Source organism: Arvicanthis niloticus, chromosome 4 (genome assembly GCF_011762505.2).
Source record: "Arvicanthis niloticus isolate mArvNil1 chromosome 4, mArvNil1.pat.X, whole genome shotgun sequence".
Lineage (NCBI taxonomy): Eukaryota > Metazoa > Chordata > Mammalia > Rodentia > Muridae > Arvicanthis > Arvicanthis niloticus.
The window spans coordinates 2,639,899-2,765,206 of record NC_047661.1 but is presented as its reverse complement, the minus strand read 5'-3'; the positions used below and the strand labels follow the sequence as shown (position 1 = coordinate 2,765,206).

At 39.9% G+C, this 125,308-nt stretch overlaps 1 protein-coding gene across 3 annotated transcripts; it reads left to right on the top strand.

The window, feature by feature from the left end:
- Positions 1-26,277: 26,277 nt before the first annotated feature.
- Fam13a (family with sequence similarity 13 member A) lies at positions 26,278-124,283 on the top strand. Of its 3 annotated transcripts, XM_076932159.1 has the most exons (19): positions 26,332-26,549; positions 38,640-38,710; positions 43,926-43,967; positions 60,301-60,342; positions 63,329-63,505; positions 68,254-68,440; positions 78,143-78,219; positions 78,930-78,972; positions 92,734-92,881; positions 101,674-101,878; positions 102,371-102,509; positions 103,287-103,368; positions 104,180-104,400; positions 105,068-105,151; positions 111,885-111,980; positions 113,760-113,843; positions 117,599-117,795; positions 118,496-118,597; positions 122,098-124,283. In XM_076932159.1, exons 2-19 carry the CDS (start codon positions 38,694-38,696, stop codon positions 122,222-122,224), a joined length of 2,070 nt encoding a protein of 689 aa, XP_076788274.1. In that variant the 5' UTR covers positions 26,332-26,549; positions 38,640-38,693; the 3' UTR covers positions 122,225-124,283. The 3 variants fall into 3 exon arrangements, with proteins under 3 accessions (XP_076788275.1, XP_076788274.1, XP_034356971.1); XM_034501080.2 differs by lacking the exon at positions 38,640-38,710; XM_076932160.1 differs by lacking the exons at positions 38,640-38,710; positions 43,926-43,967 and having other exon boundaries at positions 26,278-26,549.
- The last annotated feature ends 1,025 nt before the right edge of the window (positions 124,284-125,308 follow it).

Here is a 125,308-nt window from a genome sequence, read left to right as displayed (position 1 = left end):
TAGTAAAATTACCATTGTAAAAACATATGATTTATCAAGAGCTATTTACAGATTCAATGTAATATCAATTAAAATTCCCATCTTATTCACTGATGAAAAAAAAAATACCCTAAAATTTATATAGGATCACAAAAGATTCCAGATAGCCACAACAATACTGAACTAAAAGAACAATACTAAAGAAATTACCATTTTATGTCTTGAGGTATATTATGGAACCATAGTAATAAAAACAACGTATTAATGACACAAAAACAGATGTGTAGACCAATGGAACAAAATAGAAAACAGAAATGTGAGTATATATAACTTCAGCCATTTAATATTTGACAAATATTCCATTGTCAACATGAACTAGAACTAGAGAGAGAAAAACATGGACTGGAGGAAAGACAGCATCTTCAACAAATGGCTCTGGTCAAATTCTATGTCCACATGTATAAGAATTAAATAAGACCTCTATCTGCTACCTGTGAACAAAACTAACTCCAAATTGATAAAAGACATAAGCATGAAACACTGAGACTGCTAGAAGAAAAATGATATAAGTGTAGGAAAAGACTTCCTGAATAGGACCCAATTTGCCTAAGAATTAAGGCCAACAATGGATAAGTGAGACCTCCTGAAACTAAAAAGCTTCTACACAGGAACAGAAGCTATCAGCTGGGTGAAAAGGAAGCCCACATAATGGAAGACAATGTTTCCCAGCTATACACCTGACAGAAATTTAATGTCAGAATGAACTAAAAAAACAGACAGTTAAAAGAAATGATTCAGTTTTAAAAAAATGGGTCTGGGACCAAAACAGAGTTCTCAAAAGAAGAAAGAAAAGAATATCTAGGAGATATTACAAAAAAAAATTCACCATCACTAGCAATTAGGGAAATACAAATAAAAACAATTTTACTTTACCGCATTCAGAATGACAAAGGTAATTAGAACATCCAAGACCACATTCTGGAGGAGATGCCGTAGAAAGGAAACCCTCATTTACTGTTGGTGGGATTTCAAACTGGTTCAGGCACTACAGAAATCATGTAGAGGATTCTCAGAAAGCTAAAAATAAATCCACCATATGACCCAGATATAACATTCCTTGGCATGTGCTCAGAAGACTTCACATACTCCCCAGATGCTTACTTGAGCATAATAATTGCTGTTCTATTCACATTAAGGAAAAAAAATGAAATCATGAATTTCATAGGTAAATGGGTAGAAATAGAAAAGATGAATGGAGAGATGAATGAAGTAACCAAGACATGGAAGGACAAATCTTTTAACTTATTGAAAGCTCCTAGCTCCAAAGTTTCAGATATGGATACATCCTGTAGCAACTGCAGAAACCAGGAACTAAACAAGTTATCATTGGCAGCATAGGAAGAAATGAAGAGAGGAATAGAAAGGCACAAGTATTCTGATCAGAAAAATAGGAAAAGAACGCTCCTTCAGGAGGTAAATACAGAGAGGGTAATAGGAGAGTAAAGGGGAATAGCAGGATACAATTGACCTGATAGGAGAAAAGTAAAAGGTGTAGTGTGGAGCTCCCTTGGGAAGGACGAGGACTTAAAATACAGGAGAGGGAGATAGGTAGGTAAAAATATTAATTTGGATGGCTGAAAAGGTCACAAGGCATTATACTATTAACTATCAAAAAACTATAATATACATAACTCAGTGTATAAATGTATAAATATAGTTTTATGAACCTTTCTTATTTGGGCAGGGTTCCTACCAAGCGCTAGAGACCACCTACAAAACCCCAATATCCAACATGAAAAATCCATCTTTTGCTCCAACGTTTTGAAGTAGAGCGAGTGTCCAGGTGTTCAGAGGTCTCTATAAATTGGCTAAGTTTTAGAAACTATGATTTGTGCTTCCCACAATTATAGTTAACTCAGTCATTCTGGATTTCTGATGGGGTTGAAAACATATAGCTATTGACCTTAAGAGAAAAGACTTGAGTGGATGGTCGTCAGCTGACATTCATCCTAAAGCCAGGTTCAGAACTACATGTTTTAGTTAGAATAGATGACAGAGGAGCTGGTTAGTCAACAAAAGGATGGACTGGGTATTAGGACTATCCTGTACCTCACTGGTACAAATTGGCATAATTATGTTCTAATTGTATTTTGAGAGAAAAGTTTCATTTTAACAGGAAGGGTGATGTGTAGGAGGAGCTAAGGTAGAAGGAGTACTGAGAGGAAGAAAAGGAGTAAGAAGAGGAGAAGAAGAAAGAGAGGAGAAGCTAGGTGAAGAAAGAGAGAAAGAGGGGGGAGACAGGGAGGCAGAGGTTCAAGTATCTCCACCAGTCAAAGATAGATGTTATATCTAGGTTGGTCAGTGGGTTACACCTCTGATTGAACAATTCCAAACTTATAAAGCCTATGATTAACATTATTTTTTAAAAATGTATAAATGCAAAAAGGAAAAGGGGGCATGGGATAGGGGTTTCCTAAGGGGGGGGGGGGGGAATGGGGAAAGGGGATGGCATCTGAAGTGTAAATAAAATATCTAATAAAAAAAGAAAAAAAACAATATTTATTAAAAGTGTACTGAAATTAAAAAAAAACAAGCAAACAACAACAACAAAAAAAAACAAAAAAGAAAAAAAGAAAAATTCATCTTTAGAGTTGTTGTTCAGGGTTGTCTAAGAGAGTCCCAGAACATACAATCTATCGCTGTTTCTCTTGGTCACCCCTCAGAGGTGGACGACAAGTCCCTGTTGATAAAAACACTGTGCACTTCAGACACTGGTCTCATAGGCTCCTGAGCTGGAACTGACTTCAGTGCCCCTTTCCTAAGGACTGGCTTTCATGATACCAGAAGATGCCATGAAGTCTTCCAAAGGAGAAAAGCCACCTAGAGTCCCACCCAGCTATGCCGCCTATGAAGCCTACAGGTGCAATAGTGGTACACATACCTTGGTGGTAACCAACAGTTCTCTAACTGGACTTAAGACCCATTCAACAAGAGGTGTACTGTGCCTGGTACTGAAAATATACCCAACTACCTTCTGCACCATTGTACTCTTAGCTTCCTGCTAGTATTAGCAAATCTCAGCAGTCACTCTCACTTGTAGTTACTTTTTTCTTCTCCAGGACTCTCAAACTTGAAGCGCTTCCATGTATAGTGTTAAAATTAAAATTAAATTAAAATTAGTTAATATTCAACATTTTAACATCATCATTCCCTCCCTATCTTTCATGTTCAACAGTATGAAATCATCAAATCAACTAGGACATTAATATTTTACCAAATGAGGTTAATTTTGTTTGGCAATCATTCAATATATTTGTTGACATTATTAAAAAGATAAATCATTTTTTTCTGAGTATTGTCATTTACTATATTAGAACTTAAAACAAATTATTTTAAATATATGTACTATTTTTAAATGAAAATAACTTTAAAGAAAATTTTTGTAAATTATTTTTCAACATGAAGTAAACACTAATAATAATTTTTCAGGACTCTTTAGTAGCTAATAGAATAGAAGCTAGTTGCATTAAATCTATTGTAGTATACAATACATCTTGTAACTTTTGGAAAGTCCCACTGCACATCCCTAGGCAAGACATAGTGAACTAAGCAGGTAGCATCTTTGTTAGAATTCTGTCTAAACTCCACCTCCACAGTTACCTGGCAATAGACAGGTATGCTCTTCCCCATAGTTACCTGGGACCCACTATAAAAGGGGCTGCTTGCCCCCCTCCTCTCTTTTTTTCTTTCTCTCTCTCTCTCTCTCTCTCTCCTCCTCCTCCTCCTCCTCCTCCTCCTCCTCTCCTCCCCTCCCCTCCCCTCCCCTCCCCTCCCCTCCCCTCCTCTCCTCTCCTCTCCTCTCCTCTCCTCTCCTCTTCTCTCCTTAATCTCTTCCTCTCTTGCCTCTAGCTTCTCTGTCCCCTCACCCCTCCCCCTTCCCTTCCCCCTCTCTCCATGTGGTCATGGCCAGCCTCTACTACTCTACCTCTCTGCTTCTCTACTTCTCTTCTTCTCTTCTCTTCTCTTCTCTTCTCTTCTCTTCTCTTCTCTTCTCTTCTCCTCTTCTCTTTTCTCTTCTCCTCTTTTCTCTCCTCTCCCCTCTTCTCTCTCTCTCTCTCTCTCTCTCTCTCTCTCTCTCTCTCTCTCTCTCTCTGCCCCTACTACCTTCCTGGCTCCCCTCCCCATGCCCTGAATAAACACTATTCTATACTATACTGGTGTGTGACTGGTCCCTCACGGGAAGAGATGCCTCTGCATGGTCCCGCTGAGACATCCCCTTCCCCATACCTCTCCACACACCCACAGAACATACTCTCTTTATCTCTTTATCTTTTTATAAACACTTCAATCTTAGTATCACTTTGACAAATAGCTTTTACCCTAGGGTTTCAAGGTTCATGAACTACTGCTATCTAGCATAGTTGAAAGATATTGTAGAAGATCAAAAATCTCAAGACGATACATCATGAAATACGTTTCAAAGCAGCACATGTTGCATGGCCTCATCTTTTCTGAAATGGTGGCAAAATAACTTAAATTGACCGGGATAACCACTTCTAAGTATGTAGTTTAGAAGTGTTAAATATAGTCACAATGTCCCATCTTTTGTAATTATACTTGATTTTTTTTAGGTTAACAGACAAGTTAAAAGACATAGAATCTAAATACTAGTGCTATAAGCAGTGGGTATGTGTTTGACCTTTATCATCTTGTCTGTTTTGAAATGTTTCTTCAATGAAGATATACTATAAAGTCTCCAAGATAAAAGGAAAATTTTAATTTTAAATTGAAGAAAACAAATGTTCCAAGGAGGAAATGGCAGTCACCATGCTTTAGAGCTAACTGCTAACAAATAGTCTGCCTCTGAGGAACTCCATTTGCCTTTCTATTATGACTTCATCAAACATGAAGGAGTTTAACAGCCTCAATGGGGAACCAGAATGGCCCCTTGCAAGAAGCTCAGAATGCTGGGGTTTATTGTTAACTTTACATGAGAAGTATTGCCTGGGGAGTTGTGGCAAGCTAGAAGCGATGCCTGAGGAAAACATGGTGAAAGGTTAGAGCGTGACAGGATCCATGCATTCTTGTGAGCGAGATGAGGCCCTGATGAGATGGTACAGAATTTAGATTTTAATCCCAGGTAGTGAAGACAAATCAGAGCTATTCGGTTAATAGTTAAGAAGGTCATTTCTCTACAATCTGGACCTGGGGTGAGAGAGACTGAACACTAGTAAAACCTGTTAGAAAAATAAATGTTTGAATGCAAAGGTTAAGCAAGAAGATGGCAAATAGGAGGGGGAAAAGGAAAGGGAAAGAATGGATGCAAAGGTAAAGAGAGTGGAATCTCATTCAAGCTTTCTTCTTCAGGAGGTATTCATTCATTCATACCCAGGTTGAGCTTGTCCCATACTGTATATCTATTTCATTACTTTGAAGTCTAAGCGTCTATGAAGTACTTGAGTGTGTCAGTTAGGTTGGTTATGGTTTTTTCTTTTTTTAATTTATTTTTTATTGGATATTTTATTTACATTTCAGATGCCATCCCCTTTCCCATTTCCCCTCCCTAGAAAACCCCTATCCCATACCCCCTTCTCCTTTTTGCTTTTATACAATTTTTTTTAATGTCAACCAAAGGCTTTATAAATTTGGTAATGCTCAATATCAATCAGAAGTGTAACCTAATACCCAATCTAGTTATATCAACTATCTCTGACTGGCGGAGACATGTGAATATTCGCCTCCATGTCTGGCCCCCCTCTCTCTTTCTCTCTCATTACCTAGCTCCTCCTCACCTTCGCCTCCTCCTCTCCTTACTCCTCCCCTCTGTACTCCTCCCACCTTAGCTCCTCCTACATATCACCCTTCCTGTTAAAATAAAACTTTTCTCTCAAAATACAGTTAGAGCATAACTATACTAATTTATGTCAGTAAGGTGCAAGATAGACCTAATACCCAGTCCATTATTTTGTTGACTAAGCAGAAACTTTGTCATCTCTCCTAAATAAAAAACTTAGTTCTGAGCCTGGCTTTTTTTTTTTTTTCCCTTGGCTTTAGAATGAATGTCAGTTGAAAACCATCCTCGCAAATCTTTTCTCTCAAAGTAAATAGCAAAGATTGGCTATGAGACTATAAGTTTTCAACCCCATCAGAAATCTAGAATGACTGAGTTAACTGAGATTATGGGAAGCACAAAGCATAGCTTCTAAAACTTAGCCAATTTATACAGACTGCTGAACACCTGGATAGTCCCTATACTACAAAACGTTGGAGCATCTGATCTTCAGCCTTCTGGCCCAGGATTATCTGACAGGCCTAATAATGCAGAACTATTAAGGGCTGATTACTCTGTCTTGGCAGATATAATCAGTCAACTATTCTGCAAGTGTGTCCTTTTCTGGACAATATTTTCTCTGTAGATAGAAAGAGGCAATTCTTGCCTAGTGGCTGTCTCACCAAAATTGGAATAACTCCAAAGATGCTCAGTCTCTTCTTAGAATCCAAGACAGGAAGCTGTCAGGAGCAGACAGGTCTCTAATCAAAATGAACATTAATACAGAAATGTTTGTAACATCAATTCTGTGGATTTCTGATGTTTTGAAAACCAACTATCCATGTAAGGCTATCTGGGCTGTTGTCTGTTAACTCCTGTCAGCTATTTCTAAATAAAATATAGAAAACTCCCTAACAATAAATTCCAAGCCATGAATTTGCTATAGGCCCTTAACTCACAGTCTAACCATCTCAAATAAGTTTAAAAAGTTAAAGAAGGACTGTGTCTAAGCCTAATATTCCTAAATGTGTTACACAGATGCAATGCCTATGATAGTAACAATATTCATCTCACTTTTATATTAATAAGAAGCTCGTACCAATAAAAACCTTAGATTTAAAATCAAAGTAAATTTTGTACCATTTAAGAAATTATAACTTCATCTTAATAACAGTTATACATATTTCTACCAGTAAGTTATGGCTATGCAATAAATCCTAGCTATTCCTCCCTGTTACAACAAAACCACTACTTTTCCCTAGAAAGACAGCCCAATGTTAACCACCTCAGTCCCCAAACCCAGGGAATAGGGGCATCGACTCTTCATTAACTTCTTCAAGCTGATTATGGGTGTTAAGATATTAGAAGAGGGGTTGGGGGAAGAATAAATTAATAAGCCTCTGACACTGTGTCTTCACTGCATTCGGCTGGAATTCCAGAACATCAGAGGTTCAAGCAGGTCTGCTCAGCTTGCCTGATGAGTAGATACACCAAGGCTATGTATTCTGCAATATACAATTCTCAAAACAAATTTTAGTATCAAGATAATTGTTTGTTTGAATTCTGGAATCTAGTCTTCTGGCTGCCTGCCTCTATCATGTCTAATCCATATAATTCTGGGCGTTTCTATGAAGGTGTGCTCCCACCATCCTCCCATTTTCACCTCCCTGCTCTCAAATTCCTCAACACTAGGGAATCCAATCTTTCAGGCACCAAGGCCCTCCACTTCCACTGATGCCTAACCCCTTACCCGCCTCCAATTACTATGAGGTTGTGCTCCCACCATCCTCTCATTCCTGCCTCCCTGCTCTTGAAATTCCCCAACACTAGGGAATCCAAACTTTCGGGTACCAAGGCCGTCCACTTCCACTGATGCCTGGCAAGGCTACCCTCAACTACCTATACAGGTAGAACCATGAGTCCCTCCTTTTGTGTTCTCGGGCTGGAGATTTTAGAATGGCTACTCCAGCTTGTTTCTTAGGACCATTTGCTTGAAAAATTGTTTTCCAGCCTTTTACTCTAAAGTAGAGTCTGTCTTTGTACTGAGGTGGGTTTCCTGTATGCAGCAAAATGCTGGGTCCCATTTATGTATCCACTCCATTAGCCTATGTCTTTTAATTTGGGAATTGAGTTCATTGATGTTAAGAGATATCAAGGAACAGTGATTGTTGTCTCCTGTTATTTTTGTTATTAGAGGTGAAGTTATCTTTGTGTGGCTATCTTCTTTTGGATTTGTTGGAAGAGGGTTACTTTCTTGCTCTTTCTAGGGTATAATTTCCCTCCTTGTATTGGAGTTTTTCTGCTATTATCCTTTGTAATGCTGGGTTTGTGGAAAGATATTGTATAAATTTGGTTTTGTCGTGGAATATCTTGGTTTCTCCATCTATGGTAATTGAGAGTTTTGCTGGGTATAGTAGTCTGGGCTGGCATTTGTGTTCTCTTAGGGTCTGTATGACATCTGTCCAGCATCTTCTAGCTTTTATAGTCTCTGGTGAGAAGTCTGGTGTAATTCTGATAGGTCTGCCTTTATATGTTACTTGGCCTTTCTCCCTTACTGCATTTAATATTCTTTCTTTGTTTTGTGCACTTGGTGTTTTGAGGTATTTCTTTTCTAGTCTATTTGGCGTTCTATAGGCTTATTATATGTTTATGGGCATCTTGTTCTTTAGATTAGGAAAGTTTTCTTCTATAATTTTGTTGAAGATATTTATTGGCCCTTTAAGTTGGGAATCTCCACTCTCATCTATACCTATTATCTTTAGGTTTGTTCTTCTCATTGTGTCTTGAATTTCCTGGATGTTTTGTGTTAAGAACTTTTTGCATTTTGCATTTTCTTTGACAGTTGTGTCAATATTTTCTGTGGTATCTTCTGCACCTGAGATTCTCTCTTCTATCTCCTGTATTCTGTTGGTGATGCTTGTGTCTATGACACCTGGTTTCTTTCTTAGGTTTTCTATCTCCAGGGTAGTCTCCCTTTGTGATTTCTTGATTGTTTCTACTTCCATTTTTATGTCCTGGATGGTTTTGTTTAATTCCTTCACCTGTTTGGTTGTGTTCTCTTGTAAGTCTTTAAGGGATTTTTGTGTTTCCACTTTAAGGACTTCTACCTGTTTACGTGTGTTCTCCTCAAATTCTTTGAGAGTGTTATTTATGTCCTTCTTGAAGTTCTCTATCATCATCATTAGAAGTGATTTTAAATCTGAATCTTGCTTTCCTAGTATATGGGAAATTCAGGACTTTCTTGTGTGGGAGAACTAGGTTCCAATGATGCCAAGTACCCTGGGTTACTGATGCTTATGTTCTTGCACTTGCCTTTTGCCATCTGTATCTCCTTAGTGCTACCTTCCCTGTCCCTGACTGGAGCCCCTCTTTCCTATTTTCTTGGTTGTATCAGAACTTTGTGGGGTGGGTGTAACTACTGGGGTAAGCGCTGGAGCCCAAAATCTGCTCAGTGCTCAAGCTCAGACAGGATACTGCCCGAGTTAGAGCACCTGGGATCCCCACTTCCTCTGGGTTCTTAGAGATTGGGGGCAGAGCTGCCACCCAAGATCTGCTCAGTGCTCAGGCCCAGACTGGAAGGAACCAGGTTGGTTATGTTTTTAAGTTGTCTTCCTGAAGTAGAATTTTGAATAATTAGTTTTCAGTGCAGTATCTTCTATTTGTTTTTCATATTTAAGGTATAAAAATCTGATGTTGGGATATATAGTAAAATGCCTACTGCATTTTCTTTATTTTAATAATGAACTAATATTAATATCTAGATGAATATCCAATAGTTTTATTAACTCTTTATTTATAAGCCTAGTTTCTTTTCTAATCATCTGAATTGTTCTGCTTAACATATTTACTTGAATATTTAATGAAAAGAAGAAAAATGCTTCATTGTGAATTATAAAAGCTCCATACATAAACAGCCCTAAAAAGACACATATACAACTATTTAATACACTGGGTTCAATTTCCTGATGATTTAAAGAAGAGGTTTTAAAATTCAGATCATTTAAAATGATCTAGAGATTTTGACACTTAAAGACTGATACTATGATTCTCTTCATGTGAAGTACCCTTGGTAACACAAGTAACAATTACTTCCCCATATTTCCTTATAAAATACAATTTAGTTTCATTTATTAGGCTCTTTCAGAACAAAACTCTATGCTTTGTGTTAAAATAAATTTTGCCAGGCAGCACACTGGCCCTGAGAGTGTATGCTTTTTGTCAACATCGCATGACTCAGAAACATGCAGTATCGATCTATGTGGGCACAGAGCCAGCCTGCCAGGTACCATGCTGAACTTAACTGTGTGGAGGCCATGCCCAGGCTGCTTCTCCTGACAGAAATATCATTTAACGGAGTGAAAAGTCCCTGGGAGCTGGAAGCAGTGGTCTCAGGTGTGGGAGCGGGAACCCACTGCTTAATCTGTGAGCACAGAATCCCCACCGTCTGGACTCCAGGAAGATGTGGAGAGTCAGGCCCAAGGAGCGCCGTTCCAAGAAAAACGTGCTTGAAGCACTTATTTATTGGCAGGGCTCATTGACTGAGGTTCCGTCTGGCAAAACTGTGCATTTTTCCCAGAAGGCTGGGGAACAATTATGTAAGTTGTCTCAAAGAATTTATTTTTAAACACTCTTAATGCATCCCTTGTGTGTTTTTGTTTGTTTGCTTGCTTTTCCAGGATCTAAGTACCTTCTTTTTCTGCTGAAAACACATACACAAAGGGGGAGGGGAGGTGGCAAAGTAAAAGAACATTGTGCTGACACAAAGACTCAAAATTCTACTCAGAATTAAGACCAACTTTAAACCAACAATTGATGTTTAAAGGAAAAAAAATAACTACAAGAAGTCGGTCTGATTGAGGCCCAAATATCTTGAGTCCCATTATCAGGTTCAAAAATGTAGGGAAACAATTTTTAGGAAATTTCCATTCCTAGCTGTCAGGGGCAAGGAGATTCTGGAAAGGGTTCTCGCCATTATAGAGCAGCTGGCTTTGGCAAGCAATGTCTTCAGCTTACAGCAAGGCAGAGTTGTCGTGTATACAGGAGGCACGGGCACAGAGGCAGGCCACTGGGTTTGATGTCCACTGCGTGTATTGAAATGTGTCATGTGCTAGTACTTTCCATAGCCTGGCTAAGCTCCTCCTCCGCTGCTCTTCTTTCTGTTGCCTGGCATTTTCCAGGTCTCCATGTAAACTGTTCTCTTTCTGATCCCACCACTCCTTAGCCCTTTTCACGGTGGCCAACTGAAACAGTTCCTGAAAAGCTAGTGCTATTTTTCTCTTTCTTGAAGAAGACGTTGATAACTGAGCCTCGAAGCAAGCTTGCTTCTCTCAGCTGTTTTGGTCCTCCTAGAGTAGTTCTTCCACACCTCAGCTCTCTCAATAGCGCCTCCATTGCTCTCCAGGGAAAAAGACTCAGCTTAAGTCAGTAACCTTTTTCTTTGATAGGTTAATAGGTCCAGCTGAAGCAAGAGAAGCACCTTGAATTTGGGCGCCTACTCTTTCTGCGTTTCTTTTGTTTTCCTCTCTTTATGTAACTGACATTCTCTGGTCCAAGAATCAAAGAAGAAAGGGTAAATAAATGTGTGCCCCTCGCATCAGGCATTGGCGCTTGTAGGCACCCTAAAATGTGGCACAGCATGAACTCCCCTCACCGCTAGTTCATCCTCTTGTGTTTCTCTGGTGGACATTCATCAGATCCTGGTCTTCCATGCCGAAGTGGGTTACTTGCAGACAAACTAGAAAAGAAGAACAAAGGCCTTGCACACTGTTTGGTTTGCAGGACAAGAATCTGGAGATCTTGATCACATATCTGGAGGGCAACAGGCTAGACGCCTTACTACTAACATGATGTCCATTAGGGGTTCATTAGTAGGGCAAGGATGTAAATACTTCTTTCAAAGTTCTTTCTTTTGGACAGTGTGAAAGGCTTCAAAATAATGCATCTCTTATGTGTCTGGGAAAGAGATGGCGGGCACTTTTGCAGTACAGACATGATGATGACTTACTTATTCTCTTGTTTCCTAGGATGTTGTGTGTGTCACTCATCTGCATGGGGATGGATGAAAGGCAGCTGCTTTGGTGACCTGGCTCATGGATTTCTTCACAGGTTATCCTGCTTCTATGAGAGGAGGCTTCTTGAACTGTCATTTCCCCCTCATTGCTGTTTGTATTTCCATTCCCTTCTCCAACTCTTCCTCCTCGGTGATAGGTTATTTGTCTGCCAGTAAAATGAGCCAATTCAAGCCAGATTAGATTACATTAAAGGAATGTTTATTGGGAAGCTGCACTCAGGCAGGTGAGCTCGTTGGCCCCAAGGATTGAGGCCAGGTAGGTTGCTATGGGGAAAGGGGAGAGGGGAGGGAGAGAGAAAGAGCTCCTGAGCCAAGACAGAAAAGGAGAAGAGGAAGAGGAGGGGGGAGAGAGGAGGGATCTGGATTATATAGGGAGGAGTCTGTAGGTCTCTAGAGGAAGAGCAGAACTCAAGGTTGGGATAGGTGTGCCAGGAGATGCTGAGGGATGCTACAAAAACCTGGAGGCCAGGCCTGCTTTCATATATAAAATATCTCCCTCAGTCCCTGTGTCAGAGTATGAAACAAAACACTTAGTATTTTCTAGAACCTTCTGTTTTGCCAGTGAAATTCTAGGGACAGTGTGTCTCTCCTTGGCTTTCTCTTTCATTTTCCTCTGGTTTCTTTCTATGAGAAACTTTCATCTTTTTGGGAGGTGGAAGTTTGTTGATGTTTCGTGAACTGGTATACATCTTTTTGCTTTCATTCCAACACGATTTTTTCCCTTCTGCTCCAAATCCCTAACACAGACTCTAATGCATCTGTGAGGCTGGATGCTGGCATTTCTTGATGAAGCTCCTTGGCATCCAGGGACAAACACTCATTTGCTGAAATGGGATTTTTACATTTTTGTTTTTCTGGCTTTTATAGTAAGTTCTGTCAAATGTGTTCAACAGTGGGACACAACCTTGCTGATACAAGGTTCACTTTCTCAAGGAAAGTTTGCCTTGTGAAGACTCTCTTTCCATTTTGTGCAAGAACTTATTCTCCAAGTTGGCCTTCTCCTCAAACTAAGAGTCACATTTTCAGCATATTCCTCAGCATCCCTAGATGGAAAACTGATGAAATCTGTCAGGACACCAAAGAAGTGAGGAGTTGTAAATTGTGACAGTGCCCTCCCCCACTACACACACACACCCCTAGTTCAAAAGAACAGGATTTTCCCATTATTTGTAGCACTCTTCTTGGGAAGTCACTTGTAGCTGATCTGTTTCTCCAGTCTACCTCCTACAGCCTGGAGACTCAGTCAAAGCTCTCCTGACTTCTTGAAGTCTGATAGATACTTCTTATTAAGAGCTTGACTTCCTATTCCCCCTCCCCAGGAGAATTCTTGCATCCACCCTTAAGCCCTCCTTCTTATTTAGCCTCTTGTTTTTAACAGCCAAGTAATACTCCACTGTGTAAATGTGCCACCTTTTTTTTTTATCCATTCTTCAGTTGAGGGATATCTTGGTTGTTTCCAGTTTCCAGCTTTTATGAATAAAGCTGCTATGAACATAATTGACTAAATATCCTTATGGTAGGATGGAGCATTCTTTGGTTTTGCAAGTCGACTGGGGATGGGTAGGGATGGTCATAGGTGGAATCAGGTTGCTGGGGTAGGGTAGAGGGAGAGATTACTGGGAAAGATTACTGGGTAATTTGAGAGCATTTCAAGAGTGAGGTAGAAACTAGTGTGATGGGATCTCCATGGAATCTTTGAGAGTGACAGTAATGATGTGAAGCCAGTGACACTACCAGTAATGGGGGACATAAAGCCTGAACAGGTCATCTTCTGCAACTAGGCAAGGCCCTGAGTGGAGGGATTGGACACCAGCCCAGCCACAAAACCTCTCACCTACAGTTTGTCATGCCTGCAGCATGTGCTGGTACCAGAGCATAATCATCATCAGAGAGACTGTATCTAGCAACTGATGGGAACAGATGCACAGTCCCACAGCCAAATATTGCGCAGAGCCTGGAGAGTCCTGAAGAGGATGGAGAGAATGATTGGAAAAACCAGAGAATACCACAAGAATACCAAATCAACTGACCTGGATGCAGTGGGCTCACAGAGTATGGAGCTGACCTAAGCCCTTTGTATATGATACGGCTGTGTAGCTCAGTGTTCTTATAGGATTCCTAACAGTGGGAACAATAGCTGTCTCGGACTCTTTTGCCTGCCTTTTGGGACCGTTTCCTACTACTGGGTGGCTCATCCAGCCTTGATGTGGGAATATGTGCCTGACCTCATTGTGTAGCTTGCTATGTTGTGTTTGGTTGACCTCCCTGAAAGACTCGCTATTTTCTGAGGGAACTTTTAGAGGGGGATGGAGAAAAGGGGAGGTGGGGAGGAGAGACTCTGGGTAGGTGAGGGAGAGGAAACTGCAGTCTAGGATGTAATACATGAGAGAAGACGGAATAAATAATAAGAAAAATAAACAAAGAACCTGGCCTTGTCCTTGTCACAGTGTGCTCTCTCTCATGGGCACGTGCACTCTTCTCTCTCTCTCTCCCTTCCTCCGTTCCTCCCTCTCTGTATATCTCTGTGTTTCTGTCTGTCTCTGTCTGTCTCTCTGTGTGTTTGTATGTGTGTGCTATATCATTTGCTCTCATTCTTGCTCTGGATCGCACTCTTTCTGTATAGCTGTGCTACTTTACGCCCCCACCCCCACCTCCATGATTTGCTGGCAGTCCTTGGTGTTCAAAGTCCCCAGCCATCAAGGGAAATGAAAATCAAAACATATTACTGGGTGAGAGGTTCCATCTTACACCCATCAGAATGACTAAGATCAAGAACTCAAGAGACAGCACTTGCTGGTGAGAATGTGAATCAAGAGGAACACTTCTCCATTGCTGGTGGGAGTGCAAACTTTTACAATCACTTTGGAAATCAGTTTGGCAGTTTCTCAGAAAACTGGGAATAGTTCTACCTGAAGACCCAGCTATAACCCTCCTGGGCATATACCCAAATGATGCTCCACCATCCCACAAAGACAATTACTTGCTCAACTATGTTCATAGCAGCTTTATTCATAATAGCCAGAAACTGGAGACAACCTAGATGTCCCTCAACTGAAGAATGGATAAAGAAAACATGATACATCTACACAATGGAATACTACTCAGCTATTAAAAACAAAGACATTATGAATTTTGCAGGCAAATGGATAAAAGTTGAGAACAACATCATGAGTGAGGTAACCCAGTCCTGAAAAGACATGTGTGGCATGTACTCATTTACAAGTGAATGTTAGCCATAAAATTCAGGTGCCATGTTACACTCCACAGACCCAAAGAAGTTAAACAAGAAGGATGGGCCAGTCAAGGAAGCTTCAATCTGTTTTTAATCTTACTTTCTGCAATGTCATGAAGAGACTAACTAGGTGCTGCATGGAGTGTGGAGACAGTATCCTTGGGTGCTCAAGTCTCCACAGCTGCCCTCTGCCAGCTGTTTTCTCCTCCCCTTTTCCCTGGCATCCCCTTTGGGACTTTAGATTCTGAACAACTGAACCCTGTGAGACATCTGAAAGCCCAGCAGGCCCCTTCAGGCATATTCTAATACTTTAAGAAATACACAACTTTATTTACACAAAACAACTCACAGGCCACTGATCACTTGTGTATAGTAATGTTTAAAAGGGGAATAACATTTTCATAATTGAAAATAAATAAAAGTGGGGCTGCAGGTGTTGTTCCCAGTTAAGAATGATTACTGCTCTTGCAGAGGACCTAAGATTTATTCCCAACAACCATATCAGGAAGCTCACAATGACCTATAAGTACGGCTTCATGAGAATCCCACTTTTTTATTCCAAGGGCAACTGTACTCACATGCACATACCCACTCTTGAGCATGAGCACACAGATGGACAGACAGACAGACACACACACACACACACACACACACACACACACCACAGAGCACAGAGCACGGTGTTAACTCACAGTAGCAGATGTCTGCTGAGATCTTAGGGATGTCTTTTTTTTCTTTTTCTTTTTCTTTTTTTAAGATTTACTTATTTTGTATATATGCGTGCTAGAGCACTCACATGCCAGAAGAGGGCGTCAGATCCCTTTATAGACGGTTGTGAGCCACCATGCGGTTGCTGGGAATTGAACTCAGGACTTCTGGAAGAGCAGTCAGTGCTGTTAACCACTGAGCCATCTCTCCAGCCCTTTAGGGATGTTTTTATATTGAAACAGTCACTAAAAGACTATATGGTTCTTATTTAATATATTATCTTTAAGTCATCTAAATATAAAGTTCAAATGAGAAGGATTCATTATTTCTTGTAGTTGTTTGATATTGTGTAGGTAGGTGGATGGATGGATGGATGGATGGATGGATGGATAGATGGGGAGGTAAGTTTAGTACTTTACTATTTTAAAAGGCTATGTAATGGTGGAAAACTGCAGAAGTTGGCATTCAGATACTGAGTTCATGTAAGTCCCTTACTAGCTGACTGCTCTATCTTCATTTCTACATCTATTACAGTGAGCATAGTATAAGTTCTCAGTGCATTCTAATTACCTTTTAATACCACCATCATAGTTCTTCCCTCCATCTTTTACTGATATTTTGTTGTTGATGAGGAGGAGGAGACTGTCCTGTAATCAGCTGCAAAACCCACTAGTGGCCCAATAGTTACAGAACTAGTTCTATAAGGGCCTTGTGCAGCAAACTTCTAAATTACTTCAACGATTTATACCCTAAAATGTAAGCTTTGGCCTACATTTTATATCTCATGTCAGATTTATTCATTTATAAACTCCATGCAAGTATATTGTAGAGGGCATTAGTTTTTAATGCATTGTTCAAAGACTAATTTTAAGATGTATGTAAGGGGCAACTCTCCCTAAAAAACTTTCTTTACCAAACCTCCAATAAAATAACTTATTATAATATACAACACCATAAAAATCAATCTGCTTCTGAAATGATATTTGAAAACAAACTAATGTAGTCAAGAAATATTCCTGGCTCCTTGGTTGTTTTTAGTTGATGTTGAAATTAAAGCAAATGTAGCCACATCATTGTTGGAACATTTGTTGATCTTGATAGCACAAGGGCAAACACAGATATTACCAAATAGTTGGAATCTGCTGAAAAACTTTGGGGGAAAAAAAGACATTTGCAAGCCATGTGAAGTGTGGAGAAGCAAACAGGCAGTTGGGGAGAGCTCGGCAGTGAGGGTACTTGAGAGGGTCCAGAGGTTTCACACAGAATCTTACTTAATGATCTCTGTCACTGAACTACAACATGCATCTCAGTTCACTTATTTCTTCTCAATTACTGGTTATCCTGAGGGGTTTTTTTTTTTTTTTAGTTTAGTTTATTTTAAGTGATTGTTGCAAGAAAATGCTAAAATGCAAATATCAGCACGGTTTGATCATTTAAAACTAGCAAAAGGAGTTATGCTTTAGAATATCTAGATTTGATAGCCACAATTCACTAAACACTTACCTAGAAGAGACTCCAGAAAAGATAGAGTTCTTGTCACTCCCTCCAAAAGGAAGATAATATGTACAGCCAAATAATTATAAAACAGTGGGAAAGTGCAAGAATCATTGCAATGGGCTAAGTGTGTTCAGAGGCTTGAAGAGGTTTCTTCCAATTGAGCTGTACATGAAGTGTGAGCAGAAATTCACTCAGAGGGAATAGAACCGGAGGGAGGGATTAGAATAGAAGAGTGGTCCCAGCTAAAGGTACACCATGAGGAAGTGTTTAGGTAGAAAAGTTTAGAACAAATTTGAAAATAGTGACCAGGGATAACTAAGCTTTCTTTGAAGAGGTTGAGAAAACTGAACTAGAGGTAAACTGGTCAGCTGAGAGTCCTAAGGCCATATTAAAAGTGTTGAGCTTTAAGTAAAAGGTTGTTCTGAGCCGCCTTGAGTAAGGGTGTGAGTGAGCTGTTTAGTCTGCTGAGGGGATGTAGGCCCTGGAGTCGCAGTGAACAGAGGAAGAAAGACTGATCATACGGGGACCAGTTACATCGGTGGACTAAATAGAATCAGTGGATTTGGTTAAATGGAGGAGTTAAGATGATTGTGGCTTTAAAGTGACTCAGAGAATGGTAACATTGATAAGGAACAAAAATAGGAGCAACTGGAGATCAGACAGTGGGAGGGCTTGAATGTTTTGACTGCGGTGTTATTAAACAAGTGTGCGCTTATCCTCTGCCCCAGAATAGCCTGTGTGCCTTACGTGTGTGTGGCCCTACTGCTTCCCCACACAACCTCACTGCTTCAGGACAAGACTTTAGAGCTTGTAGAACCCACACTGATAGCAATGAAGCCAGAATCCAATCCCTGGGGCAGAATTCCAGGGCCCCAGTTGTAGAATAAACCCAAATGAGTTGGGCTTGGAGGCAGAGGCAAAAGAAAAGGAAAGACAAATGAATGGACAAAGAGTGTAAAGAAGTTTTGAGAAACCCCAGGGAAGACTATATAGAAACACAAAGCCTTTCAGGAGACTAGAAAATCGTGTGTCTGTGAGAAGACAGGCACCAAGGTATAGTGCCAGAGGCTTAGTGACCTAGGAGATTGTTTTTATGCTAAGGAACACTTACTTATTCCAATTGAAAATGACAAGCTTAGAGTGTAGTAGACACCAGGCTTCTCCCTAGAGAAAGTGCGTGAGATCAAATGCCCATATGAAGGAGCTGCCACTGGTGCCTCTCCTTACCTCCTTACCATTCTCTCCTTAAGTTGTCTCTGCTTTTACCACAGCAGCCAGGGGAGCAGCCTGTGAAGGAAGCCAAGAAGATCAAAGGCAACTTGCTCCTGCTTAACGATCTTGAGTTTCTCAATTAGGAAGAAGTGACTGTGTGACAAGACATGAAGACTGTCACTGGAGAAGAGCCGCAGCACAGCACGAATCTCTAGTCTAAACAGTTGCCAGCAGCCTGAGATTTTCTTTTAAACTATTTAGCTATCTGGCAAGAGTATGCTTGCAGGCAGTACTTATTAGGGTGAAAGGGCAGAGAATATTAGTGAACTCACTTTTAAAACAATAAGTGCTAAGGAGAACCAGGAAGTATTTTTGGTTGGTTAGCTGGATAATTAGTTAGTTGGTTGTTTATTTAATTGGTTGGTATTTGTTTTTTATTTTGTGAGACAGACCTTCTTTGTGTAGCCCTGGCTATTCTGGAACTAACTCTGTAGACAAGGCTAACCTCAAACTCACAGAGATCTGCCTGTCTCTGCCTGCTTAGTGGGATTAAAGGCATGTGCCACTATCGTGCTTTTAAAGGTTGCATCGCACATCAGAGAGGTGCAGACTGAGCTTTACAGACACTTCAGAACAGTAGAAGCTGCTGGGAGCTAGGTAAGAAAATCAGAGGAACCAAGACAGAGGGGCGCCTGTGGAGGAGTCTGTTGGAGGAGATGCAACCTTCAAGAATTTAGAAGAAACAGCAGATTAAATAGTGCTCTGGCCAGTGTCTGTAGAGCCCTGAGCAGAGGGAATTAGATGTGAGAAATACAAACAATAAAAGTAGTTAAGCAATACTTGGTAAAGAAAGCATGAAAGGCTGTGAATAAGTACTGACCATCACAAGTAATGCCTAAAAAATAAGCCCCCCAAAAGAAGGGATTATACATAAACAGAAAAAAAATGAAAATGCATGTAATTAGTAAGTGCAGATGTGTGTAGACTTTTAAGAAAAACAACAGCTTACCACTATGTGATACAAGTGCTAGAAGAATGTTGTTAGGAAGACAGCTCTCCAAGAAACACATTGAGAACAGAGAATAAACCACATTGCATTTCTGTAGAAGGTATTTGGAACTTATTGAACATAAATTCTACTTCAATTTTAAGAATTTTCTAATAATGCTGGACTTTTAAATTATTACCTTTTATGTTTGATTTTTTAAAATATTGATTAAGTGTGTGTGTGTGTGTGTGTGTGTGTGTGTGTGTGTGTGCATGTGCACATGGAAAGCAGAGAACAACTTTCAGGAGTTGGTTCCATTATGTGGCACCTTGAGATCAATCCTAGATCATAAGGCTTGGAATTAAACAGCTTTATTCCGGAGCTGTCTTTTCAGCCCCTCTGTTTTATCTAGATAGTATCAATGCCTTCATGAAAAAAAATTGAAAAAACATTCTAGCAATAAATCTTAACTATTTTTTAAAATATTGGTGTCTTACAAAGTACTTTAAAAACTTATAAAGAACTTGGGCTTCCTAGGTTTCCCTCTGCTTTGTGGAGGGTCTTTTTCTCTTTTCTCTGTGTGTTTGTTGTATGTGTATATTTTCTTGTTCCTAATAAAACCCTTCCTTTGTCTGATTCTGTCTTCTGTGTTCAAGAATTTCTTTACTGCTACATGTCTGAAATTTATTTTTGCCTTTTAATAAACCAAGCCCAGCCCTGAAAAAATAGGAAAGCATGACTGTTGAAGCCACCAGCAGCACACTTCTTCCATCCTAGAATGGACACCTGTCTTTCTAACTCTAATGTCCATATGTCCTAGGAAGCAAGTTAAACTGTTGATGACTAACAGATCTGTGAACAGATACTAAAATGCACTATTGACCTATGGCCTGGCTCCACAGTGAGGTTACCTCACTCTCCTATGGGAGATCCAATCCAGACTCCAGAAAAAGGACATTTAAAGCAGGTTGGGGAAGTTATAGGCAAATCTTTGCATTTTCCAAAGCTCTCGTTTTCCCCATTCTTCTCTTGTCCCTTTAGCCACCCAGAGAGACAGACTCACTGTTGTTTTGAACTAAAATTGGATGATGGTTAAACCTCTTTCCATTTCTCTAGATGCTCTCTGAGAGCCTCAAATTCACTATAGCTCCATATAGATGCTATTCCCTGGAGCTGTGACCATGGAAATTGTTTCCTCTGAATTTTTGTTGTTATTTTTTGTTTTTGTTTGAGGGGGGGACGGCTACTGTCTCTTTCTATATCCCTGTTAACCTAACTAAAGTGTCTTTTTTAAAGAAAAGGATGGAACAGTCCATAACGATGAGATGTGTAGATCCCACATGGACTTGAGCCCTGGGGGTTGGAGGGATGGGTTCACCATAACCAGAAAGCAACCATACAGTTTATCACCTTCTTTACTGGTGACCTCATTAGGATGGAGGCAACTATGTGATTTGGTCAACATCCTGCTAATTATATCATAAAGAGAGCAAATGTGGGTGACATCACTGCCATCTCGGTTAATGTAACCAGATGACATAACCCATAAAACTTTCTGATCTCGCTGAGCTCTCTGGAGCTCACGGCATGTCTTCTCATATTAGACTTGGGAGATAGTATCAGATCTCTGAAGTGATTTATTTGCTGGTTTCTAGAGGAGACCTAAGAGTTTTCCCCAGCCATGTGCCTCCAACACTGGCTTCCTACAAAGGGACCTATCACTGAAGTCTGTAGTTATAGGCTTAGATTTTTCAAAGTCTATTTTATTCAGGGTTCTTAAATGTTTAAACCTCCCTTCTCCCTTCTAGGCCACAAATGAAAGGTAGGGGAGAGAGATTGTTAATAGGACAAAGTGTCTTGTAGACCCATTTAGAAATAGTTCTTTAGGACAATTCCAAACATGATTCAGTAGTGACAGTCCAGTCCAACCACCAAACACCAAACAGGAACCAGTAGCACTGGCTCTATCCAGAAGAAATCTCGAACCTCCACCAAATTGGCATGAGTCCACAGAAGTATCAAAAATGCCACAAGGAGTTCTTTAGTGTGTCCATGAGGTTAGGACAAGTGAAGATGAGCAGAGGCCAGCAAAGCATTGCAAAGTGTACCAGTGCAAGAGCTTCATTAGTGAAGACCAGAGACATAAAAAGATGAACCAATTCAAGAGACTTGTTCACTGCACAAATAAATGTACAGGTACATTTGGTCCAGCCAAATTGTGGTAAGACCCAACAGCAAGTTTTCTGCCCAATATAAGCCTATAAGTTCAGTTTCACCAGAGCAGAAAATACCTTTTATATGTATGCCATATCAGTACGATATCCTGTGCTGGTTAAGCTCACTGAGAAGCCAGCTTAGGAGAAAGGACTTGGAGTTCCCATTTCAGATTCAAGCATGTTTATCTCAACGTCCTCCCAAACCCCTGCCTGGGTCACACTGGCCCCTGACTCTGTGACAAAGAAAAGGAGAAAAATAACACAGCTCAAGAGTCACATCATTGTGTCCTTTAGGACAGCTAAGGGGTAAATTATTTCCAACATGGGTTACTTATCTCATGACACAGATGTGAATGGTGAGGACAGCTAACGAGATGCTCATCTCTGAAGAGAACAGAGAGGGTACTCTGCCTAGAAGTCTTCAGCCAGTGACTCCAGTATTACAATTCTGACTGGGCTTCCTTAGCTGATGTCTAGTGGAGGCTGTAGGTACTGGTTTGAGAATGCTTTGCTAGGCATCTGGTGCTTCTATTTATCTACTTATATGCATTCAAAACCAAAACACAGGGTTGCTCATTTTTTTTTTTTTTGACGGTGAAACTATAAAATAACAACAACAAAAAGGTTAGTGCCCTTAGCCTTTGAGAATTAAGGAAGTCAGAAATACTTTTTATTGCATTCCACCAGAAATCAGAGAAAATGGCTTTTTTAGCCATAAGCTTTACATTAATCTATCCTAGTTAAAATGGGGGAAATGTATGTCCTCTCTAATCTAAAACTATAGTTACAAGATAACTGCGTAAAGATTTTTGGCTGTGTTTGTGTGTGTGTTTCTGCCTTTTGTTATTTGCAGAGACTATTCCCTGTGTCAAGGTTATTTTAATGAACTGTCGAAACTCTTGCTAAAATGTAAATGTTTTCTATAAGCACAGGTAATCCTAATTTGCAATGTCTTATTTAGGGTTTCTATTGCTGCAATGAAACATGACCAAAAAGCAAATGTGTGTGTGTTGTGGGGAGGGGGGCGAATTTTGGCTCACACTTGCACATTGAATTCATTATTGAAAGAAGCAGGACAAGAACTCCAAGAGGACAGGAACCTAAAAGCAGAAGCTGATGCAGAATCCAAGGAACCATGCTGCTTCCTGACTTGCCCATTGTGACTTGTTTGCCCTGATTTGTTATAGAACCCAGGACCATCAGCCCCAGGTGGCACCATCCACAATGGCCCTCCCCATCCACTTACTAAATAAGAAAATGTCTAAAAGCCAGATCTTAGGAGGCTATTCTCAATTGAGATTCTTTCCTTCCATGAAACTCTAGCTTGTTCAGGTTAACACAAAACTAGGCAGAACATTATACTATTCTTTTTATGTAGTTTGGATTCAACTTTGCTTTATTAAAGAGATTTTACATAGTGTTTATCTTCCAAGCCGAGCAACTACCATCTATGAGTTCATCAGCACCTACTTGCAAAAATCCAACACATCAGAACTTGCTGATTTTCAAGTGTTCCTTTATAGAAGTATAGGGTCATTGTATCCCTACCTGAGTACTCAACCACTCATCCTGGCTAGCATGCAATTATGCCTTCATTGCACAAGGCTTGGTGGTCTTGGGGCTAGGGAAAGGTTGTGGAAAAACCATCATCAGCACTAGGTACAGACTTTCCAGTGTGGTTGATCTCAGGATGCTCTTGTGAATAACCACACATGTGCTCTGTAAATAAACCTTACACATTCAGTGGCCCCCAGAATGAACTTTGGTAAAAGCCGAACTCTGGTTTGTCATTGGAGCCTTTTGAAGAAGGGATCTATACTGATTAATCCATCCCCCAAATTCTCCCAACACATAGTGAATTTATTTGTTGATGTTACTATGTCTCATAGTATTAAAAACAGTAAGATATTAGAATATAAAAATAAAAATATTATTAGTAAAAGAAACTTGTATCTAAATATTAAAGTGGACAGGTTATTTTTCAAAATGAAAAAAAAGCTAAAGTTTATATAAATTATGTGTATCTGAATAAGTTATTTAGGATATGTAAAAGATGAGCAAGATAGGGTACTGACTTACTCTATGTCTAATCACAGATTATTTAAAGTGCTTGATTTCAGTTCAAGCTTTATCTAAATATTGCACAGTAATAAAAATAACAGACCAGTATAATAACCAATGTTCAACATCCACACTTGGTGTCTTATACTGATGTGGGCAAAGTGATTAACGAGTGAATATTTTCCCCCTTACCTTCCAAGGTCACCTTAATTCCAGTGGGCTTGCAGCATCTCTCAAAAGACTGTGGTGAGTTACCTGTTCTTTTGTTTAGGGAAGCCTTGGAAACACCACAATGTGGATTCCTCCAATATCTACAAAGAGGAGAGTCAGCAAAGACAAAATATTTCCTCCACATTTTCAAATGAAAAAATAGTGAAACGAGGTCTTTGACTTATCATCTCATAGGTGGACTAGCTTGCAAAAGAAAGACAAGAGAAACCAGAGTTTCCTTCCAAGCCCAAGAAACACATAAGGACCACATGTTATAACTGGCCTTGACATTAAAAAGAAAATGGTTAATTTGAGCTGCCTACCACCAATCGGGAAAGTATAACCAGGATACAAACGATGAGTATGTTTCTTTAGGAGTCTTTAGACATTATACTTTGACCACAGAGATGTTATTTGGAGAACTGTTTCTCATTAATGAGAATTCTTAGAAAAAAAAAAAAAAGAAAAAAGAAAGAAAAAGAAAAGGCTGTCGAGATATAGATATGACCTTGGCTCAGTTCAACATTACAGCGCCTACCTGAAGCTGAGGAAAAATGAGTCTATCTTCTTAAATGCCAAGGCCAAATATAAAATTATGTTTTTACCAACTGTAAACACTTTCTTTCCAGAAGAATCCCTCTAACAACTGTGATGTGTCCTTCTGCACCTTAACCACCCATGTTCCACCATTTAAAAAGACGTGGTTTGAATGAGACTAACTACCATAGATTATGTATTTGAGTGCTTGGTTCCCTGACGGTGGAATTGTTTGCAAAGGATTAGAACATGTCACCTTGTTGGAGAAGTTGTGTCACTGGGAGTGGGGTCTCTCTCTCTCTCCCTCCCTCCCTCCCTCTCTCTCTGCCTGCGCCCCCAACTTTCTCTCAGCTACTATGTCATGATGCCTGTTGTCATGATACGTACTGTGATGATCATGAACTAAATTCTGAAACTGAAAGCAAGCTCCCAATTAAAGAAAAATAGTTCATTTTAAAAGTTGCCTTGGTCACATTGTCTCTTCACAGCAAAGAAAAAAATAGCTAAGACATCAAGACTGTTCAAAAATATGATGATGATGATAATGAGGTTAGTTTCAGGAATAAAGGTGATAATTTAAAAGCAAAAAAAAAAAAAAGGTGCAAATACAGTATCAAAAGAGAATACAGTGACAATTCCAACTTCCTGAGTAGTCTGTTAAAAAAAAAAAAAAAAAAAAAAAAAAAAAAAGCAAGCTGAGAAAACTACAGGAAAGCCTTTAAGCTGGTATACTTTTTGAATGGGTCTCTGTTCTTTCTGCTGCTAAAAGTAATGATTGTGGCTGTGTTAGAACTCGTTAAACTTGCATAATGTGAAATAAATCGTACATGATGTGTTTCTTGCATTCTATGAAACCTATGGTTTGCGATTACTTTCCTAGAAATTAGTGTTCCTGAAGAAATAATAGGGAATGGAGCACTGGCTGCTCTTCCGGAGGACCCAGGTTTGGTTCCCAGCATGGCCACTTAGCTATCTGTAACTCTAGTTCCAGAGGATACTGTGTTCCCTTCTGGCCCCCTCTGGTAATAGTCACACATGTGGTACAGGTGTGCATATGCAGGCATACATACATACCTATAAAAGATAATTGACAAGCACTTAGAAGAACCTTATTGAAAAATTTGTTTTATAAGTAGAAGAATATATAATAGGAAACAAGTCTTTTCCAAGTGCCGTTGACATTTTCAGTAGAAAAAATAATATTCAAATAACTACATTCACTTCATGTGAATGAAATGTAAAAACAACAGAAGGGCCATGCTAGTAGACGTTTTGATCTCCTGAAAACCTGAGCCCTGTTAGGGTACCTTGTCCTCCTCCCCTTGAGTGATGTCACCAGGAACTGCTCACAATCTAGTGTAAATAACTATCTGGGGAAGAAAATGTGGGTAGGGCAAGGGTCTGGGTATTTTTTTTTTTTTTTCCCCGTCTGGAAAAGCCTGGAACAATCTGGAAAAGCCTTTTCTGGCTACTGTTTGGGTAATTTTTGTTTACTTATTTTAGGAAAACAAGGCACAGTCCAACTTTTCCCTTGGGAAAAAAAAAAAAAGGACCTTACGAGAGCTGTCTGTCCTTGACAATGCATTTCCTTGCTGGCTTTCTTGCACTTTGAGCCGTGCAGGACTGAGCTTCCCCTGCAGTCATTGGTTGCTCTTCACTGACTGACAGACTTGTCTGGAACCTCTCAGAGGAAAGTTTCAGGTTGCTGGGGCTTGCCAAGCCCACTTAAGCAGCGAGCAGAGCAAAGTGGGGTGGGGACAGAAGGAGGAGCGGGAGAAGCGGGAGGAGGATCAGGAGGAGGAGCAGCCTTTCACACTCCACTGCTCCTCCTCTGATTGGCTATGGGTTTCAGCTGCTTCGCTGGAACAAAAGGTCAAAGTGGACTGCAGTGTAAATGTGGAGGCAGCCGATAAATATCCTTGTCTGCAGCTGGAAGTGGAGAGACAGTGTCAGCTGCAGCAGGTTGTGTGATCCGCCGGTCCTGCACACAGGGCTTGACTGGAAGACACTCGGGGATCCCGTGCAGATTCGCACACGAGGATGGCTTGTGAAATCATGCCGCTGCGAAGGTAGTGTTCTCTCCGCTTATGCTGTTTGATATTTTCTGGGCAGCGTACTTGGCCAGTGCTCGGCATCATTAATAACAGGCTGCAAACCTTGCAGTCCGTTCTTCACTGTGCTCTTTCCTCAGACCAGATAGAAACATTTAAATAGCTCACTTCTCTTTCACTGACACTTTTGTGCAGTTGCTCCTGATTATCGCGTTCAGTTATATGTTCTTTTAATGGTAGTGTATTTTCGACAGTACCTCTACAACCTGAAGCAAAGCAAACTGAATGGGCTTCCCGGGTCTCCAGGCTGTTAAAGCACTTCAGTGAGCTCAGTAGATGGATCTGATGATCTGCTCTCTAGGCAAGGACTTTCTCTCAAGTATAATGGAGTCATCGGAATAAAGGTTGAGGACAATGTTTTTTCTTGAATATTTCTAGGTAGATTCGTTACCCAAATGATGCCTGGAAAAAATAACAAAAAACAAAACAACAAAAAACAAAGACAAACAAATGCTGTGTAAGAGTGATTGAGCACAGGGTTCTGGCTTTGCTGCTGGGTATTGTGATGAGGGGGTCTCTCTGAGTCCTATAGAAATAAAGAAAGGTAAACTGTAAATAGCCCCGGGTGTTAAGAAGCACACTGCTGGTGAAGTAGACAGGATTGCTGTGTCCTGGTGTGTTAAAGCCACCACAAAAATGACTGAGTCCTGCCCCACAGAAAGTCTGAACTGTCCAAGGTCACAGTTCATAGTTTAAAAACTTATTTTGCTAATCATATGGTCACCTTTAAATTGCAATTACTTAAGGACAGTGACATCTGACTTCATATATATGTTTCATTTACAGTTTTCCATGTAAAATGTTATTTTCAAAAATCAGACAGTAATGGTAATTTATTGAAAAAACTTAGATAAAATAAATTAAAAAAAAACAATCCCATGGATATTTTGTTTGTGCTTTCACAACAGAAATATGATGAAAAAAATGTATCATTTATGGTAAAAGGGTTCCTGCAGACTGGCTATGGTGAGAGCCGGTGCAGTCATCTTTCTCCTGACATGTCCACTGTAATGGGAACTTGATGTGGAGTTCAGAGTACCTTATCAGAGAATTAATACTTAATGCAGAAGGAAGTGCTGTGTAGAGGAATCTATCATTCTATATTGATTTCGTGGGAAAAGTCCCCATGCTTAAAATTTCTAAGAGAACAAAAGTAATGTAGACTTTTTGGAGTTTTATTAACTAATTTTAAGGTTGGGAACTTTTGTCCTTACAACGATGTCAGTCCTGAAGAGCTCTAAGCAGGTTGTGTTTTAGATAAAAAGTATTGGCCATTCCTAAGCCCTGTTGTAGCTACGTGACAATAGAATGCTTGCTATGCAGAGCAAAAATGACCATGTGATTTCCTGAAACTTATATTGTTGGTCACTATAAAGAACCGAGGAGAATCTCAGTGTGCATTTGAGCATGCTGAGTCATGACTTTTGCCTCTCTCTTCTCACCTCCTCACTGTGCACTCAATGTCCCCTACTTCCACACTCAGGGAAGGGGTGATTGACCCTCTGGCAATCTTCACTTGCTGTTCAGTTCTGCTTTTGGTTATAAACTTCTTGAAGACAGTGGCCAGGTGTGTGATGAGGCTATCTGCACAGAGGTCCCGTGTGAGCCTCAGTGTTTGTGCTGACTCGCTCATGCTCCTGCAAGTGTTTCTTCAACTCCTAGGCCGCTGTCTTTGGCTGTTGGTCTCCACCTTTATTACAGAAATGATACTCATCTCTGAGGATCCCACCCTCAGTTTACCCAAAGGTGAGAGTCTATAGACTCGTGCAGAATTTCAGAGTACCAGAGTGCTTGAAACTGAATTGGAATAAACAAGTGAAATATTAGCTTTAAACAACAAGTAAAGCAATTCACCCTGAAGACTGCATTGAAAATACTGTGTGAATTCTAGTTAATGATTATAGCTTGTTGAACTCTATCGACAGCTGGTGCGTGTAGTAATCTAACACTATGCTGCCTAACGTTGGTACATAGCATATTTAATATCATGGCCTTGTGGGAGATATTCTTCTCAGTTTTGCCTGTTCAAACAAAACTTACAATGTTGTTTAATGATTTCTCCTTGATCAAACACTTCTGCCCTGCCAGTGAGGTAATTAAGTCACAAGTTCTGCTGTCCCACACTAGTGAGGACGCAGAAGCATCACCGGGCAATTGCAATGCCGTGCGGCAAATTCTGTAATACACAGCAAGATTAGAGTAATGACAGATGCACCTCGATCGATGCGCTTCACCCTGTGTTTTATTCAACCTCATCTGCGTGTCTGACATTATTAGAGGGTACACAGGTACTGTAATGTCGACCTAACTTATAATTTTCATAGATGACTTTTTAGCCTTCCTTTGCATGCCTTCCAAGGGCGTAGAAGATATTTTGATACCACTGGTTTCTAACTGAGATGAGAGTGCACACCAAGTTAAGAAGTGAGAGTGGTTTAAAGCACCTTGGTCCTTCCAGTCTTCTGTTTTCTGTGGAGTTTCCAGCACCGACTTGACTCAGAGATTCATGGGCTCTGGTGAGACCTTTGCAGAAACTGACTGTTCAATTTCTGTCCCTTTGTAAAGTTCTTACTTCTTACAGTTCATTTCAAATGACCTAAATTAAAAATGGAGTCTCATTAAGTCCTAAAAATGTAATCAAATTGTCTCACATTTTATTTTTTACAGATTTTTATTTATATTTTAATTGTGTGGGGACAGAGGTGTGCATGTACCTTTGGAGGTCAAAAAAAAAAAAAAAAAAAGGGCATTAGATCCCCTGGGGCTGGAGTTACATGTGATCAAGAGCTGATAACTGAACTACAATCCTCTGCAACCTCTTCCCTAGTTATGTTTAAAGATTCTAAAACATTTACAGCATTCTTACAGTTCATGGTGAAACAACATCCTTCATGTTCTTCCCTGTCTGTAAGCATCCCTGAAGTAAGTGACGTGAGAGGATTGAAGATGAAGAACTGCGTTGAGGATTGAAAAGAAAGTGAGATTTTTCACCTTTGGTGACTACTGTGGCTGCATTTTTATCAGACCCTAGGTCGGCTGACAGCCCAGCTCTGTGACTGATTCACCTTCTATTGGTGTTGCTTTCCCTGTAACACGTAGGTAAGGATCTCTACCGAGATATTTCCCAGAGAGACCATAACAGGCCCAGATAGAAAGGCTTTATGAAGATCTTGACCAAATCAGCTTTGAGAGCAGCACTTTGACTTGGAGTAAATCAGTTTATCTCCACCAAGGGTGATATGGAGCACCATGAGTGGCACCATGAGTGGTAGGGATTTAGCTTCCTCTTTTAACTGTATGGGTATCTTCATGCTCTGGTAACACGTGTGGGTCTGTGCTGATTTACTAGGTGAGAAGCAGAGGTTCATAACGTCTATGGAAACCTCTTTTTCAACATTTCATCCAGAACATTATAATAGCTTGAATATTAGTTTTCCAAGGATGAAGCACATAAGAAATCCAAGTTTCAGTGGACTTCAAAGAAGACTTAAAGCAACATAATTAATTAGCATGTACTAATGATGCAATATTTAAAATTTTGCTGAAACTTCCTATCGGTGGAACATATCTGGCCTGTAAATGTGGGTCTTAAGAGTATCCTTCAGCAAGCATATCAACATCAACCATGGGATGACATTTGAGTTCAGTGGTAAAAACCTAAGTCACATGGCTCCTGCTCCTGGGCTGGTGTGTGGTGTTAAAGAGCCCCCTGCTGCTTGTGGAGGTGAGACCTAACTTGCTTGCCAGCACAATATAAGGAGTTAAAAGCTACCTGACTTCAGACCTGGGTGGGTTGTATATCTGAATTTCTTCTTTATTGATGATATAGCCTGTATTTGATAGTAACAAACCTGAAAGAAAAACAGACCTCTGTAGACTCTATTCTCACTGTGTGATGACTTTCTTACCCATAGAGCAGAAATGTTATCCAATTACTCATGGAAGGAAGATAATTTGGCCAGACACAGTGGTACACGCCTTTAATCCCAACACTTGGGAGGTAGAGACAGGAGTTCTCTGTGACTTCAAGGCTACCCTGCTCTGCATAGTGAGCTCCAGGACAGACAGAGATAATAGTGAGATTTTTTTTTTTTTTTTTTGACCCTTTCTCAAAAAACGAAACAAATTCCTAAAGCAAGGATGTTTTGTTTCAAGGCTGTTGAGAAGGTGGAGGTATTCAGCATTGACTGCTGGGAATTGTGCAAGTGCAAGGACCTGAGTCAGGGACCTGAGCACTTGTGTTTAAAGCAGGGCATAGCTGTGTGTGCATGTAACTAAAGCGCTGGGTGACAGTGACTGGCAAATTCTGAGACCTTGATGGCCAATCAGCTTAACTGAAAACAACCACCTACGGGATCAGTGAGAAACTCTGTCTCAAAGCAATAAGGCAGAGAGCACTGTTGCTTTCTGATGATGCATGGTGTGTCGTATCACTACCACTTCCTTATCCGTGCACACCCTCACACTCAGCCTCTCTCTGTCTCTCTCTCTGTGTCTCTGTCTGTCTGTCTCTGTGTCTCCTTTCTTTCTGTCTCTGTCTCTATCTCTGTATCTATCTCTCTCTGTCACATACACACACACGCACATACACACACACAACATCAAACTAAATTCCTTGGAACACAAAAGCTTTTCATCTGTTTCATTCCTGCACATGTATTTGCATGTGACAATGAGAATCAACAGCCAATAGTCTGAATTATAGGGAAAGTTTTTAATGAACTACTAGTGTTTCCTTGAGAAGAACTAGAAAACAAATTAAAGGAACTAAAAATAACTTTCAGTCAGATTTATTGATATAACACTTGCATATCACACATTTTACCCATTTAAAGCATGTGATTCAATAGCTTTCAACATATTCGTAGAATTGTGCATCAACTGCAGACATTTTCATCACCTAGAAAGAGACCCACTGTTTAGCCTTCAGCCTCATCTCCTTGCTAAGTGCCCTCTCATTCCCTTGTTTCTGTGGACCTCTCTTCTCTGCTACATGAACAGAATGGCACAGCTCCATCACCTGTAGCATCATCTTACTGGCTTCTTTTCCTTTGATGTTTTAAAACTTCATTCACATTATGTATGATAGGTACCAATTCTTAGTTCCTTTTTATAGCTGAATATTATTCTGATTTATAGATATATAAAATTTTGGCAATCCATTCTGTAGTTCATGGACCTTTCCTTTTTTCTTAATGTTTAAATACTTATTTTTTTTTTTTTACTATTTGACAGTTTCATATATTTGTATAATGAATTTTACTCATATGCAGGAGTAGCTTTGGAGACTTCCAAAAATATGGTCACTAGTTTAGAGCCAAAGGGATCCTAAGGGGTCTTCTAAATCTCTTTTATTTCCCATGTGGCTAAACTCAGACTCATGGAAACAAAATAGTTCCCTAGTCAAGGACATAAAAACATATACAAAATTCTTACCCAGATATGTAAATAAAAACATTTATATACAAAACTGATCATCATGGTGTATGGGGGATTAGCAGCGGAGTTAGGGGAAGACATTGTTACCCAAAAGAGAAAACCCATTAAACAATAAAGGGAAGTGACCTGCTCACCCTGTTCCTGGAAGCTTGCATCCAGGTCTGTGAGATCGACACTGTACTGAAATTAACTCTGTGGTCATAGATGACTCCCTGTGTCATGTGCATTATTATGCACTTGAACTGAAGAGCATAGGCAATATTAGTGGAAACATCAGAACATTGTGCTCTGCATAATTCCATAGGGTTCCCATTACAGAAGAGAGAAATATTCTCATACCAAAATATTGCAAATAATGTATTCAGTTAATTGTTGTATCCATATATATTACAACGGAAAACATTTGGATGGTTATCTCTATTATAATACTCCAATATTTTCCCTGAGCAACAAGGAAGCAGTTTTTAGCTCAGTTCCTATAACTATTATAACTATTGATTTAGGAAAAACAAAAGCACTATTTCATATGTTTATCAAAATTTGAAAGTTTTCTTCTAGTTCTTTCTATGTTATGAGATAATAATGAATGAGCTTGTTTTATAGCCAGCCATCTGGAATTATTTCTACCGTGTAGTGTTTTAACATGAAGACTTGTTCAAAAGAGCTAATGGGTGTGGGGAAGTACTTAGATGCTCTTATTCCTAGTACAGGAGCCCTGTTTTTATTGGGAGAAACTCTTCATCAATGTGAAAAATGAGCTACAGACCAGTGAAGTCTTAGGAGCTGGGTTCCAGTCAAGCTTCATTCATTATCCTCAATAGACACACCAAAACAGGCTCCTGATTCCAAACTGTATGTTGTGGTTTTAGAGTTTACAACCTGGTAGGGACTCACGGGAGAAGACTGCAGCATTCATGGTATGCATAAAGATGGCAGGTGAGCTTTCCTGGGACCAAGTACACATTCATACACTTTAAAAGTTCTAAGTGGCTCTCTTAAGCTATGTGGGGGTTTTGTTTGTTTGATTGTTTGTTTGTTGTTGTTGTTGTTTTTCTGGTACAGATTTGCCTGTATGTCTTCACATTTAATATTTCTTCCAAATTCAACATTGCACTCACTTGAGATTGCACTCTAAAACCAGTTTGGTTTCCTTCATTGACAACAGATTTATAATTATCCTTGCCAAACCAGCGAATACTGTATCCCAGGAATAAAAACAACCATTTCTTGGCATGTTTTAAGATCAAATAATCTCACACAAATCCTCCCGAACACAAATTGTTTAAGGCTCAGCTTGAAAAGGATGTGTTAGTGGGGAGAATGGGCCTGGTTAACTATAGTTAAAAAGATAAGTGGAATCCTTAGAGGGATTTTGTTTTGTTTTTTAACTTGGAGCATCTATGTGATTAAATAGAAATGGGGGTGGGGGCGCTGAGAGTTGAGAGTGAGAGCTCCTAAGACCTGGGCTTCGGAAAGCATAAAATAGAAATAAAGACTAAAACTCAGAAAACAGCTTTACCAAGAACTAACACGAAGGGCTGGGTAGACTTGGTCACATCACCTGGAACGAAGGGAGCTAATGCAAAGGACAAATGGCTTTGCAAAGGCGGTGAGCAAAACGGGAACGCAGAAAAAGTTACTGCACTGACAAGGTGAAAATGAACCCTGAAACCAATTTAGGAACCAGACTCTGGCCAGAACACACTGTTCACACCTTTACACACTGCGCACACACACTGTGGTATTTTTCTACGTGACTTTTAATCACTTTCATCTCCTTCACTTTGCCCCCCTCCCATTGGTGTCTGGAGCCACTGTCCCCAGGCCATTGCTGCTTACAGTGCTGTTCCCCTCAGCACCAAGTTGCTTCCCTTTGCTTCCCGCAGCCCATTATCTTTCTACCATGTGACTAGTTCTCCTATATCCATCCCCTTTCCCCCTCTAATGCCTATGTGACCATTGGAATTCAGCGTGGCTTGCGTCACAAGTCCCACGAAACCCGCTAGGGCACACAGTGCTCCAGAAACCAAGGGTTAGAGACAGACTGCAAGGACAGACAGCATCTGAGCTTTCCACAGCTTGTTGGCCTTCCTCGGTTGTGTTTATATCATTTGAGTCTGATTGATTTGAGTCTGATTGCTAATACTTTCCTTTGAGGTTGCCTGAGGAGTGAAGGAGGCAATGTGTGTAAACTCTCGGTCCAAGAGCCTTGCCTGTAATGAGCTTTCAGTCAGCAGTAATTGCCTCCCCCGTCTGTGGATTTTGTGAGGCTTGCCATTACATCTTAGTAGCCTGTGCATCTTTGGTAGTTGTCAGTGGTTCTAACAAATAGTAGTCTTTCAAAATGAGTGCCTGTGCAGGTCAGTGTGGAGCTCACACTTGTTCCCCTGTGCTCTCATCACTCAAGCCTAGTACAGAATCACAGCAGTGCTTCAGGTTACCCGGACAGACCTCCTGGGAGGAGCAGTGAGGGATGAGGGGAAAGGACAGTGAAAGAATGACTGGCAGTCCCTTCTGCACATCTACCATCGTCTCCAAAACTTCCGCATGTAGATTTTGGGAGAGTATATACCTATTAAAACTCTGTTAACAAATCATTGAAGCGTTGTGCTAATAGTAAACATTGGAAGAACTTACTCTTTCTGTCTCCTCTCTGAAAACACCTACCTACTGTCTCGTCTCAGTGACGAGAGGTGAATATATTTTAACTTAATAACTAATGTTCCAAAAATATTTGCCTATCAGCTAAGCTCAGCTGTTGATGATAAACCTGCTACTGGGCTTTATAACCTAGTTTATTGCCTCACTGAGGGGCTCTTTGTATTGTTATTACAGAAGAACCGTAGCCATCACACTCCTGGACAAGGCACCAATGGCACATAAGATCTTCTAGCTGCATTGAAAATCACTTTGAAATAATCTAAGAATTTCTTTAAGTTCAAACTTAAAGTGAAATCGTTTTCTTTTCCTGTTCTCAAGCCAGAACAAACACTGGTGAGGCCATATTCAAACATCACCTTGTCTGAATATATCCTCTTCTGGATTCTCCATACTCCACATGTAATGTTTACATTACAGGTGTAATGACCGAACTCCTGCCTCTAATTGTGCAGTTGGAGAAAAGACACTGTTTTCTTTTCCTAAGTAGGGATGGAAGGAAACCAGACTATAGTTCAATCCCACTAACTTTTGCAAAGAAAAGGACAAGACCACCCAAAAATCACAAGAAACCATACCTGGATGCAATCAGCAGAGGTTTATTAGGGGAGGAGCCGGCGGTCAAAAACGACAAGCTCTTTAGCTCCAAGAGCAGGGTTTTTGGCCCCGTGTGGTGGGTTAAAGGGTCTTTTATAGCATGGGGTGGGGGGGGGAAGGCATTTTCGCGTGCTTACACATGAATGGTTGCATTTTCGCACGCTTACACATGATTGGTTGTTTTACAAATTTTGAACATAGCACTGGGAAGACCAAGGGAGGGGTAACCAAGAACAGTGGAACATTTCAGAGAATCTAGCCCAAATGATCTAGAGTCATGTGAGATCACTCTGTACACTCATTCTTCTCAAAAATGTGGTTTTTACCATGCTATTGTGTCCTATCCTGCCATTTCAGATTACTATCTTTACTTTTTCTGGCTATAGGGCTATGGCCCCACCTAGGTGGTAGCATCTTTATCTGTAGTCAGGAATGCCTTCCTGCCTTGGGCGAGGCTTGGGGAATGTAATCCAGCAAGTGTCCTTCACCTGGAATGTGAAGGCCTGAAATCTTATTTTCAGTTCCGAGTTCTGTAAGGCGAAAAATCTACACATATTTCATAAAATGGCCTTTATAATTTTTCACTCTACACAGCTACCCTCAACCCGCTCAAGTCCTTAGACATTGCAAGATGTTAAACAGACAACCAGAGCTGGACACATTGCGTGGGAATGGAATAGAACTGGAATAGAATGAGATGATGCTTCGTTCCTTGTAGAAGTAATAAACAGTTCTTTGATTTTTTTTTTTTTTTGGCATGTCTGCTACTGCCCAAGCTGCCCTCAGACTTCTTATACAGAAAAGGCTTGAGCTGCTGCTCCTGACTACATGTTCCTTCGAGATGGAATTGCAGGCATGTGTTGTCTGTCGCCCATGGCTATATTCTTGGGAAGGAACCCCAAGCTTTGTACATGCTAGGCAAGCATTCTACCAACTGACCCACATTTCTAGCCTGATGACAGAAGACAATACAGGTTGTAGACAGTGTTGCAGTCATCTAGTAAGGAGTCCCTAAGAAGCATCTAGAAAGGCCTTCTCCACAGGCTTCTGAGTTATGCTCTAACAGTTTTGCATGCAGTCAGGTGCTGTTTTGTTTCTTGGCTCAGGATGGTTCTGGCTGAGGGGTTGACAAGGAAGGTGACTTTCTTTATGAGAATATCTTAATACAGGAGCCTTCCCTTAGTGTGCCCACTACAGGAAAAACTTTACACACCATGTTTTCAGGTGTTTTCGTGTCACACAGTACACAAGAGACCACAGCATTTCGGAACTCTATCTTTATACTTTCAGCCATAACCTGGTGACATTCATAAGGCCAGTTAACAGGTTAGAACACTCGCTTTGCATACTTCTATTTTATATTTGTACAACTATTTTACAGCCCATCAAAATGGAACATATCCAAGGAAAGCAATGACAACTCGATGACATTTGTGCCAGTGCACGTATATAAATATGTAATATAGGAAGCATGTGAAGGTAGTTCAGTAGAGTGAGCACCTTGGTGAGGTCTTAAGTACACGCTTAGAAAGGAAATCCAGTGTCTGTGCAACCCCGGGGGGGGGGGGGGGTAGGGGGTGGGGGCCGAGCTTACCTTGTCTTTCCCCCCTTACCTTTATGCAAAGCTCGGCATGTTCAAGTTAAGAACTTGAAAACAAGCAGACAAAAATATCAAACATTTTACTTAGTGTATAGGTTTATGAGGACTGATGAACTAAGTATCACAGGCCCCAGAAACTTAGAAAGGCCGAAGTGGATTGTCCTAGAGTCCGAAAGATCTGTAGACCTGTGGTTCGCTGGCCATTTTGCAGAAGCAAGGCAGTGGTGCGGATACTAGGTCCCTTTTCCCTGACTGCAAGAAAAACTTTACACACTGTGTTTCCAAGTGTTTCAATATCTCCATTTATGTTTTCCTTTTTCCATAATGACACAGGCATGCTGACTCAAGGCTTAATGGCTATATTTCAACTTGATGATTACCTTCTAAAGTCCCAATTTCAATACATGGTCACATCCTGAAGTTCAGGGGTGTTGGACTTCTGTGTGTATTTTCCAAGTAGTGAATTACACACACACACACACACACACACACACACACGTGTTCAGATTTCCACTCACAGAAAAAAAAAAAAAAAAAAAAGTAGCTATCCCTGGGGCTTAGCTAACTGGCAGAGTGCTTACTGAGGTCAGGAACCCAGTCTTTAAGTTCAGATGGACATCAGAGGGGAAGGCAGGGAGAAGGATGAGGGGAAAAGGGAAGAAGGAGGAGGAAGAGGAGGAGGAAAAGAAGTAGAAATGCTTTCCTATGTTACTGGAATAAAAAAATCTTAAATCTTGGAAAGTATTTGTCTTTCCATTTTTCTAGACAGATAACACCATTCAGCATTGGTTAAGCTCTCTCATATCTGCACTTCTTCCTTGGTCAGAGAAAGCCATTTCTCCTTGGAAAAAGGGAATTTGTGTTTCTATGGGCTGTGTGTTGCATTCTCAGTCACAAACACAGGCAGATCACTGTAAAGCTGCTGCTTAGGCTTATAAGACAGAATTGTAAATAGCTCCCCAAATTACAGCCACCAACATTTAGCAACAAACTGATTGTAAACTTTTACATTAATTTTCCAAAAGGCATATAAACTTGTGTGTGTTTTTGTGTTGTTTGTTCCTGAGTGGGATCAACCTCAAAATCTAAACAGCAGAACAACACTGGGCACCTCCCAAGCAAGGACAGACAGAGGCTACTCCAGTGAGCACAGCACTTCATAAGAGGACAGAGAGGACACTAGCATCACTTCCTTCCTGTTCTCAAAGAAGATTTCTCCACTTTGTGCACTTTCTAGCACTTTGTGCAGTGCGGAGCCTCAGGGAAAATCTGAGTTCCTGAAAGATTTGCTTAACGCTTTGTTTTTCACTTGTGGCTCAGTTCCTCTTCCACCTGCATCCTTTTGCTTTAAGTCTTCACAAATGGTTTTCCTCATTTCTAGAAAGAATAGAACCCAAATATTACCATTTTCTGTATTTTCAATATCCAAGAAAGACTTCAAAAACCTCCTCTCTTGATTGAGGCTACACTTAAAGAATGAAGATGAATATGTAAATTATGTTAATTTTTGGTAATCAGCCACTGTAAGGGATTAAAAAGTAGAATAAATTGGATTGCTTATGTCAACATTCAATTTTGACATAGAGTGGGACAGCAGTTTGAAAATGCATCTGAATACCCTATTCTGGGAGTTCTCCCAACAGCTTTTGGGTTTTAGTTTGGCTTGTTTATTTTTTGGTTGGTTTGGTTTTGGTTTGTTTGTTTATTTGCTTGTTTGTTTCTGACATAAAACACCATGGTTTTTCTGTTTCTAGTTAGCTTGCTGTCTAGTGATCTGGATAGGACTGCATTCTGTGGTTCCAAAGCTCATGAAAGGATTCCAAGGGTAGGTGCCCTTTATGTATATGATTTATCAATGCTGGCCATATTAAGTGAGTCCAGAAGAGTCCACTAAAACCCTGAGATCTGTTATTGCCACTTCAGTTGTAACTTCTTAGATGTGCACTTTTGGGGTCTGTGCTAAACATTCTTCCCACAGCAGTTGTTTTAAGAGACTATACACCTCAAGCATCTCCTTGTGCTACAGGAGTAGAAGAAGAAAAAGGAGGAGGAGGAAGAGGAGGAGGAGGAAGAGGAGGAGGAAGAGAGAGAGAGAGAGAGAGAGAGAGAGCGAGACAGACAGAGAAGAATCCCAAGCTGTTACAGTTTGTCAGTGCACAGCCTCACAGCCCAGCTCTCTCCTTCACCCACAGTGGCACATGTGCTTGTTTTTCAAACTTAAAAGTGAATCAGAATTCTAAGTTTAGAATCCAGGCAAAGGATTCTACTTAATTTAGAACTTAAGTGAAGTCATTCAATGTCTTTGGACATGACTAAGATTGTCAGAAAATGAACATCAGTCAAGAATTTATCTAAGTAATGTGGAGCCAGGGCCGAAAATGTATTTTTTTGGCAAATGTATAGAAATAATGATCTTTAGAATGCTTCGCATTCTGAACTGTAAATTTTGTGAAATAGTTCATTTTCTTGGTGTTGTTAAAAAGCACTGTCCTTGGTGACTTTTGACTTAGAGTGACTTCTGAAATCAGGGTACCTGATTATTCTTCAAAGTTAACTGACTTGGTTAATTTAAAATCTTTGATTTAGTTGTTTCAAATGCATGACTTTATCAAAAATCATATAGATATGCCCCAGGCAAGAGCATTTCTAAAAAATGAAAAGAAAGAAGTATGTTCATTATTTAATCAATTTGATTTATTTACCTTCATTTTTTTCATATTTTGTTTTTCCATACATGGATTGCATTCTGGTGTATACTAATTATCTCTAATGTCTAATTCATTTTATTTTAATTTCTATGTGGTATTTTTCTTAAAACTGATCAAAATGACAGAGATATGATTTGTAGTTTCTGACTTCATGCCTCATTGATGAATTTACTTTGTGCCAACACAGCCTAAAACAATGTTCGCTTATGATCTAAACCTGTTTTCCCATCAAGAGAACTCTTGAACTGGCATGACAGTCCACACCTTTAATCCCAGTTCCAGGCAGACATTCAAACATCCAAACCACATCCCTGGCCCATGACAAACTATTTTGATAATTAAAATCAGTTAGAAGGCAATTAAGGACCAAGACAGGGTAGGGTATAAAAATAAATTGTACTCATCACTGACCGGTTAGTGATTGAGTAATACTGTGGTGCCCTTGAAAATCGCAAGGTCTTTCTGAAAGACCAGGACCCCAGAAATCAGAATGACCACCTGAGTGGCCCAAGGCCAGTGGCTTTCAGGTTCTTGTCTAGAGACTTCAGAGAATGAATTTTGAGAACCATTGGAGGTAAGTTTTAGAAAGAAGTTCTTATAGATTCATAGTAGAAACTTAAGAGAAAGTGAATGCAGAGTTCCTGTAAGCTGAAAGGGTCTCTGAGCATGGGACACCATCAAGCTGCTAGTTCTGGGGACATTTTAAAAGAACTATGGTAGACACTGGGCTGAGCCATAGGGAGAGAATGAGCTAGTCAATCTGGATGGCCCAGCCATGAGGTGTCCAGTGCTTCTGCCCAGTTTCAGTCACATCTCACATACAGCTTCCAACCAAGAGATAAAGACAAGGAGTCAAGACCTAGCATCCTCAGCCCCACCAAGGACAGTCTCTGCACCCCTGCTGTGGGTTCTCTCCCTCCCTGACCAGTTTCCATCTTCTGCTCTCATCATTGCCTGGATGAGTTATGTTCCTATTTTGAGCATACTTTTCTGGATAAAAGAGTAAATAAAGTGAGAGTCTCTATGAGGATTCAAAGGCAATAAGTAATCCATTGCATTTATGTGGGAGACATGTACAGGAGGAAGGAAGAGGAGGAAGGGTAGGGAGAAGAAGAGGAGGAGGAGGAAAAGGAGAAAAAGGAGGAGAAGGAGGAGGAGGAAGAGAAGAAGAAGAAGAAGAAGAAGAAGAAGAAGAAGAAGAAGAAGAAGAAGAAGAAGAAGAAGAAGAAGAAGAAGAAGAAGAAGAAGAAAGTGGTGTTTCTGTTTGCTACAAAGTAGTGTAGCACTCACCTATCTACAAAAACATTAGTGGAAGACACAGGAAGACATCTTTGTTCAGAGCCCTGAGCAGGGCAACATGGCCCAGCACAGCTATGAATGTGGCTCAAAACCAAATTATGAATTTACTTAAAATTGAGTTTTTCTGTAACGGCCCACTCTGTTCTGCAGGTCGGGGTTTAGCAAGAGAGAGAGAGTGGGGAGAAGAAGGGGAAGAGACTCGAAGAATAGAGACAAGCCAGAGGATCTGTAGTCAAGTCTCCTTTACTGTCTCCCACAGACTATATTCACACCTCCTACTGACCACCACACACCACCACACCTACCACTACTACACCACAACCCTTACAAGGAAATCCTGGGTATTTATAAGCACAAACAGGAGACCACAGGTGAAAACATTTTACAACGTGCACCATGCAGCTGGGGTCACTAAACAGCAAAACAAGCTATGTGGGATGAACAAGATATTTATCAGAGTGTGCTTCAGCTGTTGTAGGCTATTGAAAAACAAGTCTCTCATCAGGGTACATGGCTCCAGATGGCTGCAAAGTTGATAGCTGCTTTCTAGCCACTTTCTGATTGTTATCCCAACAGATAACAGTGTCATAAAACATTGTCATGAGGTTGGACATGCTGGCAAACCTTTAGCACTTAAAACAAACAAACAAACAAACATGCTAAGCATGTCAATTCGCTGTGAGTTGTTTTGTATTAGTGTTAACAGCCCTCACTTCACAGCACAAGGCAGTATTCCTCTCCTGTAACATAAAATCACTGCAGAGTTATACTGGTAGCTTTCTTGGCACAGTGTTGGCCATGATGTCTTATTGATATAGAGCCCTCGATTATAGAGAAAAAGCCCAATTGTTTTGTCAAGTGTATTCTAGGGCTACGTTGAAGTCAAACATGTAAATTTCTTGTGTGATGTTAGCTTAAAGTAGTTGTTCCCTATAAAACCATTGCTTCAGATAGCTTCATCCCAGCCAACCTGAATATTTCTCAGAAGTGGTCACCTCTAACTCTTAAACGTTACAGCTGAATGGTACCAGCTTTACCCCTAGCTTGTCCACATTAGTCTGCAATGAAGTGATACATCACCCCTCATATGGGAAGAATTAGCATAACTAATTTATGCCTGTGTATATGATATGTATGCATGTGCACATAAAACACAAAGATGCTATGAACAGTAGGTATTCACAACATGGGCAAGAGAACACCCAAACAAGATTAAAATTGTAAACCAAAAATCAAGGGAGATTGAAAAATAGTGTGTCAAATTGTACACACCCAAGTCTAGCTAGAATGTAACATTTTTCAACTCTTATGACAATGTGTGTGTTTGAGTTTGTGTGTATGTGTGAAAGACAGACAGACAGACAGTGTCTGTGTGTGTGTCTCTGTGTGTGTTTGTGGGCAGGGGAGGGACAAGTGTGTATGTGAAAGATTATGTCACTGAAGTAAAATACTGTTTACTTCTAGTTTCATATTGCCACTTGAATCCAACATTTCCATTTTCATGAATTATGCTTAAGAAAGCAAGTTAGCAGGAGAAACTCATTTTGTTCTTTTATAATTACATGTGGTTTATTAGAAGATAAACATGTTAAAGAAAATTTCAGCATGTACTTCCCATTTAAAAGTTAAACACTTTTCTATTAAGCTTCCTGTGATTTCCATTTTGTTTGAGACACTTGAACTGTGTTGTAATTATATCCTCTCCTGTTATCCATATCAGGTTATACTTGTGGGTCTGAGTCCTGCCCTACCACTGGGCATGCCTGCTGGGGAGGCAAAACGCAGGGAATTTGACTGTGCTTATACAGCCACGGGCGGGTGCTGGGCTTCAGGGAAGCACCTGGATACCCACTGGCAGGGAGTGGGAAAGCATTCTTTCTGAGAAAGCTGAAGCTGCTATTCCCTGGCTTCTGGGCTCCTAGTCGCTGCTCAAGAATGAAATGTCGTGGGGTCTGCAGGCCCTCTGGGCTGGGACTTAAACTCCTGGACATTCATGCTCCTCGGAGTCTTGAAGAATTGAAAGGAGAGTCGGGCCCTAGCCCGGGCAGGGATGAGGGGGTTGGGGCTGGGTGAAGGGAAAGTGAGCTCTGGCTTTGCTCATCTCTGAAGGCCTTAGCTTGGCTGTGGTTAGGGCTGGGAGCACAGATGGCCTTCTATGGGAGATTTAGGCAGTAGCGCTGTAGGTGGAGGCCTGCTCCATGTTACCCATTCTCAACGAAAGAGACAGTCTTTGGTTCAAAACTGTTTATTGGTTGTTCATCCTGGAAAATAGATGTGCACCATACCAACTTTTCAAGGTGGACCCAAGATTAGTTTTGTGGGGAAGAATGTCTGAGAAGAGAAGTTTATTGGCTAAACCCTCAAGGCCTATCGTTACCTCATTAACATGGAGCACTCTGTTCTGGGCCTACGTGACCACACACAGGTCACGCTTCCTTATGTGGGGAGTGTGGCACATGCACATGGCAGGGAGCAGGGCGGTGCTGACCATCTCAGGTGTGCACCCACGAGTTTCCAGGGTCTCAACCCACTTTGCCCCCGAAGCTTCCTGGCATGGTTTACCATCCCACAATCCTTCCTAGAGTAACCCGCGAGATTTGCCTGAGGGGAATGTGCTTTCCACTTCCAGGAAATCGCTCTTGAAGTATCCCACACTTAACAGAAGTATGTCATCATTTATTTTACGTTTACAATTAACTTTGCAAAAATAATTGTCTGCAATCATTTGAAAGGGTTGGGTGTAATATGAGTATCTAGTTAGACTTGTGGGAAAATATAGTGAAAAGCGGCTTCTTGAAATGTGATATAAATTACGTTAGTGTTAGGCTTATCTGGGAATACACCTGATGACCTGGCTTCTTTGAAGAAGTAATTGATGTTGGCGAGGTCCTAGGAAGAGTGTTTTGTGAACTTGAATCTAATACAAGATCGGCAGTAATATGTCACAATTTGTGACAGGCAGAACAGGGTTTTAGTAAAATATAGATGTTGTATTAATAAAAATTATATTAATTCACATGTTTTTCCTTTTAGCTCACAAGAAGATGAAAGACCTTTATCGCCTTTCTATCTGAGGTATTTATTTATTGACTGATTGTGTCATATTTTGATCTGCTATAAAACATAGGCGTTAAGATCCCTTTGGGTTTATTTGCCCATTTGATTTTCTTTTCCTTTCTTTACTTTTCATTTTTTTCTTTTCCTTTCTTTTTTTTTCTTTCTTTTCTTCTTTGAGGCAGCCTTATGTGTTCTGCAGTTTACTGTGCAGCTGAAGATAACCTTGCACTTTTGATCCTCCTCCTTTTACCTCTGAAGTTCCAAGATTACAAGCAGACACCACCACGTTTGGTTTTATGTGGTCTTGGGGGTATTGTTTTAGTATTTAATCCAATTGAAAGACTACAATGAGAAATTTTTATTTTAAATTTAGAATTTAACTCTCAAAAGTGCCCAATGCTAATTTAGGAGCCTAAATTTTAAAACCTAGCCAGGCATGAAACCCAGCTGGATAATGTTGTTTGTATACACCAGGCCCTGGGCTCGGTCTTGGTACCACAGGCACAAATACAGAAATCGTGTGTGTGTGTGTGTGTGTGTGTGTGTGTGTGTGTGTGTGTGTAATCCTCCCGCACCCTGAAAAGGCTTTGGATTATATTAGCTCGTTTTCTAGATAGTAGTCAAACAACCAACTAAATCTTCACAAGCTTCTGCAGCTCAGGGTTGTTCTTAGCATTCAAGTCCAGAAAATCAACTAACAGTGCAACAGGCCAAGTGAACAGAATTCAGGACAGAAGTCAGGTGATGTCACCAGTGACCTGACATGTCCTTGGGATGTAGTATATTTTATGTGTAAGCCACCTGACTGAAATCCACAACCAAGTCTTCCTTATTGCATTTCTTTCCTAAATACCCTCCCACTTCAGAGGCCTCTAAAATATGCTAGAACAGTGCTTTCCAACGTTCCTAATGCTGCAACTCTTTAATACAGTTCTTCATATAATGGTGACCCTCAACCATAAAATTACTGTTGCTACTTCGTAACTTTTTTTTTAACTTTGCTACTTTTATGAATAATGTATAAAGTGTATATATTGATGAATATACATGGTGAATAATGAATAATGAAATATCTGATATACAGGATATCTGATAGATGATCCCTGTGAAAGCATCATTTGACCCCCAAAAAGGGTTACAAACCATCGAGAACCACTGTGATAGAATATCATACAAACCCACAAACTAAAAATGTTGCCCATTTTAGCCTTGCCTTAATTTTAAAGTCTACATTTTAAAGAAAATATGAGGACACATAAAACATAGTTTTTTATTTACTTGTGATTTATTTATGTAAACTAAGTTTTTGCAATCATCACAGAGTTAGAACTCTAGGTACAGCCAAGTGACTACTTTCTCCAGTGTTCAGCCCTTCAATACATTGTGTAGCAGGTTTCAGGATGAGATAGCCTAGCAGTCTGGTGTTGTTGTTATTACTGTTGTTACTATTTTGTTTTTAAATCCTGGTTTCATCCAAACTGAATCTGCACATTCTGATCATGGCTAATCTCAGCTGTACAGTCACATATGGGTGTTATCCCAGAGTCCATAGTTACCCTGGGATCATTATGTAAACATGGTGGAAATATCAAAGAAGTGATTGCTGTCTAGTAAGGGAAATTAAGCTTCACAAAGCACAGTATTGAATCACTGGATCATGCCACCTATTGAAAGGCTTTCTCTGTGTTTTAAGTACTATTTAATGATATTTTTATGTTTACTATATTTAAGGTAAATGGCAAAAGTGGGCTTCAGTCCTCAAAGATATACACTAATCTTTACAGTATAAAGCTGTGAATTTTTCTCTCATTACCTGGACTATAATATTTCTTTAATATTGTCTGTAAAAGGAAATTCTAGATTGGTTGACTGGAGGTAAAATAAAAGGGCTGGGGAGATAGCTCTATGGTTTAGAGCACTGGCTGCTCTTCCAGAGGGCCTGAGTCTGATTCCAGAGTCTGTGTGGTAGTTCCCAACAGTTTGTACTCCAATCTCAAGGGATCAGATACCTCCTTCTGGCTTACCAGAGCACTAGGTACAGGACAGAAACATATACATGTGCAGGCAAAACATCCACACACATAAAATAAAAATAAATCATAAGTAAAATTTTTAGAAAGAAAGTAAATAAGAGTAAAAGACAGATGGTAGTGTATTTACTGGACTTTGAGGGCAGGCTGCTTCCTCTATTTGATATTAGGATCATAAACACTAAAATGTGAGGATATTAGGAATAAAGAACGACTACGCAGAGGGATGGCTCAGCACTTAGGAGCCATTGCTGCTCTTCCAGAGGACCTAAGTTCAGTTCCCATCCCCCACATCAAAGGGCTCACAACCTCCTGCAACTCCCTCACTAGGGGCTCCGATGCCTTCTCCTCACCTTCTTGGACACACACACCATGACATTACACACATATACACATAAATAAAGAAATAATACAAATAAATCTTCAGGAATGAGTATTCCTACAAGACTACATTCACAGTAGAGGAGGAAGACTTAGGAGAAGCCGCTATTTTCAGATAATGAAAGTTCAAAGTAAGTGGAGCTGTTGTTTCTTGAAAGCAAAAACAGTTATTATTTAACCTGTAATTAAAATTCCAAAAGTGGGTTTTTTTTTCCCCTGAGTAACATTGGATAGTCTCAAAAATGATATAAGAATTAGTTTGGTGCAAGTTTACTTTAACTTTGTTTTACTTTCTCACTTGATATGAAACTAAAAGGAGCTACTGAAACATGAGCCCACCTCATAATTATTTGCACAGTTAGTTTGAAGTAGGCTTTGTTGCTGTTCTAGCCTAAAGAGTTTAAGTAGGAGAAAAAAAAAGGTGATTGCCAATTATTATTCATCTCTGCTGGGTATTTTTAGCTGGAAATATGATATATCTGTTGAAGAACAGTTTATAAGTAAGTGCACATTTTTTTGTGTTATGTCTAGTAAGAGACATGCTTAGCTGTTTTTAATATATTTTCATATATCTGCAACTTAGATTTTTGCTATCCTTTGATTCAATCCCAAAACAGAGCCATTGGAAGACTCATACATTCTTCACTGATATTTTTAAAGATGATTAAAAAATTATACTCATTTCTTTACATTCAAAGTAGTACTTTGCGGATTGATAGTTGCAACCTGCTACTTTCCAAAATAGTAATTTTGAGTACTGAATGCTATATACTATATGTTGATGGTGTTGATTTTTCATAAAAAAATAACAGACCCAACCAGAAGATAGGACATACCTGCTGAGATATGTACAGTGCACAAGCAGCTCCATCTATAAGGAGCTAGGTAAAGTGGTTAGGGATGAACAACTGGTCATTAGTTGGATTGGTTCTGGAAGATCAGCATAAAGTGGAACAGAAACTCAACTAGTTGCAGTCTGGGAGGGGTCAGCCTTCATTGAAAATGAAATGGATCAGGACAGATAGAAATAGAACAAAGCAGTCCTCTGTTCTCAAATGCAGGGGAGCAGATGATCCATATAGGCAGATCATACAGATAGGTAGGTACTTAGTCACTGATGGTGAGTCGAGAGTGTGGATGCAGGGCCTGGAAGGAGGCTGCTGCATACCAATGGAGGCCTCAGAGTCCCGGTTTAGATGGAGAAGGGGGTTGGGTGCAGGGGCAAAGAACCAAAAAGGGCCCACATTCCTCACCTTGCTTCACCACCATGAGGAAGAATTTCTTCTTCTGTGACTTGCTGTCCTCCTCATAGTCAGGCTGTGCCCTGTATTTTTCTCTTGGGCATTTCATTTGCCTCAGATGTTTCTGCAATAAAGGAGGACTGTTACCACCCTGGGTCTAAGTAAATACCTTCTGTGGTAACAGTTCAGTGTTCACTGCAGTCCCTCTTCAGCCTGCCCTAAGTCAACAGAGAGCCAAGTGTCTTTCCTTGAAGGGAAAGGAAATAATAGCTATAGAACAACACCTGCTATGACCATGTGTCACGTTTACTGCAGCTACAGTAGCTCAGATAATAGGTGTCATTGTTTCTCAGATTGCTCCCTTGGGATTAACCAGCCCTGCTGAAACAATTAGGGGAACAGAAAGTGAAGCAAAACAAACACATGCCTCTGCGTGTTACAGAAGAACAGGAACGTTCTTGGCAAGCGTGTCTATACTCTGTTCTCTTTCAGATTCTAGGCTGGAATCCAAAAACAGGAACCCCAAACTCCATTGATCAGATTCACATCAAAGCAACTTACCCTTGATGTTCTCCCATGCCCCTCTGCCTGGTGCTGTCTACCTTCTTCCTCCTGGCATCCGGTCAGATCTGGCTGGGATCTTTGACTAGTTTATGTTTCCATTTGTCTGAGTTCTCGCTGTCTACAAGCCTGGCTTTGGGCTTCTAGGACTGATTTCCACCGGAACCAAAGCCTTTACTTTCATCTCCTCGTCTCGCCGTGCTCAACCCCACCTTTAGGCTCCAGGTGCATATCCAACAGATTTTACTCTTGAGTTCCACACAAATTTCTGGATGGTCTGTGTGGCCTGTGCTTTTAGCCAAGTGTGAGCTGTTTACTTCAGGGTCAGCCAAGCTGCAGCCAGTCTTACTGAGCTTTTTCCAGCCACATGGCTTCTCAGGCTTGCACCTAATATGCAAACTCAACCTGTCTTCTAGCAAGGGTCCAGTTCTTCTTAGTGTCCTAACATGGAACAAAAGAAAGCTAAATTACTATATGCAAGTATGGACTTGCTTAAGTCAGGGTCAGGGTTTTATCCACCTTCTAATTGCCCTGAAAGAATATTTGATAGATTTATTATCCAGTTAGTTGTTTGGGATGTGTTAGCATCAGAAGCTGTTTACAGCCAGCCTCTGAATCCAGCAATGATATCATCCCTAGGCAACAAGGACCCTCATGTGCCTTCATGTGCCTCCATGTGCCTGTTGCCTTGGCAACCTCCTGATACTCCCTACCTGCCTCACCCACATCACTTATGAGTGTCATCACCTGGGTTACCTACATCACAGCCCAGAAAAAAGACAGAGACCCCCCAACCCATCTTTCTTTCCTCTTATGTAAAATTTATCTGATATGTCAATGGAAAAGTGGGCAAAGCCCTAGGTTTGACTCTCTGTACCACAAAGAGGGCAACATCTAGAAATTATGTCATATTATTTCTATCTTTGTATGTAAAAAACTTTAAAAGGACTTGTATACAGCTTTTTTATAGGAGTGGGGATACCTTCTTAAACTACTTATGCTATAATTTTTATGTTTCTAATGTTTTCATTATATTTCTTTAATTTTAAATTTTGTTATTAGTTTGATTTTTTGCCTTTCAAAGATATGTTTTCTAAAACTCCTTATTATCAGCCAAGTATGGTGGTACACGCCTTTAATCTGAGCACTAAAGAGACAAAACCAAGCTGATATCTGTGAGTTTGAGAACAGCCTGATACATACTTGGAGTTCCAGGACAGTCAGAGCTACATAGTGAGACCTGTTTCAAAACAAACAAGCTGGTTATCATGGAATAATTTACAGAAAGTGTATACCCCAGATATTTTATTCATGGCTGTTTGTTACAGGCTGTTGAAGGGAACAAACAAGCTGTTTATTTAGTATATGCTTACTTTTTAACCAGATGAGAAATCAAGTAAGTGTTTGGACAGTTTGGAGCACAAATAATTATCCTTTTTTTCCTTCTTCTTGACTGGAATAGTATTTCTAAGATGAAGGGAAACTATGGAGTTCATCTGTTCTCTCTCTCTCTCTCTCTCTCTCTCTCTCTCTCTCTCTCTCTCTCTCTTTCTGTGTGTGTGTGTGTAATGCAAATAACATATCATTTACTAGTCAAATCAATTTTAATTATTTTTGATGTTTTATAAGACACATATGAGTTGACATTGACCATCCATTTCCATAATCTTAAATGTACAGTTCAGTAATTTTTAAAAGTGCACTCTGTTGTTGGACACCTGTCACTGCCATCCATTACTAGAAACTCTTCAGGACTTACAAGCCTAAATTCTAGCCCATGGACTATTAACTTCTCATCACTTCCCTCCCAAGCCCAGCCCTTGGTAGCCATCATTCTGCCTTTGTCTTATATCTATGATGCTGTAGGCATCTCATCCACGTAGAGCCATGCAGAATTCATCCTTCTGTGACTGTTCTATTTCCCTTAGCATAATAGCGTCAAGGCTCATCCTCTCTGTAGCATGTGTTAGAAGCCCATTGTTTTTGAAGGCAAGTCCCAAGGAGTAAAGTCAGGTCATTAGGCTTGGTGGTAAGTGCCTTTACCAGTTGAACTAACTCACTGGCTCAAGTTGCTTCTGTCTTTGGCTCTTGTAAATGCAGCTTGTAAACATGCATGTTCAAATTGCAAGCTCAAACCCTTGCTTTTAGTTCTATTACATATAGCACTGTTGGATTTATTTTTGAGAATTCCCATACTGCTTTGCACACTAGCAGCACCAATTTACATTTCCAATAATCAAAATTAGAGTTTCAATTTTTTTCCATCTTCACCAACAATCATTAATTTCTGTTTCTAATAATATCCATTCCTATAGATTTGAAATATGTAGGAATCTTTGAATATTGTTTCTTGCTGACTAAGAATCCAAATCTTAATTGAAGGCCAGCCTGATCTACAGAGGTAGAACCATGACAACCAAGGCTACACAAAGAATCACTGTGTCAAAAAAAAAAAAAAAACAAAACAAACAAAAAATAAAAAAGAATCTGAATCTTATGTAGGCTTGAATGTCTATTTTTTGAAATGTGTCGTGAGAGATTTTCATATGCATACCTAGCTATAGACCAAACTACCAGTGTGATGACTAACAATGAGGAACTAATGCTAATCACAGTTTTTGAGAGACTCCATCCTGAGTTCTTCATCTATGAACATCATTGCTCAGACTTTTTGCATAGTAACAGGTAACTATAGAATCTGGGCTCAAGTCTCTCAATGTTAATGAAACATTAGGCTTGTATTCAGTCTTTACTGAAAAAGGTAGATCATATAAAATGTTTTTGTTTCTTTCGCTTGGCTCTTCATTAGCATGACAAAGCACAGGAATGTAAAAACATACTTTTATACCCATTATACCAGAATCTCTTCCTGTTTTGTTCTTCTGCTCCATGACTTCATATTGGCTTCTCTCTGTAGGAGCTTCTGCTTGGAATACAATCTGAAAACTTGTAGTTAAACAGGTGACTATCTTCACTGATATAATTAGCCCCAACTTCCTTCTTAAATTCTAAGGATGTTAGAAAAGCAGTACACTTCAAAGAAAGCCTGGGTGTCAAGGACTGCCATTACTGTGCTCTCTGTCTTCATGTTCCATCTTCTGGTCAAGTAGAGATAGCCAGGAAAACAAAGAAGCCATTTGGGAGAGGGCAGAATTAGATTCTTTCTATTGTCTGCTTCACTAACCAGAAAAACAAGTGACATTCCCCAAATGGAGCTGAGACTCATCAGACCAGAGTTGTGTGTTCTTTCCCACCTCTCTGCCCCACTGGCTTCTTAATTTCACTATCTATTCAGAGACTAGAATATTTAGAATACAAAACAAAGGGAAAAGACAGAGGATACCCCTGGGACATTAGCTACTTAACCAAAGCATTTAGAAAAAAAAAAAAAAAAAAGAAAAGCCATAAGAGCAGGGGGATTATGGGACTCAGTGTGCATTTCAAAGTATAAATTGCATAAAAACAAACTAATTTTGTGTGCAGTTCTCCAGTTTATATCTTCTGTTCAAGCAAACATCAAGTCTGCCCAAGAGAGCTTAGCATATGTCCTAGAGTAGACTCGTGCACTGGCTACAGTCAACAAGAAGAGTATTTGCCCCCAATTACTTGAACTAATCTACTCTCCCAGTTTATTTGATCATGACCTCTTGATTCATTCTTGCCCCTTCAGAATAGTTTAACACTAAGAAATAATTTGGGATTTATACAACAAAATTATACATTAAAGGTAAAGATGATCCTCTCTGAATTTTTTTTTTATTTAAGAACAACTTTTTATGAGTCAGAGGAAAACTTGAAAAGCAATATTGTTATTCTCAAAAAAATTCTCAAAGTCCTGACCTACCTCTTTGAAATCTTCATAAAACTGTGTTGGAAATAACATGTTTAGATGTGAATGAAAGAAGTGCACTAGCATTAAAATCACTTTAGTCAGTTAATTAAATTGGCATTAGATGTGCATTAAAAACCTGTAAGAAGCAGGAGAAGGCAGATACTTTTAGTAAATCAAGTATAAGACATGATCCAGCAGATACCCTGGTTCTCTGGCTCTTATAGTCTTTCTACCCCTCTTCCATAATTTTCCCTGAGCCTTAGATATAATAACTGCATCATAAATATATCAACTAGAACTGGGCATCTCCTGGACACTTTGTCTTCACATTTTGTCGACTTAGGGATTTCTATAATAGTCTCTATATGTTGCAAAAAGTTTTGGGTTTTTTGTTTCATTTTGTTGTTTGCTTCTCTGTTGGTTGGTGTGCTTTTAGTGAGGGATGAAAGCTACACTTCCCTGTGGGTTTAAGGTTTAGAATAAAGTTTAGGAAATTGGTAGTGTTAGGTTCTCTAGGCCTGATACCTCTCCAGCCCTGGGTGGTTGATTAGGTTGACACTACTAGGCATTAATTCTCTAATATTAAGCAGGCTCTCAAGACCACTTAGTTAGCTGTTGGTTACCCTCAAGATAACAATGTCATTACTGCACCACTGGAGATAGTTTGCTGGGCTGGTCAAGATACACCCATGCAATCTCACCATCACAATTGCCTAAACAAGACTGTATAATGACAATATAAGTTAACATGCTAATGTGGACAAGAGAAATTTCACAAAGTCCTGGCCCCAGATGAATAGCTACAGAGAGTCAATGGCTACTAGGAGAGGGAAAATCAGTTTCTCTAGGATTGAGATTACGGATGAGCTATCCAATCCCAAGTGGTCAGCTCTAAGCAAGTGCACATAGGAGCAACACTAAATTAAGTCAGTAGAGATCCAGCACCTGATTCTGACTTCCATGAGCACTAGGCAAACTGTGCTGTACATGGACATATATAGGCAAAATAATCATAAATATAAAATAAAATAAAGAAATCTCTTAAAATAAAGAAGAAGAAGAGGTCATTAATTTGGGAAGAAGTTGAGGGTAATGGGAGGAGTTAGCAGGGTAGAGAGAGGGATGGAAATTATGTAAATACAGTACTCACGTATAAAATTCTCAACACAAAAAGCTGGAGAGATGGCTCAGTGCCTCAGAGTGTAGCGGGAAGTATTAGAAAAAAGGCACCATCCAGCTAGCTCCCAGCCTTGCTGCCATGTTCCTGCTCTAAGCCCATTTGTCTTGACAAGCTCTCCAACAGGACTGGAGCTTCTGAGCTGGTTTCACCGGGCTGCTCTTTCTAGCTTGCTCCTGTACCAACCAGTCACTGTGTTTCTAGCTCTGATTCGCTCATCCCTGGAGCCTGGAGTTCCCTCACAGCCATAACCAACTGGTTGGCGGAGGACCTACTTCCCAGTAACCCAGTAAAGTAAAACTCTAAAGCTTAAAGATTAACGAATGGATTTATATATTAGCAAATACTCAATACACAAGATGCCCACACAATAAGAATTGTTATTCCAATTACCTAACCTTGATATGAATAACTACCTGAGACTGCTAGAGACACGAAGGTGACATCTACAGCCATCTCTCTTCTCCTCCTCCCTCTCCCTCCTCTTTCCATTCACCTTCCAACTCCTAGCTCTGTCTCCCTCTTCCCTGTCCAATGACAAAGCTCTGCTGCAAATACATTGGGCAGGACATTTCTGCCACATTAGAGTAGTTGCTACTCTTGTAGAGGATTCGGGTTCAGTCCCCAACACCCACATGAGGGCTAACTGTTGTTTGTGACTCCAGTTCCAGGTAATCTAACATCTCTTCTGAACTCTGTGGGCTTCTGCATTCATGTAGTACACATGCATACAATCAGGCACACAGACACAAGCACATATAATATAATGTAATATAATATAATTAATATATTTAATTTTCAAAAACATATACTAAAATTTAAAGTCAAGTATAGGATACAGATAAAATGTGAGAAATCCTTCCAAAATGGAAAAGGAAAGAATAAAAATTAAAACTATGAAAGATGGACTGAGAACAGGGTACCCAATGAAGGAGTTAGAGAAAAGACTGAAGAAGCTGAAGGGGTTTGCAACCCCATAGGAAGAACAACAATATCAACCAACCAGACCCCCCAGAGCTCCCAGGGACTAAACCATCAACTAAAGAGTACACATGGAGTGACCCATGGCTCCAGCCACATATGGAGCAAAGGATGGCCTTGTGGGACATCAATGGGAGGAGAGGCCTTTGGTCCTGTGAAGACTCGATGCCCCACTGTAGGGGAATGCCAGAATGGGAAAGAGGTAGTGGGGTTCCTTGGAGGGAACACCCCTATGAAAACAGGACAAAGAGTGATAGGATAGGGAGTTTTCAGAAAAAAAAAATCAGGAAAGGGGATAACATTTGAAATGTAAATTTAAAAAATATCTAAGAAAAAATTTTTTAAAAAGAGAAAAACTGTAAAAAAAAAAAAAAGTAATATTAGAAGAGATGGTTATAGCTGACAACTGTAGGGACTCTAATAAAGAAATCGTATTGTTGAAAACTGAAGTAGATTATATAACCATCTCATTGAGAAGCACATGGAAGGACAAAGCCGGTGTACCAGCACCCAGCCTATCCAGGATGTGAAAGGTGAAAACTACTTTGTGTCAAATAGCATGGTATCAAGTCATGTAAACTCCAATGTTAAAAATGATAGATTTTAAGTACATATAAACATGGAGAGTGTACACAGAGCCTGAAATATACAGAGGCAGATGCTCACAGCTATTCATTGAACTGATCAAGGGGTTCCCAATGGAGGAGTTAGAAGACTGAAGGAACTGAAAAAGTTTGCAGCCCCATAGGGAGAGAACGATACCAACCAGCCAGAGTTCCCAGGGTCTAAACCTCCAGCCTGGGAGCACATAGGAGGGACCCATGGCTCCAGCTGTATATGTAGGGGAGGATGGCCATGTAGGGCATAGGTGGGAGGATGAAGTCCTTGGTCCAGTGATGGCTGGAAGGGGGAATTCATGGGTGGAGAGGTGGGAGTGGGAGGGTTGGTGGGGACACATCCTCATAGAAGCAAGAGGAGGGAGGATGGGATAGGGGGTTCCTGGGTGGGGGGGGGGATAGGGAAAGGGAATAACATCTGAAATGTAAATAAAATATCCAAGAAAAAAAAAGAAAAAAAAGAAAATATTCTTTTCTTTATTAGGCCCCTCTAAGTTATGCTTAATATGCAAAAGGATATTAGTGTGGCATTAGGGAAGTATAAAGATAAACATTTTCTCCGTGCTCAGTAGTATATGCTCCATGTGGTATGGACAGTATTGTGCATTCTATTTTTAAAACCAAATTGTGTCCAAAATGTTAATAATATTAACCATATGCAAATGGTACGGCCAATAGCAGAGTTTGTCTATAAAGATGCTACATAAACCCTGTGCACACGATAAAAGCACAACAGAGGGAATAAACATAAGGATGGAGTGTTTTCATGAGGGACACTCGGAGGACACACTAAAATCACAGACTTGAGGAAGTTTCCTGTAATGACATCTGTACCGTTGACGCCGCAGGCCATCTTTTTGGTATTAGAAAACAATACCCAAACATTGTATTTTGTTAAATATGAAAACAAAGTTTTATGATATTTTGATGATTGGTTACATGATTTTTAGACTTAAACAGATCACATAATTGTCCCCTTTGTTGGTTTTCTTTAATCAAATAAATGTAGGCATTCCATTCCATAGAGAAATGGCAATTCTGTTAGCCCCCTTGGACTATGTTAAAGCTGCGACACTGCAGTTAGGACTAGGTAGCACCAAGGAGAACAAACTGAAGCAAGAGAGGATGCACACACAGTACGTGCCTTTTCAGGGTATCTATGTCAAGTTTTGTCGATCTGAAGCTCTTTGTGTGTAGGTTTTTTTTTTCTCTTCGAACCAAGAACTCTAATAAAAGACTCAGTTGTCAACAGGAATCTACACATCTCATCTCATGCAAATTTTAGAGACCAATGGTTGCTAAGCATTGTGGGGCCGTGGGCTGTGAGAGGCAGCTGGGCTCCTTCCTGGTCGAGCACAGGCCTCAAACCCGGGACCCTAATCGGTCTGGAGGTGCTTGGCTCTGCTCCTGGGCCCTGGTTCCTTTCACTTAGCTTCAGCCCTCCACAGCCCCTCCCACAGAGAGGTCTATGGACATCAGTCCTGAGGAACAGTGCCTCTCCCACATGTAGATGAGGTATCTCCAAGCTCTCAGACCTAGCCAATAGGTGTTATCTGCTAGGATAGGAGGCAACAGCAGAGGCAGCAGCAGCAGAGGCGACTCCCCCTCCCTATTCACACTCTATCCCCTTGGCCCAGACCCCCACCCCCGCACCCAGCCAGGCCAGCGATCTTCGTGGGATACCCTCCGGAACCCACAAAGCATAATTAGCTTATAGTTTTGTTTCAATGTAAGTGTGCCATCCATAGAGCACACTTACGTCAGCTTATAGGCTTAAAATCTAGTTTGAATGACTGGTCCAGCAGAACATGCAGACGCACCATCACTAACAACAGCTGTGGTAACAAAATTGACTCCGTTTACACATGAGCTTACTTCTTTCAACTTTTAGTATTTGCTTTACCAAAAGTCAAGAAGTGAACTCTTTCATATGCTATTTATAATGGATAAGTAAGGAATTTGCTTAACAAGTCAGTTAAAGGCTCTGAATAAATACCCTAATTCTTGTTTTTATATAGAGAATGCAAAAGCTTCAGGAGGAGATAAAGGAAAACAGTATGTTATACTTTACCTTGTTTCTTGCTCAAATGCATTTTACTTTTACATCAGTGACCCAGAATTTCATCCTTGAATGAACCACAGCGTTAAAAGCATCCCTTCTGGCTGTCACTAATTTTGTTATAACTTTTGTATTGGTGAATTGCTAAACACACCCCATGAAATTGTAAAGATGGCTGGATACTTGACCATAGCCATTTTGGGGTCTAATAAAACTGTTTGACTGATTACCATGTCATAAAACGTTAGGCAATTCTAGTCTTTTACAATGACTTAAATCTGAGGGTGGTGAACTTGAATCTGAGATGGTATGACTGAGTTGTAAAGCTAAACAGATATCACTAGCCAAGCCTTTCATTTTTTTGTATGAACCAGCCAAGAGCAGCCTAACTAACCAATGGCCTACCTATGACTTCATCCAGTTTCCAGAGACAAGACCAGAGCCTCACCTCTTCTGATTCTCAATGAAAAGTATGCTCATCTTTAAGTTCTTTAAAATTGTGCACAAGCTACATAAAACTAGAAATTTTACATTGCATTTTAAAAAGTAAAAACACAAAGTTAGCATTAATCTGATAAAAAAAAATAAATATAGCAAAATACTGAAGAAGATTTAACTATGTGTTTTGTCACTTGTTCATTCACTTTTGTATCCTGGGGGAAATCTCTCTGACTGGTTCAGATGGCTCAGGTCATTTTTCAAGTAATGAAGGAGATCTTACCTGACTTTCATTCACTAAGGTTACCATAAGCTAGGCCTGCTGATGCATGTCTTTGATCCGCACTCCAGAGGCAAAGGCAGGCAGATCTCTGTGAACTGGAAGCCAATCTGGTCTACAAAGGAAGTTCTAGGACACCCAAGGCTATAATAGAGAATCCTGCCTCAGAAAAACAAAACAAACAAGCAAACAAAAAATGACAAAAAGATTGCCATATTAGCTTGTTTACACTATTTAAAATAGTTACTGTGTTAACTAAAGAAATTCTAAAGAATTTTAGTGCAAGGATTAGGAACCTTGCTCCTCAGTGTGTCTGTTAGTGACCAATAATAATGTGGGGGTGACTTGGAACTTATGAAAACTGCAGTCTAGCCAAGACTATAACTTGATAGCAAAGTTTTTGGCCAATTCTGCAAAGCAGATTTTAGCGCCCCCTTGCCCTAGGCCAGGTGAATCACCTTTTCTAACAAGGGTTTGGGTCATTCTTGTGCATGTTGAGGCCCTAACACGACTATTTAGAGAGTTAGAAATATCAAACCTGCCTCTTTTGTTTTTGTGGCTTTTTTCTCTCATGATTTGCTTCTCCTTACCCTAGGGGAAAAAAAACCAAAAGAACATAAAAATACCAGTGTGGGGCTGGAACAGTAGCTCAGTGGACGGGCTCAGCCTGGCATGTGTCAGACCATTTATTTTATCCCAACACCACAAAAACAAACAAGCAACTGCATCGTCTGCTTTAACAGGCAAAGAGAGTAGCACTAAGAACCGAGTATATAAGAGAGGAAAGGTAATCAATCCTTCTCCTTCTGGAATCAGCGGCCAGATTGGTTGGTGGTCTGTCTCTGGAATGTTCTTTAGCATTTAGCACATCTGACTCTTTGCTTTTCTAGGTCTTCCCTAGTCATGATTCAGTTCATTCTGGCTTCCTGAACTGAGATTGTGTAACTGCATTGAGGAACATAGGAGTTAATTATACAGTGTTGGATTTACTGAGGGCTAGCCACAAAATATCCCAAGGGGGACTGCCTGTTCCAGTTCAGGACAGATGCAGCAAAAGTTTCTTGTTGGCCACAGGGCCTGGGAACCACTGTGAATAGCAGGCACTGCGGCCAAAAGGCAAAGTCAAATGCTAAGCCTCAATTCTACATGCAAACCTGCCCCAGTCTACGTAGTAAGGAGCTCAGGGTCAGAGCTGAAACCTTCCTAGCTCTGCCTCACCTGCGACTATCGTCCAGAGCAGTTGTTACACTGCCTAACCGCTTTGCTGAAGACAGGAAAGACAACACACACCTTACAGGGTTACTACAATCTATGTGAGAAAAATACAAGCAAAAAGTACTCGGTACAGTATCTGAAAACAGTAAGTGCCCAAGGCCTTTATTGTGTATTTATTTGTTGTTGTTTTTTTTTTTTCATTTTCTTATTCACATCAATGTTCCTTTGCACAGTGGAATGGATTGTTGTTTTTCCCTATCTTTGGGTATCACTTAGAACTTAACCTCAACTGATGAAAACTAACTGGGGATGAAGTATATTTACTGACTCCCTCTGGAATAAGGACTTCCACCTAGCATGGTGGTGGTGGTGGTAGGGATGGGGGTGGAGGTGGGGGTGGTAGTAGGGGTGGTGATTGGTAAGGGATAGAATCCTTCAAAAGGTGGATCCTGACATGAAGGCCCTGAAATGGATTACACAGGAGCAGAAGCCGGCAGATGATTCTGAAGCAGTACATGCATGTGCTGAGATGACACCAGATGAATTAGCATTTAGGTTAGTTAAAGTGTAGCCACTGGTAGTGATCTCTCGGGTACCTTCACCTTCTTCCCGTGTATTCTGCAAAGTAGGAAGAAAAACAACAAAGGCTGTTTTATTAAAACTAGCTTAATAGACTTAAAAATATGCTCAATGTTTAACTTCCTTTTTAGGCACAGGAACTTAAGTCTTGACTATGCATGGGGTTGGGAGTGGGTGACTGTGAGAAAGTAGTAACAGATAATTTTAGCTAGCCAAACCTGGACCCTCACCTGGGTTTGTGAGTATGGAGCTCCCCGAGGCAGAAAGAAGCTCTCATAGGTGCACATCAGTGGTGTGGAATAAATTTTAATTATTCCAGAAAGAATTGGGCTTTTTAGAAAATAGAAGTTTATATACATCCAGCCAAAGATGCTAAACCACTTGTTACAATGAGCTATCTCTTGAGAGTTTCCTTCTTAAGTGTCAGGAGGAAAATGCTATGTACTCCAGACTGGCCTTTAATTAATTCACAGTCTTCCTGCCTATGCCCCAGTGCTAGAGTAACAGGGGTGTTTGCCTCTGTGCCCTGTGGAAAGACAAGTTGGTCGTGGCTATGTGGGAAGTCGTACTGTTTCTTGTTCTCTGTCCCCTCTGGTCCCTGCTGACCTCCATGAGTTCTGAGCAGATTTTAAAACATGCCTGTGCTTGCTGGCCGGGGACAACAGGTGATAGTCAGTCTGAAGCAATCACACCAGCATGCTGAAGGAAGGAGAAGGCTACCAGCCCTAGCTGTGGCATCAGGCTTGGAGCTGGAAGGTCGTTTCTAAGGTCAGTGTTCGAAGAAGTAAATTAAGTGGCCTCTATGTGCTACACAGTTGAGGGATTCCTGCCACGGTCGGTGATCGCCAAGGATGACGTGGGACCCGGCTCAGTCTTCCATATAGGCAGCCCTTCAAATGCTGGTTCATCATTTCTGACCCCTCAGCCAAGCTGATTCTCTCTCTCTGCTTCTTTTCACAGTGCTCACGTATCCCAAGTCAGCAATGTTTCAACAACTGGAGAGTAAGTTGTTTGTTTTTATATTTTACAGCGTTTTTGTGTCTTTTCCCACTTACTAATGTTAAGAAAGCAAATCTAATGTTGTATTAAATTGGGAGATTAAGATAATAAACAACCAGTGATTTTTTTTAAGGTGCTCATATCCAGAAAGTAGGTATGTATGTGATTATACACAATCCCTCTTCCCCATTTGAAACTATTAACTAAATTCTTCATTAGTCTCACTGTGTATATTAGGTCAGCCTTAATTTACTGTGTACTCCAGACTGGCCTTTAATTCCCAGACTTCCTGCCTGTGCCCCAGTGCTAAGGTAACAGGTGTGTGCCACTATGCCTGGCACTGTTAGCTTTTTGTTTATTTTAATAAAAACAATGTCAGGGTCAGTTAATGTTTACAAAGCTGACTCTGTTCCCTGAAGGCATCTTGTCATGGAAAAAAATAAGAAAGGCTAAAGCATTAACCGTGACTTTTCTTCCTACTTTGTGTGTTCATTGAGTACCTACAATGTGCCACACACAGTGTTAAGTGTGTGATATTGAATGAACCTTGGTTCCACCTTTGTGGATTTTTTTTTTTTTTTTTTTGGCAGTCCTTTTAATTTTGTTGTTTTAAGGATGTAAAAAAGAAAACAAAGCCCTGGTAACACCAAGTCCTTTCTCCTCACAGCAGTGGCAGTCCTGGGTTACTTATATCTGACACATGCTTTCTCCCTCAGAGGCTTCCAGGAACATGCAGGCAAAGCACAGCCCTGTTTTTTCCGCCCTGCCCTGGTCCGGGCTTTCTGCACTTGCTTGCCTCTCTGCCCACATTGTGCTTTCTTGTTTGGGTACTTGACCTCCTGTTGCTGAGCTAGTCCTTGGCTGTGTCCTGCTCAGCCTGCACTTTCAGGTTTTGATTCATTCCTTCTAGGAATCACTTCCTGGCTCAGTGAGACAGCACACTGCCATGCTGCTCCCTCTGTCCTGCCTGGTGGATGTGCAAACTCTGAGAACACAGCATCTTTTCTGCCATGTTTACGCTTATCTCCCTGGTGCCATGAAACGTGTATTAGGTGCTATCTGGATATTCTTCACTTCAATAGATAAACCTCCCCGACAGTTTTCTTCTTCTTCTGGGATTTGGGAAGCCTTTCCATAGCATCTTCCCTAGGCAGTAATCCAGTGCTGGGGACAGGGAGGTGTGGTTTGGAGGGAAGAACATGAAGGAGAAGAAGCACTGACAGGACAGAACTGGAATCTCAAATGAAAAAATTGGATTCTTTCCATTAGTTGAGGAAGCAAACAAGGGCAGAACTAACTTTCCTTGGCTTTATCAACTTTAAAGATTCCAGAGCTGAACCATGATGGGTATGCTGTTGCCTTGTTGTGTCTGATAATCTTTCCTCATGTAATTGATAACACTGTAGTTGCTCAGTATTTGATGCTAATATATTTACATCCTCCTATATCAGTTAGTCACAGGGACACAGAAAACAGAAGTTGCAGTGACCACCTCAATTAGGATATACTTGCCTCTTGTCTTCAAATAATTTTTATAAAATATCTTAATAAAATTAATAAACATTAGTAAAATTGTGTCTATCTGGAAAACTTTAAGTTGAAGCTTTAAAGGACTATTTGATGAAACCCAGGACTGGTAGTTTTATAAGATTGTAAGTTTGAAACTCGCCTGGGTTATGTAGCAAGACACTGTCTCAAAACAAAACAAACAAAAACCATTTTATTTAAAGAAAGCTATCTTTCCCTAGCTAGTAAAAAGGAAAAAAAAAAGGAAAAAATGTGAATCTTTTTTCTAGTGAAGAAAAACCTGCTTTGGGGAGCATAAATTAAAAATTTTGATACCAAGTTATTCAGAATTAAACTGAATAGTAGTTGATTACTTTGATATACTGAAAGGATCTGCCTCTGCAAACTGGCATGTTTGTGAGAGTCAGACAGAGCAGTTTCAATGGGCAAAGTGGTGTTATTTGGCATCTTGGGTAAAAACATACCACCAAATTAATGAAGCAATCAAGGTTGCCAATGACTGCTTTTAAAAGATATCCATATTTCAGAAGTATCTCTATTTCCCACTATTCATTCATGAGCAAAACCAGAATGGTATGTTCATCTAAAATATTTGTATATTGCATCTTTTAAAAAATGAGTTAAATTACACCAGTTTATTTGTCTTGCCTTGTAAATTTATTAAAATTACTTCAAGATAAGGGGAAAGTATAGCCTAAGTGAGGTGGTCACTGTGAGTTTTCATTTTCTGTGTCCCAGCACAGAGAATGTTAATATATTAGCATCAAATACAGAGCAACTTACAGTGTTACCTACTACACAAGGAAAGCTTATCAGACACCACATGGCAAGAACATGCCCATCTTGGCACTGCTTTGGCCCTTTGTGCTTACTGTGTGAGCCCAGTTTTAATTTCATAAATTATAATTTAATTAGAAATGTCAAAATATTATGCTATGCTATTATAAATTGCAATTGTTCTTGTGAGCTGCCCCCCCCAAAAAAATGGTTGAATCCCTATATAACTTTATCTTAATGAGATTATAAGTATATAGTAGACATTCTAAAATATTTGCGCTTTTAAAATCAGACTGTCATCTTCTACAAAAGTGGCATGAAAAGTGCAGAAATCATTCTTTGTAAAGTTATTTAATTGTTACTTTATAATGAAAACTTTTCTCATTCTACCTTATGTCAAGTGGCCCTTACTTCCTGACTACCTCACAATTGTTGCTAGATTCGCTTTGAACATTTCAGTCACTACAGACTCACAAAAGGAGACAAATGGGCAGGTATAATTTGACTCAATTTGTTTTTAATGTAAAATACAAGTATTTTAGATGAATGTACCATTCTGTCTTTGCTCATGAGGTACTGAAGGCCATTCATGGGAATAGGGATACTTCTGAAATGTAGGTATGCTTTAAAAGCAATCATTGGTAACTTTGATTGCTTCATTAACTTGGTGTTTGTTTTTAACTAGACTCTTAGAAAGAACCATCAGGTCAGCAGTAGAAGAGCATCTTTTTGATGTCAACAGCTCTGGAGACCAACATTCAGAGGACTCAGAACCTGGACCATCATCAGCATCTTCTACACCTACCAGGCAGCGAGGACATCAGTTTAAGAAGCAGGATGATGTTTGGCATGGTCGAGACAAGTAAGCTATTATAGGCACTTACTGCTCGAGATGTTCTGATTTCAAGTCGGTCACTACATTGTTCCTCTCATTTCAGCATCTAGATTAAAACTCACACGTTTCATTATGATCATTCTTAACTTAGCAAGCATTCAGACACTCCTATGTGGCTTACTATCTTAGTTAGGGTTTCCATTGTTGTGAACAGACACCATGGCCAAGGCATTTCTTATAAAGAATAACATTTAATTGGGGCTGGCTTACAGGTTCAGAGGTTCAGTTCATTATGATCATGGTGAGAAGCATGGAAGTATCCAGTTGGGAATGATGCTGGAGGAGCTGAGAGTTCTACATCATGTTCTGAAGGCAACCAGAAGACTGGTACCTGCAGACAGCTAGGAAGAAGCTCTTTTCCACATTGGGTGGAGCCTGACTATAGGATGTCCAAAGTCCACCCCCACAATGACACACTTCCTCCAACAAGGTCACACCTCTTAACAGTACCACTCCCTATGGGCCAAGCGTATTCAAACCACCACACTTAGTATCTCTGTTTCATCTATATCTAGGTATTTTGGGGGGACCCCAAGTCTTCATTCATATATTTCATAACTTCCTGATAAATCCTGTCCAGAGGCATTTTCTTCTGTACATGCCAATATTAAGTTAGCTTAGTAGTCAGCAGAGTCAATTCCCCTTTCTTAACCAGTGGAGCATGCTTTCAATAACTCTAACACCTGGTTATGTTTTAATATTTTTTAAAAAGTTGAACTTTTTAATCAAAAGAAATAAAAGCTTAAGTTCCATGTTATAATATTAGCTAATTTTAAAAGTTTTAAAAAATGAAGCATAAATTACAAGAATGCTATTACAAACAGTTTATACTCCATTAGTGACTTTAGTGAAATATGAATGCAAGTCATCATTCATATCAATAATCATGATGCCTAGTCACAAGAAAAAATAATACATGTTATTAATTGATTATATTCACATATCCCTACAGTGTTCCAAGTTTATTTCCATTCACTCTGTGGTTAATATTTTGACCTGCTTAAGTGTCCAAAACCAAACTTGACCCTAGTTCTACACATTCTTTTCCCCTGGACTCTATAGCTCTATAATCTATAGCATGATCTCTATGAAAACTCTCTTTTTTGCTGAAAGAAAATCAGAAGATAAGTTGTATACATAAATCCCCTGCTATATTGCAGTGTTCAAGAGCAGTGTTAACATACAAATTCACACAAACAGAAGCAGCAATGATCTAACCTGCTGACCTAACAAGGAAGTGTTTGTTAGTGTAAGAATTGTGTTGAACTGGCAGAAAAGAGCAGTTGTAATATCTCCTTAGAAACTAGAAAAAAAAAATGTAGCACCAGAAGTATTCACATTTGAAATCAGCCACTGACAGGTTTGCCCAAAGCATTTAGCACCATAATTCATTTGCATTCTGTCTGTCTTATTATGCCATAAGTATAATTTATTCACTAACATGATGATTGCCCTCTGCTTTGGCAGTTTAAAATTTATCTTCAGTGTGTTCACTGCAGCCTGCTTTCTACCCTCTCTCTTTGGACTGCAGATGAGTTTGTGGGGTGGGAGGTGGTAACATAGCAAGAAGATGATAGTGGAGACAGAGGTGGGGCAGGTAGCAGGCAGGAGTTGGGGCAGGCAGCAGGCAGAGGTGAGAGCTGGCAGCAGGTAGGGGTGGTAGAGTCAACAATAGATAGGGGCCTGACAAGGCCAAGGAATCTGAGCCACAGGCTAACCTCTCCTTCTTATCAGAGAGAACTTGTAGAGGTTAGTTTCCCAAGTCCATGGATGATTCTTGCATATGTTATCCTGATTGTATTCAACTAGCAACATCAGGAGAACCAACAGAAATGGAGACGGGTGGGTCCTGGTTAGCTGCAGACCACCCATGGGACTCTAACCTTAATTATTCATCTCTGTTATCTCCATCACTGCTCATTCTGCTCCCTACCCTGAATCTTGGGGTACAAGCCTCTATATTTCCCTAGGGTACCACATATGCCTAACATACAGACGTTATTACAACACCTTCCTGGCCCCTTCCTTGTGCTTCTTGCTTGCATTATTCATCTAGTTGAGAGACATCTACCTATCTTACCTGACACTCTGGCCATAGTCTTGCTGAACAGGGCTTCTCAACATCCAGGACACAGTCTTCTCTGGGTTGTTTGTTTGTTTGTTTGTTTGTTTTTATTTTTGAGCAACAAACAAAGTTATTTATTTCTCATGGTCCCAGAGCTACAGTTTTTACCTGGCCCAACTTTGACCACAGCCCGTAACCTTTGCTGGCAAGTCTGGCAAGTCTACCCCTGCCTGGGTCTGCTGATGCTTTCATTCACCTGCACTGACCGGTTCCTAACCATTTGGCTTTGCATGTTTCTAGCTGCTGATTCGCCCAGCACCTCTCCAGCAATCTCAGAATTTCCTTTTGCCTTCCTTCTCCTTGTAATGACTTCAAAATGCTTGGTCCTCTCTGATATCCTCTGTAGAGTCATTAGTATTTCATAAATTGTGAGCACACCAAGGCTCATCATTATAGCCTGTAGGATGTGTATTATTACTAGAGTTTAGTTATAACTGATTAAATCAATTTAGCTAAGATTTTCATCATGTTTTACTTTTTTAAAAAAAAGGAACAATAAATTTTTAAAAAAGGAACAAAAAAATAAAAGAGGACTTTGTACTCTTTCACCCCAAGTGTTAGACTCGTGGAATAGTTACAAAGCGTTTTAAGGCTATCCATTTGCTTTATTATGTTGTTTTGCACATCACTACTCATAGCTGTGACCATTAGGCACTGTCCCCAGCCAGTGATGGTCTGACTGTAGGTGTTTTACTGAGGCTGTTGTAAGTTTTTATATAAGTAACACTGAGCATAAATAAAGACTGTGAATTATTCATTTTCACGTATTTTCTGTTTGTCAAATTTACAAGAAAAAAAAATCAAACTCCAATAATTGGTTGCTAGAATAAAAGCATAAACGTTTAAGGAGTATATTTATATAAAATGTTTCAATATGATTTGAGTGTTTAAAGAATTTGATGGTTATCAGGTAAATAGTAAATGCATGTTTATCTCTATTTTATTATTTTTTAATAGCAAGGTATCATTTTTAAGTGAAAATAGCACAATGACCTGGCAATTTAATCCAAATGGTTGTTATGTAAATATTCTTTTTAAAGCCTGTTTTAAAGTAAAAAGCAACGCATGCTCAGTTGCAAGAATAGTAAATATGACTATTATTAGAATATACTGTGTACATGAAGAAGAAAAGAAATACGGGGGCGGGGGAGGGGTGCAATCTAAGTAAGACCCGGAGCTCTAAGTCCAGGTAAAATTTAAATCGTGTCAAACACCTTCTCTGTGCCTGTGACTGAGATGCTGCGTAGGTGATAAGGAAAGAGAAGCGCCGCCTGCCGGGAGAAGGTGCCCACAAGCACAGCTCTACTGCCATCTTGCTGCCGATCGATTTCAGCAGCTTATTCTGCGTATTTGTTCATTGTTACAAATGACTAAAGAAATCAGCCTTTCTATTTGATTCTAAATAACATTGTTTAGCTTCTGTATTAGTCTGCTTGGCTCCCACCACAAAATACATAGAAGACTGTCTTAAACAACAGTGTGTATTTGTTCACAGATCTAGGGCTGGCAGGTCTAAGATAAAGGTGCAGACAGAGCTGGTTTCAGCCAAGACCACTGTCCTGGGCGTGCACATGCCTATCTTCTCAATGTCCCAACATGACTTTCCTTCTGTGCAAGCTTTTCTAATGCCCATTACATGGACAGAGCTCACACTGGACGTCCTGCTGTGATGACCTTCATTTGACTGAATCACTTCTGAGAAGCCTTTCTCTCTCACTATAAGCATATTAGGTATCAGAACACTGACACAGGAATAGTGAGGGGACACAGATGAGTCTTATCAAGCCCGATAAGGCCTCCACTAAAAATTATAATTGACACGTAGTAGCTTTGGGAAATGTGCAGGATAAGAAGCAGAATTTGAAGAATAAATCATATTTGGGTTTATAACCAAACTCCTGCAGCCATTCACAGAAGACACTGCATGAGTGTGATGCCTGTATGCTAGACCCTGTCACTTCCTCTCTTCACTTAGCTTGTCCTTAAGGTGTTTCTGGTAAATATATATAAACTTTCACACAATTTAAACACACACACACACACACACACACACACATCTCCTCCATTCTAGAAATGACCAAATGATACAGTACTAAAAATATCTAAAAATAGTAAAACTTTGGAAATAGGATGGTTTTTAATTCATAATTTTTTTCTATTGTGGTCTAAAGATATAAATTTATTGCAGAATAAATATTTAATGCTGTCTTTCACTGGGAGATGTAGTTGAGTTGACAGTAAAATATGATGTCTATTCTTAATTGTTAAACTCATTTATTTTCAGATGCAGTTTTAGGGTCAGGGAGTTACACTAACTCAGCTATGATGTGAGACTCTCAATCATTTCTTACTTACCAAGCCATGGTGCTGTGTTGGCAGTTTAATTTGATCCATAATATAGATTAAGCATTGCTAAGTTAAATCTTTGGAAACTTTGTAGAGTTTAAAATAGTAATGTTTTGAAAGTACAAATTAATTAAAGCCTGTGATTATGACATTCCTACGTGTAAGACATGATATAGTAACTATATTAAAAAGTTTTCCCTTTACATTTTAAAACAAGATTAAGCTGTTTACTTTTTCCTTCCAGGGAGCTTATCAATAAGGAAAATATTCCCTGTGGCTTCAGCAGCTGTGATGAGTGTATTTTGAGCAGCCAGGAAGCAGAAAGATTCCAGGATGATATTTGTGAATACGTTGGGGAAAGAAGCAAACCCAAGCGTCAGAAATCCAGTTCCAGGCTTGCAGAGCTCAGTGAAAACCACGATGGGCTCCTGGTAAGTGAGAGCTTTAGTAACTTCTTCACTTTAACCTGTAAAGAAATATCTCTTTTCCTTAATAAAGAAAAATAGAGTGTCACAAAATTATAAGAGTTCTGAAAAAGACTACTGACCCAGAAAGTGCTTGAATTTGTATTTCTTTTTCATAAATGTAGTGATGAAGGCAGAAAACTGTGCCAGACATTCTGCCCAAAGAGCAAGAGACAACACTTTAATGTTGCTTAAACTGAGTTAGATTAAACTCTTAATCTAATTTTTAAACATTTTTACATTTTTGTAAATAAAAAATTTTATAACACACAGCCCCTTTCTTTTACCTGTCTTAATTATTCCTGCCCATATGAAGCTTAAACTGGATGAACACAAAACAAGATGGGGGAAGGTAGCTGGAGAGGCCTCTGCACTGTGCTAGGGAACCTTTTCATGTTTGGTGGCGTCAAGCCTAAACTCAAATTAATCAAAACAAAAAGATATTAATGGTCAATACAGTTTCCCTATACCAGAACTTTGAGACCTTAACTTGATATCTAAGTTTTTACATTTCTTTCAGCCAGTGACAATATCTGTATAACTATTTAATATTTATCTTCCTGTTTTACTTATACTTCTAATTCTTTTTGCTATTCTTATCTTTAAAAATAATAACCCTGAGGATAAATAGATAACAGAACTGGAGTCTGCAGTAGAAAGAGAAATGGAGTAAGGGTCTGGAGTGTAGATTCTCTAGTCTCCTTGGTCACTCAGCTATTTTACAGTTTCATGCTGGGATGTCTATATATTTATTCAAACTATAAATTGGCTCTTTTCCTATTGTTAATTTCTATACGTACATAGAAGAAAAAAAAAAAAAAGACCTACATTTTCCCCTAAATAAAAGATGTGCACTACAATCTAGAAAGTTATCTCTGATAGTGTTCTCAAACAAAGAATCAGGTCATGGTGACTGTATTTTAAAATCAGTGTTTTCTTTCTTTGTAAATTTGGGGGGGGGGCAAGAAGGACACAAAGAGACAGAGGCAGACAAAACATTTAACCCAGTCATGTGTATCACTAGTCACCTACATCTTTAGCCCCTGAAGAGTAATAATTACATAAAATAACCCCATTAACTCTTTATTTGACCCATGATTGCTTATGTGCCAGAGAGATTTATGGTGATTAAAAGTCTGAAGCTTGGCTTTATAGAATACACTTCTTAGTTAAAATTCTTTTTTAAAACCATGAGTTAACCCCTCAACTTTCCTACGGGGAATAGTGCTGTGAAGTTTCTAGATGGTAACTATGAAGAGAAGTGGAAACGAACATTCATTTCTTAAAATACATGTCTGGACTTCCTTTGAAAATATTTCAGTGGGAGACTCCTTGTTCTAATTCATTTTTGGCATGTGAAAGAATGCGCCACTCCCCAGCCACCAGCTTCTGCATCCAAGGACTGCATTAACACAAAGAAACTCAGTGGGCTTTGTTGTAATGAATACTTTAATTTATTCTGCCAGCAAACTTGGCAGGTAAGCTTGCTCCTCTACAAAGTGATAGTATTCTCAAAGACCTTTGACTTTTTTGTGTGTTTTGTGAATTTTAAAGTTATGTTTTTCTTATTTTTAATTATGAGTAGGCCTGTGTCTCTGAGTGTAGGTATGTGCACGTGAGTTCAGGTACCTGTGGAAGCCTGAGAAATTGGACCCCCTGGAGACGAAGCTTCTAATGGTCCTGAGCTGCCTGGTGTGGCTGCTAGAATTCAAACCTGGGTCCTCTGGAAGAGCAGCAAATGCTCTTAACTACTGAGAAACCTATTCCTGAGAGTCAAAATCCTGATATTAGGAATTTTGGAGGTCAGGGTATACAATTACAGTACCAGCGGATCCAGAATCTCCAATCAGACTATTTTGAGATAAAGTTCAGACATGTATCTCAAGAAATAAGCATTTCTTCCCACTGCTCTTCACACGCTTAAGACACTGTTCCCAGTGAGAAAGCTCTTCTTAAGTTTTCATAAGTTCTTCATAAGTTCTTCTTAAAGGTATTCAAACTTAAAGCACATTCTTTCTAAGCTAGAAAGCTAAGCTTCAGGCTTTGAAACATCATAAATCGCTTTGGCAGTGATAAGAAAGAACTCCCTGTGAATGTGACTTTGCTTATAAAATCAAGAGGCAATAAAATAGGACATCTAAGTGAAACTGCAGGTACAAAGAGACCCCCCCCTCCCCCCAGCCAACCAGTTATCTGGGAAGGTCTGAGAAACTGTGGAGAGCCCATTATAGTAAAAGGATCTTAAATTGAGAGGCCATAGGATGGGGACACAGATTAACTGGATGTTCAAATACCATCAGGAGGACTGACTTTACACTGGGTAACATGAGAAACCACAGGAATGTTCTTTGCAAGGATGTGAACTACTTAAATGTGGTGTTACTGAAAAATTGAACATAACATATGTGATCAAGGGCGGAAGTCAGATTGGCAGTAAGCAGCTCTGACCATAATCTTGGTCCTTGATGAGAGATTAAATTAAGATGATACCAAAGACCACATACACGGCCTTGCTGGAGATTGCCACTGCTGATTTATGAGGAGAAGACATAACTTTGGGGAATGATATCCTAGCTTCCCTTAGGGATTGATAAGATTGGGTGCCCTATTAGATATAACAGAGGAGCTATCAAAGAGATAATTGCATATCTGGGCCTGTTGTTCAGGAAAAAGTATCTTGGGTATAGATATGTGTGACCATCATCAGAATTGGAGATACATAAAAAGGCATATGAACATTTCGACAATGGGAAAATATGCCATTAAACAGGCTTAATAACCAGCAGCCAGAACGTAGAGGAAAATTGAGCAAGTTTGGTGTTTTACAAACCAGGTAACTGAGAGTCTTAAAATGACAAGAGTCAGAGGTGAGGCCAAGAGAGGACACAGTCTAACCATCTGAATTCACAAAGTGAAGCTCACTGTTGATGTTCAGAACTCTGGTAGAAATGGAAGCCCTTTTCAAGAAAGAATGGGAGACTAACTATATATGGTAAGCATCAGATTGGCCAAAGAGGACAATGTACTCATCAGGCCCTCACAGGCTTGTTGTCCATACAGTAGGAGTGCCTTTCTTTTGCCTCTTTAGGATGTGATGACACAGAGCTCATCAGGGTCTAGGGTACAGAGGCAGTGAGCGGCCAGTCAGCATTAGGTTGCTGGGCTCCAGCTCTGTATCAGCCCCAGGGATCCTTTCCCCGCCTCCTTGGCTGTAGCTCTATCTGCACCCTTAGTTTCTTTCGGGAGAAAAGATAGTCCCTGCTTTATTTAAAGAGCCAAGATAGTGAAGTTCGATTTAACTAGTTCCCTTCCTCTTATCTAAAATAAATTCTAAATCTCTAACCATCCCGTTTTCTTACCTGACTCAATGACAAGTGATTTTGTTTGTTTGTTTTCTAACTCTAAGGTTGTCCTGTAAGGCAAACACACACACACACACACACACACACACACAACTCCTTTGAAAAATCAGTTTATTAAACCTCTTACCCCCACTGCATATGGATAGCATGAATACAAGCAGATTATCTCTTATACACATGAGTTTATATTCATAAACTCATCCCTATAGGCCTAGAAAATAGTCTCTTTATTCTCCCCAAATTAGAATGCAGTGTGAGAACAGAGTCACTCTGAGGAGGCTGACTCGTGCATCTTCCTTCTAACCTCAGGATTAAAAAAAGTGAAAAACAAACAAGCAAACAAGTGACAATACAAAACCTTGTGTACTAATTCTCTCATCATAAACCTATCATGGAGAATTAGAAGCAAGTTTACTATTTAAAAATATAAGCTCAAAAAGTAGTTAATACCTGGATATGGGTTCAGTAAGATACAATGTTGGTATTAGAAATTATGATTAAGAAAACTAATACAAAGGGAAGGGAAGCCTTGATAATTGTATTTGAAGTAGTTTATAGTTTTAGTCCTTCCAGTAAGTAAGAGAGTGTTATTAACCATCTTCATTTTAAGTACAAAGGCATGAAACATAGGTGATTGAATACCTAGAACACAAGTGAGAGAGCTAGATTCCAGTATGGGGTTCCTCATTAAAAGTAAGCAATGGTGTGTGTGTGTGTGTGTGTGTGTGTGTGTGTGTGTGTGTGTGTGTCTGTGTCTGTGTCTGTGTCTGTGTCTGTGTCTGTGTCTATCTGTCTGTCTGTCTCTCTGTGTGTGTGATCCATTCCCAGAAAAAACACTGAAAGAAAAAAATTGTTTACCCAAAATGTTTACCCAAAGTGATTGTATAATGTAATGGTATTACTATAAATAACTGTTACTCTTTTATTTTCTCAATACATCCTACTAGACTATATAATTCTATAGTAAACACTATGTTGAAACTACAAAACAAAAGACAAGATCTAGTAGACTCCGTATCTGTGAACAGCTTCCACCTAATGTCTGAAATCTCAGCTGAGGTTCCCATGAGGAGAATGGGTCTTGAAGTTACTTATCTGTTGATTCAGGCTTAGCTTCGTCATTATATAGCAAAGCACGTGAGAAGGGTACTTAAGCTCTGTACTAAAGCACTTGACTCTAATGTATAAGGTGGGAAGTTCAGTTCCCAGCACTGCTAAAGCAAATAGCCACAAGGTAGATATGTCATGAAGCTTTAGTTTCTACGTATGTAAAAGAAAGATATTAATATCTCTTTTGGTTTTTTGAGAGCTACATGCAGATACATGTGCTAAAAATATCGGTAAAAGTGAGCACAGTAAAGGGTTTTGCTTCAAAGTGTCCCCTGTGTTCTGATGCCTAGTCTCTCACTTCTAATTCAAACACTTCAGCCACCGACACTTGTTAGCCTGGTCCTTTATATATCCAGCCCTGTACTCAAACCTTACGCACACTTTTCTTCAGAAACTCAGTTTTCTATGTTATGAACTGGCCCTTTAAGACCCCTCTGCTGTGACCAACTCTCTGCTGTGTTTGATGCATGTCTCTTTGTCTCTTTTTCTTGGCAGTGATCTCTCCTTGCCCTCTTCTCAGTGGCCGTGTACTGCTCTGCTGCAGCCTCATTGGCTCACCTTCCTAAGTCATGCTTGTATGTGTTACCCAAATTTCTGACACCTCTCTATCAGATCTTTACTTATGAACACCAAGTCTAAGATTTAGGCTGTTTCTGCAGATGCTTTCCACATCGGCATTTGACAAATGCTGTTTCCATGTGCTTCACATAGGACCAGAGTCAACATGTTAGAGCCCATTCTTGTGCTCTGTGTTCTTTTTTGACCTTGGGGTGATCTGATCCAACCCCATTGCATACATCTTAGTTCTAAGCACCTTCCTTTCCTTAGCTTCAGGCTGTCTTCCAACTTTCTAATTGTCAAATGTAGTTTATTATATTTAAAATATCTTGATTCCTGGACCAGCAATATGGCTTTGAAGGAAAGGTGTTTCCTGCCAAACCTGACTATATTAGTTCAGGGACCTACATAGTGGAAGTAAAGAACTGACTCCAAAAAATTGCCCTTTGACCTTCACACACATATACATCTTGGCAAGCTTATGCCTCATCCCATATATGCCCATGCACATAAAAATAAAAGATCATTTAAAAATAAACTGTTTTAAACCCTTTCCCCTTTATCTTGCCTTTGTATTGCTAATACCCTTTTATAATTAGTTTGGAGTCACAACTGTAAGCTATTGAAAGGTCCAGGACTCCCCAGAAAGGAGGTCCACTTAAGTCACAGGATAGCATGCACCCAAAGGACACACGAGAGACCGTCTTGCTGTAAAGCATATGAGGTGGTTTATTAAATCAGAGCTCTGGGCCAGCCCATATCTCCATATCTCACATAGGGGATAGAGGGACTGACCTCGTGGCTCAGTGGTCTAGCGCTTATATATGGGCCGGGTGGGGAAAAATCGAACTTTCGCGCGGGTGCACAGGATTGGTTGTTTTACCTTTTTTGAACACTAGTAGGCCGTACCATGGGGCAGGGTGTAGTTCCTCCCTTGGCCAGTCAGTTTCTGGGATGTTCTTAACAGGCCTTTGTCCTGTAACTCCCCCTCCTCTGTAACTAATTAGATGGACCCAAACCTGCTGGCAGGTGCTTTTCTGCCCAAGGTCTAAGGTGAAAAATTTACACATATTTCATAAAATGGCCTTTATAATTTTTCACTCTACACTATCACATCTGCACACTTCCAGTCTGCCCTCCTAGACTATTCCATCTGCTGCTGCAGATCGAGTCACCCATCAATATAATGCTTTTAAACTTGATCTCAAGTACAGCATAATACAGCAAGGTATCCTGCCCAAACTGCATGGCAGTTGTTTTCTAATAAGTGCCACATGTGAATACAGCTGCCACCGCGAAACACTGGCATAGTCACACAGGTCACCAGCACACACTGCTTGGGTAGTGAGGACATAAATGGATGGTGATTAAAACAGGGACACATTTTCTGCCTACGTGAAGTCTGCATGTTAAGAGGATAAGAGAGGGGACAAGTATAGTCAGATGCAAAACTTACCAACTATTCCTCTGAGTCGATTACACTCACAAGTAAGCAAGAAAAGACACATTCAGTCTTCGTTTAAGAATGATTTATTCTATGCTCAATTACCAGAATCATTTTTAGAAGGCTTGAACCACAGCTAAGCATGGTGGCACATTCCAGTAATGCCTATAATCCAGTACCAGGGAGGCTGATGTAGGAAAATCTTGACACTGTTTAGGAGACGGGGTGCAGATAAAGCATTGACCACACTCACAGAGGCAGGAAAAGTCCTTACAAACATGTTTCCTGATAAACATTAAGCTCACTTAGTCAACTTACACACACACACACACACACATACACACGCATGCACACACATACACAATGTTCACTATACTAAATGTGTGTCTAAGTTACAGTCTATTCTCATAATTATTATAAAGGTTAATGTCAGATACTGTGGGAAAGGTGGGTTAACTCTACTTCCCTTTATGGGTATTTTCAAGTTAGATACAATTATAAATATAGCCTTCAGTCTAAATGAACAAATATCTTGATGCAGCTAGCTTTGAAGCAGAAATTATTTTAAATGCCCCTCTGCCCAGTGTTGGCATTGAAAACTAGACACAAAACCTACTTGACTGAAGACTGAAGCACTTACACATGGGAGGAAAATGATTTTGTCTTCAAATGCTGTTCATGCTGACAGAGCTTTTTAGAGGACAAGGGCAGAAGGCTTCCTTTGAACAAACATGTCAACCTGAAGGTCAGGGCAATGCTGCCAGTCAAAACAAGTCTATGATTCTAACCTTGAATTAAAGAAAGGACACTGTGATGTGGCCTCATTAGCAAATGATCAGTGGCAGATTAAAAGCCCTTTTTGTCACTGTTGTATATTTTTATGCTTTATTGCTTAAAATATATCACCTAGGGACAGCAGGATAAATCAATAGGTATACATGGACTGGCAACCTGAGTGATCCCTGAAACTCAAAAGATGGCAGGAGATATCCTTTGAATTCACGCTTATGCATGCATACATGCATTCTCATGTACACACACACACACAGAGAGAGAGAGAGAGAGAGAGAGAGAACTACTGATACCACAATGAAGCCCCATGAAGAGCTCACTAGCTCTCCATCCCCATTCTTTTCTTCCAGTCATGAAGTAGCCATATGCCTAGTAACACCTCATACCCTGTCTCTCTACTGCTGAGATGTATGTGGCTCGCAGGCCTGGCTGGTGAGATGTCCCATTTGCCACCTCCACCTGTGAGTTAGAATGAAGAGGAAAATTGCCAGGGCATGCCTAGAGCTTTGTGCTGAAGATGGCAGCTGTTATCTGCTCATGCATATCTCCCCTCCCCCTCCCTCTCCCCCTTCCCCTTCCCCTCCTCTTCCCCTCCCCTTCCCTCTCCCCCTTTTTTCCCCTTCCCTTCCCTCTACCCCTCCCTCTCCCTCTCTGTTTGTCTCTCTCCATCTCTCTGACTATCTCTGTCACTGTCTCTCTGTCTGTCTCCTCCCCCTCTCCTCCCCCTCTCCTCTTCTCTCTCTCTCTCTCTCTCTCTCTCTCTCTCTCTCTCTCTCTCTCTCTCTCTCTCTAATTCTTTGAGTCATGTTATACCCTAAAAAGGCAGCATATCTTATACAATGTAGTACATTGATAAGTCAAACTGAGTGTGCCTGTCACAGCAACAAATGTAAGCACTGATCTTGTCCTCGCTGCTTTCATGGTCTCCTTGGCCTAAATACACTTTGTCACAGTGTTTATAATACCGTTGTCTCTATCATAGGCTCTGAATAGGAAAGTTAAACATTAATTACTAAGACACAGAATTCAGAAGCCAATGCATTCTTTCTGTATTCAATGGTACACAAACAAAAGGAATCTTAGATTTGTATATAAACATGGCAAGCTTGTTGAAAAGTCAGAGCTTAACTAGCTGTTTTTCAGATGAAAGGTAAGCTGTATATCAAATACAAGTGTGGCATCCAGAAGAACCTGCCCAGATTTCTTGTGATGTGGTCTTGATTCTTTATATTTAAAAAAATATGTTAAACATTCCTTGTTCCTTGTGGTTTCCTGTCTACCTTCAAAAGCTGTACCTACTCCCCTAAATCCTTACTCATTATACACATATATTAAAAGTTAAGGGTCCACATATGAAAAAAAATGCATTTGTGTCTTTGTGAGACTGGGTCACTTCATTTCATATAATCTTTCCAGTTCTGTCCATTTTCCTGCAAATTTCATGGTTTTGTTTTTGTTAACGGCTGACTAAAATTCCACTGTGTCTATACCACATTCATTCTCTACCCATTCTCCTGTTGATGGACATCTATGCTGGCTTCATTCTCCTATAGCACTGAATAGTGCATCAATAAACATGAAAGTACAGACGTCTTTGTGGTTAGATACGGAGTGCTTTGGGTATATGCCCAGTATTAATATATCTTAATTATATAATAGTTTTATTTTTAATTCTTTGAGAAAGTTCCCCACGGGTTTCCATTGTGCACACACTAGTTTACACTGCCCCCAGTAGCAGATCAGCAATGCACAGAGCACTTCTTTTTCTTTCCTTATGCATGAAATTGAATCCAGGGCCTTGCTTAAACTAGGAAGGTGTTATATTGCTGCAGGCCATGAGATAGACTTGGACCAAATTGATTTATAATCAGACCACTCTTCTCATCATTGCCTAATGTTTACTCCAGGTCATATTAGCTTCATATTCTACAATGGCAATAAATTAAGCTGGGTACGAGAGCACACAACCTAGCACTCTCCAGTTGCAGGCATGTGAATCACCACAAGGGCATCCTTCATTACATGAGACTGTCTCAAAAACAGCAACAAAAACCAAAAAGAAAAATATACAATGAGCAGCAACTGATAGATTAGATTGAAGATCACTCCTTCTTTGTATTTCCCAACCATCCTGATTTTCTGGCAGTCTGAGTTTTGCACATGAGCCATAAATGCCTTTTTGGCTAGTGGGGGTGTTATAGTTGTCTGTGTCCATGATGCCAGGTGTCTCTGTTAAAGGGATGATGGGACTCAATATTCCCTTATGGCAACAGTCGTCATTTTAACAAACACAAGTGTGTCTCTATCTACACATCCCCTGATTTGTCTCTTTTAAAGAAGGAGAATATGGTGTTGAACTTTTCTTTCTTTGCCTCATAGCAACCAACATTTGTTGTGTTACAGAACATGGAAAGTCTCAGTTCCATGCAATCTCAAGAAACACCTGAACCTGAAGCTGTTGAACTGGTATCTTCTGAGAGGTAATTGGAGAATTTTCTTCTCACTCTAGTTTTCAAGGGCATGAATGATTTCCTTCACTAAATGCAACGTGAGTTAGAAGAAAAAAAAAATATATATATATACATATATATGTGTATGTATATATGAATGAATGAAAGGATTGTGAGATAATATATTTTATTATTTGAAAATTTATAAAATCTATTTTGATTATAGTCAACCTCTCTCCTCCAACTTCTCCAGATCCACCCCACTTCCTACATATCCAACTTCATGTTCAACCTTTTAAAAAAGACAGACAAGCTTAAGTGTGTTGTCTAAATACTCTTGGGTGGGGGAACTACCACAGGGTGTGGATCACATCCTTAAATAAAATTGACTCTTCTCCTACCGCCTATTAAATGCCAAGAGCTCCTCAGCTGGTGTTGGGACTCCTGCCCCAAACCTCTCAAAGCTGGAATTTTATCTGTCTTGAACATGTGCAGATCTTAATTGCATGCAGTCACAGATGCTATCAATCTACATGTGTTGCTAAAACTAATATATTAGTGAATTTCCTAGGTTCTTTATTACATTTTAACTTTCTGTTCTACCTTGTTTTTTAATTTTATAAGAATTTGGTTCAGAGATACTCTGACCACTTTTAAAGTAAATAAAATTATAATATGAACAGATAAAAGAGATTATAAAATAGATGAATGATTCTTGTATTTGCTTTTGTTGTTGATAGCAAAGAAAACGAAAGAGGTGGTAGAGACACTCAGCATTATGAGGTGAGTAGCTAACAAAAGTGAAACCAGTGGTCAGACTTTGCTTTTGTTCTTGAGTGTGCTTGGGAAATGGTACTAGCTTGTTGATAAGAGCCAGTGAGGTAACTGACAGGATTGTGTTTAGAAAGGAGGGTAGATTATTTTACCCCTTGTAAAGATAAATTGTAGTAGCATAGTGATAGGGTTTCCCATCAAACAATGAAGTCATTAGTTTGCTGTTTCAATGACTTGATGCATCTTTAAGTGTATAAAACATAAGTAGTATGTTAACTATAAGTTAACTCCTCAGTGACAATGATTGCCTCATTCCTTTTCAAATTAACACAAACTTAGATTAAGCTACTCTGTGGAGTTCCTTTTGTTTCAGACTAAGTAAAAAACACACCTCTCCAATGGCTGTACCTCTAAGTTTTATTCATCTTCCTGCCTTTGTGTATATGTCATCTTGGTGGCACCACATTGACTCAAGTACTCATTTTCTCTTGGGCCTGTTTCTGGTTCAGCTTAGTGTCTGAGTTTTAAATTTATATCTGTATATCAATCTCCTGCTTCTAAATGCTTCCAGCTCTACTGTCAATTTTAGTATGTTTCTGGGAATAATAAATGCTTTTCTCTAAATACTGTTAAATATAAATATATTAATAATATAGAGAGAAGTGTCTTTGTAGATGAGTACTTCTTAAAACTGTCTGAGTACTGACCCAATTTATTAATGGGGTTATTTAATAATGTCTATTAAATTGTCTTACGTATGTTCTATTCTTGAACATTTAATGATAGCCAGAATCACTGCCCCCAGAGAGCATTGAGTCTAGCAGATTAGGAATCTATACACTGTACTAGGTAGAAGTGAGTGGCATGGCTGAGGGTGTATATAGAATGCAGAAAGCCTTAGATATGATCTCTACCAGTGAAAACACAGGAATCAAAAAAATTGAGAACTTTCTCCTTAGAAGGGTGTGCACTCACAGGAAACAATTGTAAATTATCGAAAACCTCTCCACTAATGTTGTAACGTTCTTGTATTTCTTTTGTTTGATTCTTGTTATGTATACTTCATCAACATAGACAGAGAGCTGGACATGGTGTCTTGTTCCTGGAGGCTAAGGCACCAAGAATGACAGTCTGGCTACATAGCAAGACTCTGCCACCCCTCAAAAAACCTAGGTAGAGACTGCATCAATTCCCTTTTTGACTTCAAGCTTCTGCCTCTGAGATAATTTCTACATATTTTATTTCCAACTCAAGTGTCCTTCCTTCCACAGGAACAAAGCAATAGGCTAGGATGCTGGGCTGCTGTTGTCTCTTAGGGAGACCTCTCAGGGTGCATGGTTCTTCTGTTCTCTGCCATCTTCCTTGGCTCAAAGAAAGCCCTTTGACATTGGACATAAGCTTAAATCTTGACAGCCTCCTAGAGATGTCTTCTCATCTTTTCTGAGATAACATGGAACAGAACAGTCTCGTCAATGAACTTCATGAGAGTCAATCATAATCCCAAGTGGCTCTCAAACTCACAGTAGCCTCCCTATGTCTCTGGTTCACAGTACAATCATTAGGACAGTTCTTAAATTCTTTTGAGTGCCAAGTCTGCTTCTTACATGCACCACCCAGTCAGCAACTGGCTCACTGTAAATATTCACTCTTAAGAAATACCACCATCATGACCACTTCAGTTAGGAAAGAAATTAGATGGTGAATTAAAATCAAGGACAAACTTTGACTGTTGCCCTTTATCATAGCTAGACCAATGAAGAAAAAGATATCACTTCACAGAATTAGGATTACATCTATTTTGAAGGACTATTTTTATTACTATTCATGATAGAATGGATAATTTGTTTTCCATTTTTAATATTCTCTCCCTATTTCAGTATAATATGTTATTGGATATTTTATTTACATTTCAGATGTTATCCCCTTTACCCATTTTCCTTCGCCCAGGAACTCCCTATCCTAACACACCTCCTCCTGCTTCTATGAGGATGTTCCCCATGTACCCCCATCTCCGAATTTCCCACCCTCAAATTCCGCCCCCCACTGGGCATCCAGCCTTAATGGGACCAAGGATCTCCTTTCCCACCTCTGCCAACAAGGCCATCCTCCCCTACATATACAGCTGGAGCCATGGGTCCCTCCCTATGTGCTCCCAGACTGGTGGTTTACACCCTGGGAACTCAGGTTGGTTGGTATGGTTGCTTTCCCCATGGGGCCACAAACCCTTTCAGCTCTTTCAGTCTTCTCTCTAACTCCTCCATTGGTTCAATAGTTAGCTGTGAGCATCCGCCACTGAATATGTCAAACTCTGGCAGACCTCTAAGGAGACAGCTATATCAGGCTCTTGTCAGCATGCACTTCATGATATCCACATCAGCATCTACCTTTGGTGACTGCACATGGGATGGATACCAAGGTAAAATAGTCTCCAGACAGCCCCTCCTTAAGTTTCTGTCCCACACTTTGTCTCCATATTTGCTTCCTTGAGTATTTTGTTACTCCTTCTAAGAAGAACTGAAGCACCCAGACTTGGTCTTCCTTCTTCATGAGCTTCATGTGGTCCGTGAGTTGAATCTTGCCTATTTCAAGCTTCTGGGCTAATATCCAATTATCAGTGAGTGAATACCATGTGTGTTCTTTTGTGATTGGATTACCTCACTCAGGATGATAGTTTCTAGTTCCATCCATTTGCCTAAAAATTTCATGAATTCATTGTTTTTAATAGCTGAGTAATACTCCATTGTGTAAATATACGACATTTTCTGTATCCATTCCTCTGTTGAAGAACATCTGGATTCTTTCCAGCTTCTGACTATATATAAATTTATATATATATAAATTTATATATATATAAATAAGGCTGCTATGAACATAGTGGAACATATGTCCTTGTTACATGTTGGAGAATCTTCAGGGTATATACCCAGGAGTAGTATAGCTGGGTCCTCAGGTAATGCTATGTGCAATTTTCTGAGGAACTGCCAGACTGATTTTCAGAGTGGTTGAACCATCTTGCAATCCCACTAACAATGGAGGAGTGTTCCTCTTTCTCCACACCCTTGCCTGCATCTGCTATCACCTGAATTTTTGATCTTAGCCATTCTGACTGATGTGAGGTGTTGTGTTGTTTTGATTTGCATTTTCCTGATGACTAACAATGCTGAACATTTCTTTAGGTGCTTCTCGGCCATTTGAGTTTCCTCAGGTGAGAATTCTTTGTTTAGCTTTGTATTTTTTTAATAGGGATATTTGGTTGTCTAGAGTCTAATTTCTTGAGTTCTTTATATATATTGGATATTAGTCCTCCATTGAATGTGGGATTGGTAAAGATCTTTTCCCAATCTGTTGGTTGTCATTTTGTCCTATTGACAGTTCCTTTGCATTACAGAAACTTTGCAATTTTATGAGGTTCCATTTGTCAATTCTTGATCTTAGCAAATAAGCCATAGGTGTCTGTTAAGGAACTTATCCCCTGTGCCCAAGTATTCAGGGTTCTTCCCCACCTTCTCTTCTATTAGTTTCAGTGTATCTGGTTTTATGAGAAGGTCCTTTATCAGCTTGGACTTGAGCTTTGTACAAGAAGATAAGAATGGGTTGATTTGCATTCTTCTACATGCTGACCTCCAGTTGAACCAGCACCATTTGTTGAAAATGCTCTCGTTTTCCACTGGATGGTTTTAGCTCCTTTGTCAAAGATCAAGTGACCATAGGTGTGTGGGTTCATTTCTGGATTTTTAATTCTATTCTATTGATCTTCCTGCCTGTCTCTGTACCAATACCATGCAGTTTTTATCACTATTGCTCTGTAGTACAGCTTGAGGTCAGGGATGGTGATTCCTCCAGAAGTTCTTTTATTGTTAAAAATAGTTTTCACTATCCTGGGTTTTTTGTCATTCCAAATGAATCTGAGAATTGCTCTTTCTAACTGTGAAGAATTGAGTTGGGATGTTAGAAAGGATTGCATTGAATCTGTAGCTTGCTTTTGGCAAGATGGCCATTTTTACTAAGTTAATCCTGCCAATCCATGAGCATGGGAGCTCTTTCCATCTTCTGAGATCTTCTTCAATTTCTTTCTTCAAAGACTTGAAGTTCTTATCATATAGATCTTTCACTTGTTTGGTTAGATTCACACCAAGGTATTTTATATTATTTGTGACTATTGTGAAGGGTGTCATTTCTCTAATTTTTTTCTCAGACTATTTATCTTTAGAGTAGAAGATTTGTTTGAGTTGATTTTATAACCAGCCACTTTGCTGAAGTTGTTTATCAGGTTTAGGAGTTCTCTGGTGGAAGTTTTGGGGTCACTTAAGTATGCTATCTTATCATCTGCAAATAGTGAAAGTTTGACTTCTTCCTTTCCTATTTGTATTCCTTTGACTTCTTTTTGTTGTCTAATTGCTCTAGCTAAGACTTCCAGTACTATATTGACTAGGTAGGGAGAGAGTGGGCAGCCTGATTTTAGTGGGATCACTTCAAGTTTCTCTCCATTTAGTTTGATATTGGCTACTGGTTTCCTGTATATAGATATGGGCCTTGAATTCCTGATCTTTCCAAGACTTTTACCATGAAGGGATGTTGAATTTTGTCAAATGCTTTCTCAGCATCTAGTGAGATGATCATGTGGTTTTTTCTTTGAGTTTATTTATGTGGTGGATTACATTGATGGATTTCTGAATATTGAACCATCCCTGTATTCCTGGAATAAAGCCTACTTGATCATGATGGATGATTGTTTTGATATGTTCTTGGATTCAGTTTGTGAGAATTTTATTGAGTATTTTTGCATCAATATTCATAAGGTATATTGGTCTGAAGTTCTCTTTCTTTGTTGGGTTTTTGAGAGGTTTAAGTATGAGTGTGATTGTAGCTTCATAGACCAAATTGGGTAGTGTTCCTTCTGTTACTATTTTGTGAAATAGTTTAAAAAGAATTGGTATTAGGTCTTCCTTGAAAGTCTGATAGAATTCTGCACTAAAACTATCTGGTCCTGGATTTTTTTGGTGGGGAGACTTTTAATGACTGCTGCTATTTCTTTAGGGGTTATGGGGCTGTTTAGATGGTTGATTTGCTCCTGATTTAACTTTGGTACCTGGTATTTTTCTAGAAAATTGTCCATTTCATCCAGATTTTCCAGTTTTGTTGAGTACAGGCCTTTGTAGTAGGATCTGATGATTTTTTAAATTTCCTCAGTTTCTGTTAAGTCTCCCATTTCAGTTCTGATTTTATTAATTTGAGTACTGTCTCTGTGCCCTCTGGTTAGTCTGGCTAAGGGTTTATCTATCTTGTTGATTTTCTCAAAGAACCAGCTCCTGGTTTTGTTGATATTTTGTATAGTTCTTTCTGTTTCTACTTGGTTGATTTCAGCCCTGAGTTTGATTATTTCCTGCTGTCTACTCCTCTTGGGTGTATTAGCTTTTTTTGTTCTAGAGCTTTAGGTATGCTGTCAAGTTCTTAATGTATGCTCTCTCCAGTTTCACTTTGTAGGCACTTAAAGCTATGGGTTTTCCTCTTAGCACTGCTTTCATGGAGTCCCACAAGTTTTGGTATGATATGTCTTCATTTTCATTAAATTCTAAAAAGTCTTTAATTTCTTTCTTTATTTCTTCCTTGACCAAGTCATCATTATGTAGAGCTTTGTTCAATTTTCATGTGTATGTTTGCTTTCCATTTTTTGTATCATTATTAAAAACCAGCCTTAGACTGAGGTGATCTGATAGGATGCAAGGGATTATTTCAATCTTTTTGCATCTATTGAGGCCTGTTTTGTGACCAATTATATGGTCTATTTTGGAGAAGGTACCATGAGATGCTGAGAAAAAGATATATTCCTTTGTTTTACGATGAAATGTTCTACAGATATCTGTTAAATCCATTTGCTTCATAACTTTTGTTAATTTCATTGTGTCTCTGTTTAGTTTCTGTTTCCATGATCTATCCATTGCTAAGAGTGGGGTGTTGAAATCCCCCATTATTGTTGTGTAAGGTGCAATGTATGCTTTGAGCTTTAGTAAAGTTTCTTTTATGTATGTGGGTGCCCTTGCATTTGGGGCATAGATGTTCAGAATTGAGAGTTCTTCTCAGTACATTTTTTTCTTTGATGAGTATGTAGTGTCCTTCCTTATCTTTTTTTGGTTACTTCTGGTTGAAAATCAATTTTATTTGATATTAGAATAGCTACTCCAGCTTATTTCTTGGGACCATTTGCTTGGAAAATTGTTTTCCATCCTTTTACTCTGAGGTAGTGTCTGTCTTTGTCACTGAGGTGTGTTTCCTGTATGCAGCAATATTCTGGGTCTTGTTTATTTATCCAGTCTGATAGTCTATGTCTTTTTATTGAAGAGTTGAGTCCATTAATGTTAAGAGATATTAAGGAAAAATGATTTTTGCTTCCTGTTATTTTTGTTATAGAAGTGGAATTATCTTCTTTGGGGGTTGTTGGAAGATTACTTCCTTGCTTTTTTTAGGTTGTAGTTTCCCTCCTTGTGTTGGAGTTTTCCATCAATTTTCCTTTGAAGTGCTGAATTTCTGGAAGATATTGTGTAAAATTGGTTTTGTCATGGAATATCTTGGTTTCTCCATCTAGAGTGATTGAGAGTTTTGCTGGGTATAGTAGTCTGGGCTGGTATTTGTCTTTTCTTAGGGTCTGTATGATATCAGTCCAGGATCTTCTGGCTTTTATAGTCTGGTGAGAAGTGTGGTGTAATTCTTATAGGTCTGCCTTTATATGTTACTTTACCTTTTTTCCTTACTGCTTTTAGCATTTTTTCTTTGTTTTGTGCATTTGATGTTTTGATTATTATGTGACGGGAGGAATTTCTTTTCTGGTCTAGTCTATTTGGAGTTCTGTAGGCTTCTTGTATGTTCATGGACATCTCTTTAGGTTAGGGAAGTTTTCCTCTATAATTTTGTTGAAGATATTTACTGGCCCTTTATGTTGGTAATCTTTGCTTTCTTCTATACATGTTATCCTTAGGTTTGGTCTTCTCCTTGTGTCCTGGATTTCCTGGATGTTTTGTGTTAGGAGCCTTTTGCATTTTGCATTTTTTTGACAGTTGTGTCAATGTTTTTCATGGTATCTTCTATACATGAGATTCTCTTCTATCTTTTGTATTCTGTTAGTGATGCTTACATCAATGACTCCTGGTCTCTTTCCTAGGTTTTCTATCTCCAGGGTAGTCTCCCTTTGAGATTTCTTTATTGTTTCTACTTCCATTTTTATGTCCTGGATGGTTTTGTTCAATTCCTTCACCTGTTTGGTTGTTTTCTTGGGATTTTTTAAGGGATTTTTGTTCTTCCTCTTTAATGGCTTCTAACTGTTTAATGGCTTCTAACTGTGTTCTCCTGTACTTCTTTAAGGGAATTATGTCCTTCTTAAAGTCCTCTATCATCATCATGAGAAGTCATTTTAATTCTGAATCCTGCTTTTCTGGTGTGATGGCGTGTCTAGGACTTGCTATGGTGGGAGAACTGGGTTCTGATGATGCCAAGTAACTTTGGTTTCTGTTGCTTATGTTCTTATGCTTGCATTTTGCCATCTGGTTAACTCTAGTGCTACCTGTAATCACTGTCTCTGACTGAAGACCATCTTTCCAGTTATCTTGCTTGTGTTAGTACTCCTCAGAGTCCAGATGTCTCTGTGTTCCTGTGACCCTGAGCTCCTGGGTGGAAGAACTCCTGGGATCCTGAAATCCTGCTGCTATGAGTTCAGTGGTTTTTCTAAGATGGCTCAGGATATGTTGTGTTCATGGTAGCAGACCAGCTAGGTGTCTGCCCCAGCCAAAAGGAACAAGCAGGGGGCAGAAGGGGAGTGTCATATCGGAGGGGAGGGGTTTGGGTGGCTGATGGATACTGAGTGCCCCAGGCTCCCAGTTGTAGCTCTGCGGTGTAGGGTAGTGGGAGGGGGTTCTTACCCGCTGCTCTGAGTGCAGTGGCTCCTCTAGGATGTCTCTGGATATGGTGTCTTCATGGGAGCAGACCAGCTAGGTCTCAGTATAATTTTGTTTTTTTCAAATATCAATTGGCTGTTTTAGACGTACCTCATGCCGACACTGTTTTGAAAATGATCATGACCCTGTACCTTCCTTGCATGTCTTTAATTAACTTTTTTTATTTAAAAAAAAAGATCTCTGAGAGTCTCAAGTAGATACTATTCACCAAAAGTTATACATCCCTTTCTTCTGAGGTTTGAATTAAAATTTATTTAATGACATACAATGAAAAACGTTCAAAGTCACTTCAAAATGTCACAAAGAAAAGTAAAATTCCTTGTGGTGGGCATTGGAGTGGTTGGCACTTTAATAAAATATCTTCCCTGGGCTGTAGGATCAAAGGTAACTTGAGAAAGAGGTTGCATGTGTTTTATGACACATGAAACCTAGAGTGTTCTTTCTTTCTTTCTAAAACTCATTTAAAATCCCAGGTCCCCAGAAGAGAAATCATCCTTACCACTCATGTGTCCCCTTCTAAGATGTATGACTGAAAATATGTTTTCAGAGTTGTGCTTCTTATGGGAGTGTCTTACAGTTCGGATCCTTCTGTAAGCTAAGCATTTTTCTTTAAAGGTTTACTTTTATTGTTTCAATTATACATATGCATGTGAGTATTTGCATGTGAGTCTAGATGCCCAATGGCAGCCACAGATATCAGACCTCCCTACAGATATAATTACAGGCTGTTGTGCACTGTCTGATGTGAGTGCTGGAAACTGAACTTTGCTCCTCTGTAAGAGTAGTAAGCACTTTAAATCACTGAGCCATCTCTCCATCCCCATGCCAAGGAATTTTATATTGTAAAAATATGTTGTGCCTTATATAAATTCTAGACTATTCAAACAATATACTTATGAATCTTTTTGCCAAGGAAATGAAACAAGCAAGAATTATTAGCTGTATGGGAGAGCACTGAATTACCAGAGAGAAATGATTTTATTTTAGAATTCTAAGCCAGGAAAGTGTTAAATTCTTTCAAGATATTTTTATGTTCTTTATGCCTTCTAAGCCCACCAATTAAGAGTGATTAGAAGCATACCTTTGATAACAAACAGTATATTCATCACAAAAGCCTATTTGCCTTTTTTTTCTCATCCTGCTTCAAAAAAAGTAATTAAATAAAAGAAGGAAAAGGAAATGAGGAGAGGGGAGATGTTGAGGCTTTCCATGCAAGACTGAGAGTTGATTGTCCCACAGTCTGAAGTGCGAGCTCTCGCTGACCCTGAGAACCAGGACTGAGCTGCTCACCACACACTGCTGCAGCTGTGCACAGTGTGCACAGCTTGAACCTTGGGACTGTGTTGTGTCTACTCTCCTTTATTATCAGGCCAAACAGTAAATGTTGGTGCTTTCCTGAGTCTTCAGTTAATACTGGCTTTTCCTGGGAAAGCCGCATTGTCCAGCAGCCTCATGTATTGTCATGCCGCATTCTTACTGTCATCCTCAGCCACTTACCTAAATTCTGTATAGGGAATGGCTTGTGAACTCATCTAACACCCAAAGCTGGGGACAGAACAGAGCAAAACAAGCTCGGCTGGACAAGTTCAAGTCTTGACAATGATGAGACTAAGAGACTGAAGTTAATGGTTTGAACCTACATGCGGAATGCCACCTGAGGGAGGCCCAGGTGGGGCACAGAGTCTCCAGCACTTAGACCTTCAGTTTCTCTTCCACCCAGAATTCTATACCTTATGCATTTGTGAAGTCTATTGCCCAGAACATGCTGCATGTTCAATAAACCTTCGCTGAAGGAAGGGGGAAGGGAGTAGAGGCAGAAACAGAAATCTCTGTACTCTTGCTGTGGGCAATCTGTTGTATATGTTTTTGATTTGTATCTCACAACAGCCTCAAGATGTCTCAATCCAGTATTAGAAAAGAGAAAGCTAGTGCTCAAAGAGGCTGATTCACAGGCCTTGACAAAGCAAAGCTGCTATGAAACTCAGGTCTCTACCTCCAAAACCCACCCTTACCTGCCTACTATACAGGAGCCAGCCATTATTCCACTAAGCAAAGATTCTTTGTGTTATCATATGAAGCAGGATTTTGATGGAGGTCCATTGTGCTCCACATCATAGCAGAAAAGATTTCTGAAGTGAAAATTGTGAAATTAATTTACTTTCTGATTAAAGTGAAGATAGTAGATGTATGTGTAAACAACAAAAGTTTAAACCAAAAATATTTCTGTATGTGAGGCTGCCCTTGACAAGTTAACCTGGATGATAAAAGAGGAGAAACAGATACACAAATAGGCAGTATTTGCCGCGCCTATAGAAAGCATCCCTAGAAGGTATGGACTGCCTAGCCAGATGTCTCAGCTAAGGTACGTACCTATAGGCAGGAAAAGCACTTTTTCTTCTTGAACATGGCTGCAAGCCTAGGTAGCCACTGAGGAGCAACTTACCATCACTGTCTCCTGTGCAGTAGCTAATTGTTCAATCCAAGTCCAGGAGAGTGCACCAGCTTCATACGCTGATTGGGCCAAAAATTAGGACTCAGGCTGCAAAGATCAGAGGGCAAGTAGAACAGCAACCTCAGGGATGGATCAGAGTGCAGCAAGACGGAGCCGAGTTGTGCATAGGGTCCACTAAAACAAAGCAAGCTCGCTGAGCAAGTGTGCCCATGGTTGCACAAGCTGGGATATGTATAGGAAAAGGGGATGTGTCCACTGTTGTTCCAAGAATCAACTTCAGTTAACCTGGGTTTCATTATGCAGGATGTCCTCCTGTTCAACACCAAATGGTGCCTACTCTGATGGCCCAGCCTTACCAGGTTTCAGATTCAATGACTGTTTCCTATGCCTAAACCACATGAAAAGACAAACAAGCAAACAAACAACCAAGGCCTCATTGAACAAAGCTTCTTCCTTCCTGAAACGTTCTTCCTAATGTCAGCCCATTTCCTCACTTCTTTCACACCTTTGCCTGTGTGTCATTATGAAAAGAAGCCATCCAATCCACAGTCACTTGATATAAAACAGTAAAGTCCACTGTTACTAACACTGTCTTTCCTTGTTTAATCTTCATAGACCTAGTGATGTTTTTACTTTCAAAATGTCAAATGACTTGTATACTTTTATTTTATGCATAAGGCTGTTTTGGTCACACACACATATGTCTGTATGCTATGTGTGTGGGAGCTAGACCCCCTGGAACTGGAGTTACAGACAGTGAGAGTCTCCATGTAGGTGTGGAGACTGGAACCTGGGTTCTCCACAAAAGCAACAGTGCTTTTAACCACTGAATCATCTTTCTAGCCTTCAAATAATGTCTTACTAACACTCACAGGACTCTTTATTTTGTCTAACACAATTTTCCTAGTTTCTAAGAAACTGTCTAACAATACACTAGAAAATCGTTTCTTGGATGAACTAACTAGCACTTTCCTTTTTGCATGTTGCGTCTTTGCCGTGTAGTAGCCAGCTCTATTGTACATTTAATTATGCAGAGCTTAGCTCAGCATATGGGGTCTGGCACCCTTGTCATCTGCCTTCCCCCTTCTCAATCTCAGTGCTGCCCCCCTGGAACCTCTTCTCCCACTGTGACCAGGATGCTTCGTGGTTTGCTTGCCTTCACACTAGCCCTCTTCTGCCTATGTGGCAGGACCTCTTTCTTCTACATCCTTTCCACCCACTCCTGCTGCCTGAGTCAAGTGCTACTGCTGATTAATGGCAAGCACACTGGTGGCTGTTTGCTCATTTTTTTCCATGATACATAACATACATTCCATGTTTCGATATAGCATGTTTTACCTTAAATCCAGTCATACGTGCTCTGTCTCCTAGTCCCCTCACTAACAGTTCGGAGGCCTGGCATATTACTCATTGGTATTTACATGGTATCATATAGCAACGGAAGGAATGGTGGCTTTTGCTTGGCTGTCTCTTTTTTTGTGTTGTAGGCCTGCAGGCTTTGATTATCATGTCTTAAATCTCCACAGGAACTTTAAAAGATTGTTGAGGAATACTTATTTACTATAAGCATGTCCATCTCTCTGTCTTACACATTTATAGTCATACAAAGCCATACTTTCACACAAAAATTTGACTGATAGTCCCTAAAACATCTAAAATCTGAATACCAGGTTGAAACTTTCATCTCTGGTCCACTTAGGCTAAACTCAAGGAACCAGTAGCTGATGTAATATGACTGTTTCCCAATAGACAGATAAGACACTCAGAATATCATAGAGCAGTAGTTGGGGGTCACAAATCAGATATTTATATTATGATTCATAACAGTAGCAAAATTACAGATATGAAGTAGCAACAAAATAATGTTATGGTTGGAGGTCACCACAACATGAGAAATTGTATTAAAGGGTCACAGCGTCAGGAAGGTTGAGAAGTATTGCCATAGAGTATAAGGCCTTGGTGTTTCATGTAATGCTACTGCTCACCACAACCGGACTGAAGTTTTGTTTTGTTCCCAGTGTTAAGAAATGCCAGTCTTCGTGCTTCAGTCAAGAGAAACAGAATAGCACAAAAGCACCAAGAGTTCCTCTGGTGATCTCAAAGTGGGTGGGACAGCTACTAAAAGGAGCTGGGAGGCTTAAATAGCATTTTAAGTATAACAACATCTCCTATATTAATAAATTCACTTATGGTTTCCAGATGTTCTTGGTTCTTTTTTTCAATGAATAATAGGATAACTAAAGATAAATGTTCATTTACCCGAAAGAAAATATTTTGTACAGATCTGTGCTACATGAAAAGTAAATTTTCGAGTAAAAATATTTAAACACAGTCATTTGTGATTTCATGAAAGCTGGAAGAGATGTAACAGGCTTAACTTACAGTATGCCAAGAGAACAAGCTAAGAAGACAATTTTGTTGCAAAGGAATTCATTTAATTGCCGTTTTCAACACACACACACACACACACACACACACACACACACACACGGCTTAAATATCTGTGTTTTAAGGAAGGTTTTTCCCTTCCATCATTTCCTAGCCAGGTGTGGGTACTACCAATGGCAGAGCCGAATGCTGCTTTAGTATTCAAGGTAACTGAATAAATAGAAAAACAATGACAACTGCATATTTTTAGGATAAAATTAAGTATCACCAACTTGCCAGCTCTTACTTTTACTGGGAGGGAAGATCATTCTCCCTGTATTCTTGGCTTGTTTTCAGGGTCTGTTTCTCACTCCTAGCTGAGATGAAACACCAAACCCCAGCCATTTGAATTTGCGCAACAATGTTTTAATACCCAGAGTGCCTCCATAAATAGTCTGTTCTCCTCACACTCTAGAGAAAACAGCCCCATTTAATCGATCTAAGCCTGAAGGCTCAGAGGAGTGTGGTAGCCCCAGCTTCTCCCCTGCCCTTGCCGGAATGTTTACCTAAGCAGCAAAGACACTGCTTGCCAGACACACCATGTTGCTGCCACAGCCTTAGCAACCGTGGTCAGCTTTTTGTTGTTGTTTTCCGTTTGATGGGCCATGCTCCTTTAAGAAACATAAACTCCTTCTCCTTCCCGGTCTTAGTCAGTAATCACTCAAGACCTGTCAGCTGCCTGGAGTTATCTGGAGGAGCAGCCTAAGGAAATCATCTTGCCTCTCTCCTCCAAGAAGGAAAGTTAAAGGCTGGCAGATGGACAGTGGCTATTTGCATGAGAGTAGCCAGAGAGTGCCCAGGGGGCATCAAGCCCTGGTTCTTATTCTGTAGTGGGAATGTTAGCTGCTGTGGCTTCAGAGGTTGCATTCAGAAGGCGTGGAATCGATGCAAATGTTTTATTTTGGTGAACAGTCGCTATTAGGGGACACTGTGCTGTTATTGCAGAACCCCACAATGAAGATTCAGGAGCATCCCAGTATAACTGACCCCAAACAACAGAAAAATCAAGACACTGAGGATCAGCAGGAGAGCTTCGTCCCAGACGTGTCCCAGTTGGACCTGACAGCGTTGTGCGATGAGAAGACCTGGGAAGGTAGGTGATCATCTGCCATTTGGGTTTTGCATTGCAAAAGCATATATGAGTAAATAGATACAAGGCATGTGACCACATGCCTGTGTGGATCAGAGTAAGAGCCATGCACGCAGAAGAAACCGGGTTTCTATTTAAAAAAAAAAAAAAAAAGAAAGAAAGAAAAAGACAAAATCTTTTACCAGGCATGGGAACATGCGGTTTAGTGTTGCCAAGGGTAGTTGCAACACAAGAAATGAAAATGTGCATGCTCTTTGTCCTAGTGTCACCTTGCGTATATTTTTAACCCACCAAGAGTGCTGCCCTGCTTGCGGTACACTACAGAAAGCCAGCCACCCACCGTCTCACCCACTACCCCTCATGCCTTAGCTGGCCCCTGCTACCTGCCAGCTGCTTCACTATATTACCCACATCCTGCAGTATACCTTCCAGGTTTTTAAGAAAGATATTTTTCGTTGCTTCTCTTCTATCTCTTAATGTATACTTTTTTTTAAAGTCCAGTTAACACACCACTGGAAACATTGATCGAAAGCATTTCTTTGCTAAAGACCTCTGACATGGTTTAAGCTTGTTCTTTTCTAGAGCCTTCTGATGAAAATTCAGAAATTTACTCTGAAGAAGAAGTTAGCTTTGTCACAACTATGTCAAGGGAGGGGCCAAGCTGCCTCCTCTATCCCTCTGTCTACACTCGAATTTGTGTCACCGTTCTGCAGTGTGTGTCTGAAGGCCATAGTCAGGGAGAAATGGGCTCCTGGCTTTAGTGAGGCAGTGGAACGTAACATGATGACTTAGCAGAGAGTCACAACTGTGAAAGGCAGCCCTGCGTGTGTGCTGTGCCTTGTCCCTATCCTGACCCAGACCCACTCCTCAGTTCTCATCTAATGATCAAAAGTCCGTGTGAAGAGCCCACAGGGTGAAAGGCTATCTTACTTATTGTCCTGACCTAGAGGGCTCTGTGAGAACAGACCGCTTAATTTTCATTTCTTCCCCCTATAATCTAAGAAACCTGTTCTGGTTGTTTTCATATAATTAGGCAGCAGATCTGAAATTTTCTCAGATGATTCCAACTCAAAATATTCAGAGAACAAAAGCGTGCATGGTTAACTTGCTTCATGTTAAATTTAACTGGTTTATTTCTGGGTATCTTTGGTTTGACATTCATTTTTGACCACTTTGAAATAAGCATGTGTCTTTTTAATCTATAAATTGGCAACAGTCTGGCTTCTCTACTCGTAAGAGTCTCAGAGAGGTCACTGTTGCCCAAATAAAAGCAAAAGCAAAAATCAATAAGTATTGTATTTGAGTTTCAGTGAGATGAGCTATCATATAGCTTTTAAACAAAAAGAAGAATCTAGAACCAAAGTTCAAATGAGCTACAATCTCTTCCTTGCTTCTCCCCTGAAATAGAGTAGTCAGTTTGATTATTTCTCTTGGTTAATCACAAATTTCTCTCTCAACACACATAACCAAAAAAATCTGAACAGGTTCTTCAGAGAGGTTAGATGCCAATGTAGAGTTTCATAGAAATTAACCCATTAAAGAATTTTTCAGCAGAGAACAAAAGTGTGGAGGAAGCAGCATTTCGTTTAGAAGGCTGGGCAGGATGTTTTTTTCCAAAAGGTTAGAAAAATACACTTTCCAGGCTGGCTTGGGCAGGAGACTTGTGTTGGTGAATTGCTGTGAGTATTCTTTTTTTTTTTTTTTTTCCCATTACATTTGCATTGGTTGTTGAACTTCTACAACTCTAAAATCTACAAGGATTTATTTTTCAAGGTCATTTTTGGCAGTTTGGTTACTGCTTTCAGGAACCTTTTTTAAATTACATATTTTAATTTCTAAATTACTTTATAATAGAAACGGCGCCATAAATATAGTCAAAATAAAGGAAGCAATGTGCAAAGCTAGGGTAAATGACAACAGGAAATTAGATGGCTAGGATATCATCTATAGCTTCTTTAAGAAATAGAAAGATGCTTTTCTAGTAGCCAATGAACTTCACACTAGTTTAAGTTGAACCCACAAAAGCAAGACAACAAAATATAAAGGTGGAAGCAATAATCACAGGACTGTAGAGACCAATATCTACTCTCATCCTCCATCCCCCTCCAAGCCACAGTGTAGAGGGACACTCTGGGTTTGCATGCCTGCTCCCTGGCCTGTGCCATTGGTCACAGTCTGATGTGGAGCCAGGAAGGGTCACCTGTTATGGGGTGGCCTGAATGACTGAGATACAAACTCCCTCGGTGGCATGTGCTGTGGAAATAAGGTTCTCCCAGTTCTTAAGCTTAGGGTAAGGGAAACAATGAAAGGGGTTAAAATGTTAAGTAGATTCCATAGTCTGAAGAGTGGAACCCTTGAAAAGTAAACATAGCATCCATCTCATCAGCTTGCTGGCCTGCAATCAATTATGCCTTCACATTTTAAGGCACTTTTTGTAATCTGTCATGCCGTTATACTTTTTGGTGTTAGGGTTTCAACTCTCCAAATTAAATGAATACATAAATCACAGGCATTGTTCTCATTGTTATGATATTGAAAGGTAATTAGAATTGTGTAATTAAAATGTTACTAAGTCCATGTATGTTGATGTGTATGATATTTAAACACAATTATATTTCATTTGCCTTGAAATTAGACTTAAAAAGTACTTTGACCTGGGAATGGTAGCTCACACTTATAATCCAGATGTGGGGAGGCTTATTATCCCAATATTTGTGAGGCAACAAAATCACCATAACTTTGAGGCCAGCCTCAAAGAGAGACTCTGAGAGACTCTGTAGCACAGGCTGACCTGTGCTTACCAGTGTGAGCCTCCACAAACAGCTAACAGGACATTTTTTTAAAGATCACAAAATGCTTAATTTTTCTCAGTTATTACTTATAATGGACAACAATTTTGGAGAGAAATTATGTTTAACAGTCATGAAGAGAACCTGGTGAGATGGCTTAGTAGGTAGTGGCATGTATAGTTCATCCAAGCAAGAACCTGAGTTCAACCCCCAGCATCTACATTAAACTTCTTACAACTGCTTGTAACTCCAGCTCCAGGAGATGCCCCCTAACCTCAGGCACATACACATATACAGATGTACGCACATGTACATGTAAATAAATAATAAAAAATGTTTTTTAATGAAAGATATCTGTATTCCCCCTGAACACCTATGCTCCTGTGTCATCCCCTTCCCCACATCTTGCATTTTTGTGTTTATAACCCCCATGTTAAAAAGTAAAAATTATGATTTGATTAAAAAAACTCATAGTGTACCCCTGGTTCTGCTGACTTAGCTCCCAACAATCTATTTTCTTGTTCTCAGAACTACTTTGAATTATAAAACGTTATTGTGGTTTTTGTTAGTATGCTGGGTAAAATAATTTTTATTGATTTCATTTTAAACTTCAAAGTTTGTAGTGAGTTAAAATGTCCTTTAACATAATTATAGGTCATATTTATTTTCCTATTGTAAAATGCTAGTTGATCTGTTGAACATTTTAAAAAACTGGATTCCTTTTTGAGAATTTCATGTATGAACACTGTATTTGCATAATTTCCCCTTTCTCTCCTTCCTCCCACTTTTCCCAACCCTCCATACTTTTTAAATACATCTTATTATTTAATTATTGTTTATATATGTATACGTGTATAAGTATATATGTTTATACAAATATTGATAAATAAAGTGTTTTGAAAAAAAATTTTTAAAAAGGAGTCATGGAGAGAAACTAGCAAGAGGGTTCAGTGGGTAAGGGTACTTGTCCCCAAGTCTGATAACCTGAGCTCAGTCCCCAGAATTTACATTGTGGAAGTAGAAAAGCAACTGTCACAAATGGTTCTCTGCTCACCACATGTGCACCATGGCACACACAAATCAATCAATCAATCAATCAATCAATCAATCATTATTTAAAAAGTATTTTAAAAGAACCACAGAGAAGCAAGTGATCTTAAAAGATCTCCAGCTGACCTATCCCATCATACAATTAAGAAGCAAAGCGTCTCCTCCCTTCTAGCTCATGCTCTAAGCAATGCTAATCAGGCATCCCCTGAAACAGGTAGATAAGAACCAAACTCTTAGCTTCAAATTCTGGCTCTGCTAATTAATCTGGTCTATGGGAAAATTAGAAAATCTGTCTCCATTTTGCCTTGACTCCATTGTTTTTAAATGGGTTTAACAATAACAGAAAATAATAATACATAATAAATATAATCATTGTTTAGCAAGGATTAAATGAGCTAATATCTGCTGTCTTCCACATCCTATGGGTACCTTATGAGTGTTACTACTTTCTCTCCCACAAATATCTCTAAATATAGTTTAGGGGAAAATTCAACAAATATATTGTATAAAATTCTCAAAGAATTAATAATTTTTTAAAGAAGCAAAATTAATAATAATTAGGCAGGCCCCCCATATATGTGCCAAGTGATTTCCATTCACATTAACCTCTCTCTATTCCTCTTTTTTGTAGTAGGCTAGACCCTGGATTGGGAAATGCAGCACTTGAAGAGAGAGCAGCTGGCTTCCTAGCAGGGTCTTCATGATAGCTTTCTCTAAGACATGTGAGGAATAGAAGACAGGCAAAGAAGTACAGAGAAACTGATTAAGAAACTATGAATACATGGGTCTGGGTCACCTCAAATGGCCTTGTTATTTTTGGTTAAAGTCATCAGCCCTATTCTGTTCCATACATTTATCAATAATTTAAGCTGATTTACTGAGGGCTTGCTTCTTTGTAGATGAAGGCAAAACAGATATATGAGCCCTAAAAAAGAAATCTGGGATTAATAAAGCTGACTGCTAAGGTTCCTTATAAATTTGGCAGTTTGCAAGACTTTTTTGAACAATTTAGTAAGGCTAACATTGTTCTAAGGTTGAATTTTAGAACAGAGAAAGAATTTATGAGACTAATCCCTCCAATGTGGCATCTAACTTTCCATGTCTGGGATGTTCTAGCACCTCTTTGAACAGCTGAGAAGACAGTTGTGACATCATGCCAAGCAGTAATGGCGCTAAACAACATAGTTGGGAAAGAACTATGGAAAATATCTTCATAAATTTTGTCCAGTTTTCTTATAAATAACTCATGTCAGTAGGCAGTTTCTTTGATATAGCCAACGGTTGCAGCCAGATAAGCAGAGTGCAGCTGTCTCAATGCCCTGTGCCAGCTTTGCTTGGAGATGAACTTCTTGTGATGGATTGATTCCCTTTAGGACCCTGTGTAATGTGGTGTCTGAATTCATCAGAATTTATTATCAGTTATATAGCAGGAACGAAGCTTTTTTATTTGTTATTTCTGATGACCTTCTACAGTGTCAAATGACCTAAATGAATTAATTTTTAATAATAAGTTGCGTGATTATGTCTAGAGTTCATTGTGAGTGTACTAAATGGATTTTTATTTGAAAATGAAAATGTGCTTGTTTTATGTCCTGCTGTAGGGGTAAAAGTGTGAAGCCTCATGACTTTTCTGTTGTCCCCTTGAATGCTTGTCTTGCAATATTCTTGTTTCAATGTTCTAGAGTTACTGACTAAATATAAACTATTTTCAACCATCTCTTAGAAATGGCTGGTGATGCATCCTCAAAACTGGTTTCTACAAAGCAATGAAGTACTCTATGTGTCACAAGATGCCAAGCAGTTCCTTGGTTTCCTAACTGAGTGACAATTAGCAGATGTAAGCCAGGTTAATTCAGACTAAAACCTGGAAAGGATTGTATTGATTCTTTAGTATATGAGATACATACTGCATGTTAGTTTATGACTTTCTTAAATGGAGTCATTCAGATCTGAGACTGAGTAGAAGGGAGAAGAGGAGGCCACTCACCTAAGTGTTTCACATTGCAGAACTGGGGACCATCACTTCTGTTCCACCTGTTGAACAGTGATGCAATATTGCTTTTTACTATGTTAAAGCTAAAATTCACAGTGACTTTATATCTCTTGTCTTTCAATAATGGATTCATCGACCCTACCTACATGGTTTAGTAGGAAAATGCTAGAATTTTCTGAGCTGTCTTATTTGTTATTCATCACTTGTAATACTAGGAAAGGATGTATTTGGGTGTTTTGTTTGTTTTTGCTTGTTTGTTTATCATTGAAATGCTTGGTCCAGGACAGAGACAAAATATAGCTGTATTCAATAAGAGAATGAATAGATGGCTCCATGTTACCTGTCAAGCATGACTCCTAATTCAGTCTATTTATAATGAGTTTATGACCATAAAGACAAAATAGTTGAGAACTCAAAGATGTTTTCATTTTATAAAATGTATTCTGCTGGATTAAAATTTAAATTGAGGGTATCAAGGTCAAGGGTAAGACTTTTTCTTTTTCCCTGATGAATAGAAATCTCAAGCTAACTAGCATGCCCTTGTGCCAATATCAACATACTTGGTTTTGTCAAATCTTTGGGTCCCCTCCCTTAGTTGTTGACTCATCTGCAGAGAGGCCATGGCCAGCAGCATGGCTGCTTAGGCCATCTTCACTCTTTCTCAGTCTCACTGAGTTGCTTTTTGTCTTAAGAAATAAAAGATGTGATCTAGTCAGTCTAACAACCTCATTTTCCGCAACGTAACACTAAAGTTTACATTTCTCCCAGAGACTTCTTTCTCCTGCCTTCCTCCTGTCCTGGTGTTTTTCATTCTTTTATGTTGGCAGAGCATAGATGCTCGGTCCAGTAAGCTGCTTCTTAGCACATACGGACTGATACCATTAGTCCAAAGATTGAAATGTTTGTCTGCAGACTTAGCCACGTGCACTGCCCCATGTTTTGAGCCTCAATAAATGAGACTTTGTTTTTCCTTGAACATTTTTATTTTCAGAATATTTATGTTCTCAGATAACTTGAGTTCCTTTAAACTCTGCAAACTTTGTTCTTTATTATTTTGTATTTCAAATGAACATGTTTATCTTCCTATTGTGCTATGAGGTTTCCCCAAGTTCCAGGTAGTCCTCACTGATTTTGTAGCTCTGGCGCTTTCTAAAGCAAAACACTTACTTAGTTGGACCCTTTCTTCTCTCACTGGTTGGTGCTTGTTCTTGACTTCCTTACATCTCAGTGGCCTTATAATAATCTCAGCAGCCTGGGATCAGTAGCTCTCAAAGCTGACAATCACATGGTCATTTGAATAATTTGGGCAGCTTTTAAGTGTATGCATGCTTTTGTGTGTGTGCATGTAAATATACGTGTGCATACATGTTTGTTGCCCTGCCTGACAGTCATATCTGGACCTTCATTTAAGTATACTGTATATGGGATGGGTTAAATATTTGTGTCTTGATACTTCTTCCTCGTTTCCCTGGGTTACTCTAAGCATGTACCAAGGGTAAGGGGTCTTAAAACCTGTTAACCTGCCTCTGATGTTCTAGACCAGATTATGATCTGGTCTTTCTTGATACAAAGTTTAAGCACATTTATTTCATATAGCTGTATACAGTTTCAAGCTTCATATTGAAGGAGCAATATGAAGGGGTTCTGTGATTCAGACCTTAAGAATCCCAGAGTCTAAGATTGGAACAAGTAATAGACTTATGGAAATCACTAAATGGCACGTGCACTCAAAGGTTTCAGTGTAGAGTGTTGCATTACATGGAAAACAGTATGCCAGCTGAGTTCTACTTTCAAGTCTTTTAGATATAGTTGTAAAGCTTTTCTTAGTGTTTATTTGTTCTGTCGGGCGGGGGTGTTGCACCTGTGCCACAGTGATCATATGTACCTGAGAGAATGGGCTGAGGAGTTGAGTCTCTCCTTCCAACATGTGAGTTTCAAGCATCAAGTTCAGGTCATCAGACTTGGTGACAAGGGCCTTTACCCACTGAGCCATTTTGCCAGCCCAATACTTGTTGTTATTTTCTAACTAAGGAAAGGGGTATTTTGAAATATGGCTTGTGATAAATAGAAATAAACACCACCTTCTTGCCTCATAAAATAAAAGGTTAGTATTTTGTGCTTTTTTTTCCTCTGACTGATTACCTAAAAATAATTTGTATGGGTTTGGCATCTATGAGGCTCTTTTTTCACTCTTCATAATTTATGTGTTCTCCCTCCACCTGCTCTTGGGCAGCTTCTGAAATTACAAGTGCAAAGCACAGTCAGAAGCATGCTAATCCTGTGTACTAGGCAGAGAGGCACAGTCAGAAGCATGCTTATGCCGCTAGGCAGAGAGGCATGCACAGTCAGAAGCATGCTAATCCTGTGTACTAGGCAGGGAGCACAGTCAGAAGCATGCTAATCCTGTATACTAAGCAGAGAAACACAGAAAGAAAGAAACAAGCTAGTCCTGTATGCTAGGCAGAGACACAAGAAGAAACATGCTAATCCTGTATGCTAGGTAGAGGCACAGGGAGAAGTCTTACTAAGTTACCCACACAGAGGTTGTACACCCTTGGCACATAGGACCTCACAAGTCTAACCTGGCTCCTTAGTTGTCATGGTGCTATGTGCACGCACCGTTTCCCCAAACACTCAGCTCTTCCGGAGGTGCTCCTACTTGGAAAGGTTCTGATCACTTCTCTATTGGGGAAATTAGAATCATACACAATGGATATATACCTTCCAGGGTATTTCTTGGGGCGGCCCTAGCAAATTCTGGTCTGAAAGCAAGTGAATAGAGATAAAGTCAGGTGGTGGCCATGAGATACAGTGGTGATTTCAGTTAGACATAGTGTCTACTCTGGATGTTAAATATGAAGCAAGAAGCCACCCAATGGGTAGTGACCTAAAACACTCAGGAAATCAAGGTGATGATGTTTTCAAAAACAGTGTTAACGTCTTAAACCACATCTATTTTCCAGAGCCCATTCCTTCCTGGCAGCAAGAGAATGCAGACTCTGATGAAGCCCGCCTCTCCCCACAGGCTGGGCGCCTGATTCACCAGTTTCTAGATGAAGACAGCGACCCCATGTTGTCTCCCAGGTTCTATGCCTATGGGCAGAGCAGGCAGTACCTGGATGACACAGAAGTGCCTCCTTCTCCCCCCAATTCCCATTCTTTCATGAGGTATGTTCTGTGTTACTGATAAGCAACTGCAACAGCCACATAGCACCAGAACAGACAGAATGACACTGATGGCTAGCCCAGTTAGTAAAAAATTAAGTTGGGGATTTGTGGGGAGCCACACCTAAAGTTCTCCATCCTACTATGCAGGCTGTGTTGGAGTTTCCACTTGAGCTGTGACCCAACTGTAGATGTCATTTTGAATTCCAGTAAGCGCCTTTTTCCTAAAGCTCTGTCAAACTTAACATTTAGGCTTGGAGTCTATCTCGGATTGTTTTGATAATGTAAGTGGGAGTGAGAGAAGCACAGACTTATTTAATAGGTGGCATATACAGAACTCAGATGCACTCAGAAAACACATCTGTCCACTTGGGTTTTCTCAAGGGGGAGGGGATGTTTTGACTCCTCTGTGCCATGTACTCTCGTATCTTGAAGGCCCTCCCCGTAGCTATTGGTCATTCATGGGGAAGCTAACCCAGGCCATGCCCTTCACAGGCGGCGGAGCTCCTCCCTGGGGTCCTACGATGATGAGCAAGAGGACCTGACACCCGTGCAGCTCACCAGAAGGATCCAGACCCTTAAAAAGAAGATCCGGAAGTTTGAGGACAGGTTTGAAGAAGAGAGGAAGTACAGAGTGAGTTCTCTGTAGGATCGATCTCCTCACCCCAATAGACCCTTCAGCTGGTGGAGCTCCAATTCTCAACCTGTGGGTCTCATATCAGATACACTACACGTCTGATAGTTATATTACATTTCATAATAACAGTAGCAAAATTATAGTTATGACATAACAAAAAAATAATTTTATGGTTGAGGGGTCACCATAACATGAGGAAATGTATTAAAGGGTCACAGCATTAGGAAAGTTGAGAACCATTGATTTAGAGGATACCAGAAGCTGATTAAAGAAGGGAATTTAATTTGTTGGGCTAAAATTTGATTCAAGATTATCTTCTACAGTTTCCTCCATGCTGGGCTCCTTCCACTGTTGGCTGTGTCTTGGTTCCCCAAGCCAGTGGCAAGAGGGCATTTTTCATGGTGGCTGGAATAATATAAGCCATAAACTCTTCCCTTTTCTACTTCATTAGCTGAAACTTAAATAATAGAAAAGGGGTTATAGACCCCACAGAAGTCCATGATCATAACGATCCAGTATTTTGTCCTAAAGGAAATTGGTGTATCAGAAATAAGCAGTAAAATATTTACTTTATGGAGTTGGAGAGATAGTTCAGTGGTTAAGAGCCTTTGTTCTTCCAAAGGACCCAGGTTCATTTCCCAGCGCCCACATGGCAGCTTACAATTGTCTGTAACTCCAGTTCCTAAGGAATCTGATAATCTCACACTAATGCACATAACATGACATTAAATAAATCATTTTTAAAAATATTTACTCTAGACTTTCTTTTCCCAGCCCTCCCACAGTGACAAGGCATCCAATCCAGAGGTTCTGAAATGGACAAATGACTTGGCCAAATTCCGGAAACAGCTTAAAGGTAAGTGAAGTTGTAAACTTACTGGCATAGCTTGTGTACAATAAACCAGGAGCCAAATTTCTTGTGTCCTGCTGAGTGTCACCAGAGTGTCACCATTGGGGCTTCCCAGGCTTGGAGACACTTCCCAGTTCACCCAATTCACCCAGTTCTTTTTGGAACACCATCCCAAGACTTTGGAGTGTCTCATGTCACAAGACAACCAGACAAGATATGATATGAATTCCTCAACATGTCTTTATTTCTGCGCACTGCTAGAAAGATGGTTTCACGTTAGTACTCCTTTTACCTGTTTGTTCTAAAGTTACATGTGCTGGAGTGTTAGAAGGAATTTCATCAGAGACAAATCTGAAAGGGTGAGGCCCCTTCCCCTTGAACAGCATTCTGTATTGGGGGATACAACACAGAAACAACTAAACGAAATGAAAATCGGTTATACAGTAGATAGGATGAGAAGCAGTGGTCAGTGTCTGATTTTAGATCAGCACATCTGTATGTACTATATGCACATCTATACACCTTTGAAATGCTTCTGCCTATTTCTGACATCAGATCCCAAACCAAGGTGACCAAAAGTCAGGTCCTAAAAGCTAACACTTTCCCAGAAATTAGAGTTTGGGAAACATTTCTGAAGATCTAAAAACAGTCTATTACAGTTTGGTTTATGTAATGATCTGGCAATTTCCATTTCACTATAATTCCATTCTCTCTGGATAAAAAGAGACATGGCTAAGCAGTTATTGACATGACAAATAAATCTGGGTTCAGCATACCTCAGTCTCATGTATCTATGTTTACAAATCTAATTACCTAGAATCAAAACTGAAGATCTCTGAAGAGGACCTCACCCCCAGGACACGGCAACGAAGCAATACACTCCCTAAGAGTTTTGGTTCCCAGCTAGAAAAAGAAGATGAGAAGAAGCAAGAACTGGTGGATAAAGCCCTCAGGCCCAGCGTTGAAGCTACACTGGAAGGAATCCTAAGGAAGCTCCAAGAGAAGAGAGTGGAGTCCAGCCGTCCTGAGGACATCAAGGTGGGATGCTAAGAGAGAGCCTGAGGGAAGTGTCCTCAGTGTGGTCAACACAGTAAAATCCCAGCCCATGCAGATTGGTGTTGATACCTTTGCCACACTTAGTTTGCAGCCAGGAGACACTCTGTTCTGCTGTCTCCTGGAATTACACTAAGCCCAGTAGAAAGGAGGAAGAGGACAAGGAACATAAATTTCTCCAAGCACAATGACACCTTTTAAAGTGTCCCACACGTGTAAAGAGGCATGTGAAAGCTGCAGTGTTTTATCTGTGGGTACTCTGGTTTGCGACTACTGATTAAAAGCAGATCATTCTGTTGACTCTCTTGTAAAATGCACTTATCAAGATTAATAGATGGCTTCACTCTCCGAGTAGAGGGTGACAGGCAAACCTTTGAAGTGTGTAGCCTGTAACTGCAGTATTTCTGGGTCCATTAAGCTCAGCCCATGTCTTCAATGTGCCTTTCCTGCCATGTGGGGGTTCCAGGTAGCTGATGACAATGGTCATGTTCACTCCGTGCTTCTGGTGGTAGGTCAAGAGGCTGTCATTGCTATGTGAGCTTTGAACAGAGCGTTATATCCCTTCCTTTAGATGAGCCTGACTACATAAAGAGGTTGGGATGTGCACAGATGTTTTCCTCATGTTTCCTTTCTTACCACTGTGTTTACACAGGATATGACCAAGGACCAGATTGCTAATGAGAAAGTGGCTCTGCAGAAAGCCCTGCTGTACTACGAAAGTATCCATGGGCGGCCGGTATGTGATGCACCAAACTGTCTCACTGAGATCAGTTTTTTGGTTTTGGAAAGGTTCTACAATTTAGTTTCATCCAGGAACTAGGGACCCTAATCCATGTTCTATTCTCTGGTATACGAGAGGAAGCTTAGTGCAGATGCACACCATATCTAAGTGTTTTTGAAGGCACGGCCAATAAACCTTGAACATAACTGAGTTCCAACAAAAGTTAGTCTGCAACTAAACTTAAGTTGTCAGTGTCCTGTTGAAAGAGAAGAGAGGTAAAGGGGAGGGGAGATCTTGTATACGGTTCATAAAATTTTAAAGTAAGGAGACCTCCTGCCCAAGTCAGTCCCCATAAACTGTAGCTAACGCTAGGCTTCCACAGGCATATTATAAAAGGTCTAAGCTTGAATGAAGGACCATAAAACAGTCACTCTGTGCTTCAGGACACAGCCAGCATTTGTAAAGAACTTCTAGCAGTGGCTACAACCCATTTTAAGAAGTGCAAAATGTAGCTATGGCTTCTTATCAAACTAGTAAGCACCTGAGGTGGTTTGCTATTTAACAAGCACGTGTTGGTGCTTTAGCTATTTCTTGACAAGTTTAGGGAAACCCTTAGTAAGATAGGATTCTTTCTACTCTCTTCTTTGAGGAACCTAGCCACCCTTGCTGCTTATTACTCTTCACAGACTCCTGTTCAGATAGTTGACACGAAAAAAAAAAAAAAATGTCACAACAGCCATTGCTACAGGCAGGTATAAGAAAGCATGATTCACCGGTTTTTCTAAAGCCCCCAAATACAGGGCTTTTCCACTGTGTTGTAACTGCTCATTTAACGAGTGAATGGGTTGAATTTAATCCTTTCTTGTAAAGGATATTCTCTTTAATATAGAAAGTTCCAGCATGAGATATAAAACTCCTTTTAAACAAGATACAGTATGAAACTGGGTTCTTCGGGGGCTAGGCAAATGCTCTACCACAGAACTATCATTCCAATCATGGGTTTGAATGGTGAGGATTCTGAGTATTGTTTACCTAATAGTGAATCCAATGCTGAGTGGCTGGTGCAAACCCTGCCATATAGTGTAAGCCCAGGGAATATATACAGAAGGCATCCTCTAGGTCTCAATTTTTTTGTTTTTTTGGCTTTAAAAACTTTTGTCCCTGATGCTGACTCCTTTTGTTGGACTGTTCCAGCAATGGAAAAGTACTAGAACTCTGGGTAATGTTCATGTGTCAGCCAAGTTTTGTTTCAGATTTTTTTTAAGGCACTGAACCAAATAGTAAGTGCTCCAGAGTTCAAAGATTGTGAAATTTTGTCTTTCTGTACTGGAGTATTTAGGATTGGAAGAGGCAGAGCTGAACTGTGGTAAACAGAGAAGAGGCCCTTTGGCACAGAAGCTTGAAATTCTAAGTGTAGACCGTGTGGCCACCAGGATACTCCTATGACCCTGTTGCCCGCTTTGCATAGTTCATAGTTCTTCCTTTCACACAGATTCTAGTTAGAATATTGACAGACTCCTTCCAGGGCTTCCTAGCCTGTGCCTCCCACTGGAGAGAGCACATAGCTCCAGATGATTGGACTTCACTGCTGGGTCACTGGGTTGTGTGGTGGAGGTTTGGGGATTGTTATTGTGTTTTTATTTTTGCTTTTGTTGTGTGGGGTGGTGGTGGGGGGCTTTAAGTTGGGAAGATTTTCTTTATATCTGTACTTTGCTCCATGGTGTAGACACTGCCTCAGAATTGTAGGAACTCAGCTTGGCAGACCCGGGACTGCTTAAGTTATCACTTGGACTCTTGGTACGTTGGTTAATAGATATTTGTTATGGGTTGTCATGGCAGTAAAAAGAAATTAGAGACACACAGAGACACTTAGACATATACTGATGTGTAAGCTAAAAACAGAGGAAATAAATAGCAACTTTGGGCTGCACAGTAAATGACAGGTCTCACCGCTGCTACAATCACATGTCCTCCCTCCTGTCTGCTTGACAGTAGATGATTATAGTGGGGCAAAGAGTGTGCTCTCCTTACCTGTATGTTATTAAAAATACAAAGTATTAGTCCTTTGTCTTGCCTTATCCCCTCTCAGAAAGAGCAAGATTTGAGCATCTCACAGGGTAGAGAACAAATTGAGAAGCAAATATTAGTGTCATTTGTCCCCAGTCTTAGGTCTTTTTGACTCTCTCTAAGACACAATGCTCTAACCTCACCTCCCCCCCCCAAAAAAAATCCAAACTTCCTTGATAGATGGCCAGTTTGAAAATCAAACTAAACTTTTATTTTTTTTAGATCTGTACTATAATTAACCCCAAACCATAAAAACTATTAGACAACAAAAATCTATATATTTCCAATGCTAGACTGTCATTCCAAGTCCCTTTATTTCATGAAGTATATGTGCAGAATTCATGAGCTTTTCTAAGTCTGCAGATTCCAATTTAACAGGCCATTGACCATGATGATTATAGCTAAACAGTCATGTGCTACACAGTTCTCAGCCAAGCTGTTTGCTTTAATTGAGCATTCTGTTGATGGACATGTGTGACATACACAAAACAAGTGGGCTCATTATTGTCTGCAAGCTATTATTAAAGTCTATTCTCTTGAACAAGAGTGTTGAAAGTCTTTTAAAATGTCACAGGAAAATATAGCAAATAGTTGAAGCCCCCATATCACTGTTCATAATAAATGTGCAGGGGGGCAGACTAGGTTGCTTGACCTGTGCTTCTGGCTTCTTCTTACTTCTTTCCCATGCTGGTACATTTTAGTTCTGTGTTTCAAAACCATTGACTAACACAGCATTGAGTGTAGCCAAGTTACTATTTAAATTACATATCCATTTATAAACACTATCCTCTGGTTAGCTGTTTGTTGTCTTGGATTTTCTGATCTTTACACAAACATCCTACTATTCTTAACTTATGAAAGAGTTGCCATTTCCTAAATTAATGGGCCCAGAGTGCAGCAGTTCAAATAACCCATCATCACATTGCTAGGTCCAGCTTCATTCAGGTCTGATGTTTTTGTGAATAAAAAGAAACCTGGGCTGGGAGTCGGTACATCCACTTCTCCATCTAAGTTCTCTCAGTGCTTTAGCCCCTAAAGAGTAAGCCTTGTCTAGCTCTCAGAGTCTATGGCTTTAATTTTGTCTTTATCATCAAGGTAAATATGTAACTGCTTTTGGCATTCCTTTACATCCAGGTAACATTAACCAACTTGTAGAAAAGTTTTGCTGGAGGCTAAGAGAAAAACCCTCACAACATAAAGACAGATACATGGGGCTGGCTAATCTTAGCTTTATGCTTTCTACCCAGGATTTGTCTCTAGTTAAATATAATTAATTATTGGATAGTGCCCACGTCTTGAGTTTTCAAATAGTATCTGGCTCTTCTAGAGTAATCAAAAACAGGGTAATAAGTGACAGTAGAAGTGTCTCTGTGTCGTACTGAAGACCACAACAGGGATGCTGCTGTATCCGTAGACTTCCTGTCTCATGTTTGTGGTGTTTTGTTTTGTTTTGAGACAGGGTCTCACTATGTAACCCTGGATATTGCTATGTTGACCAGGCTGGCCTTGAACTCACTGAGATCTACCTGCCTCTGCATCCTGAGTTCTGGAATTTAAAGACATGTGCTACCACATTGGGTAATATTGCTTTGCTTTGTATTTTAAAAAAAAAAAAAAAAAATCAGTAAGAACTCTGTTTCCACACACTCCAAAGCATTCAGTACTACCAACAAAATTTAAACTAAGGTTTTGAAAGAGGGGAGAAAGGATTTTAAACAGATGGTATATACATGTTTGGCTGAATGTAATTTTCAAGTAATTAGGAATCAACTATTTTCTAAACTAACTTCTTCAGCTTACCATCAGAAAGTAACACACAGGGAATTTTGATGGTTTGTTTGTTCAGTATATACATGTTTAGGAGTGTGAAGAATGAACTGTAAATTCACTCATGTGCCAAATGGCTCACCAGAATGCCCTTATCAGCAGACAGAACTGGCATGTTAGCTATTATGATAAGAGTGAGGTAGTAATAATAATACTTTTTATCTCATGTGAAATGACTTCTGAGTCACCTTGCCATCCCAACAGCATTTTTAATGAAGTAACCAATTGTAAATAAAGTGACTAATTTTAAAATTCCATTCCATATGACACACCCTAGAAGCAGAAGCATTTCAGCCACCCTTCAAACTACAACAATAAAGATGAATGAGAAGATCATTACTGTTGCTGACAGCAGGAAGTAGTACCCTGTTAGCTTGTGAAAAGTTATCTTAAGTGATTTACTGTTGATCATGTTGAGAAAGGCAGATGCAAAAGCCACACAGGACAACATATTTACATAATCCAGAACTGTCTTTGAAGGTGAATCTTCCAACAACTCTGAGAGAAATGGTACACCATTTCTCTACCTGAGAAACTCTTGCTTCCTCCTTCATGGAATGGTAATGAAGTGCAGAAGCCCAGCAACCAAGTCTAAAAAGATGCTTTATCCTACTGTGCACTGGGGTAGCCAGCGCACATACATGCATACCTATCTGTTGAGCATAGCTAGATAGGTTTGAAATATTCATTCCCTAACATTGCAAATATGTATAGAATGTTTCCATTGGATGAGGTACTCAGGATATGAAAATATAAGCCCCTGAGTTCAACAGGTTATACTGTAAGTCAGAAGATACATATGTGAACATTTATGATACAATGTAAAAATGTTTGAAATTACAAAGCATTACAAACACAGGATGTGCTGTCTTAGTTAGCATTTCTGTTGCTGTGATAAATACCAGGACCAAAAGCAACTTGGGAAGAAAGTAGTTCACTTCATTTTATGGCTTATAGTTCATCATGAAGGGGAGCAGAGCATGAGCCTGGAGGCAGAAACTGATGCAGAGACCATGAAGAAATGCTGCTTACTGACTTGCTCATCATGAATTACTTAGCCTAGTTTCCTATAGCACTGGGGACTACTAGCCCAAGGGTGATGTTACCCACAACAAGTTGGTCCTCTGTAATTAGTTAGGGTTTCATTTCTGTGAAGAGACACCATGACCATGACAACTTTTATAAAGGAAAACATTTAGTTGGGACTGGCTTACAATTCAGAGATTTAGCACATTATTGTCATGGCAGGAGGCATTGGATCATTGCTTGCAGACAAAGTGTTGGCAAGATAGCCAAGAGTTCTACATCTGGATCCACAGGCAGCCAGAAGAGAATGCCACACTAGGCCTGGCTTGAGGGTCTGAGACCTCAAAGCCCACCTCCAGTGACACACTTTTTCCAACAAGCCCACACCTATTTCAACAAGGCTATGCTTTCTAATAGTGCCCCTCACTATGAACATATATGGGCCATTTTCTTTCATACCCTCACACCTGCCCACATCAATGATCAAGAAAATGCACCACAGGCTTGCCCACAGACCAGTCTGATGGAGGCATTTTCTTAGCTGAAGTTCTCTCTTCCAAAATGACTGTAGTTTGTGTCAAACTGACATAAAACTAGGCAGTCCAGGTGGTGATGTGAAAGACAGGATCACTTTCAAATTGGAGTGCAAGGAAAAAGAGTTGTGCCAAGCCAGCTTCTGATCTGCCACTTCTAAACAAAGATGACAGAAAGCCTCTTGAGTGCAGAGGGAATCGTATAGAACTAGTACTGAGATGACTTAGTCTGTCTCTGAAGTTTGACATACAGTGGAGAGGAGAGACATCATGAATGACAAAGGGTTTCAAATCCTGTACAAGAAAACTAAACTGGATTCCTTCCTGCTGCTCAGAGATTTTGAGCAGTGTGCCAGAGGTTGAATCATCCAACAGATTCCAGCAACAAATATTCCTTGAGTACTTTCTGTCTGCCAGAATCATAAGAGGGAACAGTTTCATGTGGAAGAAATTCATCCAAATAAGTTGATTACAGTCCCATGTAATAAGCATAATTATAATAGAAATGTTGCCTCATCCTTTGTGCCCTCTCCTTCCCAAGATAATGAACCACTTGGAGATTTTGAACCTTGAGTTGCTTGGATTTTATTTTATTTTATTTTATTTTATTGTACTTTATTTTTTGTCAGAAGACAAATCATGGGGGTCAAATCTCTCCTTCCACCATGTGAAATCTGGATAGCAAGCTCAGGTCATCAGGCTTGGTGCATAAGCAACTTTACCTGCTGATTCCTCACACATTAAAGAGTTTTTTGTTTGTTTGGGGGTGGAAGGTTGCTTTAAATTTCATTTACTTTTTTTATGTGTATTTGTATTTTGCCTGCATGTATGTTTGTATACTATGTGCATACCTGGAGTCCATAGAAGCCAAAAGAGGAAATTGGATCCCCTGTAACTGGTGATTATGAGCTACTATATCAATGCTAGGAATCGTGCCCAGATCCTCTAAAAGCGCAGTTGGTGTTTTAAACCAATGACCCATCTCTACACCCACCTCTCCCCCACTTAGTTTTAAATAGCAGTTTTGGAATTACCATAGTGGTAGTGGCTGAGGACATAGCACATTATTCAGGTCTTGAAGAAAGTAAAGTAGTAGAGTGATTTCCACTGATCTGCAGTGGAAATCTGTGGGATTTTTATTAATTAACTAAATATTATTATCAGTTTAAATAAGTTTTGTAAATTGTATCATCTCTGTATATTCTCTTGGGCCACAAAAGCCCAGAGCATGCTGGGGACAAGGGAGAGCATGACCTGAGAACCAGTTTCTCACTTGTCTCATTCTTGCTTTTCAGGTGACAAAGACAGAGCGTCAGATTATGAAGCCACTATATGATCGGTACCGACTAGTCAAACAGATCCTGTCCCGGGCTAGCACTGTCCCCATCATTGTGAGTACACCCTTCCCTTCCTGTTGGCAGCCCCTGGTTATGCTACAAGCACTTGTCCTTGTTAGGTTTTAACTCCTGCTATAATAAACACATGAACAGAAAAGCAACTTGGGGAAGAAAGGGTTTATTTCAGCTCATAGTTTATACTATTTCTTGAAGGGAAGTTGGGCAAGGGACTCAAGGGAGGAATCTGGATGCAGGAATTGGTACAGAGGCCAATGGTGGAACATGCTTATTGGCACATTTTCCATGACTTACTTAGCCTGCTTTCTTATACAATCCAGGACCAGGACTTCCCACAATGGGCTAGACTCTCCCACATCAATCAAGAAAAAGCCTCACAGATATGCTTCAGGCCAACCTAATGAAGCATTTTCTCAATTGAGGCTCCCTTCTCTCAGGTGACTCTAAATTGTGTCAAATTGACAAAAACTGACCACCCATGGCCTTAACCAGTACCATTCGCCATTGTGGGTATAACCCTCCCTTTCTATGGGAGGAGCCCTACCTATGCTAATAGGATCCTAACCTGCATTCTCATCAAAGATCAGACTGTGGTAGATGCACCAGCCATTCATATCCATGCCCCAAGACTTGAGGCATGACTTAATCATATATACATTCTTCTGGCATACACAGAACCAGCACCTAAACCCATTCCTTAGAGACAGAGCTCAAGGCATAGGGATGGATTTTCTCTAGGCACTTCATTCCAAAGAGTGCCTCTCTGGTGCTGTCTGTTTGTAGTGTCTCCCCACTCCCTAAGACTGCTCCCTAAGAAGCTGACCCAGGGAGGAACTTTATGTTGGAGGCTATAGGGGTAGAGAGGAAGTAGCAAGAAGCTGGGAAAGCCAGTGGTTGGGAAGCTGCCTAGTCATGACCCACATCCTGGGATAGAACTGTTGTTAGTTAGCATCTGAATTTCATCTTGTCAAAGGGAATAACAGTTTGTCTCTGGTTGTAGGCAGTATTTTAACACTGACAGACCTCTACCTACACCCAAGAATGTCCTCCTTAGACTAGACATAGTTAGAATGTCAGTGCCTGTTCATCTCTGAGAGAAGCATTACCTGATTTAGCACCTTCATCCTCTTTGCTGTCACAACCTTGATGTGATATCACTCCAAGGACATTTGCTCTCTTTAGCTGCTGCTCTTATCTAGAACTTCACTAAATCTTATCCTTCATTTCGTCATTTCCAGGCCTAGTGAATGCTCCCTCATTTTTCATACTTCTTTTAATAGTGGACTTATTTTTATGAATGAGAGACAATCCAGAAACTCTAGGCATGTGTAATTAAGGAATGTTTCTCTTCTACAAATTTCCTGCAGACCAGACTAATAAATAAAATGAGTTAATGTAAGGAGTCATTGTCTTCCACCAGTTAGAAATACTCAGGGCTCCTAAATAGGGTGAATGCAGAACAGATTATAAATTCATTAACCTTTATATGTCTATTTGACCTTGAGCTACTTTCTTTTACTCATCATAGTTAGGTGGAGATGCTGGGCCTAGGGAGGATGTGGGAAAATCAGTGTTTTCCTTAGGGGATTCCTGGTTTAAAAGGCTTGTGCTTTCTTACTCTGTCCTCTGATACATAGGTCTGGGCTTTGAAGGGAAAAGAAACATTTGCTGTGTTAGGTTTTGGGGGGAGCTTGTGGTGAGAAATTATTATAAAATTCAGTTAAAATACCATAGTGAGTATTGGTCAAAGAGACGGAGGGCTATAAGGCAGGAAAGGGGTTTATAATGTAACCTATTTGTTAACACTTTTCGCAGGGTTCCCCCTCCAGCAAACGGAGAAGCCCTTCACTGCAGCCGATTATCGAGGGCGAAACTGCTTCATTCTTCAAGGAGATAAAGGTGAAGAGCATGGTGCTAACACTACCTCCCTAACCCCCTTGTCACCCTGCATGACAGCCCTTGGGTGGCGGTTCTAGTAGTGTTTCATACAAGTCAGTAGCTACCTGAGCCAGCCGTGACCAGCCACACCCTATTTATTTTGTAGCCTTTTGGATTCCCTTCCATTTTCCCTTGTTGGTTTATACTTTTCTTCTCCTTTGATTGCAGAGACTTTTTGTTTCTCACTTCACCTTGGTTTATGTTTTGTTTTGTTTTTTCTTTTGTTTTGTTTTAAATCATGGTTATCTTTTAGGACTTATTTGGAGCCAAAGAGAAAAGTTAAACCCAAAGTAGAAGAAAGTTTTAATAGTCCCTACCTGTCATATTTCTGTGACATTCTAAGCTGATAGTGGTCATTTAGTCCCTATAGTTAGGAATGATTATCTCAGAAAAACGTATTGAGGGTGGTGAATTGAAGCTTCATTCTCTTGCCTGAAGTAAGGTAAACCACACTACAATACCCAATTTTAATGTATTAGGCAGACTGTGCTTGATAATCATGTTACTAAATAGGACCTGAATTATGAGAACAATGCTGGAACATCCGGGCTAGTGTGCTATATTGTACTTTTAAAATTACAGCTATTTTCTTACAATATGCTTTGATATCAATGAAAAGCAACAGGCTTTGTCCATCTGGTAGTTTTACAGATGAATTGAATGTTGATAATTGAAGAAATTTGGATAGTTTGTATATGAAAATTAGTATGCTTCTCTCAGCAGCATATAATGGACTTATTACCAGGTAAAAACATTCTCTTGAATACATGCAAGATGTGACACTTAATAATTGCCTCATTAAATGAATGGCAGATATCCTAATGGCTTTTCTTGGATGAGGGCATTATACCCATTCTTATCCTTTAGCAATGGTTTTTTTGTTTTTTTGGTTTTTTTTAAGAAGATGGTTTTTTTCCCCCCTGTGGCTTATTTCCCACTGGTTCACATCATGGACAAAATTACAAGTAATTTTGCAGTAGTTACATTGCTTTTGTAAATACTGCTGTCTTTTGGTTCATTTTGTTCTACTAGGACAGGGTTATTAACGTGCTCTTGATATGCGCTAACACAGTAGTTCTAATACAATGCACAATTTCATGTGTTTAGAGATAAAAAGACCAAGTCTAAGAAGTTTCTTTAAAACTTATCTTTTATTCTACTTGCTTTTCTGAAGAAACCAGTTTGTATGAAATAGAGCTAGTTTGAGTTCTGAAGGTTCCGAAGGCCTTCAACCCAAAATAAGACCAGAGAATTTTGTAGCCCCAAGAACCCTCCAAACACAGTGAAATAGGATTCTACTCTCAAGACTGGAATGTTCAGAGCAGTGGGAATGTGAGGCTGCATATTCCCTGCACTGAGTGTCCAAAGCAGCTAACGTCTCAACAGTTTCCTAACCAGCTTTCATAACAAAGTAGAATATAATTAATTGTATAGCATGTAATTTTAGAATGTGTTAGTTTAATAAATGTAAAATAATTAGTGAAAACATTTTTGTAGCTACTATATAGCTCATTACCTTCTACACACACACACACACGCACACACAGACACACACACACGTACACGTGCACACATGCACGCACACATACACACATACACACACACACTCACACACGGCTTCACCACCTAGAAGGCCAGGGAACACACATACGGCCCCTTCCCTTTATAGCTCTTCACATGTTTATAGTCACGTGCTGTCTCCTCCTACCCTGCTTCTTGCTCGGAAGCCTTTTCTCCAAGCTCCTGCTGTTCCTCGTGGAACACGGGTTTCAGGCTCTTTTTCAGCTCGTGGCTCTGCTGTAAATGCACAGGTCAGTTTATCTGTTTCTCTCCAGAGCTAGTTTTATTCTAGATATGTTTTAGCCAGGACGGTAGACAAAGAGCCAGGCCTTACTTCAGTTGATGGCAGAGGTCCTTCAATTCTCCAAATCCTTGCCCATGTGACTGTCAATAGTCATATCCTATTCATCTTATAAGCTTTGCCGATTCCCTTCCATTCTCCTTTCACTGGGCAGACTTTCAACCTTAGGCTGTTGTTGGCATTGGATCAGGATAACCGCTGTGGGGTGTTTCCTAGCACTCCTGGCTTCTACCCACCACTTACTACCATCCCCTTTAGTTGTGATAGCCCCAAATGTCTCTAGATATTACAAATGCCTATAATCACCCCCATTGAGACCTACTGTCCATGCCCCCCCCCCTGCTTTGTGATTTCCACTATGCTGAGGGATCATGTGATCTCCTGATGCTTTTCTGTGGATTCCTTATTGGCTATCTATCCAATATTTTCTTTTCTTAGCTTACTTTCCAACTCCTTTTTATACTGCTATCAAGCTATATGAAATAAGCTTGATATAGATTCATATTCCAGCAAACAAAATATCCTTATCCACTCTGGGATTGGTACATGTGGTGAATACACCCTTTATATCATCATCTAAGGGACTAATAACATTAATGGGTGGTTTCAGGCAGAGCCTACTGTGAACTTTTCCCTTCAGTTTCATATCACCATTTTAGCACCATGGCTAAAGTTTTGATAGTCACCTTTCCTTTTAATGGATCTGTTCACCTTCTTCTTTATTAAAATCCACATATAACATTAGTCTGATAAAAGGAAAAAAAACTGGTTTATGAAGGAGCCACCACTGGTGCTTACCCAACTGCTCACACCTTATCTGTGCATTATTTTGGGACTACACTCAGTATCTACAATTTCTGATCTTATTTCACATCTATGTTTGTTATTTCATTTTTTCCCCATGATTTTTCAAGGCCACTGAGAGTAGTTCTATTAGGTTTATCTGAAAAAAAAAAATTGCAGTGCTTCAAATTCTCTTCAGAATGTAGTTAGATCTTTAGAGATTGTATTTATTTGTGTTTTATGTATATGAGTGTTTAGTGAAATGTATGTCTGTGCACCATGTGTATACAGTGTCTTTGGAGGCCAGAAGAGGGCATAAGGTCCCTGGGGACTGGTTATAGTTGTTTGTGAGCTGCTATGTGGGTACTTGAAATGGAGCCTGGGTCCTCTGGAAGAGCAGCCAATGTTCTTGTCCACTGAGCCATCTCTCCAGCCCATTAGTAGAACTTTTAGAAAATGAAATCCTCATTCTTATTTGTAGCTTTCCTGGGTATCTTTTGCCAGCTGTAAAAGGCTCATTCACAGATTTCTTTTAAGTCTGAACTGCTATACTGTTCACCAGGTATTTGTTGAGAAGCAGCAGTATACCGTCCAAGCTCTGCCTGAGCATTGAGTCTGTTCTCCCTCATCTTCTTCATGCAGGGAAGAAGGAGGCCAGGGAGGCTAACAATTGTTGCCTGCCAGCTGTGTCTCCCCAAGTTCCAGGTGTATGCTGCCTCAGTTAAGTTTTCTAAAAATGGCATTGGTAGGAACTGTTGCTTCCACTTATAAAAAGAAACTTGAAAATTGTTTGCTTGAAAATCAACTTTTGTCTGAAGTTTTAAAGTAATCTAAATTGAGAAGAACACTGAAGCACTGTTTCTTTGGACCAAGTAGAAATTAAAGATGGAAAGCAGTTGAGGTAGAAAGTGCCTCCTGGCTTGGCCCAGCTTTGCTTTCCTAACTTTGTCTTGGTGACATCATTTTAATAAAAGAGAAGAGAAACCATGGGAATCTGGTTAATTATGTGCTTATAATGGAAGCATTCTCCAAAATATGCCCAGAGTCTTACTAGGGTTGCCTGTGTCTCCAGGAACAAGAGGAGGGGTCAGAAGATGACAGCTCCACAAAGCCAGATTTTGCTGTCACTCTGAAAATGGACTGCAGTACACATTGCTTTCTGTACCAACTTGAAGATGATGCTGATGGATTTATTTCACCAATGGATGACAAAATGCCATCAAAATGCAGCCAGGACTCAGGCCTTTCAAACCTCCACTCTGCTTCAATGTATGTTGTTTGGGCAATGGCATTAAAGTGGTTTAGTTTAAATAACAGTCTGAGGGTTAGTTTAGCCAAAAAGCCACAAGTGACTTACCTAGGGTATGTGTATATAGAGAAAATAATTATTTAGACTAATGAAATGTGCCTAGTAGCTAAAACAGAAGGTTAAGTAAGCTTGAGGCCAGTCTGAGGTAGAATGAATTCTAGGTCAGAGTAAAGCTATAGATTACAGGGAATGTGGTGAAGGTAGGAGTGGTCAGGGCACAAGTGAAAGGGAGAGGGAGATGGAGAAAGAGGTGAGGAAGGGAAGGAGGAGGAGAGAAAGGGAGGGAAAACGTGCCATGTGTTTATCAGTTTTCTCGTATATTTTAACCCAGATTATTTGAGGAAGCTTTGAGATCTTTCCTGAACAAGCATGAGGTCTCTGAATGACACTGTGGCTGTGTTCCCATTGCTCAGTTAAACCTGAGTACAGCCATCAGTTTGCTCTTTCTGAGACATATATGACAAGACTTCATAAAGACCTAATAATTCATAAGTAGCAAAATCCCCTAGGAACACCTAGAGCCTCGGTAGGCAAGAGAAAGCACCCACGGTGACTTTTAAATTACTTTGTTTTCTTTCTCCACAATTCCTATCAAATCATATGCTATTAACATGTAAAGCAACTTATTTAATTTTTTTTAAAATTTGTGTTACTTCTTAGACCTGAACTCTTGGAATACCTTCAGGAAATGAGAGAAGAAAAGAAAATGATTCGAAAGAAACTTCATGATTTTGAAGACAATTTTTTCAGACAAAATGGGAGGTATGTATGTGTGTCCCTGTTCCTCCTTCCTTATTGCACATCCCCCACCCTCTGTCCCTATCCATCTGTGGAGTACCTCCAAAGGAGGATGTTTGCTACATTCTCCTTGTAGGTCCTTTGTTTTATGCCCAGCAACCCTCAGAGATTTTCAGTGAGATCATGAGATGCATAGATAGATATAGGTTATAGATGCAGATGATAAAGATAGCGATAAAGATATTTAAGAAGACATTCTTCTCATACATTGTCCGTAACCTATATTGAGCCTGTTAATAGGCAAAACCAACCTGTCACATTTAGTTCTCAGCTCCAGTAACTTGGAACTGAGTTTCAAATTGACAACATTGAGTTTCTTCTCAGGAAGCAAGAGGGAGAAAAATGATACTAGAGAATTTAACGATAGTTAGAAATCCAAAGTTGGACTGGGGATGTGGCTCTGTTTGTACAAAGTCCTGAGTTCACACACAGGCACTGTAAGAAACTAAAACAACTAAGAAGCTAGTGGCCATGTCTGGATGAAACACATGTGTGAGAAGCAATGATGAGTATATCTGTCTAGTGGATACCTTGTTTTCCCCAGTGGGATTTAAGGTGTGATTGAATTGTCTGTTTACTAAATTTGCAGGGAAAGCCTTTGTCACAGAATCCTCTTCATATCCCATCTGGAGCTCAGGGATAGGACCAGGAGTAGATCTGTGCCTCTCATGTCGAATTAGGTTTTACCATCCTAAACTGGTTTTACATTAATCCAAATTAGGTAAAGGGTGTGTAGTTTCTTTGGAGTTCGTTCATGCCCTGGGGTGTGAAGAAATACAAGGACTATAACAAATAACTTTGACATTGGGACTGTGTTATATCCCAGTTTAGTTGAACATCACATAAATTTTTTTTTTTTTTTTTTTTTTGGATTTCTGACTTGGATCTATTAAACAATTTCTAAAGATATTTTTTTACACATTTGTACCTAAATGTGTATTTATATCTAAATCTGTATTTAATACCTAAATGTATATTTTATACCTAAATGTGTTCACATTTTCTCCAGCCACTCACCCACAGAGTATTAAGAAAATCTGGCTAAGTATACAACAGAAATAATTCCTAAAATAATAGTAATACCAACCTAACAGTCAATTTAATATTAATTGTTAAGGTGTTAGTTTGATGTTTCTGTCCATATACCTTTCATTTTCACATTATTCTCATATACTGTGCATAGAAATCTATATATTGTGGAGCGTGAAGAAGGCTTAAGAAAGTCTAAATTGTGTTGGTGTCACATTGATGTGAAAAAACAAAAAACTAGACTGTTTGTCTTGGAGTGGCTTAAACCAAGAGTGAACCCTTGTGAAGCCTTTGCTTTATGTTTGTTGAGTGGCCCAGAAATCTGCCATCAGAAGGGAACACAGAATCACTGGTCTTAATCGATTTTTCATCCAAGTTTACAAGGGAAGAATTTACTCTCTGCACCCTAATGACCCAGAATAATACTCAACTCCACAAACAAATGTTATTATACCTACATATTGATAGCAACATCTATAGTAGATACTTGTTTTCCTTAAGCTTGCTTTCAACTCTTTCAACTTACTGGCTGCTTTCAGTAAATGATTCTACACACACACACACACACACACACACACACACTATTCTGAGTTGGCATGGATAACACATAATTTAAGATTAAAGCTATGCTTTTAGCTTATTGTGTAAAAGCTGACTAAGTGGGAACTGCAAGGCAAAGTTAGCTTAATGGCACATTATGACAGGCTGAATTCGCAGTAGGGAACCTGTTGAGAACAGAGTTTTAAATGGCCTCAGGCACATGAACTTGGTTGTAAATCTGGCTGGAAGTTTAGCTTCTGGAGGCTAGAGGCATTTTTAGAAAAAGCTATTTCCACGATGAATGGTAGAAACCAGCTAGTCATCATTCAAGTTGATGCAATGAGGGCCTAGTAACATCATAACATCTCAAGAAGGAGACGCTCCTCACGGGGCGTGATGGTGACTGGGTGGAGATATTCTCCTTAGGCCTCATTACTGCCTAAAGAGCTACTTAGAATCTTTTACCAAACCAAGGCAGGCAATAAAATCAGTTGTGTTTGTTAATGAAACCTTCTGCTGTCCCTCTTGCCCATTTTTTCCCTCTGTTGTGAAGAGAAAAGGAAGCATGGTGTTGGAATGCTTACTGCATGTATTCTATAGTGACTGCTAGTTTGGAGAGGTCATTCTTCCTGGATTGTCACTGCCAGCCCTGACTACATCATGTATACAAAAATATAGACAGTAGCTCCTTGTGGTCAAACTGTTGTGAGAGTTGTATTAGATCATGACTATAAAGTACCGTGGACATCAGAGAAAGCTTTAAACTACTACTACTGCATATAAGCTTGCATATAAAATTACTGAGCAAACTACAAACAGCATCATGTGACCATTTGCTACATTTCAGAAACAAGTATTTAAGTAGGAATATTAAATCTGCAAATTGTTATTGCTGATTGGAAATGTAATTGGGTAAGCAGCGAAGACCACTTGCTGCCCTTGCAGAGGACTCGGTTCTAGTTCCCACGTGGCAGCTCACAATCATTCATAATTCCAGTTGTAAGGAATCTAGCTTTCTCCTCTGGCCTCTGTGGGTACTAAGCATGCGGGGGGCAGGGGAGGGCTGCACTTGTACATATACATATGCAGGCAAAACACTCATGCATATAAAACAAAAATCAATAAGCCTTAAAAAGAGAAAGTTAATGGTTCATTTGATAAAAGATATCAAAATAAGGAAATATTAAGAATTGTGTGGTTTAGTTTCTTGTCAACTTGTTACAAGTAGAGTCATTTGAGATAAGGAAACCTCGGATGAGAAAATGCCCCCACCAGACCTGTAAACATTCCTGCATTTTCTTGATTGATTATTGGTGTGGGAGGGTCCAGCCCATATGGGCATGCTGCCCCTGAGCTAGTGGTTCTGGCTGTTATAAGATACCAGTTGATTAAGTCAAGAGGAACAAGCTAGTAAGTTCAGTCCTCCATGGATGGCCTCTTCAGTTCCTGCCGTTAGTCCCTACCCTGCCTTCCCTTCAAGACTGAGATAAAAGCTCTCTGCTCCGGGTTGCTTTTGGTCAGTGTTCTATCGTATCAATAGAAATCCTACGTAATCACCAAGTAAGTCAAGCATGAGATATTTTTGTTTATTCCGAATAAACTATTACTGAGAGATCATACTTTAAAATCCATAGAAAATCCCTACATTTTTTTAGTCATTTGTGATTTACTGTTAGATCCTAGATTAAACTTATAGCCCTCAAATTGCATGGTACCTCCAGAAAGGAAGCACTTTGCACTTGTCTGAATCCAGCCTTAAATGCCAAGAGCCAGTTGTCAACACTGATTTTAGATTAATAGAATATGCAGTTTCCAAATGATAATTTTAGATGCACAGTATCCTTTGCAGCGGGCAGAACGTGATCTTCAATGTCTCTCTTCTTTGTTTCCTCTAGAAATGTCCAGAAGGAAGACCGCACACCAATGGCTGAAGAATACAATGAATACAAGCTCATCAAGGCAAAGCTACGTCTTCTGGAGGTGCTCATCAGCAAGAGAGACACTGACTCCAAATCCATGTGAAGGCTGCTGCTGTGCATGACAATCCTCCCAGGAAAGAACAGCGCCAGCAGGCAGCCTTGGAGCTGTACTTACAAAGCAGGCAATCCCCTGCCTCTGACCCATCAGGTTGTTTCCTGCTCCCATTGCCTGCCTTAGAAACTGCCTGCATGGAAGATGACAGTGTGACCTGACTAAGGATTTTTTAGTGGGAGAGTCAAGACTCCTACACATGTCAACACACACTGCAGTAGGACCTTCACTGACATGAGCAGTGATTAGACACACCATCAGACTCGGCAGATAACCTGCTCTTCTTCCCTGACAACTGAGAAACATGAGGCCATTCTAAAACTGTGACAGACACACAAGCTCAGGACTTCCCTTGCAGAGCCTGCTTGTTGTGGGGGTCCATACTTGCCCTGGACCCCACCACAAGGTTGACCATGCGATGGCACATTATTTGCTGCCTTGGCCATTTCCCGAGCTGTACTTACTCACCCCTGCAAATCCATTTCCCGTTAGCTCTCAGGTAGATGGAGGCTGCATCCACCCAGTGGCAGGGCAGTCATTTCATTGATTCAATCTCTCAGCTGACAAACTTTAAGTCCCTGCCTCATACCTATGTACGCTGAGGACAGAGTGACTACAGTAGCTATGCAGATGCTATTTTAAAATCAGGTGACGGCAGAAGAGCCTGAAAACTCTTCGAGACACTGACTGCACTTTCCAGTCTCAGACATTGATGCCGAACACAAGTTGAGGCCGGTGTTCCTACGATAACCTGTTTGGGGCTCAATTTTGTTGTTGCACTAGCCAAACAAAGAAGTCTTGCTTCATTATAAGACTAGGTATAGAATATTATGGGAGAGAGGGAGTCTGTATCAGTCTCCCAAACTTACCAGAGCATAATTTTTCTACGAAAGAAAATCTGCACTAAAATCCCTAAATGGATGGGTAAGAACTCAGCTCATTTTCAAGGCAGAATCTAGATCACACCGTTTTCAAGATGATACATAAACAAAATGGTATGTGGCCAATTTTGATGCTGTGGTTTTTTTTGTTTTGTTTTGGTTTGGTTTTTTTGTTTTTTGTTTTTTTTTTTTTTTGAAAGACTATGTCACAGAGCTGTCTATATTAGACATTTTGGAGGGACCAGGGAACGTAAGACCCCCCCCCCCGCCCCCATCATTCATCTCTTCTGTGTGCCTGCTGTCACTCCTATGATGTGTTCTTTCTTCTCATCTACCGTGTCTGCCTGAAGAATGCAGGCAGGCTTGCTTTTGCAGCGGTGTAACAGTCAGTCAGACTGTACTGTAGGTTGGGTGGACAGCAGGGAGGCCCTGTTTTGTTTGGTGAATCACCTTCAATAGGGTACAGTGTTAGTGAGGACAATGGAAAGCTGTATCACCATTTGCAATGATAAAACAGCTTTGGGGGCTCCTGTTTTCCTTATTGTGGCTCTGTCACCGGGAGGCTCTTTCAGTAATGGGTGGGGTGGAGTGAGTGGAGGATTTTTTTCAATTTTGCTTTTACAAATAATCCCCTAGAAGCATGAGCTACGTGTTGGAAATACTGTTTTTTCTCCACACACTTAAAGACGATACATAGTCCTACAAATTTCAATGTACATAAAAATGTAGTTTGATATTCTCTGCTCTGCTGTTTACATTTCTATGATTTCAAGGAGTGATACTATGAATACAGTTCTGCAATGTAGGATGTTTTCTGTCTTTGAAGCCTGAACGTGAATCATTCACATGACCAAAAAAAATGTATTTTTAAAAAGAAATCCATATCTAGTCTGTAATTTTTAAATACTTAATCTCCTAAGAAAACTGGAAGAACTCAAATCAGCACCAGTTAACTTTTAAAGCACATCTGCTTAAGAGTATTGTTTTGAAAATAATACACTAGAGATTTCTTTTTTAAAGCTGCATACAAATGAGAAGCTATTAGATGTTTTGAAATTCATCATTTGCACCAAAGGTAAATGAACAAAGATTTATTCACGACTCCCCATTCAGTTTTATGTGATCAATAAAGTACCAAGTTATTGGAAAATAAATCATGTATGGAATAATGTGGTCTCCTTCATAATTTCTAACTTATTTTCCTCATAAAATGGAGCCCAAATGAAGGCGGGAGCTGTGTTTATGCCAGGTCTTCTCGGAAGGCATGTTACTCAGCGGTTTCTAGCTCTGCAGGAAATCGGGGGAAATTGGTTTCCATGGCAACTGTCTCTGCAGCTCTATATCTCCTAACATTAGAGACAGCATCTTAATTGGCCTCACACAAACAGAATGCTGTAGTCTAGGGATTCTCTTTGGCCCCTCTTGAGAGTGTGCACAACATATATTATCACATAGCAACAAAAACACTGAGCATTATGTAAGAATACGCTTACATGTTCCGTCTGGAGTAGACATTGAAATAGATTTGTATATTATTCAGTATGTTGTAGTTATGGCATTTAATCTTATCATTCAGGTCAGACTTTACTTTTTAAGACACGGTGGCCTGATGTTTCAGATAAAGGCCCACTTTGAAGTTTTACAAACATCTGTAGACATTTTAGCACAAGCTTAGTGGTCTCTGTGCAAGATCAAGTCAGATCTCAAATCAAAGAGGTAGGTTTTTTTTTTTTTTTTCTAGACTTCACTGCAAATCCTAGATTTCTTCCAGTTGGTTGCCAATTTTTAAATTGGCATTCTGATGCAATACCTACGCAGAAGAAAAAGCCTCTTGAAGGCTGGGTCTGCTCTCTGCATCTGATTTGTGTAGGCCAGGACCATTAGAACTAGTTCTTTCTGGTATTCTCAACATTGGCAGTCTTAGAGCCCTGTGGACTGACAAAACTGTGAGCAGGGTTGAGCCTGCAATTCTCTGTAAGGTAAAGACTCAGAGTGAAAGAATAAAATGGCTTTGATCCCCTTTAGAGTAGTCTGTCTGAGGGCTTCCTGGTTTTCGATAGAGAAAACTGGATGTGGCAGCCATCACAGACATTCAAGAAATGCCATACATTCAAATTTGATTTTCAAAAGAGATTTAAACTTTGATAAGATGGTGTCAACAGTATGTGTACCACAAACTGCTGTGTGAAAAGCT

Bases quoted from the DNA above. Each gene is read 5' to 3' on its own strand.
- Fam13a (XM_034501080.2), top strand. From the start codon at position 26,521: ATGGCTTGTGAAATCATGCCGCTGCGAAG. The intron at 43,968-60,300 runs GTATTTATTTAT...TTCTTTTCACAG, and splicing joins TTATCGCCTTTCTATCTGAG to TGCTCACGTATCCCAAGTCA. The intron at 60,343-63,328 runs GTAAGTTGTTTG...GTTTTTAACTAG, and splicing joins AATGTTTCAACAACTGGAGA to ACTCTTAGAAAGAACCATCA.